Source organism: Phaethon aethereus, assembly GCF_964289735.1.
Source record: "Phaethon aethereus genome assembly, chromosome: 17".
NCBI lineage: Eukaryota > Metazoa > Chordata > Aves > Phaethontiformes > Phaethontidae > Phaethon > Phaethon aethereus.
Window position 1 is genome coordinate 11,340,164 of NC_138593.1, and position 131,113 is coordinate 11,471,276.

Below are 131,113 nucleotides of genomic sequence, written 5' to 3' on the forward strand. Positions count from 1 at the left end.
TAAGCAATTCATCATTTGCAACATGATCCAAGATTCATTTTAGATGATCAATTATCAATACTGAGTTCTTTGCAGGAGAAGTCTCAGTGGGACTAGAAAACACTCCACAAAACCAACCAGCCAAAAACAAACAAAAAACCCCCCACCAATCAAAAAAAAAGCCAGTCCCAGGATCATCCATCATAGAATAGATGGAGTCAAACCACTGTCAAGTGACTTAATGACTGAGAGAGTATTGCATTTGTATGTGAAGTTTTTGGAGCTCCAGAAGACATAAACCAGTAATGGCATCAAGCAATGTACTGAATGATTAGGAAAAAAATGTCCCCACTTGATTTTACAAGCAACGTGATTGCATTGCTGAAGAGATTGCATCTCTGTGATTTTGTACAACAATTGAGCTCAGCAACGAAAGAAACACTTCGGAGATATATTTAAAATGTAACCCTGGTCTTTTCTTAGATTTGTTACTGAGTCATTTTGCAGCTGTAAACACGAACATGTCTGCACTGAAAGCTAGCACCTTGCCTAGACAACATGATTCGTGGCAATAGTGCGAACCATCTTTTCTACTCTCATTCAAACTCAGTGAACATGAAGACCATGGCTATGCTGCCCACGCAGTGCAGCATGTGGTACAAGTAGAGGGAATATTCATCATCCTTGTGAAACAGATTTGGGAGATGAACAAATACATAGAACATCATAAGGTCAAAATATTACACATTTGGATAAATAACTCCTCACATTCCCACACATACTCATTTTCTCCACCAAATGCTACATTTGTGTCTTTGCCAACAGAATCAGCACAATTGCCAAAGTGAAGATTGTTTGATTAAAAAAAAAACCAAACAGAGTTCTTAGATCTCTATTCATTGTATTCTGTGAAGCGGCTCTAACTTACGTCATAAGAAAACAAAAGTAATACAAAGGATGTCATCTTCTCTCCACTTTCCTATTTCTTATCAAACAATTGGGGGGGGGCAATGGCAGAGAATCTGGAATATTTTCAGTTTGATGCACAGATTTATTAACAAATGTCTTTATTTTCTCAGCAGCTCAAATCTGAAAGGTCCTGTTTTAACCAGTTCTCCAGATACTGTTGTTTCTGTAATGATTGAATGAGTATCTTAAGAAACTGTAACTTGTAACTGTCCATATGTTTTCTTCTTTCTCTCCATTTAAAATAGTTACAGTATGAAATTTAGAGCATTATAGAAGATGTTCCACTTTTTTTTAATGGCAGCATAGCATGTAATGCTGGATTTGAATCTTAGAAGTATGGAGTTACAAGTTGCCAATATATTTCTAGAGAAGCAGTCTTTCTGTTGTCCCACTTTGAATCCTTTGTTAATTCTTTCATTTAAGTGCTTATAGTAATTTTGAAGGACCATAAATTTGTATTGTTTAGTGCAAGCAATAGATTTACAGCATCTCTTTTATCTTTAAAGAAATGTCATTAACTATATACTCAGAACTGAATCTTAGAATTCAGTGAGATATGGAAAAAAATGCAGGGAAATAAAAAGACCATATTTCCCTTTCACTTCTTTTGATTTTTTTCAGTTTAAACCTAATTATCATAATCATACTTATACAATTTCACAAATACTGACCAAATGTTTGTTATAGTAATTTGTGGCAACATTATTTGTCATTCAAATTTCCTGGCAATGTCATTTGTCAGCAGGAATGACTTTTAAAACAGGAGTATCTTTTGGCATCGGTCATTGCTGCCCGAAGAACAGAAAAGCATTGTAAAACTGCTTTACTTCGATAAAATTCAGTGGTACCCAGAGCCAATCTCTCCCCATTAAACAATGATTGTAATTTCTAAAGAACCCATTACACAACATTATGTCAAAGGATATTTGAAAAGACAAAACTGGGGCAATGGTGTTTTGATCCAGCCAGCACACCAAGCCACAGCAGCGTGTCCAGAGAGCAGGTTCTATCACAAGCATTCAGTAATGACATCTTCATATGGCAAGTACCTTAGGGCTTAAGAAGCAGGTGTCTACTTTGGAGAACTCCATCTTTTCCCATCCCTCTAAACCCACACACACCTGCAAGCCTTTTCACAAAATGGCAAAACTGTTTCTCTAATATTACTGCTTCTATTATGCAGTGGAGCAAATTGCTCCCTGCATCTAGTGATCAAGTTATCTTGTCCAGTAAAAGCAGACAGAGTGACCAAGAGTTCAGCAGCAGTATCGAATCTAACCTTACCCACTCAGAGTTCCTATCACAGACAGGGATGAACAAGTGCATTACTGAGACTGCATATGGTTCCGGAATCATATTACATTGCTACAAACAAAAAAAAAACCCGGTTAGAATAAAATGAAAATGCCATTACGCTTAGCAACAAAGTAGAACTGCAGTGTAGGCAATATTAATGAAGATCAGTCCAGAGAAGGATTCTGCATGCTCTTTGGAAGATGGAATACATGAAATCTAATTTTTCTATGCCCTGTATTTATGTGACCATTCTTTCTTATTCAAGAGAGTAGAAAAGAATAGCATTCTTATCTGGTAACATTTTCAAAATATTAGACAGCTGGGATAAAACAACCAAGTTCCTACCTGGACTTCTCCTAGGTTTGGAAATATTTAAATACTGGGCTCTGATTCTCAAGTGGAAAATGCAAAATAAGACAGATTTTTTTTTTTTTAATGTATGGAGAAGCCACAGTGAAAACTATGCAGTCTGCATTTGTGTACTTCCATACCTCTTATTTTAAAAAACTCCTTTTGGAACAGTTTTAAAATATTTAGAATGCATAAAAGCAAGTAAGAGTTATGTTGTACTATGATCTTAAAAGGCAAAAACATAAGAGTAGCACCCCTTATTCTGAACTGCCATTTGTTTTCTGCTACCATGAGAACACAACTTCAATATCGAAGGCTTCTAGAGAATTATCAAAGAACAACACACTAGAATTACATAACTTTTGACTACAAGTGTTTCTGGCAGACAGGTGAGCACATGACACTGGCAATGTCTTCTTGCATTAAGACAAGGATGTTATGCTTCCACTACAACACGGAGAAAGCTTTGTGTAACAGTTGTACTATCCTGCACAAGAGAGCCTGCAGCAGCAAGGGAACCCTCAGAAAGAAAGTTTGGATAAGTTTTTTCTCCTTCATTTCAAAACATAAAAACTTTCTATTTCTGGTTTGAGAGCATTCATTGTTGCAGGTGCTCTATATGCTGGGCTACAGAAAAGCATGCAACTTGCAGAAACAGTTGACAGTTAGCAGCAACTCAGGCTGACTTGAGTGTTGCCTTCTGGGTTTTCCACCATGTTCTTTTCCAGTTCTGTAGGAACAAAAAAATTATTAAAAAAAAAAAAAAAATCAATTCACAAGAAATTGTACCATCCAACACTACATGTAACAAAAGATGAATGCAGCACCAGTCACCCCTATATGCTAGAACTCAGGTAGACACTGACATGAATATGCTTGCAGGTATTTGATACAGGCTTTAATGCTTGAAAAACCTCCCTGATCCTTCAGACTGTAAACAAGGAAAATGCACACAAAAAGCAAAACTTAACATACTGATGAGGTTTCCTGCCCCAATCTGGGCCATGTGCCCAGCAGTTTTCTCCAGCTGCTTTATCATGGACTGTTCAAAGGCCAAGGCAGCAACTCGGGAAAAGAACTCTTTGACATTTTCCCCTAGGAAACAGGACAGAAATTACGTGTTTTTACAACTGCACATCAACACATGATGAGGCATAACAAGCACATCTATGAACAGATCGCTGTTCAAGAATGGGACAGAACAGGCATCTCCAATAATCTGTCCTCCATTCTGATCACTGCAGAGAGAATTTCTCATTTTCTTTCTCTGGAATAATGTACCCTGTACTGTACCTTTATTTTCAGTCAGCAATGGAGAGAACACAGTTTGTGGTATAATCTTTTTTCATTACTAATGTTGAGTACAGTGCACATGTGTATTTATGTAATTACCTATGAATTAAACATGCTTAGACACTGCACAGCAGCTCAAGTACTCCTTTCTGTAAACATGACAGTGCAAGCACACATACATATACTCAAATAAAATCAACCATTAATAAACCTGAAGTTTCCAACAGCAACAAAGTGCAACAACAACAAAATAAACTGCATGGGAATGGGGGGATAAGGCACTTTAACTTCCTCCCACCTTAACATAAGCCTTTGTGGTAATGCTATTTTTACATCCATTGCAGTAACTTACCTGTTTTGGCTGAAACCGACCAGTATTCTGCCTGCATCTCATTGGCAAAGCGGATGGCATCTAGCTCTGTCCTTTCACACACAGCATCTGACTGAGTAAATAGCATGGAACAACTTTAACATAAGAAGCGTATCTGGGCTGTTAATAACATAGAGGTACTGCTAGCACCTATACCGTGATGCTTCCAGTTTTCACAGTGGCCTTTCTGGTCTTTTCTAGTCTTAGAACTTGTACAATCAGACGTGCTTTCAAGAACATTCAAGTACTTGGAAGAGAAAATACTTAGTACTGCTTTCAAAATGGAAGTCTCCATTCATCTCCCACAGCACTGAAAAAATCCAGGAGTTAACAAGTGTGACCATTGTCTCTACCTACACAGTGTAGTAGGGAGCTGTAAAGACAACAGCCCACTTACTGGTCTTCAAATTCTTGTCACCCCATCATTCTCAGAAGAGTTGCAGGACCGACTCATCACAATGGTTCTTCGAGTTTAATCTTGTCTCTGTCTCAGATCCTTTTTTCTACTCCATCTACTTTTACTAAGTTGCAACACAATGGCCTTCCCCCCTTTTTATGTCTGCTCTTTCTTACCTCTTCTTAAGACTAAAATTTCTTGCCCCTTCAATGCATTTTGCTTTCTTACATTAGAAACTTACATTTTCATGACATTTTCCCTCTCATTTATTCTCTGTGATCAACCATATCAGTGCATTGCTATTTCCTTTCAATTTCTAGCCCATTTCACATCGATGATACCAGTCTTGTTCGTTCGTACAGTTTTCTGTGCATTGTCTTAGAATGGGGAACCCCTGCACAACTGAGAAAAATTCTAAAAATTTGGAAAGGATGATGTGACATCAAGAGGAGTAGAGTGAATCCAGCTGGGAAGATAACTGGCTTCATCCCGAACTAATATCTAGCATCCACAATCCTTTGCTTTGCTCTTGTCTCCCTTTCAGCTGAAAGTGCTATCATTCTAAAAACAGAAGCTACCTTACAGTAAGGAATTCTAGCTTAGACAAGACTTAGACCTGCGTCCTCAGAGGTCTGGCACAGCTTTTACTGTAACTCAGAAAAAGCAGCATAAGCAACACAAAAATACCATAAAAACTGACAGACCTGCAGCTTTCTGGGACTTCTTTTCAGTGAAAACTGATAAGTAATACTGTGGCAGCTGGGAGAGAGGGAAGATTAAAAAAAAAAAAAAATCAACTAGATAGCAGAACCAGCAAATTTTTTGTTGTTTTGAAATCTTTGAGAATTAAGTATTGATAGGCAGAGAAAGACAAACACAAGACTCAAAATGGTGTAGGGTGAGTGCGTTATATCCTGTTCTTCTGAAAATGATGTCACATTCAATTAAGTAAGAATTCTTCCCTGTTCCTGAATAATGAATACACTGTCCCTAAAAAAAGAAAAAGAAAAACCCAAACCACCACACCAAACAACCAACCTTCAAAATCATTATGTACTCCGTTCTTTTGTGCACCCTACTTTTCTCTGCCCTTTCAGTTGTTTGTATGTGCTTGGAAAATGTCATGCAAAGAATGGAAACAGGGATATTTCACTAACTACCCATTTTTTCAGAAAGTGTCATCTTAAATTGGTTCCAAACATGCTGTTCTATTTACCTGTGATCTTCTTTCTTTCTGTTTAGGTTTTTCCCTCAAGGTCTTTATCTCAACAACATTGTGTACAACTTGTAAGGGAAATCACTTGAGGAACTAGGGGAAATCAATTTACCTACCACCAAATCTTTTTTTGTTCCAACCAGAAAGATGAAGCTGGAATCTGGCTCATTCTCCCTCAATGCATCTTCTAGCCACTGTCTGAAATACAAAAGGGAAATGAGAGAATCAGTCAGAGGGCCTGAGGAATAGAGGAGAAAGTGACACATAATAGGGTCATAAGAAAAGTGAGAGGATGAACTATGTGAGAGTATCAAAAGCCTTTTCTTCTAGACAGAAAGAGACCAGAAGCTACTCCAACTCCTTTGATTATGTGCCTTCCACTAACGAAAAGTTCAAACATGCCCACTGTAGGGTGCACATTCAACAACGACTTTAGCACCCAGAGAGGGTATTTGTCAGTATAAGGGAGGGGACAAAGTTTTGTTCAGGATAAGGAATAGGAAAACAAGAAGCAGAGGGAAAAAATATGAAAAACATAGCAGATTAGATACAAACGGGAATAAAGAAGAGTGAAGTAATCTATTCAGCATTATAAAACAGCTCTCAGTGAAGGCTGCATGAGTCTTGTCTCAGAAACATTTATATTTTTGTTACTCTGGCAATCAAGTTTCTCTTGAGTCATCCCACATAAGTCAAGGAGGGAAGGGAGTAGAGGAAGGAAGTCAGGTTCACAGGCTTCAATTATTTTCAGCAAAGCAGAGCCACTGTTATATATTATTTTACAAAGTCCTATGTAAATGAGCTAAGTACCACAGCAGTACTCTAAGGAAATAGTCTAATACACATTCAAATAAGACAGAGTACAGATTGTAAAGAAACATATACCTTCATTATAGTCACAACGGTATGTTAGAAATATATACACTCTGAGCTGGCGACAACAATGGGGATCAGAGATCCATGTAGGGTTTTGCAGCCTGCGCTAAAAGCAGAACAAGTTTACTCATAACAATGAGAGAGGTGGTGTAACCAAACCATTACAAGTATCTGAACCAGTAAGTGTAGCTACATCTACACATATTTCTGAGTTTTTGATTTTCCCTCCTCTTTTTGACAGCCAATCTCCTAACAGAATCACTACAGAAACTACAGAAAGAAAATCATTTTAGGCTAGCCTAGACAATGAGAGGCTCGAGACATTACACATGAGACACATCTCATCCATTTCGCCACTTACTTCAGATGCCAGCCTGTTGTTCTGTTTCTAGCAAATGGAGAAAAAAAAAAAAATGCTTTTGGGGGCGCACTTCATCTCTTCCTGCATGTCTAGTTTTGTAAGGGCCAAGCTCTTAGTGAAGTACCTTTGTCTCTGCACTGACTATAAAGGAAGTCAAGGATAAGTAGTTCAAATTTATGCTCTGCATTTTCTTCAGAAAAATCCCACCCTACATAATCCAAAAAAGTGACTGTCATTCTTAGCTCAATAGAAAATACACTCACGATCCAGCAAGTTCAGAGCAACTACAGTCTATGCAAGGCAATTAAACCCGCTGCAAAATCCTTGAAGGCTAAGCTAAAATACAGAAACTTACTTGGTGTGATCCAAAGTTTGGATATCAGCCAGATCAAACACTGTTATTATAACTGCAATAAAACACAAAAACAGAAAAAAAGTAATTAAGTTAGAAAGTGTATCAGAAGTCTCTCCAACTCATCTTGTTAAACAGAGCGAATGTTTGCATATGAAGTGCAAGAGCCGATTTAACACAGATGAGGTGGAAAACACCCCATTTTCTCATTCCTTTTCCTTCTCTAGCACCCAGTAAGACTGAAGTCCTCAGTGTTCATAGTCTGCAGTCTATAGCGCTATTACTCCTTTTATTCTGGGACCATTTTATTTCCCGCAGAAATTGCCTTGGATCAAAGGAGCTGTCAGAAGTATCCACTTCTAACTTCAACTAATCTCACCCAAACAAAATTTCTTTTCCCCCTAGACACAAGTGCCAATTTTTATCACTGCATCATCAGAACATGCAGAGTTGCAGGTGTGACAATGTATTGATTAATGGGCTTTTTAGTCCCTTCTCCTCTTCATTAACAGAGAATCCATTCCACCACACTGTATCTACAGGTACATTTCCAAGAAGCACATATGCATATATGTTTCTGTATAAAGTACAACCTCCTGTCACATCCAGGATCAGTTAATATTGTTCTTACCCTCTGCTCCTCGGTAGTAAGCAGATGCAATGCACTTGAACTTTTCCTGTCCTGCTGTGTCCCATCTGTGCAACAGGAGAAAAAAAATAAATTTCAGGTTAATGAAACCGAGTGTAACCTGAGTAAACATGCTAATGAAGCAGCAGACTGGTACAAGTTGGAGAAGAATCTGATACCAGAGAAGTGTTACCATCTGGAATATATTACTCATTAACTACTGATAGAAATACAGTAAAGCTCTATTACTTAATGAAAACATTTGAACAGTGTTTTTATCCTTTTTTTTTTTTTAATACTGTTCCTTTGGGAGACACAATTCAAATATGTGTATTCTGCTTGGTAATACCTTTCCTTAAAATATTTCTTCCTCGTCTATGTCATTTGCATTTATTTCTAGGACAATCTAATCTTGAAAATTTTCTGTGCTAATAATAGTTAAATCATATATTAGGCAATACTAGAATCTTGCAACTGCTCGATATGATATCTGTCCGTACACTACAAATCAGAGACCTACAGCTCAGTCCACCAGGTACTAATGACACCATTAAAGAAAAATCAAGGAAGTGCTTCTTATTAATGAACATGATATGCAGTCCTCTCCGTTACTGCCAACACTACAGAGGTTTGTGTTTTTGTTATAGCCTAGTACTGCCAGTCACGGATACTGCAAATTTATCTTGTATGGAAATCTCTCAGCAAGAGGGGGCACTAGTGCTTATCATATGGACATGTTCTACCCAGCCACTGAAGATTCTGCAGATAGTGCAACCTGGTGTTTGGTAGCTCATGAACCTTATTGCTTCAGCTGGCAAAATACTGATGCATCAGCCTAGATTCTGAGAGGGCCTCAAGTTCCAAAAGGATAGTGCCTGGCAGAATTTGCAAAAACACAATGGCACTGAAATCAGTGGGAAATGGATTTCTAGTATTTTTCAATAAATCCCACGAGCCACCTATTTACATCAATGATATATCAGAAGAAAATGCCTTCCTAAGTGAAAAGGTTTTTAAGATTCATGCACTCAAATACTTCATGCAAAGCATCTTATTTCTGCTCTAGGTCATACTACAGCACAGATGACTAAATAATGCCCTCTACAGAACAATACTGCTAGCCGCTGGAAATACCAAAGGACATCCTTCAGCAGAACCAAAGCAGGTGAGAGAAGGCCAGGATTCCCACTAGTATGATAAACAAAGCTGAAAATCAAAGATTTTATGCTCACATTCTAATAAAAACACCGAGTCTTTCTATGATTTGGAGAAAATCGATTATTCTCTAATTAAGAGATGCTGCAATCATGGGGCATCTTACCATTCATTTAAATGGCAGCAGGAACAAAACTCCCAGTAAAGCCAAGCTCAGTACTCATTGTGCCTATTAAACTCAAATGACAGAATGGTGTACCAGTAGAACAGGACAAAGTCTGCCGCAAAATCTTCCACTTCTCTTTCAAGAAACTTGAGTAAAAAAGGCAAAACTCCACTGAAATATTCCAAACCTTTAATACTGTGTTCAATTTTGGCCCCTTCACTACAAGAAGGATAGTGAGTAGCTGGAGTGTGTCCAAAGAAGGGCAACAAAGCTGGTGAGGGGTCTGCAGCACAAGTCACGAGTCACATGAGGAGCAGCTGAGGGAACTGGAGTTGTTCAGTCTGGAGAAGAGGAGGCTGAGGGGAGACCTTATCGCTCTCTACAACTACCTGAAAGGGGGTTTTGGCGAGGTGGGTGTTGGTCTCTTCTTCCAAGTAACTAGTGATAGGACGAGACGAAATGGCCTCAAGTTGCGCCAGGGGAGGTTTAAATTACATATTAGGAAAAATTTCTTTACGGAGAGAATGGTCAAGCATTGGAACAGGCTGCCCAGGGAGGTGGCAGAGTCACTATCACTGGAAGTGTTCATGTGGACATGGCACTTTAGGATATGATTTAGTGGGCATGGTGGTGTTGGGTTGATGGTTGGACTTGATCTTAAAGATCTCTTCCAACCTTAATGATTCTCTCATTCTGAAAGGGCACAAGATATCCAAGAGGAATTTTCCTTGACAAACTTGTAACATTTTTAGGGATGAGAAATCCAAGCAAGTAAAACTTTTTACTAAAACTGCAAGTCCAGGAACAGAACCTGTTTTTCAGATCACATTATTCTTCATGCTATTTTGTTATTTTAAAAAAAATATTCCACTAGAGCCTGCAGCAATTCAAGCTCCGCTGAGACTGTACTCTGTGCAATACTTAACCACACTGTTTCAACTTACATCTGGAGATTGTATGGTATTCCAATTATTTCAAAACGTTCAATTTCAAAATCCACTCCAATGGTCGCCTTGTAGTCTCGGTCAAAATTATCTTTACAAAATCTGCAATTAAAAAAAGGGATTAAATACTAGTAGCACGCAGCTACAAATAACTGCAAAACTAACACCATCTAGGGTAAATTATGAAGAAAAGAACTAACTAACTGTGGAATGGCTATATATTGCAGAAGTATATACAAAAACACCGAGAAACTAATTAAAAAAAAGGGGATACTGGATAACAAACTAGAAAGCATATGCAACTAGTAAGGTCTTAGGATGAGAGGATAATCAGAATAAAATATCTTTGGACTGTCAAGGAAGATACAGTATCTTATAGTTTTAGTTACAAAGGAATGTATTTCAGGTCGTAATTAATGACCCAAATGACTAAACAACGAGATTAAAAACTTACCATATCTACTTAAGAATGTGGAAGAAATAATAAAACAAACATAGACAGAAAGCTGTCACAGTGATCATAAGCTACAGAAACTCAGTGATCTGTCCATTGGACTTCAGTACAAAAAGTGTAAGAGCTGTTTTTAACATTTGGTAAATAATCAAATAACTATTCTTTAAGACATTCCGCATTTTATCTGTCTTATAAGCTACAGAAAAACCTCTAGCTTCCTCTACAGTCTTGCAGCTGTATAAGTGAGTACAGGTACCCACACAAGGATGACTTAAAAATGTTTCAGTGAACAACTCTACAAGTATGGAGAAAATACAAACCCAAGACTCAAACACTGGAAAGTTTGTTTTGGTTTGTTTTTTTTAACCTTCTGATTGTTTAGCCTTTAGACTGGATTTCCTAAGGCAACATCGTATCATATCTGACTGGATAAAAATAGTTCAGATTATAACATACACCGATTAAAGTGCTGGAGCATAACTTTCTGTGTCGGTATATCAAGCCTGTCTCATACTTTAGGCTTTGTTTTGTCTTTTGTTTAATAACAAAACCGTGGTTCAAAACAGAACCATGAAGTACCAGCCTGAACAGAGAGGAATGGAAACAGTATAACATTTATTTGAGAAAGAGCAGAATCAAACCCTGTCTTGAGATATACTGTACCTGTTGATAAGGCTGGTTTTCCCAACATACAGGTCTCCTACCACAACCACTTTGGATATTTTCAGCCTGTTATAAACACATGAAAACACTACATGTTTTTAGTAGCAATTTCAACATCCTCTCTCTAAAAACTATGATTTAGATCCTTAAATTGCAACTGATGAGCACATGTATCTGTGACTCCAGTTTACCTAAATGCTGCTGTGCTACAGGATCAGTCTCTTAAATGCAGAGAATCATAGAATCGTTTAGGTTGGAAAAGACTTTTAAGATCACCAAGTCCAACCCTTAACCTAGCACTGCCAAGTCCACCACTAAACCATGTCCCCAAGCACCACATCCATGGGTCTTTTAAATACTTTCAGGGATGGTGACTCAACGACTTCCCTGGACAGCCTGTTCCAATGCTTGACAACCCTTTCCATGAAGAAATTTTTCCTAATACCCGATTTAAACCTCCCATAGCGCAACTTGAAGCTGTATTGTCTTGTCCTATCACTTGTTACTTGGGAGAAGAGACCGACATCCACCTCACTACAACCTCCTTTCAGGTAGTTGTAGAGAACAAGGTCTCCCCTGAGCCTCCTCTCCTCCTCGGCTGAACAACCTCAATTCCCTCAGCCGCTCCTCATAAGACTTGTGCTCTAGACCTTTCATCAGCTTCATTGCCCTTCTTTGGGCAAACACTCCAGCATGTCAATGTCTTGTAGCAAGGGGCTCAAAACTGAACACAGTATTCCAGGTGCGGCCTCACTAGTGCCAAACACAGGGGCACTATCACTTCCCTATTCCTGCTGCCCATGCTATTTCTGATGCAGGCCAGGATGCTGTTGGCCTTCTTGGCCACCTAGGCACACTGTCGGCTCATATTCAGCTGGCTGTTGACCTTTTCTGCCAGGCAGCTTTCCAGCCACCCTTCCCCAAGCCTGAGTGTGCACTCAATCCCCTCATCCAGATCATTGATAAAAATATTAAACAGAACTGGCCCCAGTACTGAGCCCTGGGGAACATCACTTGTGACCAGCCACCAAATGGATTTAACTCCATTCACCACAACTCTTTGGCCCTGGCCATCCAGCCAGTCTTTTACCAGTGAAGAGTACACCCGTCCAAGCCACGAGCAGCCAGTTTCTCCAGGAGTACACTGCAGGAAACGGTGTCAAGACTTTACTAAAGCCTAGGTAGACAACATCAACAGCCTTCCCCTCATCTATTAAGTGGGTCACCTTGTCATAGAATTGTAAAAAAAAAAAAAAAAAAAAAAGAGGGTCATATAAACCCCCCAACCCTTTGGAGCAGAAATAGTCCATTTCCTACTCTGCATATTTTTTTCTTAAATGTAATCCAGTGGGACATAAATTTTATTCTACTAAAATTGTTTAGACAACAGGTATATACATTTGGCAGTTTGCATATAAGACCATAGAGTATCTGCATCCTTTTCATTAAAATTAATCACAAGTTTCTCATTGACTTTAATAGTACAAATCAAGTTCTAAGTGCATAAACAAGAAATTGCTGACAAGAAAATAACTCACTGCAGAATTTCTCTCTTGGGAAAAAAAAAAACCCACATGGTTAGAGCCAATACATTTCCTGACTATCTGGAATAATATTAATCTGAAGCTGGCTTCATGCAAATGATCCTCTTTCTTTGCTCTTGGTCCTCCCACAGAATACAGCAGATGGGCTTTAGGTGACTCAGCCTGCATTCTTAAAATTGCAACATAGTGTATCTTCTAGAAGATACAGGTGGGTAAGTGAATATAAGTGTATTTCCTGACCTAATGTTGGATTGACATCTCCTCTGCACATGCTACAAAAATGGCTTAAGAGGTTTAATGTTTTTTTGTATCAAGGAATGGCTTTTTAAACAAAGGAATTAATATTCTATTGAATATTATTTCTAGTTATATCAGGCTTCCATATGATGCTGATTCCAAGTTACCTATTCTAAATAGTCCAAATCTTGACTGGTAAACTGCATGACTAACATTTCCAAAAAAGAAGGCAGCATTTTATGCGCCAGTCAATGCTAACTAGGTGGCCACAGGCCACTAAGCTGCTGACATGTCTCTACCCGATTAACTGTTAGTGATAAAATACTGAATAAAATCAATGACCTTAAGGGAAAAGGAAAAAGTAAGCGGTGGTTTAGAAGTGTGTGTTCCATTAATTCATATTGGGGAAAAATCTCTCTAGATTAGACAATTTAACACATTGACAGAATATCAAGAGAGTCTTAAATACAGCCATTAGCTACTGAATTTCTCAGAGTACCTTTCCAAATGACAAAGAAATATTCCATTACTTGGGATAATGGAAAAAGAAGATAATGGTTATTCCTGTCAAGCATTACAACTACTCTACAAAACAGTTGTCTGTCCCTCCTATCCCCACCACACCAAAAAATGACCTAATCCTATCTAGAGAGCAATGACAGGAAGGTGGTTGTGGTTTAATTTTACTCACAAAGCCAAAATGTAAAGCTTTTTAGCTATACTCTTATTACCAGAATAAATGAACCGGAGAGTTGGTTTACTCTGGAAAGAAAAAACCAATTAGATCTTTGTTATGGAGGGGGAAAAATGCCTCAATTCACTAAAGCATGTCCTGCTAGCAAAATTGTCCGGACACTTGTAACAAATTTACATGAAACTAAGACAGCAACTGTGCTGCTAAAAAGCAATAAACTCACTGATATCTCTCAGGGAGACATATTTTGGCTTCAATTTTTCTTTTTTTTAGCAAGACCCCCTAGTGAAATGAATAAAAAGTTGCATTTAAAGATGAATGTCATAACAAGTCTCATGGTAATCAACAACTCTATATTTGAAAGAATAGTGAGCTAATTGTCAGTATTCATAGAAGCTCCACTTTATGAAAGAACCTTCACACTGGAACACAGAAGCATTTATCGCTAAAACATACATCTATTTACTTTAACTGAATAGTCGTGATTTCTTTCTTGCCTTGCTTCAGGAATTAAATCAGTACAAGTAACGGTTCTGGGAGAGAGATGATGTGAAAAAACACAACTTAAAGATTATTACTAGGACATAAATCAGTTTATTTGGATTTTTCAATGCTATATACGTATCAGAATTTTGCTCAAGTTTTAAGGAAACATTTAAAAGAACTTCTCAGCATGTATACTTCTGAAAGAGTAAAGCTAGATTCTTATGTGTTTCAAGCAGCTTAGAACTGCTCTATGTTTATATCCCCCCAAAGACTTTATTAACTGCTCATTTGGAACACCAACAGAGAATACAGAAAGGCTAGATCTGCCCAGTTCATTATAACTGCTCTAGAATTTGGTTGCCATACTGTCTTGCATGTGCAAAATTCACCACTAATTTTAACCAGACAATCTTTCGAACTAAGAAATTAATTCAAAGTTGCTAAACAACTATTTTTTGCTAAACAACTCTCCTATTTTTTTCAACATTACTTACGCCAGCAGAAAAAGTATCTTTGACACTTATGGGAAGAAGAGACACTTTATCCATTTACTGTCAAACAGGTCAGAGAACTGCCATGTGCATGGGCTTACCTGCCTTGAAACATACTGGAGTGAGGAAGATGGGGAATAAGAGAGGAAAAGCCTACGAAGGAAGCAGCCTGTAAAAGCTTAAAATACTTTCTTCATCACATACTTGGTATATTACAAACTTACCCAAGTGTTCCCGTGCTCTGCTGACAAGCAGTCTTGACCTGTGCATGGAAGTGCTCTTTGAGCTGCAGACAGGCCTCAGGTGTGTACCACTGAAAATAGGAGAGAACAGTTACTGGGGTAAACTGTGTGATGTCTACTTTGCAAAAGTCAAATCAGCAAGGAAAAAATACAGGAGAAGATTAATTCAAAGAGTTGTTGAGCACAGGGATACCCTGGCATGAGAAAAGGGATAGCTTGGGTTAGAAGGCAGTAAGGCTAAAGCCCACAGTTATGTTTGTAAAAACTCCTTTGGACAGCACCATCATTCGACCACCTTTCTGAGTGTCAGCATCTGAGCACTAACTAAACTTCCACAGCCAAATAAATTTGCTCATTATTCTGTACAATAGCAAGTACCTTAAATTATCCCCGTAATCTAACAACTACAAGACAAACACAGATGGGAGCATACCACCAGCAAGTCGTTATTACTATGAAGTCTTTTAGATCTCTTGTATGTGTGGAGCACTGTTTTTATTACTAAGTTTTAATCAGGCATTGGTTAAAAATTAGGAAAATGTATTTTATTGTAATTGCTTAAAATAACTGTGATAGTTTTCACATAACTAAAAACAAAATATGTGGCTGAGATCAAGCATAGGAAAAAAAAAGGTAACTCCCTAAGAGGATCTTTTGAACAACTGAAAAAACAGAATGGTAATTCCCTGTCCTTCCCTGTCCTTAACTCCTCTATTATACTTCAAATACAAAACTCTTCGGAGACATGGATGATCTTTTCTGCCCGTGTTTCTACAGTGCCTACTATGTTTGATCTACTGTACGACTAAGGTTCCTATACAAACAGAAAATGAAAATTGCCTCAAATTCTCCATACAGATCTAATTAGACTTTTTGCATATTTAATATCAGCTATGGTTCTTATTTCCCCTTGGCACAGGAACTCTTTAAGCATGTAATTATTAATGTTTGGCTGAAACAACAAGGTAGGTATTATAAGATAACCCTTTTGTGGCAAGAGTCACTTTCCGTAAAGGTTAAATAAGAAATGAGGATTATTATTAAAGATATCAGCATTCAATGGGAACATGAGGTCACATTCATCTTTGCAAGAAAACCTTAAACAATTTGTAATTTTTGCAGAAGACAAAAACTGTACATTAAATTAAAATACTGTTAGCACAAGGGAAAAACAGCTCAATGTGGCAGGTGCTATCCCTACTGTGACCAGAGGGATAAAGAATGCTTACCTTGGGAAACTGGGAGATTATTCTGTCCCTACTCACTGGGGGAAGCAAATATGTTAAGTTGGACTTCATCCTCCAAATGCAATTAAATTCTACCAGATAGGAAATCTGTAAAAAGAAACATAGTATTCAGGAATTGCCTCAATACAGGGAAAACATTATTAAAAAAAAAAAAAAAAAAAAAATCAACAGTTCTTATAGACTCTTTTTTTTTTTTTTAGAACAACTTAACTGGCAGTTCTTTGACTTTGTGTTAAAAAAAACCTCTTTCTTATGTAAAAGGGACCACTTCAGCGTGCATAGCTGTAGTAGCAAACAGTGGCTTTCTGAAACTACAAGGCACCAACTCAAGTTCCATGGGAGGGCAGAGAATTGTTCCCTTAATTCAACATAAGTGCTTGCAGTTTAGCCCTCAAAGGATTTTGCAGTGTTTAACTTAAAAATCTTGCTCACCATTTTTTTGAAATGCCTGTGCACTGAGCACATTAATAAATGTTAGGGGATACCAGATTTCATTCAGTCAGAACAAGAAAGGAGGAAAGATGAAGCTGCCACATTTCTTGGCACAACATCAAACTTTCATCCAAGATCAGCTCAGAAAGAATAAAATAAGTAGAGAGTCTGACTTGGAAAAAGAATAATGTTCACGTGAGAATCACAAATACACTTAGATATCCCACTTGAGACTTATCAATTTGGTTATGCAATGAAGCCTTGTGGGTTGTTGGGGGAGAGGACCTTTAATAGGTTACCCATTTCTTACTGACATTGAAAAGAATGTTTCTAATAAGAACATCCATCATGTAGCAAAGTGTAAGGAAGGACTCACCCTGCAGCAGCTGACGCAGCAAGATCCCAGCCACACAAACAGCTCAGCCTGCTGCTGCGTGGCCATAGCAACAGGGTTGCAACAGTTCCTTTCCTCCCCTTTTCTTACAGGCTGGGAAGGAGGAGTTGGAGTAATTTAACTATATACATAGGGCCCTAGTTTTAAAAGAACAAACTGGTTTTAGTGGCCATACAGATTCCTTTGACCAGAAACTGCTCCTTAATAAACCAAATGGTCCCCTAATCCTGTATAAGAAAATAGTTCCCTTTTCTTCAAAGACAGTTGTATATATGGATACAAAGAGCATGATTAACCCAACAGACAAGGAACTGATGGAGTGGGGAACTGTTACTGTGCTAATATTAAGCATAGTAGCAATTATAAAGAAACTCCTGAGGGGTTTTTTCAGCATTTCAACTTGTTTTCATCTCATGTTTAGAACCAGGATTATGCATGACACCAATGAGACATTCTGAATCATATAAATGTCTTTCTAGTCATTAGTAATCTTGCTTTCTAACATACCAAACACTAAGACAAGGACTAAGAAATCACACAGCTCTTTTGTATTGCCTAAGTATTGTTAATCAACTCATTAGTTTAGACAGCATTTAGTATGCTAGATTACAATTTAGGATGCTAAAAGATTCTGCTATTTATTTATTTAGGATTTATATTTCTGAAATTCAGGAGAAAAGAAAGCTTTCACATTCTAATAGTCATATTTTGATAATGCTGGAACAGGCCTGGACCTCTTAACATCCAGGAGTCAAGTCTCCTCCATCCCTGCAGCAGACTAAAAATGTTAAAGGAAAAATCAATGTGGACAAGTAATTTTAAACAAGTACATAACAAAAAACCTACAGTTGTGTTTTACAACCCCATGCTAAGAATAATGTTCAACAAAATTGCTAGTCTACTACTTAGAATTAATGTTTTATTCTCTTTCGTGAGGAATTGCTTTTAAATCACTTCAGGCACTCATGTGATCTCAACCACACTGAAACACCCACTTCCCCCCAAAGAATCCAAATTTGCAGCTGATGAGTTATTCACCAAAGAAGGTGACACTACAGTATTTATTTATTACCATATACATAGTTCTATTTATCATGCTGCTCGTGACCATATAAAACTAGAGAGCTCTAGATCCTTTTTGTAGTGTGCTCCTGCCCTTTTGGCAAGTTTGAATGATTTTACTGCAACATTAATTCCTTAAAGAATAGTTTTCAAAACAGAAGGAAAAACCCTGCCAGTTGGTAAGAGTTTCAAACACTGACTTGGTTTCTCCGTATTCTCCTAGTTCTACATCCTAAGCATGTAAAAATCTGTCATGTGTACATAGGCTGACTCACTTGTCTCCTAGAGCTCTTGCACAAACTAAGCTATTTAAAAAAAAATTTAAAAATCAATTCAACAATCTCAGTAAATCCAAAGTACAGGAGGGACCAAGGCAACCGAACAAACATTTTAAAACTGAGAAGCCATCTTCACTTACATTTAGTTTATTTAATCTAAAGGTCACACACACATAAACATATCCCAATTTACCAACTCAACAAATTAGCCACACCATTAGAGGAAAAAAAAAAATCTGTGATTTAATAAATGCAAAGCTGCTAAAAATACTAAGAATGATCAGTACTGAGTGCCAGATGTTCTCTTCTTACAGACCTGAAGGGGATTCAGTCACCAGGGAAGACTAGGAAAATAGTGTCTCCATGGCACCACAACCCTCCTTACATCAATGTTGCAGGAACAGACCACCAGCAGATTCTGTGGACAAAGGATTTGAGAAAGGCATTCAGAAACTGTACATAAAATAAGTTAATGTCATGACCACTAACCAAAATCAGTATTCCAAGGTATGGTGAAGCGCAAGACAGAACAATGCATGCCAAAAGGTTGAGAGCAGAGTTAACACCGAAGGACAAGAGAAGTCTCTGATCTTCTCCTGCCCCCTCTACATTGAAAAAAATTCACACTCTTCCTACTGAAATATGGTGAAACTTTACAAATATATAGTTAGTGGAAGCCTAATTGAATTCAGGAAAATAACTTCTACTTTAAATAATCTGCTCTGAAATGTTGCAGAAAAATTAATCCTTTAGAGAAAATACTTTTTAAGGTAGTAATTTTTATTGGTTTTAAAGATCAACAAACCAGAATCTATTCCTGCATTTTATTTTAATCCAGTTGATCTGAATGACTTTGGCTTTGTAAAATCCAGTTTAAGGACTTTGGTTATTATAACTGTGACTCAAACATAATGAAAAACATCTCAACAACTTCTCTCTTTGCACAGAAAACTAACCTTTTACAGCAGAAGCTGTTCAGAGATTTTTTCCTGATGCCAGATGACAGCTGACAATCCAAAGCACTGTTAAATTGTGCTAGCAACACTGCAATGATACATTCTCCCTATGTACCATCCTCCAAACACACTATACTTTTTGGTGGAATAATACTAAAAAAGATGGCTAAGTCTTGAATACAGTTATGCAAAACTACCTAATGATAACCCCTGTAGCAGGCAACCCCTACTACACATTCTAGCTGTCACATTCTGGAGAAGACTAGGAAATAAAACCTAGTCCAAAGCTACTGAGCTCCCTACAACCCTTGCACCTCAGAAACTTGCCTGCTTTATCTCTGCCATTAACTCGACCACCGCCTTGTTCACTCTGAAATACTTTAAATTTTAAAAGAAGGAGGTGAGGAGAGAGCGTCCTTCCATGCTTTAGCAAAGGAGCGAGGAAAGATGGCCTCCACACCGCAACCCCATGGCGGCGTTTCCCGCACTTCCTCACACGCTTCCCCCCCTGAAGCGCTGCGCCTCAGCGCAGCCGCCCACGGCCACCCACAGCAGCACTTCAAGCCCCGCGCTAGCAGGAGCCCCAGCTCCCGATTCGCCAACTACGCCGTTCACGCTGCTCTCTCGCAGCAGCCACCGTCAAACGCGGTGATTACGCTATTGACGCAGAACCAGACTCGGTAAGCTTCGCTGCGTAGTTTTTATTCACGGAGCGGGGCGTACGCAAAGAGCGGGTTGCTGTGGCAACCAGAGCAAGCGGACGCGAAAGGCGGTGGCGTAGCTGGTAGGAGCTGTGGAGCGGGAAGCGGGGACGGGCTGAGGCGGCGACATATTGGTGGGACAGGGTGGCTTGGTTATTTAGCCAATTTCTTTTGTTTTGAGGAGAGAAGTGCAGTTCTTTAGCAGTTGTTTTAACTTTGCAGCTGTTTTTTTGTTGTTGTTGAACAGTTTTCAATATTGAAGATTGTGTGCTTCTGTCAGATGAGGCGTTTTTCTTACCTAAGGAAGGGGGAGGTCAGCCATCACCGATTCTTTCAAACGTAAACGAATTCGGAGGGCGGGTTTAAGCTAGACCTCTTTTAAAAGAATGCTCTTTTGAAAAATGACGTTTTGTTTGCTTTTGATTTAATATTATTTTGAGCCCCTTCTGTGGTTCGGGACATTGGACTACTTCACTTTAACCCTTTGAAAAACATCCCCTCCCTCACCTTGCAATTTTAAGCTTTCTCTCTCATGTTTTTACAGTGTTCAGTAGAGAATTAAACCAGATAAGACAATTCAGCTGATGACCAGACATTAATGCTGACGACCGTGAACTATTCCACCCTCTTCTTTCATAGCTTCCTAACAATGAATGTGTGCTAAAATAGCTCTTCTGGGACACAGAGCACAGCTTAAAGTCAGTACTTGTCTTTTTGGTACATTATTTGCCCAGTCAACAGGTATAGTCATTTTGGAGTATTTTTAGGGATAAGGGAAAATCCTTCCCAGGAAAATTTGGGATGGCACATGCTCGTATCTCAGCCAACCTCCCCCCTGATATAGATCTCACAAAAGCTCCTATTGCATTTGGAAAGAGGGCACTTCCTAAACTGAATGAGGAGTTGCAGTCACCTGAGCTGCTGACTCAGCAGCGGGCATTGATGGCGCTCTGTGATCTGGTCCATAACCCAGAAAATGTCTACCAGGCAATAGAAGTAGGTAAGTGATCTGTTGTCAGAAGGTTTGATGCAGTGGGGGGTGGGGGGAAACACGTTACTTTGTGCGACTTTTTCCTTTGCAGTATCTGTGATGACACAAAATGGCCCTGAAGATCTTTTTGTTTTACCTTAAAAAGGTGGAAAGTATTATAATGCCATATACAGGACAGTTACTTTAAGAGTCTCCTCACTTTAGGATTTATCAGTGGCTCACTATAGGTTCTATCATCAACCCCTAAATACAAAAGTAGTGCAGAATTTTTTTTTCTTTTGTTTATTCAGTATTTTAGCTAAATCGTAACATAAGCTAAAAAAAAAAAAAGCTTAATTAGTCGGAAGGCAGAAACACACCTCTCCCCACCCCCTTACTACATGAAATTTCATTTGCCTGGAATCTCTTCTGATCCTGATATTCATGAACCTTTTAGGAAAAAACAAAGCAGTGAATTTATGAATTTCTAATAACATAAATCTCATAAATATATTTTATTTAGAAAGGGGAAAAAAAAAAGCTTTTAGTTATCCCAGAGCAGGAAAAATGCAAAATCCCTTTTTTTCCCCTTCATTAGACATTTGCTACCATGTATGACATATGGCAGTGGTACCTTCCTGGATTTTTCATACTTGAGATGCTCAAAATACTCATATCTCAGATCCCATAATAATAACAGGAAAAAAACTCTGATGAACCTTTTAATTAATAATTAATAAAATAATATTTAAGTAAGATTTACAAGTTCATTCGCAAAATCCATGAAGTCATCATTTGCCATTGATTCCTTCAGCAGTGGATAGCATAGCACATCCAGATACTACTGGAGAGACAAAACATCAGAGCCTTTTATGCAGATGTCCTTCTCAGAAGTACTTTAGCAATTGTAGAATGAAGCTATAGCAAAAAAAAACCTCTTGGAACTTCATGAGAAATTAAGATACAAGACAATATAACCAAATTTATCATAGTCATCAGGATTGTATCTGGCCACCACTATGTTCAAAAGCTTTTATCCCAGCACTTGGAAGACTCCTAAGTTTGGAATTAAAAAAAAACCCCCACACAAGCTTATCCTCGCAATTTTTAGCAGTCTGTTGTGTATCTACCTAGCTCATTATGTAACACTGAAGAACTCCCGCGGTTTGCCAGTGCTTTTTTCTCAATTTACTTCCTTCACAATTTTTTCCTCATAAGAGATACCAATAGTGACGTTCAAAATTTATTAAGTTATTGTTTGATTAACAGTAACTGCTGAAGCAATGGGAGGTTGTTTAGGGGTTTTTTTTGGTCAGTGCTATGTGTGTATACACATAATCGTTAATGGTTCGCCAAATTTCTACATGTGAAAAGCAACGCTGTGTGTTTTTACACAGCCCATGCTACACCTAAAGAAAGTTTAAAAAAATGTAGGTGTCAATCCTGCAAACACATGTTTTTCTAAAAACATCAGTAGCTCCATTGAGTTATTTTTAGAGTTATGTCACTTCATAAATACTTGCAAGATTAGGATTTAACTTGATACAGAAGTCAGCAGCTTATTTGTAGCATGGCATTTCTGGCAGTAGGCCTTGAAACTTGAAAGTTTCTTCCCTACTTGAGATAGAACAATGAGACTTTCACCATCAGGGCAAGATGAAAATTCTGATTGTTGGCACTTCAAATTGTGATATAAAAATGAGTATTGCTATTTTAAATTAATGCTGAAGGTAAGAAATGTTAAAATGAACTATTGTGTCTCAGGATTCCTGGATAACCTGAAGACTTTGCTGCTACATCATGACAGTACTGTCCGACAAAAAACAACACAAATCCTCTATACAATGGCTATGCATAGTGTTGGCAGGTAGGTGTAATTCCAGAGTTTACTGAATGGTATGAGAAGCAATAAAGATGTTTCAGTGAGAAATAAGAACAGAATTTCTGTGTTTTGGCAAGATGGGGCAATGTAAATAAGAGTAATTAAGATTAAGCATCTTGCAAATATATGTGAGTTTTATTACGCTTAGTTAAATCTGTCCTCCAATGTTGTTTGTAGGCAAGAGTTGATACAAAATGGAGTAATTTCTGCCCTCACTGAGCTCTTGGATGATCCAGTAGATATCTGTCGGAAGAATACGCATCAGGTTTTTGAAATGATGGCAAAATTACCTGAAGGTAGGAATTTTTCCAGTAGTTAAGTATTCAAATAGGCAAAGCAGATAGGTGAATTTACCTCATTCCCTATGTAATATCATCCAGATTTATTCCATTTTCCTTGAAAAATCATATTTAAAACCAGTATCTTTCCTAATTTTGCTCATCCTAATTTTCTTTAGTTAGTTTTCCTGTGAAAATTTATTCTTTGGATTCTATAAGAAAACTTTAAAAGGTATGACTGTCATCTTTTTTATTGGTGGAGACAACTATATTTTCTAGAGCTGTTTTCGCACTTACAAAAATTTGCAAATTTTATAATAATAGTAAGAATACTAAGCCAAAATATAGAAAATGCTTTACATAGATACCAAGTGAAATGCCCCATGTTAACATAATACATCTGTGAATAGTCCTGTCTATGTACTGGGGGGCAGGGCTGATCCTGCTAGATCTGTTAATTTTCTTACATCCTACACCAGTTGAGGCTACCTGCTCAAGATACAGGTTGTATGGACTGCACCCTGAAATTTGCATTTTAGAATCTTGCATCAAAAATTCACTTTGTCCTCTTCTGTTCAAAATGATGATGAGCTGTTCATCACGATGCACTAATTTCACAGCACACAGGGTTTGTAGAAAGTTTTCTGGTGTTAGGAGTTACAAATCTTGTGAAATTTGTTTTATGCCTTTCCTGCTCTTTGCAAGCACTGGTGTAGGAGCAAGTAATGAGCAAGTAAAGGCACCATCCATTGCACTGTGTATTCCATGAATTATCTACTGTCTTTGATCTCAGGCTTATAAGCACTGTTTCTTAAAATGTACACGTTGACATTGCTTTCAGGTGGTAAGGTTAAAAAACAAACCTGGGGCTGATGCAAAGAACAATGAAGTTTGCTCTTTCTGGTATTTTATTCAAATATTATTCGCCCTTAGGAAAAACTGTTAAATAGACTTGGTAACATATGAAGTTAAAAATATGATAAATTACATGCAACTTCAGATGTGAAATTGAGCTAGTCATCCTCCACTCCCTGTATAGCAGGAAAAAAATCTGTATCTCCGGGGCAGAAAGTCTGACATATTGGTGCTTAGTTTAGGGTGAGATAAGTTCTGCTCTGGTGATGTCATTTATCTCCAGTGAGATAAACAGAAGCTGGGTTGATGACATCAGTCAGACATCTAGCTTTTAAATGCTTCAGTCTAAGAAGAGAAATCCAAGCTGAGAATTTGTCTGTGACTTGCCATAAGAATAAGCTGTCGTACCTCTCACATGCTTTCTTTATATTTCTTACATATGCTTAAAGTTTTCTAAATCTTTTATACACTAAGGGCATACTTTTATTTCCAGATTCTACTATTATAATTTCAGTAGTTTTCTAATCTGAACATTAGTCTTAAACTTTACTCTTCCAGTTGATGAAAATTATAATTTTAAAGGTAAAATTTCAGTAGATAGAAATTATCAATTAAAAAGCCATCCTATTTAAATTCCTCTTGCCTGAGGAATTCAGTTACATTTCTGGTGCTTAAAAAAGAATTAAATGAATGCCTAAAGACTTGCTGGGTGAGGGTACATGAATTCTAAAAATGTAAAGATATTTTCACATGCATGCAACCCCTTTTAAAGTCCTAAATAATTGAATCCATATGTAGGATATTAACATGATGGGCTAAACAACTTTGTGAACATCACTGTAGAAAACCAGATTTTCTGTTAATCTAATTTCACTAGCCATTTTACAGATTTTCAAATCAAATGAGAAAGGGACTTAGCTTAAGTAACTTTTGACCTGCCTGGCTGCCTTTAAAGAATTTTTTCCCTTACCTGTGTAGAATACCATCCTGAACGTGTGGATCATAATAGAAACTTACAGGAGAAGAAAACTTAACAGGAGTAAATGAATGTTGCCAAATTTGTTGCAGATCACTATTAATCATTAACCATTCATCCATACTGGCTAAAGCCACCTTCTTAGCCCTTTTGGAACTGCTTAATTCCCTAATAAGCCTTGCTGCTCAGTCCCTGCTGTACTGAACTTTATTATTAACTCTAACCTGCAGATGTGGCTCTATCTCTAGTAGGCTAATGCAGGAGCTTACATTGTGTCTCCTTTTGCTGATGGGAGTTTTCAGACCTATGCATGATGCACAATGTAAGTTGACTGGAAAGGTTTCAGTTTAAACAGGGAAACTGCATCAGGGTTTGACAGCTGCTGTACATATCATTTTAGATATGAATTTGAGACTTACAGATGTAAACTACAACTAATGTTTCATGCAAACACCTGCCTGCTTTCATGTTCTATCTCCCAAAACTCAGAGCATTTGCTATGTAGATTGGAAGTTTAGCTATGTGAGCTGAAGACATTAACTGGAAGATGAATAAAAGTCCTAGCAGGGAAAAAAGCAATTTTGAAAAAATCTATCCATGTGGCCCAGAGAGGAATTGAGGGCTTTTTTTTTTCCCCTAGTGTTTGCAGTTAGACAATTTTTAAAAAGCAAGGACTAAAAAAAAAAAAAAAGATTAATTGTAGAAAGCATTTTATTAGAACTGTCATTTCTATTTAGGGACTTACTGTAGCAGTAAGCAGCGTTAGCTCTTGGTGGTGCCAAAACATAAAATGTTGCTTATTAAGAATTCCACATAAATCAAAATACATAGCCCAAACCAGATGATATGTAATGGTACACCATACTGCCACTCAGGTCTACTCCTGTTGTTCCATCTTTGTCCCTTTGCAGGCATCTCAATGTATCATCTTAGGTCAGGAGCCACTGATGGGAACTGTCACAACTGTAAAAGCAGTTTGGTTCAGGAAATGAGAGATTATACTATACAAGGAGAAATCAAGTTGCTTCCTGGAGTGCAAGGGTTATCCAACCCCTGCTGAGCTGAGAACCCGGCAAAAGCTGAGCGCTAGCTGCAGCAGTGTCTGTCCTCAAAACCTTGCCTTTGGTTGAAGGCAAAGAATTCACAGCAGCTCTGAAGTGAGCAGGAGCCTCTGACAAAGAGCAGCTTCCAAATCATCTTGCAGTCCCAACTTAAAGTTGCCTATATTTACAAGAAAGACTACAATTCTGAGTGATAGTTGCTTTTCAGTGAGACTTCTCTTGAGCTAAGACTGATACCCATTTCTTCATTTTGCCTTTCGTACTTTAGGTACTGGTGGCAGATAAGAATCAGGTTTTCCAAGTCAAATTATCTTTAACATCAAGACTTGTTTCAGGGAACAGTTGTGAAGTTCTGTCTCCAGAAAGCAAAAAAGGGTAATTAGTAGTATGGCAAGAGGGCATTTAAATAATTGTAAAATTAGTTATTTGGCAAATTCTGTGCATCAGCACCTTCATTGCAATTTTCTTTTAAATGTAAGAAAGAAGAGTTACTTTTTTAGAAAGCTGATATTTATGTCTGTTTTAAGTAAATTTTTTTTCTGTTCCATGACAGCACCTATCTCTGTATTGTTCTGAGCCATATATTCTTTTTATTTAGATAAAATACAGTATATGTAAAAATATGCATGCCTGTATTTATGGCTTGGAAGATAACTCCTTAAGAAGAATTTTGTTACTGTAGGATGGACTTGCATACAGATGGCTGCTTATAAGAAACTGTCTTCCTCTCTGCATTTACTTCTGCACCTCACATCCAGATAATGAGATAGGACGTACCTTCTATCGGCTGGCGGAGGTCAGCAACTAATATACCATTCCCTAGATAGAATTCTCATGTTTTCTACAGCAGAGGCAATTTACAGGGCCAACAAAGCAATATGTTCCACACTAGACAAAAGGAACATAAGCTGTACATGCATTTGGCATGAAGTGTAATTGTTTTTGTTCACTGGGAAGTGGTCAGTGACTCTGGTTAGCTCTATGCCAGGTCACCTGGTCTTTTTCCAAACTAGCTTGGGAAAATGTTGTCATTTTAAGCAAATCCACTGGCAGACTATTTTTGATTCCTAAATTTAAGGATCCTCCAGGAACAGTGAGATCATGAAAAACCAAAAGGTGGAAAAATCCACAGAGAGTGAGAGAACAATGAGGAGTAACATATCTAGAAGAAACAACTCAGTGGCAAAAATTAATGGGCAGAAGAAAGGCAAAAATAAGATAGATATATGTATTCAATAGAGGATAGAGGAGGGATAAGAATCAGCAGCAGGAGAAAATTAAGAACATTGGACAAATTAATAGCAAAACTTTCACTCTTTGTGTAAACAATTAGTTGACACACAATAGTTAACAATGTTAGTGAAAGGATGTTATGCAGTGATAAATGACCTGGGCAATAACAGCTTCAAAAGTAGTTCTAAGAAAAAAATCTTTCACTAGGGTATCATTAAATACTGGAAAACTTCAATAATTCTTACCCATTATCTCTCCTGTCTTTTATGGGTACTTAATCCTTTTAGACAAAGATTGAGGGATCGGATGGGGCAATGGGTTTTTCAGCTTGCCAGAACCTCTATTTGGGAAGAATCCAAGAGATAGTATTTCTCCTACTTTACTGACCCTCAGAGTCTCCACTATTCCACCCTTGAGAAATCGTAACCAGTCGGATCTGTGGATAAGGACTGTTTAAGGACACCTTTATCCTTTTGAAACTTGTTTTGCTGTATGGAGTGCAAATGATAAAAGGACAGATGGCATTCTTGTTGCAGCAGATGGAACATCTCTTCTGTGAATGTCATTGTTGCCCAGGTGAAGTGAAATCCCAGCTGTATTAATGCAGTTCTTTCACCTGGCAGTGTGCTGCATTACTGATAAACCTGAGAACTGAGAAAATAGATGCAAATTTACTTGCATGATTTATCCAGGTGGATGACCAAGAGTCAAGGGATTTCATTTCAGCACTTATCTTTGGCCCAGACTTCCTAGTTTTAACTTCCCCATGCCTCAGTTTTCTTAAACAATCAGAAAATAGAATTATTTTACTTTTGTGTAAAACAGAATTTATTTGAAAATCTTGAATTCTTCAGATAGAAAATAGAGTAGCCATGAGTTACTCAGAATACTAAGATCAAAAACATCACAGGAATTAAATTATTAGAGAGGTAATAGCAAGGAATTGCCATTCAAAGAACATGATTATGTGAACTGATTATTTAAACAATTATTTACTGCTTTATTCCTCCGCATGCCGATGATTTTCTTAGGAAGGGACACATAGCAGTCAAAGCACATGGCAGTGTCTCAGTTTCCTTTCTCCTTCCCAAGGTAGCCTTCCTTCAATGAGAAATGTAACTGACTCCTTTTCTTTAGAAATACCCTTAGGGCTTTTTAAAAACATCCTAGGTTCTCCACTTCTATTGTAGGTTGCCTGTAAATACTTACATTGGAAGGACCTTCTTAGTTGAATAAAGCTTTATTTTTTAATATCAAATGTCTCTTACCCTCCTCATAATTGACTACACTTTTTGTGTTTGGTTTTCCTACCCAGCTTTCTTACCTTGAAGCTATGTTCTAATGAATGCTGGTGTTCTCTTGTCACTTCTTTCAGTAGTCTGAAATAGCCACAGTACCATGAAAAACAGAGGTGAAGGAGGCATACCAACTAATAGTCCATTCATTGGAAAAGGAAGTCCTGACTCATTTTATACCTTTTTCACAATTCAACTGGCTAATACTAGGATATTACACTATAGAAAGCAATTTAGACTAGAAATACTGTGAAATTTCTCAAGTAAATGATAGCATTTTAATGGTAAATGAAGTTTAGAAGATCCTATACTAGTTCTATGGACTGTACTAGCAACTACCATATATAGTTTTTAGTAAACTCACCAAGTCAAGCAGCTTGACTGCAAATATCACAAACAGGCAATAGTGTCTTCTCATTACAGGAACTAAATGCTCCCTGTGTGGCATGAGAAACCTTTTATACCTTCAAGGCACAACCTCATGGGCTCTTTTGCTTCAGGTGTTAACGGTTGGCAGGGCATACTTAAAGGGGTCCTATGTCTTCAGTACAGGGATAAAATACCTCATTCAAAATTAGACAGATTTTTCTCCATTATTATGTCTGGACTGAAGAGTTTGGGAAGTCTTAAGCCATGACTTGAGCCTCAGAGGATATTTTTGGTTACAATTGCATTCTCTAGTAAGGTTGAAAATTATTACTGCTTGAACCACTGCCTTCAAGAGTATTGTAGTTCTCTTGGCAGTCCCAGCTCATCATTAGCTGAGGTTTCCAGGCCACTTAGAAAAATCCTAGCTTGAATTTAGATATCCTCAAACAGGTCAAAAGAAAAATTCTTAAACACAAGATAAGAAAGATTAGGACTTTTTGATGCATTTTGTAGAAATGCTGAGAAGCAAACAAAGGAATGAAACTATCCAAGCACCATCAAGTATTTTCAGCTGGTCTCAGAAATTTTGAATGGGGTGAAAGGTTCTAAGTCAAATTCTGTTCAAACTCCAGGAATAATATTTATCTAGCACGCTCTAACAAGTTATTTTTATGCTGTTTGTACAAGAGCTGGTTTTAAAAAAATATTTAGATTTTTCTTTAAGCCTAGTTTTTCACAAGCATGAACCAGACAGATTTCATATTGATTTTGGAGACTTGCTGAGAGCTCAGTAGTAAAAAAATGTTAAAATATTTTTCAAATTTTTTTCAATCTTTAAATACAGGTTTAGGAGACTAACTTCAGGCACTATTCAAAACTTTATATATTTGCCTATAGACAATACCTAGACATGTATTGCTAAGCATAGACATCCATGCAAAGTACCTGCCCGTGTAAGACAATATGCAGCTAGGCTTCTTATGTATCTTGCAGATACCATGGGGTTTTTTGTCCTGGTATTTCCTATAAATCTTGATCTATAACTTCTTTCCTAAAAGTGCTACTAACCATGTCCCCCAAAATATAACAGTAACATGCATTCAGAATTTGTAAAGATATAGGAACACATACCTTAAATCTTACTGAGTTGCTCAAATGTAATTGCTTAAGATTGAAATTGCTGAATGTTGGTGAATAAACTGAGGAAAAAGATCTCAGACATTTGAGATCTTTTTTCTCAAAAAAGAAACAAAACTCATCAGTCTATCATAAAGGAAAAAAAACCTCACAAACATTATCCAACTAAGTAACTGTCATAACACTAATTAATGAACACACTATAGACACGTTCAGTATCATTTGAATTATTTATTTTTTTAAGTGGACAATTTAAATGTTGATGTTATTAACCATTTTGTTTTAAATTTCTTAGAGCCCTTGGCTGCGATTTCTTGAACTAATCATAGTACATAGGGGGAACAAAAGTAGGTTATTTTCCCGTGTGCATGTGTGTCTGTGTCTCTGTGTACATATGTGCTTTACAATTATCAAACATATATTTACACACCAACTTTACACTGAAGTCTTTAAGAAGTCTTTTCTATGGCAGGGGAAAGAATCAACTGACCAAAGACTTAGGTCTATATACGATGCATTTGAGATTTTCCAGTATAGTTCCACAGAGCTTCTTATGCATTCAAACTTTTGCCAGAATGTTATTCCATCCAGTAGTGTTTCTGTATGAGATGAAACCTGGAGCTGAGGAATGCATCTCTTCAGTTTCCTTAACTTCACTAAACTGTAAATAATTTAAATTATTAAATTGAAATATCAAGACATTTAGTTATTGTTCATATCGCTCATCTTTAACCTTCTAATAATACGTCACATTTTTAAAATAAAAAAACAACAAAAAATACTTTGGAGGCTATATACTACACAATCTCCATGGCTCCTGCTTCTTGGGAAATCTGTTACAATATTACAATCCCAGAACGTATTTGGAGCAGCGGAACAGAATCGGCTGTTGGCAGCTTTCACATTCAGCAATCCAGACACTACAACAATAATTTAAAAAATTGCCTTGTGATTTACCTTTTTTATCTGTATTAAAAAAGGAACACTAACCTACTCTTAAATAGTTTGTTTTTTGTGAAACACCACAAGATTTGGCAAAAAAAGATGTAAAAGAAGACTGTTTCAATGTATAAAACTCCTTACCAGTAGAAGAAACACTGACCTTAATTTGGCCTATTCATAGATTCATTTCTTAGCGTTTTGCTGCATATTTGAAGCCTTAATGAGCAGGAATTGCTGCTAGTCAGTTTGGAAATCACAGAACAGTTGTGCAACAATAATTCCTTTAACAGGCAAGGTGTCCATCATAAACAGTAAAGTAAAGCAGAAGTGTGTACATAGTATATGTGCGTATGTGATGTATGTGTATATACTGTTTGGCTGTGTGTACCAATATTGTGGGTGCATACACATTCTCTACAACTTTAAGTAGTACTTTGCTTAAACTCTCCTGTGCTGTAGCTTCTGGTTTGAACTAGCTTTTTTCCTCAACACAACCATTCTGCTCCACAACCTGCAAACGAGTTCATCTGTCACTCACCAGCTTTATATCTTCAGGACAACTGCATGAGGAATTATTTCTTACATAGAACATGGTAACACTCCCACTGTAGGAAATGGAATGAAACAAATGGAATAAAAGTGCAGTGGCTGTGGTGAAAACATCTCCACAGAGTTAGGCCTCAATCTCTTTTTTTGTTTTTATTTGGGGGTTTTGAGTTGTTGTGGGGTTTTTTTTCACTGACAGGGGTGTGTGGTTTTTTTGGAGAGGAGGCTTTCACTCTCCAGAATATATATTTGTGAAAAATTATGTGTATTAAGGGGACATAAGAGGAAGTGTGTACATACATCAGATTTCCCCTTTTATTTCCTTGGGCTACTAAGGATTGCCCCATTTTTTTCCACTAGAAATGGAAGTGGTTAGCCCCTTTTTTATCACTTCAGGAAAAGAGATTAAGCCCAAGGACGCTTAGCAGAGGCCAATATATTTGAGATTGTTCTGAATGATGACATCTGTCACAGCATCAAAGACAAACTGGATGTTACTGGTATCAGTGGCACAGGTGAAGTGTGAGTAGATCTCCTTGGTCTCCTTGTTGCGATTCAAGTCCTCAAACTGGCGCTGGATGTAGACTGCTGCCTCCTCATAAGTGTTTTGGCCTTTGTATTCAGAAAAGCAGACTGTTAAAGGGATGCGTCGGATTTTGTCTGCCAGCAGATCTTTCTTATTCAAAAAAAGGATGAGGGAAGTGTTGATAAACCAATTGTTGTTGCAGATGGAATCAAAGAGACGCAAACTTTCTGCCATTCGACTCTGTAGGAGAGGAAACAGCAGTGTTTTAGCATAACTGTGGAAAGCACACAAAATACATGATTATGTCCATCAATGAGCAAAATCTGCTTTTAGAAACAACTTTCTTTTTTTGTGGTGACTGTCAATCTTACCTGACCATAAAATTGCAGGAATTTTAATTTACTTATTTTGACACAATACATTTCACAGGCTACCTCTTCCTTTATTTTTTAAAAATATTTGGCAACTATGGAGGAAAGTCTAAAACTGAAGATTTAGAAACAATAGGTGTAACTTGGGAAAATGTGGTTGTGTTCAAACTTAGGTTAGAACTATAAACAAATTCTTTAAATAAAAGGGATGAGTAGTTGCTAAGGATTTCACATTACAGAAACATTCTGCTGTTAAAGTCTTTTAAAAAGACTGAACTACTACAGCACAATTGTAATCTTACATCATTAGGTGTGTAGTTTAGCACAGCATACATACTCAGAATTTTTTCCTTGCCTTACTTCTCCCCATTGCATAACAGTAAGCTTTAAAGAATATACAAGAACCACATTCTACTTTGGTGGGACAACTTGGCTATTTATAGGTAAAAGCTGACTGTAGCCAGATGTGTTTATCATCTTTCTGTCTGCTGCCCTGAGTAGGCATGCTCCATTTATGAACAATTTAGGATGACCACCACAGTTACGTATTTGGAAATAACAATCCAGTGCTGCTATAAACTGAAAGCAGAAAGGTCCGTTCGAAATGGACAGCCGGCTTGTGTTTTCCTGACATGTTGCTGCTGTGACACACACACACGCTCGTGATGCGGCTGGAGCTCTCCATGGTACCAAGTGCTCTGGGAAGGCTGAGTTTATTGCTGGGTTTACACCTATGTGTAAACAAGTGTAATGTTTTGAATAGGAAATATTCTAGATGATTAAAATGAATATCACTCAAGTATTGTCAAAAGTAGATTCAGCAAATCTCTTAAGCGGGCATTTTCACTAAGGTCAATGTTTTCCAGCGTGTTACAACTTAGATCTTTGTTTCTGTTAGGTTTCGTAGGCACATCAGCATTATCATTATCTGACTAACTTTAGTCAGATCTTTATCTGTATTTTGGGCGTAATTCTCCTGAAATTTGTATCAGTTGTGTCTAGTGCATCTTCCTTGACTTCACTAGACTCACTCTGTATTTCAGCTGGTGAGATGAAGAGAGAAGAATCATTCAATGTTTATTACATGAAAAGTAATATGACAATAGAATTTATTTTAAATTTACTTTTTATTTGGTTTTATTAGAGAATTAAAATATATTTTATCATTATCACTTCAAAGGAAATCTCAACAGTATTGATCATTATTGTTAAACAGTGTCTTGAAAAAATTACCCCTTAAAAATGCATAGTTGCTGAAATATGAGCAGGCTATTTTACCTAAGCTTTTCAAATTACCTCTTATAATTTCCTCATTTTACTTGTGTTACTATTCCTTTCCATTTGCTGTGGATTGACTTCATCAGAATCGCATCCTCTGTTCTCAGAGTTCCATGAAGTCATTGATTTAGTTATTTTAGTGATTTACTATATGTTTACAGATTAAAACAACGTTTCTGGTCATTTTGAAAGCCCCAGGAGCACCACCGTGCACCATGATGGCTGGCACTGCCACAGCAGCAGTTGAAATCTAACTCCCAAGCTTCTTAAGGCACACTGAAATATAAGCACAATTATATAGTCCCTATATTTGGGGGTTTTTGTTTACTTCTTCCTCTGTCAAGGTGGTGTCCTCTGACTTTTAAGCCTCCTTTATATCCAGACAGATTTATAGGTGTAAAAATGTGTCTTTAAAAATCTGTTTGAGGGTTTATTTTTTATTTTCACAATGCAAATCCTGACACAACAGATATACCAAACAGGTAATCATAGGTCTGTTTCCAAATAAGCATCCTCTGTTCTTCCCTGAATCAGTAGCTGATAATAAACCTACGCAAGAAATTTTTAGCTCAGTTGAAATGCTTTTGCTACTAATTGTCTGGAAAAAAGTGTTTTAGAGCTAATATACGTTTTTGGCCAACTCTCAGAACATTCATGCCAACAAGATATTGCATTTCAAGAGGTTTGTGTTTATTACTGTTGTTTATTGCTGTATTTTGTAGTGAATCATAATACTGTCCCTCTACTACAAAATCCTCAGTTGGAGTCTGTAGTCCAAGGACAAAACCGGCGTTAAAACCTTTCCATAAACTGTTTAATGAACACGTACAAGAGGACTGACAGATTTAAATTAATGTAAACTTGGTGCTCTCTTACATGATGTAAAGAAAGAATTAGTAAACTGTTGTAGCTGACACCTAAGAAATTTCTTCTTCAGTGTAATATCATTTTTATAATATTGATGAGTATTTGAAAGTCATAAAAACCTTAACTAAACTAAATAGAATTTCTTTTAGTTAAAGTGCAAATAAGTTAATCAGGAACCATTTCCAACAAAGATGCAGGCAATATTACACCAGAGCAAGACTATAGTTGCATGGTATAAATACATGATATACCTTGGGAAATGAACCCCTAAAATCCATTTAATAATTTAGCTGTAATAATAAAAGTAGGAAAATGTAAGACTGCATGAGGAAATATATCAGAAAGGAAAAAACAAGTCTTCAAATAACAGTAAGATGTCATCCATACAATTATGAAAACTTTAGGGAAAGAGAAACAGACAGCACCTACTTCCATATGAAGAACAGAAAACTAATTGAAGTTATTCTGAAGATTTTTTTTAACCTGTTAATATGGAGACATGAAACACATAGCGTTCAATCTCACTTTCTGCAAGGAATTAAATGACAAACGCGTAAATTCAAACCTAAGAGAAAACAGTATACATGGCAAGACAAAGCCTTTATAAACTTTAAGTGGTGGCTTATGATTTGTGCAGTGCATCAATCACATTTGAAACTGCAATGCATGGCATGGCTCTTAGGTTTTTATAGCCAGATGACATCTTTATATATCTGAAAATCTTAAATAAGAAGCAATATGTCCACTTCTAAAATGGAAACTGACACTGAAACTGAGCCTAAAGATGCATGATGTATCCACTCATACAATCCTATCCTAACACAACAGGCTTACTTCTGGTTTCATCAATATTGTGAAACTACTGTACATATTATAGGGGAAGTGAACATGACAGGGTTATGTTTTATTATAATTAAAAAATGGAATAAATTATTGTAAAACTCTCAAAGGAGTTATAAAAATTTTCTATTAACATGGAGGAAAAATAAAGCTAGGAAAAGGCATTCGTCTTCTGCAGTGTCTTTTCCAGTTCGTGAATCCTGAGGAGGGTAGCTAGCCAGGTGGTTAGAAAAAATGTGCTGCTGTAATTTCATAATTATACACAAGCTGGGGATAAGCAAGATAATGCCAATGCCTTATCCAGATGGCCTCGTTGGGGGCTAATTGCAAATTCTCCTCTGAGAATGAGAACAAGGAATTGGTTGCTTAAGGGAAAGAACATGCTAAGGAACAGATGGCTGCTTCTGTTCTTCCAATAATTTGCAAACATACAAACATCCCTGGTCATCCTCTGGAACAGTAGAGGTGTGCTTAGCAGCAAAGAGTTCCAGAACAACTAAAAGTTTTCAAAAGGGAAGACCCTGTTGTCAAGATAGCAAGTAATTAGAAAAATCACTTGGTAAATGGAGCCAAATTTGAATGTAATATCTCCTCACAGCTTTCACATTAAAGCTTTCTGTTTGCAGTTGGGAGAGCTTTGAACTTTAAAAGGAAAAGTTATGAAGAGAGAAACTATCACAAATAACGAAATTAACTTCCATTTGTACTAAATCACAGAATCACAGAATCACTAGGTTGGAAAGGACCTTCAAGATCATCAAGTCCAACCATTAATCCAGCACCACCATGTTCCCTAAACCATGTCCTGAAGCGCCACATCCACACGTTTTTTGAACACTTCCAGAGACGGCGACTCCACCACCTCCCTGGGCAGCGTGTTCCAATGCCTGACCGCCCTATTTTTTTTTTCTTTTTTGTAAAAAGAAAAGTCTTACCTAAGAACCTAAATACCTAAGAACTTTATATTTCAATCATTATTTCTCTTTCGTCATTATTTTAAAACTGGTAGGCATTTGGGGATTGTGAAAACCTTAACTAAAATAAATAAAATTCATCTTATGTAAACCATAAACAATGATGAATAAGATTGGTGCAGGAATGGTAATGTTTGCTTTCCAGAAAAGTTAGAAAATCTTTAAATGTCAGTAAATCCTGGAAGAACCAGCAGAAGCTATTGTTACTTTCGTATTGAGGCTTTTCCGTGCAATAGTGGCTGGCATTTAGCATATGCTGGTAGCTATGAGCTGTTTCACAAAACGGCATGAATCGTTTCTTTCTGTTTAAAATGTATTGTTTAGAGATCCACAACTTAATACCTTCTACAGATAGCAGGTGAAGCTAAACTATTTGAAGAAGGGGTGGTGGGGTAAAAAGGTAATTGAATCCGTTGGATGTAAATATTGCTTTTTCCTTAAAGGTTACTATGATGAAAAATTGAATCTGTTCTGAAATAATGACAGTCTGCAAAATAAATCAAAGGAAATACCATTGCCCAAGACAGTCATAGTCAAAGCAACTCAGGAATTCAAATTATGTTTGAATAAATGTATAATGGAAGGCAAAGGGAAAGCAAAAGAATTTTGCAGAAGACAATGATGTAGAAAGTGATAGCATGGATAAATATAAAGAGATACTTTTTCTCATAAAAAAGCCTAGATTGAGTGCCAGTTGAAAGCAGTTCTGTCTAGTTAGTTGAAAATGCTAGTTGAAAGCAATTCCTGTCTAGCAGTTAGGCAATATTTACTCACTCTGTGTGAGTGCTGGATAAGAGAGACTTGATTTAAAAAGAAAAAGACTATTGTAAGATTAATCTTTTGTTCAAAGAAAGACTCCTACAAGAATGCATAGGATCACATGGCTGTGGGTCTAAATGGGGAAAGATGACGATAATTTCATGAGTTACAAAAAATAATTACCTTCATCTAAAAATCAAAAAGAAGCAGCTATCTGTTGGAGGGAAGTAAATAGACTTAATTCAATTCACTATATGTATCTCTCAAATAAAGAAATTAAGAACCTCACTGGGGTAGGATTAAACTGAGATAAATCACTATACCTGTGTTTTCCTGTATATACCTGTTTCTAGCCTTGGCATCTCCCAGAAGGGACAGAGTAATACAGGGGTTTGACTAGACAGAATTGTTTTGCCTTTTCAAACCCTTTCTTTCCAATCCAAGTTTTCCTGGAAAATGTTGTGAGTTCTAAAATGTCAAAATTTGAAAGGATGACATAGAAGGCTAAGTGCCATTGTGAATTTATTAAGAAGTGTTCTTAAGTCACTTAGCAACTTAACTTATTCTACAAGCAAACTCATTATCCCATCACCAAAGTAATATGTTACATTAGTCTAAAACCACTGCAGGAATTCCTGACCAGTTACGTGGTAAACAAAACAGGAAGGAGGTAAGGATAACTAGAAACAGCTATGTCAACATAGCACTTATCATATGGATATATACATGCATGTGCCATCTATTTCTGTCCTTCCTACCAAGATTCCTTTCAGTGTCCTGCATATATGAGAGGAATGCGAAGTGCAGAAAGATGGAAAACTAACATAGCATGTTATGTATATATGTATACTTAATGCCACCGCAATAAAGGGAAATTGAAAAGGATGGTAAAAGAAGGTTTTATATTAGAGGAACCTTGAATCTCTACTATGAAATGAGCATATAGAAGGCTGAGAAACATGGATGTTATGAAGTGGAGCCCTGAAGAAATCTTGTGTGATTTTGGATATGGTGAAGGCAAAAACCTGAAACAAGCTTGCTTCCACTTTTTTTAGCAAAATTTGTAAACTACCGAATTAATTCCTCATTATTTTAAATATAATGTTCTATAATTGTTTATACATACGGTTTGTATGTGAAAATGTAGAACAGGTAGAGGAGGCAGTAGTCAATGTTTGATACCTCTGTTTCAGAAAAGAGAGGGAAAATAAACCTGACAAAGTGGTACTGCAGTATACTGTCTCCCTTGATGATTTCCTGTGGAGTATTACTACTGTCTTTATGGCAAATTCTGCAGATGATAACTGAATCTGGCAGTATGAATGAGAATTACATGGGGACGTTTAGTCTTGGCTATTGTATAGGATGGCAATGAAAACATTATGAATATTTAAACACATATGATTTCTGTGACTGGAAGAGAATTGTAGTGTTACTAAGGCTTACTGTGGAGTGGACTAGACTAGACAAAGCAGATTTAACAGAGTCCTGAACTTTTGTCTTTGAAAATTGATCCCTGCAACTTTTTAGGTGTGCAGTGAAACAGCAGGTCATGTCTGTAAGGAGTACATGATAAGTTAAGAATTGTTATGCAGTACTTACATATGGGTGCCAATGACAGACTGTGGTAAACAACTCTTTAATACTATCTATCAAAACTGTTTTATATTCCTTGATCAGGAACAATACAGATTTGTTAATCCTAGTAAGTACAGTCTGACACCAAGCTCTGATAATACTAAGGAGAGTGCCTGAGCTGAGAAAGAAATTTGGTTACATTTCCTGACAGGATGATTAGATTTTGAGCCAAGAGATTTCCAAGCAAAGGAACGGGACAACAGGTGCTTCTGCTAGGACTTATAAACTAAAGGGAACCTAAAGAAATAATACATAGAAAACTCTTGGAAGAATAGAGGAAAAGGTTACTGAGTTCAAGGATCAGAAACAGTGGGGCACGTCTTCATTTAATAGAAATGCTAGAAGATCCAGATAAAGGCTACTGCAGTATGTCTGGCCAAGGTAGTAAAGGCTGTTCGACAACATGGAAGGGGGCAGAATAAAAGTGGGGATTGAGTTATTTCTTCTGACTAGCTATACATATCTTCAAAGCAAGCTGAATTAAAATTATATTTAGAAGTCACAAAATGTGCATGTGATAGGTGCTATATTTATCACTTCTCATAAAAGAATTACAAGTCCAGAGGAAAGTTCTAGAAAAATGTTCAGGGGCAGTCAGTACTGGTCCTGTGCCTGATAGAACAGCAACACAAGTCAACATTTCTGAGAAGGAGTGGTAAGGATAGACTGGCAAAAGAAATGCTACTGCAGCTGATGCAGGCCAAAAGAAAACAATGGGCCAACATATTAGAACCTACACATTATATAGTGTCCAGCCAGGACAGCGCTGCTGGGGCTGTAGTAAAAGTACACAACATAAATAGTATAGTGGAATATACCTCTTTTCATAGGCCTCCATTTAATCATTAAGTGGGCAGGTGGCTTGTTTTTTCTCCTTAAAGGAAAGCTTGCTATGTTTCCATTGCTCAGCAAACAACAGTTAACACTCTCCTTTTGCTGCCTCAAAGGTCAACAAAGCTTTATGCTATATAAGACTTTTGGCATAAGAGTTACAAGAGCTTGCACTGTGCTTCTCTGTGTATTATTTTGGGGGGCAAGCAGTTTTAAGAGGGCAAACATGCCATAAAAGAAATACAAGAATAAGCCTTTGACAGTGCCAGAAAATGAAGATTTCCTGAGTACAAATTAAGATAGTTCTTAATTTAGTTCTAAGAAGGAAATTAGCAGCATATAATACCTATGCTTGCTTTGGGGGGTGGGGGGTTTTTGGCATTGTACAGTATTCCAAGCAAACTGCGTATTTCTGGAGTTTAGGAAAAAATCTAGTATAAAATATTTTCTTGCTAAATTCATATTCATTTAAAATCTCAGAGTTCTTGAAAACATACCCAAAGTAGTGTGAACATCCATACTTTAATTGTAAATATCTGGATGTTTTATCCTCAGATGAGTTTTATATATGGTAATAGAGGCCAGCTTTTTTATTCCTGGTAACATATTTCAATTGATTTCAATGCTTACTCATTGTTTTCAAGTGAGGTGGTTTTTTTTGGTTTTGTTTTCTTTCAGGCTTTTGGATTATTTGCTTAGCTTAAGGGCAAAAGAAGCATTTCAAGTACATATTCAACATAGCTGAAATGTTCCATAGTTTTACATGTAAAGTGGTCCAGGATTTTAGCTCTCCTCATTTGAGACCTTTAAGCTTAATATCAGCCTTATGTGTCTAGGCAATAAGTAACTTAACGCTGCATTGACCTACAAGGAGGGGCTGAGGGAACTGGCCTTGTTTGGGTTAGCAAAGAGGAGGCTAAAGGGTGATCTAGTAACAGCCTACAATTACTTGGAGAATAGTTACAAAGATGATGATGCAAAGCTCTTCCCAGAGGTAGGAGATGAAAGAGTAAGCAGCAATGAACACTAATTGTAGCTTGGAAGGTTCAGATTACATGTCAGGGAAAAAAAAAATTTCACTAGAAGACTAGCACAGCACTGAAACAATTTGCCTAGAAATTTTGTGAAATCTCCATCCATAGAGGTTTTCCTCACTCAACTAAATAAAGCCATAGCTGGCCTGGTTTACTGTTGGCAATAGTCCAGCTTCAGCTGGAACAACAGGATAAGCGACCTTCAGAAATCACATCCAGCCTACATTTCTATAATTCCATGAATTGTAAAAACATATTTATAGTTGAATCCATAAATAAGAAGTCAATTTTATGCATGCAGTTCTGAGCAGAGCTTAAACTTTTCATCCTGAAGAGGCGAATTCAAGCATAAGGACTACCCTTTGGATGGGAAGAGTTACACTACTCTGTCACTATCCTGTTGGTGAGGCAGGATGAAAAGGAAATAGTCAAAGAATGGAGTTGTGGCCCTTGTGGAATACCCTTTCTTATTGTTTTCTGTTCTTTCAAGCTTTTTAGAGTAGCCCCTAAGCTATTAAGATACTGCAGAAATCTGCCTGAGAACTACTATGAGAATATACAAATAAAAAGAAAAATGTTTATTCACTATTGCAGACTATTGACTAACCGACCTTTTGCATAGTATATGCACAACCCAAGCTCAGGCTGATAGATTATGTGTAACGGAACATTACACTTTTCATTGCACCCTCTTTGAAATGTGCATTTTTCTAATACATCCTTGGGGCGGTGAAGGGCGGCGAATATTGGTTCCTGTCACCCAGACAATTGTTTGCCTTAATTAAAGTGAAACAATATATTGCGTACATATGAGAAATTTTTTTTTAATTGAAGAACTCCATTACTTTTTGCCACTAGAATGCACCAGTAAGCTTAATAATTTTGTGTAAGAGAATAATGGCAGGGGGACAGATTGCAAAATCTGGTGCCTCTGAATGTCCTTTCTCTGGATAAAAAATATTTGAAGTCCGAAACATCAGTGACAGCTAATAGATATAAATATGATGAATGATCATTTGTAACAGTTAGCAAAATTAGAAAACAGAGAGAAAACCAGCAAGAATTATCACAAGCATGGAATGACTAGCATATGAAAAAATTAAATAAACTAGTTCTCTTTAGCCTGGAAAAAGAAGTAGCTAAGAGAGAACACAGCAGAGCTCATAAAATCATGAATGGTATGGAAATGGTGAATATTGAATGATTTTTGCACGATTTCTTACAATGCAAGAAGTAAGAAACATCAAAATCCGTTATCTGACAACCGACATGTATTCCTTCCATGCAGTGCATAATTAAATGTAAAACTCTGTCATGAGGAGTCAGAGAATAATAATAGTAAAAGTCATAAAAGTGTAATTAGGTTCAAAAAGCAATTAAATTAAAAGGACACTTAAACAGAAAGATGTTGATGTAATCCTTGGTTCAGTTATCTGGTAGGGTATACTGCAGGGAAGGATCAGTGTATGCATTATCTGTTGCCATATTCTTTCCTAAATAGCCACTGTTGCCCACAGTTGGACACAGACTACTACAAGTATTTGCTGTGACCTGGTACAACTGTTTTGTGTGTTATGGCTGTCAGGCAGTTCATCCTTTTTGTGAAATCAGCTTTTTCATTCCCTGTTGGTGAAAACTTCTCCTTTACATAACCCATGTAAAATTGCTACAGTTCCTAGACAACTGTGTCTTTCCCTTTGTCTTGTCCAGCTTAAAAAAAAAGAAAAAGACTTTGTTGTACAAACTTCACCATCATTTGAAGCAGTGAGTGTTTCTCACCAAAAAGGTAGGCAAAGGGTCTTGGAACTGGAAGTACTGACCTCTAATAATTTGCGTTGTCCGACATCCGAATGTATGAATGACAGGAGGATAATGATAGTTTAACGTAAACCCAGGGGGGGAAAAAAAAAGAAAACTTGCCCACATTGATGCTGAACCAGTTTTCACCAGAAAAAGTTGGCCAGTAGTTTCATTCTTCAGTAGTATCTGAACAATAAAAACAACCCATTATACGATAAAAAGGTAAGTATCACTTTATACTGAAAAATGCAAGATGGGGGAAAAAAAAAGAATACCTACAAAACCTGAGACTATTTCTCAGATTGTGTGACATCTGGAGAAGGACAAATTTTGCCCTTACAGCTGAAATTTTTGCAGGAGCACTTGCTTTTCATTGTATTGCGTCTTTGAAGATATTTTAGGTAGGATGCTTACAGAGTTTGGTGCAGCTAGAGCTCTTGTGGGAGCAATGGCTATCTTCCCTTTTTATCTCATCTATGTTGCAAGATTAACATAGCATACTTCAGGAGCAAGTGGTTATTTCAGATCTTTTAGCAGTCTTGCCTACAATTCTAACATAGTTCCTGCCATCATGCTGGTCTTGAGGTTGCCTCCTACTAACCTAGAAGAAACATGAAGGCTGTAGGGCACATAGGTCAATGTTCAGAGTCAAGAATGAAAAAGGAACCGGGAACAAAAGCAAAATGAGAAATGCAGAGCAACATCAGATAGAGGGCGTAAATCTGGGTCTGATCTTGGCCTTTTTTGCATGAGCTGAGAGGAGTACTGAGAAGTACAAAAGCAGCATGGAGAAAGAACGAACCTTGTCTTCACTTTCAATAAATTCTTCTGGTTTTAAGCAACATTACTGTAATTTAGATCAAATCAGTTTCAAGAGATAATTTCCATGAAGTTAGTTTAGAGTAATTGGAGAGGAATGAAAGGATAGAAATGGTGATGTAGTCTGAAAAAATGCTTCTCCCATATTTGTAATGAAAGTTCTAGTCTGTTGGGCTGCAAACAAAGAAGTTGTCTGGTTGATCAAGACTGAATTTTTAAAAAAACAAAACACACTGTGGTCACATGATGTAAATCTCCTTGTTGGTATGAATCACTATTGCTAAAGTTGTTCAGAAAAAAAAGAGATTTGATGTGGAATTTGTTCAGCCTTTTGGTGGATCATGTCTTCCACTTTGTGTAGACACTGACAATGATCCACGCACTTTTTCATCAGACCATTTTTGTCTTTTTTCTGATCTCTCCCACTCCAGTGCTAGGCTCTTCCAGTGTCTCAGCCCTTACTTTAAGCAATTTCCGTGTATGCGTGGGTGCTTACTAAGCAGAGGGTTAGCTACACCACCATCTGGGTTATCAGGCCATCTCCTTTTGACAGTATTTCATTATATACTTTACCAAATTCAACTGAAATGAGCAACTAAGTAATCATATCTACACATGTTCAATATTTTTCACCTGGCAAAGGGGAGAGATTCACTATTGCCATTTGTCCAAACAGGTTTTGAGTCTGTAAAATAGGTGGAAAGACTCCATCAGTTAAAGGGAAAGGTTGAGTAAGTCCATTCTGGTTTACAATTACACTGCTGTAAATTTAGAATATTTACGGTGATGTTACCAGAGCACTGCAAAATCGATACTGTCAAAACATGGGTCTGTATTGCTCCAACAAACTGCATTATGAATCTTAAGAATATTAAGAATAAGAAAACACTGTTTTCTCCAGGCAAGAAAAGTACTTCTTTTTTCATTTACAGTCACCATAATGTATACTATAAGCATATTAAAAGAAAAATAAAATTTTAAAGAATATTAATAGTAAAGAATTACATAATAGTTTCTGCAAGAAATGCAAATATCTTTTAAAATTTTCTTCTAGACATGTAAAACATTACACACACACACACCATTTTGCATATAAAATTTCTCGTAATAAGTCCTCATATCAGCAATGTAAGTTTACAGTCATGTTAGAAGTCCACTATCTACTAGCTGTTTGACAACTTTCATCTTTCAATCCCAGTTAGCAAAAAAATTTGCAGTAGATTTCTGCTTTTAACACTGACATAACATTAAACACTGTTTTTCTTAATAATGGTTGAAAATATTTTTTCCCTTGGACACTGATAATTTTTTTAATTCAGCAGAGATTATATCATTTGCATAAGGGCGGAATTAGTGTCTTCTTTCCCCAGCTTTCTCATCTCTAAACTGGTACAGTAAGACTCCTTAGTCATTTTGGTGTAAGTGTACGGATGTATATCAGCATCTGATAAAGGATCTTGTCTGTAGCTACTTCTGAATTGATCCTCCTATACTATTCTAAAATTTCTTCTCTCCTGCACTGGGGAAAAGTTCTTGTGGTGCTTTACACCAATCCTAGAATTTGCAGTGCTAGAAGATAAGGCTGTTCCTTTTGTACATCCATTCCCAAATTTTATCGTTCATTATATATGTGAATTTTATGTAGTCTGATTTTTTTTTTCCTAAACTATGGAATTTATATATGTCTGAGTATACCACGTTACTTATTTTTCTTTTCCATCTAATAATTCCAACTGAAATTAATAGCTGAGATCAAGAGGTATGTCAGATGCCCTGAGACTGATTGAGTTCCACATAGTGAGGGTCTGTTCACAAGGAAGTGTCACATGGGTTTCTCCTGGTCTCAGGACACAATAAAAATGGAGCTATTAGCTTATTGAAAAAAAAATAATTGTTGCTTAGATTGATGCTTGTGGGATCACAACAGGAATTATGGTGGAATTCCTATTCATAGGAAGTACTGGTAGACGAATGACAATTTGGGCAACAAACAGAAGAGAGGAATAGGGGAGAAACAAGGAAGCTGTTTGAGCATCTGATCTTTTCTGTTATTACAGAATTACAAGTCATAACTTTTTTTTTTTTACGGTTTACTCAATGCTAATAACAATGCAGTAGTCCTAACAGCCTGCCTGATGTCTTTTCCAACAAATTCACTTTTAGTGTTGTCTCTGTAAAATAACTGCTGTCTGGTTGGTGAGTTCTTAATTAATGTATCTTGGATTGAATCAAGAAAGAGACATTCTGAGAATGAGTTATACCAGAGGAAATAAGAGAAAAACTAACAAAGTTACTAGCTTTTGCAATCTTGAAGGGACTTCATTTATTTGCATGGCTGCTTATCACTTGTCTATTTCTTTGATTTCTTCAAGAAATCTAGAATGATTTTCTATTTAATCCATTAAAAGGGAGAAGGTTATATTTTGATTTTGGTTTGTGTATTGCTTCTGTATTTTCCACTTGGTGATTATACATTAGGTCAGAAATACTGTAATTAATTTTGTACCTGATTATAGCAGAGAACAGTTTTGGTCCAGTGAGTCCTGAGCTTAGCCTAAGCACAGAGTGAGAACTCAAGATGTGTTTTCTTCCAACCTCTGTTTTCCACTGCATTCATTTTAAGTTCCTCTTCAGGTTTCCATGGAAATAGCAGAGAAATGTGCTTATATTCTTGGCATTAAAATATTAATAAAAAGAGATAAGAAGGTGGCTTATATGGCAGATGCTGTATTCCTGAAGCAAGTAGTCAAAAAGTAAGCTCCTTGTATCTAAATGATCATATGCCTAAGTGAATGTATTCTGGGGAGGATAGGCCCAGAATGTATTGTTCACAGGGGGAGAAGGAGGAATAGGCAGTATAAATCTGACCTGCAGAGAAACCCAGAATTTCTGTTTGAAATGCAAGACTTCTCAGGACAACGCAAAAATAAAATGCTGCTAAGATTTTGCCATTTGAAGTTGAAATCTTTCTCAAGGGAACAGGAGATGATTTAAACTTGCTACAGAGGCATATATTGTACTAATGATCACATGTTTTTATCAAAATGTCTTCTCTAATAACAATTCTATGCTTCTTGAAACAGAAATTCTCAGGTTGCTGATAACAGACAATATATTAAAATCTTTAAACTCAAAATCTAGCTTCTTCGTAGAGAAAGTAATTTTATAAACCTGATGTTTGAGCAGATCCATGAAAATCACATTAGCATCATTTCAGATTTTCCAATTTAAAATGGACAAGTAACAATTAATTGCATTTATTTAAAAATAGACAGAAGCACACTTTGATTCATCATAGATGCAAGCCCACATTTACGCATCAGGACCAAAAATAAAACTGAGGGCTATGCCAGAAGGATGCCATTACTATCTCTGAATGCAGGAATCATGAACTCACCTTTCTTTGTTATGGACGTAGTAGAAATGTTGAAATGTGCGGGTATTGCAAATATAACTGTATGGCACTTAATAAAATTATCTGAGACTTTTTTTGTAAGTACGATAACCTATATCGCCAGATGCAGTTAAAAATCCTTGATGAATACAATATTAACAGTAAGGAAAGTTTACCACATATTTCCATGCAACGTCAATCATGTCAGCACACCTGCTTTAGAATTCCCCATGTTCAGAACTGTATTTTGAAATTCAAACTACTTCTGTATCTAGTAGGTTTATATATATACACACATATATACACATATATGCACATGAATAAAAATTTATCTTCTTATGTATTGAAATGGAACTTCAGCAATAACTAGTTTGACAGTAGATAGAAATGGAAGGGAAGAACTTAGATAAAAATTAAAGGAAGCCCTTTTTTTTGGCTGTAATATTCAGGTAACAGCATATAAAATGTCATTTAGGCAAAAAACAGCATTCATTTTTGAAGTTGATAATAGAAGTAAGTAAAAATGATAAAAATTATTAGATTTGTAGTGGTGCTAAGGATAGTCTAGGTTACTTTTAAAAAAACTTTTTTCATTTGTGTGTTTAGAATTTTTTTTTCAATAATATAGTTATTTAACCAATTGAATTGAGGTTTAATATGAGGACAGAAATTCACTTTTTTTTCTTATTTCTGCATTAGTTATAAGGATATTGCATATTAGTTGTGATAAAATTTACATATAAATTTTATTTGCTTTATATTTGTTCTTTTCAACAGTCTGTAAAGTCAAAATCGCTTGTTTTCTAACAAATACCCTTTTTTGTCCTTTTTCTATGATATACTTATTTCTGACTTTCTTAGTTTATTAGCATTAGTTAATACAGTGTTCTATGCTGGCACAGGTGCAACTTTAGTGTGACTCAGGAAGCTGCTGAGCAACCACAACATTTACTCTGCATCTGAGTTCATTCACCATTTCCCAAAGAGGAAATGACCAAGGAATCTGTATATAGGTGCATTTATGTATCTATTTACTCACTTTATGACAACCTTCCATACTAATTTTCACCTTCAAACACTATTCTTTCTGCTTAACTTCTGCCCATGGACCTAATAAATATTTATGTTCATTTCAGAATGCCATTGTCAGGAATCCAGGTCTTAGAGTAATTACACACATTCTAGAGGACAGCAACTAGAGCTCTGTTTTTCCATTGACTAATATAAGTCTATTCCATTCAAACTAACAATGAGCATGTTTATTATTTTGGCAAGGTTTTTGTCTTCTAAGCTGCACCCTGTAACTTCACCAGACCAGCTCTGCACATCTCTAGAAACTTCACAGGAAAATAACTTTAAAACTCCTAACAAATGAGATAACATCAACAAGTAAACCTGTTGAAATGAGCTCACTTCAGAATAATGCAAGCAGAACATGGCAGAGCATACAAAGAATCACACCTCTTTTTCCACCCAAAGAAATAGTTGAAAGTGTCCATCCAGATTTGAAAAGACATTCTTGATTACTTTGTCTTTATTAGACATTTGCTAGTAGGAATCAGTATGACAGTCAGCTGATCCAGTGTACAAATGACCAAGTTTTATATCTTGTTTCTGACCTAGGATTTTTCTTCAAACCAATTTTAATTTGCATGCTAGCCTTTCTGCAAATCATGAGGAGGAAACAGCTGTACTAGCTTCCCACTTCAGTCGCTTTTAGATTATATCTTCTGCAAACTTACATCTGATCACAGTGCACCAACATTTCATCTATATTATAGCATCAATGTAATACTGTCCAACATAAAACATAGTAGAGAAGCAATGTATATTTTGAACTTTCAGAACTGCAGTGCTGATATAATAATGATCTATCATTATTCTGTGCAACAGTCAAAAACTACTGACAAGTAAATTGCATTGAATCCCAAGTCTGTCACCACGCCTTCCTTTTTAATGTTGTCTCATGACAATTTGCAACATGGCTTTTGTTTATATTTGTATTTGATATAACAGTATCAGGCAACTTCAGATTACACCTTTGATCTCTTGCTGCTTATACTTTGCAGTTGTTGTGACTATATGTAGATAAACATATATATCTGCAGCAGCATAACTTATTTTTATACCTATCAAGAGTATTATGATTAATTGGTATGGTGCATTTATTATATGCCTTGTAAGTATAAAGCCTGGAATTCCTCACAGAATTCTCCAAGAATATTAATTTTTTCAGGTTTTTTTTTAAGATCTCAAATAGGCAGTTTTGAAAATCCAGATTAAACTAGCAATAATCAGAAACTACCATTTATGTCACTAGCTTTTACTATGTACATTATTTAAAAATTCGTCTTGTTCAGAAAGTAAAGGAAGTGCCTTGGGTACCTGCCATAATTTATCTAGGTGTCATGGTAGACTCCACAGTAAAGGTTTGTAATTTGTGTCTATTTTATGCTGCTCATCTTTAAAAGCTTTTAGAAAAGCACTGACACTCCTTGTGATCCTTGATTCCAGAGGAACAGTTACAGGAAAGCTTATAATCAATCTGTCTCCAGAGATGGTACAAGAATATCCCTGCATATTTCATTACGAAGAAAAAAAAAAAAAAAAGAAAAAAAAAAGAGCTCCTGATTTTTTTCCTCTTGTATCTTATGGAAGACCATGCATTTCACCAGTGAAGTGGACCTCATGGAATGAGCACTGATTTACACGTAGATTTGAAATATACTTTAGGTAGCAATTTTGCAATCTTTGGTTTGTTAGAACTAAGCTTCAGTGCCACTATTCAGGTTCTGAAGACTGAGATTTTTGTAGTGGGTTTTTGTTTGGTTGGTTTTTAAAGTAAGAAGTAATGGTACTTCTCAAAAAATTTCCTTGAGTGCTCTCTTCACTTATTCACAACAGCTTTTTTTGTCAATGCATTTTTCTATTTTAAATATTCATGTTTTGAAGGAGGAATTGAATGATTTGAGTACAGAATAGCTTTTGTATTCTCAGAACAAGGTGACATTTCTTTGACTCACTGTGCCCTTTTTGTTTTAAATTTCTTCTTGAGCAGAATAGCAGGGGTAACATTTTAAAAAAGCTGCATCACTCCTTTTTACTCAGGACACCTCCACCTAACTTCTATTTAACTGTCACCTCAAAGAAAATTTATTAAAGGATTTCTTTACAACTATCATGGATCACTGTGCATCTGAAATCTTGTGTCAGGCTGGATCACTGGATATTTTGTGGAATTTAATGTCTGAATGGGAAAGACCCACTTTGGACACTGAATCCCATGGAGTAGCCAACCCCCACGGCGGGCACTGCCAGTGATGCCCAATACAGCAATTGCTCACCACCCCGTGATCGACAGCCCGTCCCCGAGCAGCGATTTCCGCCCCCCCGGCCAACTCCAGTTTATGTACTGGGCATGACGTCGTATGGTAGGGAATATCTCTTTGGCCAGTCTGGGTCAGCTGTCCCGGCTGTGTCCCCTCCCAGCTCCCCGTGCACCCCCAGCCTGCTCGCTGGCAGGCCAGCACAAGAAGCTGGACTGTCCTTGACGGCTCAGCAACAACCCAAAACATCAGCACATTATCAACAGTTCCTCATCCCAAATCCAAAACACAGTCTCACACTAGCTTCTGTGAGGAAAACCAGCTCTATCCTGGCTGAAACCAGGACAGTATCCACCCCTTATTCCATACCATTTACGTCATGCCCAGGTCCTATACTTTTCAATACATTCCAATTATTCATTATTACTCTTCCTGTCCTTTAATATATACACACAGATATCACTCTCTTAGTCCATGGGCCATCACTTAAAATGTCTATGGAGTTCAGTCAGTCCATGACTCTGGGCTTCATCCATCATAGCAGTCTCTCAGGGCAGGGGAGATGGTATGTGGTGTTGGATTGTCATCTGGCACGGTCCATGTCCATGATCTGCAGGTCGAAGATGTCGATCTCGAGGGATTTGTTGGGCGCAAGCTGCTGAAGCCAGTTCTGGTTTCATCACTGCTGCACGTTGCTTGGTTTCAGTGAAGGTCATTCTTCATCAGTCTGGGTGATTCTTACTATAATACCATTGATATGGTAGATAGCAGCCATAGTAGTAATGTCATTCTGAACAATTAACATAATACAATTCAAATCATTGACTGTTTTCACCCAAAATCAAGTCTCCTTGAGGTACACATCGGACTTCCCCATCCTTCCGCATTACCCACCAAGTGCACCCAGGTCCCTGGGCAAAGGCAATCCCACGAATGGGTTTGCCTTTTCCTAATGCAGGAGTAACCCAGACTGTCTTCCCCAGCATGTTTCTCACATGCACCACAGGGACTTTATCCCCTTCTACAGTACGTAGAAGTTTTGATTGGGCAGGGCCGGCTCTATTAGTAGATCCCCTAGTGTTGACTAACCAGGTGGCTTTGGCTAAATGTTTATCCCAATTTTTGAATGTCCCATCACCCATTGCTCTCAGTGTAGTCTTTAACAGTCCGTTGTATCGTTCAATTTTTCCGGAAGCTGGTGCATGATAGGGGATATGATACACCCACTCAGTGCCGTGCTCTTTGGCCCAGGTGTCTATGAGGTTGTTTCGGAAATGAGTGCCATTGTCTGACTCAATTCTTTCGGGGGTGCCATGTCGCCATAAGACTTGCTTTTCAAGGCCCAGGATAGTGTTTCGGGCGGTGGCATGGGGCACAGGGTATGTTTCCAGCCATCCAGTGGTTGCTTCCACCATGGTAAGCACATAGCGCTTGCCTTGGCGAGTTTGTGGAAGTGTGATATAGTCAATCTGCCAGGCCTCCCCATATTTATATTTCAACCATCGTCCTTCATACCAGAGAGGCTTTAACCGCTTGGCTTGTTTGATCGCAGCACACGTTTCACATTCATGGATAACCTGTGCAATAGCATCCATGGTCAGGTCCACCCCTCGATCCCGAGCCCATCTATATGTTGCATCTCTTCCCTGATGGCCTGAGGTGTCATGGGCCCACCGAGCTATAAATAATTCACCCTTATGTTGCCAGTCCAGATCCACCTGAGCCACTTCAATCTTAGCAGCCTGATCCACCTGATGGTTGTTTTGATGTTCTTCGGTGGCCCGACTCTTGGGTACGTGAGCATCTACGTGACGTACTTTTATGACGAGATTCTCTAGTCGGGCAGCAATATCTTGCCACAATTCAGCAGCCCAGATGGGCTTGCCTCTGCGTTGCCAGTTGCTCTGCTTCCATTGCTGCAGCCACCCCCATAGAGCATTTGCTACCATCCATGAGTCAGTATAAAGATAGAGTACTGGCCATTTTTCTCGTTCAGCAATATCTAAAGCCAGCTGGATGGCTTTCACCTCCGCAAACTGACTTGATTCACCTTGTCCTTCAGCCACTTCTGCAACTCGTCGTATAGGGCTCCATACAGCAGCTTTCCACCTTCGATGTTTGCCTACAATACGACAGGACCCATCAGTAAACAGGGCATATTGCCTTTCGTTCTCTGGCAGTTCATTATATGGTGGAGCCTCTTCAGCACGCGCCACCTCCTCTTCCGGTGATATTCCAAAATCTTTGCCTTCTGGCCAGTCCATGATCACTTCCAAGATTCCCGGGCGATTAAGATTTCCTATTCGAGCCCGCTGTGTAATAAGCGCGACCCACTTACTCCACGTAGCATCAGTCGCATGATGCGTAGAGGGGACCCTCCCTTTGAACATCCAGCCCAGCACCGGCAGTCGGGGTGCCAGGAGGAGCTGTGCTTCAGTACCAACCACTTCTGAGGCAGCTCGAACTCCTTCATATGCCGCCAATATCTCCTTTTCAGTTGGAGTATAGCGGGACTCAGATCCCCTATATCCTCGACTCCAAAACCCTAGAGGTCGACCTCGAGTCTCTCCTGGTGCCTTCTGCCAGAGACTCCAGGTAGGGCCATTCTCCCCGGCTGCCGTGTAGAGCACATTTTTAACATCTTGTCCTGCCCGGACTGGCCCAAGGGCTACGGCATGAACTATCTCCTGTTTGATTTGTTCGAAGGCTTGTCGTTGCTCAGGGCCCCATTTAAAATCGTTCTTCTTCCGGGTCACTTGATAAAGAGGGCTTACAATCAGACTGTAATTTGGAATATGCATTCTCCAGAAACCCACAACACCCAGAAATGCTTGTGTTTCTTTTTGGCTACAGTCTTGTGGAGACGATTAGCAATTATACTTCTGCCTCTGAAAGGTTTTTTATGGAGGAAATGCAGAATGGTACCTTTGATACCCTCTATCATAACATTTCCTCCTTCATCACAATAATTTTTCAGTATTTTGAACACCCTTGGCTGGTTAAAATACCTCTATTGCTACTTCTGGGGAACATGGTTTCAGTTTTGTCTAAGGTTAGCAAGCAATTTAAGAATATCTGGAAGAAGTATGCTGTCAGCCTGGCAGCTCCAAGGAGACACAAATCATTGCCATGTGCTGGGGCCTGGCCCATGCCTACCGAACCCTATTTAACACTATGCAAAGGGGAGAGGGGCTCTCTGGGTCTGATGGCAATGTGGCAGGCACTGTGACTACTCCAACGTCTGTAGCAGGCACTGTCACTACTCCAAGCCCCACGTTGGGCGCCAAAAGGACTGTCGTGGTTTAGCCCCAGCCGGCAACTAAGCACCACGCAGCCGCTCGCTCACTCTCCCTCCCACAGCGGGACCGGGGAGAGAATTAGGAAAAACCTCGTGGGTTGAGATAAACACGGTTTAATAGGACAGAAAGAAAGAAGGGAACAATAATGATAATACCAACAAAGGAATGTATAAGAACAAGTGATGCCCAATACAGCAATTGCTCACCACCCCGTGATCGACAGCCCGTCCCCGAGCAGCGATTTCCGCCCCCCCGGCCAACTCCAGTTTATGTACTGGGCATGACGTCATATGGTAGGGAATATCTCTTTGGCCAGTCTGGGTCAGCTGTCCCGGCTGTGTCCCCTCCCAGCTCCCCGTGCACCCCCAGCCTGCTCGCTGGCAGGCCAGCACAAGAAGCTGGACTGTCCTTGACGGCTCAGCAACAACCCAAAACATCAGCACATTATCAACAGTTCCTCATCCCAGATCCAAAACACAGTCTCACACTAGCTTCTGTGAGGAAAACCAGCTCTATCCTGGCTGAAACCAGGACAAGCAGAAAGTATAAAGAGAAAATTATAGTAATGTCTGTGTTCTAGTCCACTAATATTATGGTGTCTATTTGCTGGGTGTTTGGGATTTTTTGTTTTGTTTTGTTTTTTAATAGGTGCCCTATCTTTGCATTAATATTGAGGAGAGGGGAGGGGCTGGTACATAATAGCTACTGAAGTATACAGCTTATTTTGTGACCATGTAGTTTGGAAATGTGAACAATCAGTACCCGAGCGTCTCTCTCCTCCCTCTACTAGTAGACAGAAGGTATAATTACACTCAGGGTAGCAATAGCTCCAGTCTTGACTGCAGATTAAACCAGCAAGAGCTGTTTAAACGAGATAACGGGATGAAGGTGAAAATATAATTTAAGCCTCTAATATTTTTATAAGATGTAATTTTTTAACTTGACTGAGGAGAGACCAAATAATTATCTTCCTTTGTATACTACATTCCATTTTGCTATTAAAACTTACTACACCATTTTCTCTCTTAGAAATGCATAGAGATACATTAACCCAATCTACATATAAACATCCCCAGAAACAAACATACCTCCTGTATTTCCAGGTCTCATCCATAAACCAGTATTTAAATTAGCTATTTAATTAAATTTTCTTAGAAATATTCTGCATTTTCCTCTTCTTTATTATTTTTATTCTGTGATATTTTACTTCATTTTCTATCTTTGGAGATTAAATCTATCACTAGAACACGTGGAAATACAGATACATGACATTTAACTTCTCAGTGCAGTTGTCTTCTAGCTACAGCCAGAGCTGCTCCATATCAAGGACACATGGCTTTTATTCAACACCCTTGTTTCCATAGTATGATAATAATTAATCTCGTATTGCAAGGATACTGGAGAAATTCTGTGGATGTATGTTTCATATGAGGCTAGCTGATGACCGATGACAAATTATAATGCTGTACTATTAGGCTGTAGCTCCCTCATAAACTGACCTTGGCAGTGAAGCTGGAAAAGGAATTACCCTACTCCTACAGTGTAGTGGGCTGTCCCTCTGTTATGCCATCACAACTGTTTGTAAGGTCACACTGTAAATGCGATCAGTAGAGATGATCCAGCAAAAAATAGCTCATTTTGGAGAATGTGAGTGACCGGCAAAAGAAAAAAGAAAGGAGGTTTGAAACTCTAAATTAGACTTGTTGCCAAGGCTGGAGTAACATCAGGCGGCTGCTGAGCAGGGCATGAAGCGGATCGATATATGGTGAAATGAACACGGGATTAAAATCAGGTCTCTGCTATGTTTGTATAGTGCAGTGATAACTGTATTATGTAAATAGTCATCAAAGAGCACAGGAAAAAAAAAAATCTCACCTTTCATCTCTTTTACCCACACCGCCAACAGGATTTCTTCATGCTTCTGAAAATAATATCTGGGGAAGAAACGACCTGTATTCCCACTCTCCCTTGCACCAATAGAAAGTATCTATTTAAACACTAAAAGTTTGTTTCCTGAGATCACCTAGGAGTGGTTGTATGTGTTAGCTGGCAGGGACATGCTTCTCTTCCCCTTCCCCCTACCTCCTGCCTTCAACATCTCTCAGATCTGTATAATGGGTCCTACTACAATGAGCCAGATTTTGTCTCCTCCTTTAGAATCCACACTACTTTTGATAATTCTGTTACAATATTTGGCAGCAGTTATGGAATAACTGTACACCACAAGATGAAAAAATAGAAAACTAAAAGTACTTATAGAATTGTCTTTTGTAACTGAGAAAATACTTCACAAGTCCAAACTAATTAAATTTTCAAGTCTCACCTGTATAAAGCTTCCAGTTCCTTTCACTTATGGCACATAGAGCATCTGATACAAAATGTAATTAAAATTTCACCCCTTCAAAAAGACTCTCATACATTCAAACTCTGAGTATATTTAATGTTCTAAAATAGCCATAAAAACTTAAGATTCTTTTAATCTTATAAAATCTATTTGAAGCAGGAAATATACTGACTTACCTATATTTTTATTTGTGACTCTTACTCAGAATAACTATTTTGGTTATTTTATTCATTACAGAGATATGAATCCTGAGCATTACTGAATTATTCTAATAATATAAACAAGCATTTATATCCTACAGGGTCAGTTTTTCTGATTAAAAAGATAAGCTCCAGTCCTTAAAAGACTTTTGCATGCGCAGACTCCACTATAGTACTTTAACCCTTGAGGGTACTATAGTACTTTGACCCTTGAGGAGAATGGAACATGGTATGTAATGTAAAGATATTTTTTTAAAATCTATGAAAAACAAACAGTAAATATATGTAATATTTTAAATCTCGCTATTAGAATATTTGCTATGTAGAGACTTAGTGTGTTTTTTGTTTTCCAAGAACAAAAGTAGTTTTACAATATATGTGTATAAAAATAAACACTTCAATACACCAAAATAACAGCACTGTCACTTCTAGCAAAGTCAAGAACATTGTATTGACTTGTCTACATGAAGTTCTTCTCAAAACAACTTGCAAATCATAAGGCAGTTGACCAGTGCATACCAATGAAGACCTGCCAAAATGTTTATTGGTCTTTATCTATAAAATAATCATGGGGTTTGGCATGTTTATAAGTAAATCCTTTTTTGAAAGACATTCAAAAAAGGGTAATATACCAGTCTGTTAAACCTATTATCTCAACTCTGCATGCAACAAATACCCTGAGACATTTTTATGACACAAAAAGTGTTTAAGTAAATATCTCGTTCAAGACGATTTTTTTTATAAGCCATACACATCTGGAACTGAGAAAAGAAGACAAAGACAGAACAAGGAAGATTAAGCCATTGACGCAAGATGATAGAACAATCAAGATTGAGCAGTTGAGATGACGGTTTTATAACACAGAGAAGGAACATTATAATACAGAGAAGTTTAAGAATTGTTGTTGTACAGTCAGTACAGATAAGCTGTTTTGACAGAATCTTTTTGTGAAGTTTAATTAAAATTTTAAAAATAATACCTAACCTTTCATATACAATTCTGTATTATAATGTTGCAATTCAGGCCTCAGCTCTAGGCAATGGGCTCTGTAATGGAAATGTATGACATAAATAGCAACACTGAATCAAGAGGATCACATCAATAGGAACATCAAGGATTTAGAGGAAATATGTTTTTATGTGTGTAGGTCTGATGAACAAAGAGACAGAACAGCAGGACACGAAACAGCTACTGGAGATAAGATACTTTTGAGTAAATGTGTTAGGGGATTTACACAGCAACAGCTAAATCGTTCTTTCTGGAAGGTGCATTTGTAGGTGTTAGTCATATTACACAGCTGTTTGCAAAGGCTGACTTTTTTTTTCTCCAAAAACTTTATCTTCTTTGTGTCACCAGAGATGCCACATGCCCTAATCGTACATGTGTGGAGAAGATGACACAGATACCACTTTACCTCTATTCTAAGAACAGTGGAGGAATTTTATGTCCAGGATTTATTACCTTGGAAAACCCTTGGTTTCCAGCTTGCACTTTTGCATAATCATGTAATTTCCCTATTATTCAGAGGAGGCTTATCTTCATAACAGAAAAACGTAGAATAAAAAAAAGCATTTGTCAAGCTGTTCCAAAATCAACGATCATTTCTTAATGAGCATGCCCTGGAATCTTTGGTGTAAGATAAACTGAAAAGGCACCTTGTGAAAGCCCTCAGTGGAGAAAGGATTATAATTTCTGTAAAATCTTCAGTTGAACTGCAACTGACTGAAATTTTTGTAAAATTGTAAAATCCGTATTCAGAAGAGTTTTCAACTAAATCTCTGACTAATCACTCACAGTTACTTTACAGTGAAGCTAGATGCTGTCAGCTTTGGAGCAAAAAACTCAAAAGCATGGAGCAGAACTCTTTCAGCAAAAATACAGCTGCATAAATGTTAAACTCAGACTATCTATGAATCTTTCTGCCTTTAGTGCAAAATCAAAAACTAATTTATGTGACTTTAAGATAATAAAACATAATTTTTAAAAATGGCAGAAAAGTGAAGGAAAAAACCAAGATTCTTTTAAAGGTTTTATGCATGGGCAAAGAGTTCAGATATGAGGCAATAAAGAGTGGAAAAATATTAGCAACCTACCATATGCATGACCTACAAATGCTAAACAAAATAATTTTGTTGAGCCATGACTTTATCTTAGATCCCATCTTCTCTATACTGGATAGCTTCACCTTTCCTGACATGGCACTGCTCTGTCACTTCTGGCAGGAACTATTATCAATCTATGTCAACTAAAAAAAGTGACATAATGGTGATATTACAGGTTAGGGATTAATTCAGGGTACTGCAGTCATGAAAATAGTCATATTGATGAGCAAGATTGGCTTTTCCCAGTTTGATTGATAAATCAGTTTTTTCTTCTTCATTTGTTAGCTGTACAATGCCTCATTTCTCCTGAAATGTCTTTATCTTTGATACATTCTTAAATAGCTTTTGACATACTAATGATTTTCATTTCTTTATAGTAAGGATTTGATACCATAATATAAACATGGCAGTGTTTCTGTTCACTTAGTCGCTTGTTGAACAAGTGATGATAAACTGAGAATTTTAAGATGTATGTGAAATATATCTTGAACCACTATGTTGGATAAATACATGATTACTAGTAAATGAAAGTTAGAAAAAGTAGCACGATACAGGATTTTTACCACTAGCTAGATTAAAACATTCTCAAAGGATTTTCTTCTAAGAGTAGGGTGAACTTTACAGCAAAAATACTGCGTAGAATTCTCTAACAAGGCTTTTACAGTGAGTTATTATTGTCCTTTCCTAATCTATTTCAGAAAACTAAATTAATTCCTTTTTGCTATGAGCATTATTTTACCTAGAATTCAACCAAGACTGTTATAGGATCTAGAGCAGGAAAATCTCCCAAAGCGTTATTTTCTAACACTATTTGACATTGTTTCTGATGAATAGTTGCGCAGTGGAATAGATTGACAATTCGCACCATTCTGTCTGAAGGCATCATCCTATTTCACTATCAGTGAACAAGTAAACTGATAATGCTATATTAGGCCTGTTCTGAATTTCTTCACAGGCTAATGCTTTTTTAAGTGCACTTCAAAAGCATTACATCATTTGAAAGGAGCTCAGTTGCTATGAAACAGTGTTTGTTGTCCAAAAGAAAAGGAAAAAACACAGGAAAAATAGCAACTTAAATTGGCTATATACTTAGAAATTCCAGTTTGATTTAAAATCAAACTTTGGGGGGTGGGGAGGGTTGTGTTGGGATTTTTTTGCACATTTAAGTTTGCAATACAATGAAATCACCACCACCACCGGCTTCTTTAAATAAAAAGTTAAGTGGTTCGTGTCAGGCATGCCTGATGAGAAGATGGATGTTTTTGAAGATAGTTGTGGTATCTGATATGATTTCTGTAACTGAAAGTGTGGAATATCAATTACAGATTTATATAAGCTTTGCATGGTGGACTGTACAGAAACGGATTGTAGAAGTTTGTTTTGTACAAGAAAACTATTCATAAAGCCAGTAAGCTATAATCCATAATGAAAATGTGCAATGGAAAATGATTTTGAGAAAAATATAGGAAGTGAAAAAGAGGGGACTGAGGAAATAATATGCAAATCACCAAAAGTAGAGAGTTCTCTGCATAGAAATGATACCTTGTAAGATTGTGAATTGATGGGCTTGTTTCAATGTACTTTTCTGTGAAGCTGTTTTCTCTGCTTTCAGAGTGGAGCAATCTTGCATTTAGATTATCTATTCTCTTTGTAAATATGTTTATAGTTGACGACTCCAGTGTTTCCTCTGGAATTATGTGACAGTTCAATTTCTCTTTCAATTTGTCATACACCCTGCTTCAGCTTAAGCCACTGTCCTACACATCTGCATGCACTTACCTTGTACAAGACCTTCCCTATCTCTATTGTGCCTACACAAAATGCATATAAAACTGGTTCCTAAATAGGAAAGTCAGCTTTATGAATCGTAAAGCAAAGAATCCAACAAGATATCATCCAGGATCTATTTACCAATGAAGGAAACAATTGACAATACTCAAGATTAATAAGGAAAATTAGTACTAATAAAAATTAGCAATTTCCTCACAGGAAATAATGAATGCAAAGAGCACAGAAGTACAGAAGTATTAATCAAGAAAGCAAAGTGCAAAGAATTAAAATCTGGAGCCTGGCTCTGCTCACATTAAAATCAGTGGTCATAATATTCTCATTCACTTTGTTATTTGGAAAATATTGTTATTAAAATGAGATCAGCATCTACAATACAATCTGATGGAATTCCATATAATTTCCCAGTACTTATTCCCCAGTAAAACAAATACTTCAAATGTTAAGCCACATTATTATGATATAAATACTATTTTTGTAATCTAATTGTGTATTTTGCAGGACTGTTTAATACACCATTCTTTATTAATACTTTTTCTAATCTACTTGAAAGAAAATTATATCTGACTGTTCTAGCATCTCCCTTGGGAATTTATGAAGTTCAGTATTTCTGACAATTTCTGTTATATTTCTATCACGCACAAGCTTTTCATTCCTTACTTTGAACCATTGTTCTCACATCTTCTAAGATAGTGAATAATTCACTGTGATAAACATTATAACATAAAAAGAGCATCAAAAAGTAGCTGCTAATAAATACTGGAATGAGGGAGAAGGCAAGAATAAGAGCAAGAATTAAATTTAACTGTGCCCTACCATGTATCCCTGACCTGTTTCATCCCTGAAAAAATATAGCAAAAATTGACTGAAAATCTAATTTCTGTCACAAAACCCCTATGATTCTAGTATTTAAAGCAACTGCATTTAGAGAAGAAATTTTTCATATCCTCTTGCCCTATGCTCTGACTTTTACAGAAGAAAATAAAAAGCAGCAGGTAACATTAATACTTACCATCTGGTGATAATGCCCTGAGTAGCTCATAAAACCTAGCATTCAGGCAAGTGCAGATATGGAGGTTTGTGATGTCTTCCCTGTAACTACAATGGTGTAACTTTCCTACTTTTCTTTCCCAAATACACAGATAACAAATCTTATAGTAAGGTTTAGTTATATAGGATGACTTTAGCAGCTCTAGCAGTTGATATATCAAAATGGGAAAGTCTGACTCATCTATCTTTTGCTTTTCCTCTGCTTCTGGACATGGAATCCTACTGTTTGCCTTACACAGATCTGGAACTCACTGGACTCCTCTGTGAAATATGCATTTCACCAAATGCATGTAATTCTGCTTTCCACATTCTGTGCTGTTTCAAAGAAAAACAAACCACACACAGAATCACTTCATCAATATGGAGGATCTTAAAATGGAAGGATTTAGCAAGAATGAGTTATTAAAGTTATAAAATAACAATAATTTGAATAGTTTGAACTTTTATCTCTGTATAAATAAATATTAAACGTAGAGTATCATGATCATGGGATCTTTTGGCCTAACTTCAATTTATTGAATTTCAAATTATTGAATTTCAATTCAACTATGGTCATTTCCATTTACTGGGTTTTCCCTGACCTAAGCCTAGTCATTTGTAGCTGGCGATGGCTGTTTGACTAAACTCTATCTTCCAGAAAAGCTGGTTCAACTTGTTCAGCCTCCTTCCTAAAAATATAAAATCTAAAAACAAAACCAACCAAACAAACAAAACGCCAACAACTATTTCAAGATGGTATTTATCTGACCTAGTTTCTAGCCATTTGTTCTTACTTTGCCTTTCTCCATTAGATTACGTATTTCTTTAAATATTGAGCATTTTTGCTCATTCAGGTACTTAATATACTAAGCAGGTACTTAGCAATCTTTTTAGCTAAACAAAATAAATTAACCTTTTGAAGACTTTTTAAATGCTGTAAGTCGCAGTCTGGATTTCTGAATAGCAATGACAGCCAGATGCTCTGCAGAACACTGCCTCCAGGACATGTTGGGCACAGCCACATGGCATTTTGTTTTGTCAGCCTTTGATTATTTTTTTTTAACATATCTTTAACATCCTTTATTAACCTCTCACATTTCCAGTTCATTTTGATTGTTTCCCTTTTTCCATGTATGGGTTGTTGGGGTTTTATTTATTTATTTCTAATTACTGCTTTCATTTGATCTATGAAGAACAGCAAAGGCACAATGCAAGCTGTTATTAAAACCATCCCTTTCTGTATCACTGCCAGGAGAATTCATGCTATTGGACTACACCTAATACTAAAAGGCATCGTAAAAATTAGTCTACTCTGACAAGTCCAATGACATCCCTAGCACGTATTGTCAGGGCACTACTGCATAAACATTTACACCAATGGAATTCCAACTGATGTTGGCAAATATTAATGGCAAGAAACTCTAATTGCTGTGTCAGAGTTGCAGTTAGAAAGCTCAGATTGCTAGAAACACGGCTAGCTTTGGCAGGACACAGCTGAAGCAAAGCTCATTGTCGACTGATACAACACTCTACCATGCCATGTTGCCAGGGAAACAGCAGAAGAAGAGAACATAAGGTTTTTAAACTGGAGGGGTTCTGAAAAAAAAAAAAAAAAAAAAAAATCAGAGCCAGGCTGTCCTGAAGTAAATGTAGCATGTGTATGACATACCATCCTGTTATTCTATAAAATCAGTTTAGTCACATGCTTTCTCCCCCCATAACTGACAGACTGAAGGATTCTTGCTTCTGAAGATGCTACTCCTATTACACGGATTTTATGCTAAATTGTGTTAAACTATTATCAATAATTTATTTCTACTGATGATAAATGGTTGGGGGTTGGTTCCTATTTGTAAAGTAAAACATGACCAATCAATAAATAATGAGGAAAAGTACACAGAGAATGACCGGACTGTGTATTTTCAAAGCAAGTTGTTTCAATCAGTTTAATAGTGTAAAGAAAGGACAGTATCAAGATTAAATATCTAAAAAATATGTGACAGGAATTAGAGACTTGAATTAATTGGAGTAGAGGAGTTATTCAATATCTGCTAATTTTGAAGTATAATCAGGGGACACTGTCATTGGTTGACAGGTTCAAAATTTAGCTAAGCCTATTAATAGCTTTAAAATATGCATTTTGATACTCAAAAATCTATCCCAAGAAGCAGGCTTAAGTATTCAGTCTTGGCAGCACACAATCAGAAAAAAAAAAAAAAAAGAAAATCCATGGCACACGGATATACTGTCTCATCCATTACTTTTCATTTAAAAAAAAAAAAGACGAACAGCCATCCAAAACAAAGATCCATCTAACCCAAAATCCCATGCCTTACTCTGGCTAATAATAGATAATTTGGTGAAGGGAAGAAAATTAATACCTCGGGAAACGCAAATAATTCCCTAGTATTTTATCTCTGCTTTCTCAAGATCTGAACTCAGAACTTCCAAGTCAAAATCACTATCTTGACATTTAATACATCCTGATATATTTTTCTTTTCTACATTTTTCTATTCCTTCTAAACTTCTGCAGAGGTTTGGTACCACGACATACTGGGGCAGCAAGCTCCATAATTTCACTATATATTGTGTGGACCTGCGCTGCCTTTACTGTGTTCTAAACATCTTAGCTAATAATATCATTCAATATCCTTAGTTCTTAAAAGACACAATAGATAATGATTAGAAATCAAATTTCTGTACACCAGTTGTCACTTTATAAGCCCATCATATTGCCCTGCCTTGTACATTTTTTTTCCCCAGGGGAGAATGTCCCCATCTATTATTTGTTATTTTTATTTAAAATATTCTGTACTTTAGGTCATGCTTGCTCTAATTCTAATATATTTTCTTCAAAATGGGAGAACAAGAATTTAGATAGCATTCTGAAAGTAGACATGCTTTGCATTTTACACTGTTTTCTGATTTTTCCTTAGTTCTTTCCTAACATTGCTTGCCTTTTTGACCACTGTTGAACATCACGTTGATATTTTCATAGGCCAACCTGTTACAACTCCAAAATCTGTTTATGGTATGTTCACTGTATGATGAGTCAACAAGATACTGAAATGTCTAACAGTATCTTTAGAGAAATTAAACTTTCCCTAAAAGCCTTGTCATACTGACAGAAAAAATGGCAGTTACCTAAGTGTTCTCACTATTAGACACCATTATTTTTAGTTAAAAAACCTGCTGGACTGGCAACCCTATAATGCAAGCATAAAATTATTTTTACTTGACCATGATTTCTCTTACTAGCACCCGACTTCTTTTCAAAAGAACCTACTCTTGAAGAGCCTATGTAGAAATACCACATATATCAAACAATAAAAGTGATGTTACTGTAAGAAATGTAAGGAATTTTGAGTTTACACAAACAAAAGCACTAACACTACTCATCATATTACTCTGGCTTAATTGCAGAACCACCTGCAATGGGAATGAGTATGCAAGCGGCTTATATGCATGTCAACAATTGCAAGGTGATGCAGGTCTTAGTAAACACACCTTCTGAAAATTTATGCTGCAATATTCTGGGTTACTTGGCTTGCAGTACTCCTTGCTCTTACTTTCATTTAACTGTGAAAATATTGCTGCTCTTACTGTCCATTGTTATGTCAAAGCCTAACATATGCCTTCAAATTCATGACATTAAAAGAAGCCTTTTTTAATTTCATGTAGCTCAAAGCTTAAGCAGTTTCTTAAATTTAAGAGATGTGCTTATAATATTATCTCATTGTGTTTTGATGGTTTATTCACTTGAGCAAGACCTCCTCATTTTGTGGCATCATCTGAATATACAAAAATGTGATGACATTGTAATCTTTGATAAACCACCTGTCATCTCTCTTAAAGAATCAAAACTTTATATTGTATATAACAAAGATCAGGACATAGGAGGACTTGAAATTAGGAAAGAAACCAATTTAGTTAATGTTAGCCCGAGCCTCAAACAGGGGTGCCTATTTTCCAGTTTTACAAAGAACTATCTGTTTTTACCTTAACTCTTGTTTCTGTAAGTGTAGTCTTGTAGTTCCTAACAATACAGTAGTACATCGTTTCTATAGATATGATAATACTTAAGATGGGGACAGCAGAACACTCTGCCGGTGCCCAGGATCTCCCAGAACGTTCTGTTGGCTAACCAAGCAGTAGGTTGGTTCATTTAGCTACAGGAGCTAGTAGAACAGGGTAGATAATGTGGCAGGATTGTTTTCTGATGATCCAGCATGCTGAAGCTCACTGACTGCAGTCAAATAATAGTGCCTGAACTCCGATGGAGTTTGTAACATCATCATCATATACTGAATTGTTACTAGGAATGACTTTCCAAGAAAGTCTCTACATCCTGGCTCTACCCACACTCCTTTGAATCATGTAACTGTGTATTCTTCTTCCTGTATCCAGTGTGTTACATGATTTTGGGCAAGTCATTTGAAAGTGTTACAGGTATTATATTTACCCATATGCCTGTCTGCCAAATTCTTCAGTTTTCATGCTGTTTTTCCTCCCTTGTTATGTGGAGATCCTGCATAAAGAATAAGCTCCTAGCTATGAAGATTATTCTGCCTATTGAAAATGGCTGAAAGAGCAGTAGAACAGCAGCAACAAATGCAAATTACTACATATATGCAAGTGTACAGGCAGATTCTATAGGGATCTGTTTAATGTCCAAGCTTATTTAATATCTTAGTTAATGACATAAAGAATAACTATATTCACAGAAAACATTACATTAAAACATGCCATAAACACCAGCTAGGACAAAGACAACAATATAGCAGAATTAGAATTAATTACAGCTATATGCCAAGTCACTGAGATTTTTTTTTTCATGTAAGTAATTCAACTCAGGGATTTTGCAAAATTGACAGAGATGGGATGCACTTATGATCCTTACAAAGGTAACTTAAGCAAAATGAGGTTCAAACTGGGATAAGATATCTTATGTTCTTGCATCCACAGAACAGTTTCAATGCAAAAAAGAACACAAAAAAGTTTTACTTGAAAAGGTTTTAGTCTAGACTGCGTGCCACTTCAGGCTACCCCTTTGAGAATATTAGTAGGTATATTTCAGTGGTCAAATATTTTTATTTGCAAAACTTCATAGCTTAAAAAAACAAACTGCCTTTCAAGCATGTATATACTTACATTTTCTTAAATTGTAAGGTTTCTGTCAGGGGACTAGAATGACCTCCTTTTACCAATGCTGTCCAATTCAGGTAGACTATTCTAATAGTATAACCACCAAATGGTTTTGAAAGCAAATACAGAGACAGCAATGAATGCGTTAACTGTATTCACATTGTTAATTTTGAAGTGTTTAGTATAAAAGGTTATTAGTATAAATATCCTATAAGAATATTAGTATAAAAGGCAGCAGACAGAGTTAATGGTAAGTTAAGAAGAGAACATGATTAAGAGGAGTGAAGGCCCAAGAACAGTCCTGTAGCACTCCACAGAACAAGAATGCTCAGTCCATGGACAATGTTGATGTGACAAGATCATTCATTTGACCTGCAACCCCCCAGTCCCAAGTCCTTCTGGAGGTGGCAGCAGCCAGCTACCACAAACTCTCTTATCCGCTGCTCTCACCATATCTGTCCAAACATGGCACTGTGCACAAAGAGAATGCCTATGCTGCAGATGTCCAGTAAAGCCAGTCAATCCTGGGAATGCATAAAGTTTACTACAAATGCACAGTAAAGGCCTTAGCACATGTGCAGAATTGTCATCTGTAAGAAGAGAGGAAAGACATTGACTGGCTGCTGCCACCAAATAAAACAATCTGGCATGGCCAGAATGCACCATACTTGCATTAGATCCATTATACAGTAGTAGAAAATGGCAGTGTTGCTTGAGGCTTAACTATAGGCAGCACTGAGAGCCTTGAAAGAAAGGAGAATGAATCGACTGCAAGGAAGCGTCTTTGCTTTATGCAAGCGAGAAGCTTCTGTGCTACCAAAAAAATCCAAAACAGCTTTAAGATAAGACAGAATACGTTAACCTTTTGTTCAAGATGATAGCAGAGATAAGATTCTTAAATACCACACTGGAAGGCATTAGGCAATGGTGAGAAAGTCAAAAGTATTTAAGTAATGATTAAAATATTTATCGAAAAGATTTTCAAGAACATGAGTACCTATTTTATAGAAGAGAAATTATAAAAAAGATTGAAAACGTGTATTTTTATAAGAATACGTATAATTCTCTTATTAATCCTACCACAAGAATAAATTTTTAGAAAAATCCTATTTGTTAGGTAGAGTTGATCAAGTAACCAGGAACATATCTGTTGAGAAATTTTGACCTAGTGTTAGTGTTCTTATAAAGCTTCATTTGATTACATTCCCCTAAAAGCAGATATTACTTATTAGTAATATTTAGATCTGTTCCAATTATTTTTCTGTCATAATTCGTATTTCTATTGTTCTTCTGCCCATAAAATGAAATCAAGTTAGTTATTTCTAAAAGAATAAAAGAAATTCCTACCTACAATTCCAAAAGTGTACACACCAGAGTCATGGCAGATAGCTGACATTCATGCTTCCATATTAACAAGACCCAAAAGAACTGTAAAAAGCATAAAATGGATGCAGAAAAACAAACCATTCCTTATGCAAGGCATCATCTCCAAGGACAATAGTGATATATAAGATAAGCTTATCCAAGGTTCTAGTCTTTCAGCATGGGAAAAAGGGAAATTTCCTCTTGAAGCATGGTGTAGAAGAATAAATATCAGTAAAAATAATTCTGAAAGTATCAGTAGTAGGTCAGACTGAACAGCAACTTTTTAATGTCATTTAGGAATATATTAAACAGTGTAAGTTGCTGAGCACCTACTGCATCCTTACACTGAAAGGACCGTCTACTAGATCCTACTCCTCCCACCTTTAATCAGTTGTTTGTTCAGGACAAGCCTTCCCTACTGTGGCAAGGGAAAGCCACATCAGCGTTGGGATTAATTTCCTTGCATAGTTCCTCATTCCACCCCACCCCCCCCCAAAACCCAAACCAAACACACAAAACAGACAACAACAACAACAAACAAAAAAACCCCAACACCAAAACCCAAACAAAAAAACCACAACAAAACCAACAACCAGCCAACATCCACACACACAAAAGTATCGACGTTAGAAGGCCTGACTTTCCTTTGTAAGAACCACATTTATTCCTGGTATGTGTTTTTTCACATCTCTGCATATTCTAGTCTAAGTTAGTAGTTTCTCCCAGTTTTTTGACCTGTGCATGCACCAGACTAACAAGAAAAGCTATTCTTGAAAACTATTTTAAACATGATTGCAAGTAATGTGATGTTAGTAGTAATACCTTCAAGACAATTAAGCATTCACCTTGTAATGCTTTTCAAAAACAGGTACTTAGTATTTTTAGATTTTGATACATGATTTTGTGTGTTGTACTACTTAACTGTTTTGGTTTCTCTTTGTTACTAATTCTGTCAAACCTTGTAGGGCTTTTGATATTCAAGACCACTTCTATTTCTTGTTCCATGCCATGCAATTTTCTTCACTAAAGCTTGTCAAATTTTTTACCAGTTCTTCCATTATCAACTTCCAAACTAGAGAGTTTTAGTAAGTGAACATTATAGGAGAGATTTGCTCACTAGCCAGCAAAAACAATGAGTGCTAAGGATTTTCGAAGTAAAATTTCACATCAACATTTTGTTTTCTTGCTCTCTAAACAGTAAGGTAGCAACTCCACCAAATAACAGCAACCAGAAAAATTCTGTCAGCCTCCACTTCAGGATGCATTGTCTTTCTGCATTCACAGGTAGAAGAGCTATGTCTGATGTCTCTGTTCTGTAAGCTAGGGAGCCTTTTAAATTTGCATATTAGGAGTAAGGCATGTGAATAATCTCCCATTAGTTATGTTTTTTGTTATCAAAGCCAGATGTCCTCGGAGTCAGAGAGGATTTTGGATACACTGAAAAATATGCATTGGGAATACATACTGAAGAAAAGTTCTAATATCCTGGGGGGTTTTTGGATTGCCATCCCAACAATATAGAAAGCTCAGGTGTATGCCAAATTACACTTGGGGGGGGGGGTGGGGAGGTAGGTAGGGCATGGTAGGCAGATTATGGAAGAATATATTTGCCTAAAATAGAATTTGTAATAATGGAAGAGAGTTCTGAAAAATCCACTGCTACCAAAACTCACTCTGAAGCTGGATTAACAGTAAGGATCCTCCTTCTTTGTTCTAGCATCACTGCTAGTTTTTGAGGCTAATTGGACTCCACTAATCTCTCCAGGTGTGGCCTACCACAGAGAGTTCTTACAGCTTTTATCTACTTTTTTGTTCAGTATAGTTACAGAAATAACCTTAAGTAGCTGCTTTTCCAGATAAAGATGGAGTCTTTCTTCACTTCTTTTTATTGACATATTCCTTTTCCCTGTGATTATTAAGTAGACAACATACAGTATTATGAGAGATGATATGAACACTTCTCTATCCACTTGATAGATTCTAGAAGTGTTCTGAACACAACCCTCATTAGTCTATTCCTGGCATTGGGTTTCAGCGGGATCTTGGCTCCTTGCAATACAGTCAAGTGAATTTCCACTTACATTTTTGTATATATCATTAATATTTCTCATAGGATGTCTTTTAAGAGTTATGTTTAGTTTATTGTGAAATTTGCATAAGAAGCCTACATATTTTATCAAATAGAAGTAGAAACTGATTGAAGACTGCAGTTGCTTGAACTATGCCACTTTCCTTCATATACATTAAGTTTCAGAGAATTTAATTAATTTCCTCAAATTTTTGCTTTCATTCAGGAAGGATAACCTTAAGTTTTTCCCAGCAGAAATATTTCTGAGCATTCATGCTTGAAATATATGTCCACATATCTTTGTGTAGTAGGGAATCTCACAAAATACATGTAGTTTTACATGGTAAAATATTTATACCTAACACTGATTACAAACCATTTCTTGAAAATTACCTAACAGTAGTTTTAAAGAGATAATTTTTATCATAAAATACGCTCATAATGCACATTTTCTCTAAGCACAGAAAATATTTTTTGCATGTTTGTATGATGTTAATAACTGGAAAAGTTAATGCACCCAGTAAATTAATCACATTGTTCAGTAATGGTCTCATTAAAGTCCGGTGTTCGTAAAAAGTTATTTTCAACTTTGTATTGAAAGTTGTATGATGGATGGTTGTTCCTCTGGAGTTAAAACCTCTAAATGTCCAAGAAGCATATTTTCTAAAAGACTAGGCCATGCTTCTCATGTATGCCTCACAGCCCTAGAATTTTGTGGCATTCCTTACTTTCAAGAGGTTCTACAAGGACAAATGAAGAACTTGCTTTTAAGCAAGTGATTTTCGATAAAGTTATCTGGAGAGTTTCATACAAAGATGGCAATTTGCTGTAGGAGAACATTGTATTGCTCTGGTATATTCCCCTTCTCACTCCTGGATTTGCCTTGTAATAAGCAGTGCTCTAATTTCACTTCTATCTTTTCTATGACAGTGTATTCGGGAAGAGGATTGTGACTTTCCAACTCAGTTGAGAGAGGCTGAGAAGTTCAGTTCCTTTCCTTCACAAATTAATTCTTTATCAAATAGAGCTATCCAGTTTATGCGATCAACTTCTCTACTGGTGAAACCGATATGGATAGGAGGTGCTTTCTGCACATACTGACTAAGTTAACTAGACAAGTCAGTGACTGCTACTGACTTACTACAATTCTCTAAGTGTGTCTTGTGTCCGTGTATACTACTCTAGTGGCTAGCTTGAGCCTGTGATTAGAAAGCAGGTTTTACCTACACACTAGATCGATAGGCATTACTGGCATTAGGTTGGGGTGGAGGGAGTGTCCTCCTTTTGTAATTGGGGAACAGTTATAGCACTGAATAACTGAGATTTTTTACTTAAGTTCTGCTTATTTATCTGTCAGTACCCATATTTCTCCACCTAAATACTATTCCGAGTCTGAAGCTTATAGGATACTTAGGAGTATTGTGCCACTCCTGATGTCTTAGAATGTTATTTACCTCTGTACTGTCATGCTCTGAATTAATTTAAAAATTACAGTAAACCACCTTACCTAGTCTGAGACTTTTGAATACAGTTAGTCAGAGACCAAAAAATTATAGTTATATCATCTTTCAGGCATTTGTTAGTATCTGAAGTCACACAGAATATAAAGTTCAGGATATGGCAACAAGTGCAAAATATAGAAAATTGCTGTCCCGTGTGTTCTATATGTGGATATCCACATCAGAAGCATACAATTACTGTGAACAGTGTAACCGAAAATAAATCTTCAGACTTGAAATAATATATAGTAAAAAGAATTGCAAATTGGGAGTTGATTGATCATTCTCTTTTATGTACATTTATTATTTTACTGATACTACATATTTTAGAAGATATATGCTTGGATACAGTCTTCAGGCTGAAATCTTGATATATCACTGTATAAAATTAAACTTTGCTAAGGGAATATATATGTTACTTTCTTAAATGAAAAAAGGCAAGGCTAGAATTCCATTTGCAGTGCTGAAAGATTACACACATCAATGCTGAAGTCATTTAAGCTTTGCTCCCACACAAAGTTTGCTGTGAAATATCGTGAAATGCAAAGGCTTCATAACACATAAAAGCACCTGAACGGCTTAGGTCAGTCTTTTTCTTAGATTCCCAAGAGACTCATGTTGTCAGAAAGATGTTTGCTGATATGTGTTTTACCACTGATAATAACAGGTGCTAAAAGGACTATGTATAACATGTATCACAATTTCCCCTCTGTCATGACTGTTAGTATTGTGGGAAAACAGCTGCATGGCAGAAAGGAGTTTTAATACACTGTACTCTCTAAAAGCTGAAGTATCAGGAAAGGCAAATAAGCTCCTTAAGTATTTGGTTTCAGAAAAAAAAAAAGTTTAAAAATTCGTTTACTTGATAAAAAATTTCCTGGTACAAATAGGATTTCTGTTCAAAATTCATACAATTAGCATATGACAGAGGGCTTTCCAATAAATTGTTATTAGACAATTGAGATGTTCCATTATGACCCCAACAATTTGTTTTGCATGAGTCCTACAGCAGTGTGAACTGTTTGCTATAGTATTTTGTCTTTTTCACCTGCATCTTCCTTTTAACAAGATGCTATACTAAAGAATAACCTCAAGAAAGCCCAAAATTTTATTTTTCCATTAACTTGCAATGGCTGTAAGAAAGAATTAAAATAATCTAAACCTAAGTTACCTGCAAGTAGTTTTCCTTTAACAAGCTATATTTATAAAATGATTGAACTAGTGTCATTTTTAGGAAAAGCAGACATGTACAACCTTTACCTGGTATATGCTTGCACCATGTGAATCTTACAACTACTAACCTCAGAAATTCTCAATCATACATTCAAGTTTAACTCATTTCATTATTTACTCTGAAGAATCTTTCTAATGGTCTAGAACCTTGTTGCAGCTACACACTGTAGAAGAAAATTGAAAACTATCCATCAGAATGTATAGCAGGTACAAAACACAAAACTGAGTGCATACAGATGGACAGATGGGGAGAGTTGCAAACTGCAAGACTCGCTTTTCAGGATGAGAGGCATGAGAGAGTACAGATCGTTTAACATTCTCTAGCACACATTAATTTAAGGAGAAATTTACATACAGATGAGACAGATATTAACAGGAAACTCCTCCTAAGTGCAGGATGCAACATGTGAGAAGGAAAAAAAAAAAAAGATCGCTTGATAATTTAACATCAAAGGCCAGAGATGACATGTTAAAATGTAGTAAAAGACAGAATGGGTCAATCAGCTGCTAAGGACCAATAAAATTAAGACAAGTAATTTATTTGATATAATAGAGAAGAAGTCAGCATGGGGATATAAAAACCTAATGCAACCTTCTCAGAGTTCTGGTCAGGAATAATAATCTTATAATAAATCAATAGCATTCCAAAGGTATTGTACAAACCAATGTTGCAACTGTGTCAAAACAAGAGGTGGCTGTTAACCTAGTTGAGTCACACTAACTATGTGCATGGAAAGATAAAGCTATGTTTATGACATGTTAGGTACAAAGAAAAATGTAAGACGTTGTGGAATTTAAACAGACACAGATCACATTTGCAGATAACCCTTAGATAAGCAGGAAAAATATTGTTATAGAGAGTGACAGAGGAAAGCACACAAGGTGGAGAAAAAATAATTGTAGTTTTCACTATCTTGCTCTTTAGTAAGCAGCTAATTATCACATATGTTTAACAGACAAGTCAAAATATTGGCTTGGCCAGATCTACAAACTGTTACCTCAGGTGATTGTGTCTCTGCAAGTGATCTTACCCAGAATAAAGTGTAGCAGGAGAAGAGCAAAAGTGACAGAAAAATTCTGTCTTCCCCTTCTGTCATTTGTTTCCAGGCAGTATAAAGTTTAACTTATTTTATCTCTTAAAATTACACACAAAGGAAAAATTGTCCAGGCAACTGATAGTTCGGGCGTTATTTTTGCCCTCCCTTCTGCACATTGGTGTCACTGTGATACTCTCGCCCTGAACAGACTTCACAAGTTAGCTATATTCAGGACCTACCAGTATGCAGAACTAGCTCATTTTTCCCTCAATTTTTACCATATTTGTCAATAACTATTTTAATGTGTCTTCAGTAAAGACAGAGCTCTTGCATAGCATTTATCCACTTCTGTCAACAGGAAGTACAGAAGTTACTACATTCATATAGATCGTTTGCTCAACTTCCACAGTTTGTAAATCAGCCAGTCTTACATGCTCTATCAAGCATTAAGTTATGTTTGGCAGTGGACTAGTTTTATTTAATAGTTCTCTTCACTATAGATACTACACCAAGAAGCATTTTAGACTCAGCAACACTGTTATTTATAGGGCTTTTTTCAAGGGTGGCAGTCTCAGTGTTGCAGTTCAAGTGATCTAACAATGTAGGTACTTCTCATATTTTAGCTCTCAGAGCTGTTTAATGCTGTATTGTGTATTCAGCACACCTGGAACATGCCATCTCTACACAGTAAAATTATGGATGTTTGGATAAAGCATAACAGCCAAAGAAGGATGGGCCTTTATGATTGTACAGTCAGGTTCCCTCTGAAATGCCATTAGTGTCCCTCTCCTTTTGCCACATAAGTAGGAGTTTCAGGAAGATGACTGTTATCACATACTTCATCTGTGTTCTGATTTCTCCACTGATCATAAAAAGGCAGGAGAAGTCTAGAGAATTGCAAGAAACCACTAACTCCTGGTCAGGGTCTAGATATAAATAAGATAACACTTTTCCTAATGTTTCTGAAAATGAAGAGAAAGAATTAGGGGCAACGCTCCTCTCATGTCAAGAGGAGGTTACTAAACAAAAATCAGATACAGAAGTCCGTTGCAATAGGAATGCACTAATGCCAAGACAAGAATCCCCAGACAATGAAGCATAAATCCATATGTAGGACAGCGAATGGTGAATCAGTTAGTGTAGTACAGAGAAGAAAATGGAAGCGCAGTGGATAAGCTATAATATCACTACAGAAGATAAGACTAGGGAAATATATATGCGATAAGCTATACCAACAAAAAAGGGCCAATTCAAACAGTGCCAACAAGGATTACTGGAAATACCATATCATTGCAAAAATCATTTAAAAGAGAATTCCATACTCATAGAATATCCTCAGACACGTGGAGACAATGATGGAGGCACGACAGAAAGATCTAAACAAATCCAACAAAGGTACTAAAAATTAGGTAACAATCTTTTTTTCTGTTTTTTTCTTAAAATAAATTTCTCTGGTCTGATATTTCCCGTGACCTAGTATAATTGCTTCTCAACCCTGTCACTTAGCTGCCTTCTAGTAAGAAGAATCTTTGTAAAAGATTTAGTACTCATAACATGTATTTCATTTGCAGTAAAATTCAAGTATTTCTGAAAAGTGTTATCAAAATTCATCTTAGGTTAATGTTCTTCACCATAAGTTTTTTTCACTTGAAGAATCATAGAAAGTGCATGCAAAAGGGATTCAAACATGTAAGACAAGCTTGCAAAACAAAGGGAATATTTCTGGAAACTATTTTGTAGTCTTGGTTCAAACCTAAGTATAATTGCTTCTCAAACTTATTGCTTAGCTCCCTTTTAATAGGAAAAATCTTTGTAAAGAAACTGACAAAAAATACTGACAAAGTAATTAGAAGTACAAATGAGTTGAAATAATTTTACATCACTGTACGAATAATTATAAGAGATTGTATAAAGCCATACATAAAAAAAAAACTTTCCTACATGCATGGAATGTGAAGGGAATAGTTTCACTTATTTTCTTCAGTGGTAATCTAGTCTTATGCTGCTTTGGAGGGAAGGAGTTGGTTGCAGAACCTAGAACTTGAGCAGAAAAGACCCTAATGAGAGAAATGGCAATAAAAACAAAAAAGCAAACAAAAAGCCAAGGGTGAGATTTCTGGGAAGTATTGCTCTACAGGTTTTGTCAGATATTTGTTTCTCTTTGGTTTGTGCATTTTTCATATGGCTTGTAAGGAAATATTAGCATTTTCCTCCAACTCTACCTTAGAGAGGTAGAGACTGCTGCCAACTTCCAGTACAAACTCTGGAAAATATGTCAGAAGTATCACCTATGGAATTCCTTTCTCTAATCACTTCTGTCTCATGGAGTTTCTCCACCTCAATTGCTATAAATTCCTATCACCAGAGCTGTGGAATCCCCCTGGGTCACTTGACTATTTCAATCCGTACCGTGATTCTACAATAAGTGATACTGTATGAACAGCAGACTAGATAGAAGGCACTGACGTTGTTTCAGGTACTGATATAGCTCACCTTGCCTCAGGGATCTGGTGAATGGCATGTGTTATATGCATAATTTTGTGGAGGTTTTCACATTTAGCTATTAAAGCCATTGCAGTTAATTCCAGTCATTATCAAAACCGTGACCATGCAGTTGGCATCTTCAGAGAGCACAGGACCTCTCAATAAGCAGTTTTTATTGAGAAAATCAGGTATGCAACTATGTTGACATTACACAAGTCCAGTACAAAATAAACAACAGTGAAGAAGGTCACAGTTGGCCCCTTCTCCAGGACAAGGGACTGGAACTTTTCAGGGTAGAGAAAATTCACAACAAAGAGATCTGCACCGCAACAGGCATCTATATGTAGAGCTTCAGTACTCCCTTCCAGTGAGTCTGTGGAGGGAATCTCCCTTTCTCCCAACCTGTTCCCCCACTTTATCATTTTAGAGAAGTCTATATGAGTGGATGATCAGTTGTGAGAGTTTCAAGGGTTCTCTGAAATTCTTATTTTAGGGCAGAAAGGGAAAAGGAAATAGACAGCTCTATATAAAGTGGTGTCACACCCAAACAAGCAGTAGAGGATGTCACACACATGATGCAGCTCTTACATGTACATGTGCAATATACTACATTTGACTTAAGATATTCTGTAAAGAAACTTTACTATAAATGTGTGTGCTACACATAAATGGGGAGGTGAGGGAGTGGGATCGTCTGATAAGGAACAACAGTTACGGATGATTAGCAATCCTCTTCCACAGAGGACTGCCAAAACTAGATCATTAGACCTGGCTGAAAGATCCCCTCTGTAAAGTTACTGAGATCCAGTTAGATTTGAAACATCATATAAAAATTTCTTGGAACAATTTCCTTCCCAACAACACTTACGTAATGCACCTGCTGTAAAAGAACAAGGATTTTGGTGTTCTGGAGTGCTCCACGAACTGATACTGGTGAACAAGCTTTCTAAAATGTAGAACAATTTAAGATGTGTAAGGGAGTACAAGAGAAGTAGAAGCATTTTAAGGTTAACTTTCTGATTTTACAGTATAGATTTTCATTCTTCCTGAAAGGCAGCTGTTTTCAAATATAAATACAGCGTGTTTTAAATACACTAGATGATAGAATCATTATGTGTTCCTACCTCTTAAGCATCAGGTTTTACAAGGCTGTCAAAAAGTAAGCTCAAGTAAAACCCTACACAGGTTAACTCAGGCAAGCTGAATGTGATAGCAAACACATAGTTGCATATGCATAAGTGTTCATATATTTTTCCATAGTTACTGTATTAGTATGCTGTGAAAACCAGAAGCTAACAGCATTAAAGAGAATTAAAGAGGAATAGTTATTCATTGAACAAGACAAATTAGCCATGTAAACAAAAACAAAGAAAAATTTTAAAAGCTCCATACTTATTAAAAATTATATCTGATTTATTGTTTTTTAAATTAATTTTATCCCAAATTCTGAGTAAAAATCCTGGAAAAAATGTGGGAAAAATTGTTATTTATTACTATTTTAACTTCAAAATTTTCCAGGACTTGCAAACCATGGTGTCCAGTTTAACCATCCATGTACGTCAGGGTGTCACTACTGCCTGCCTTTTTAAGTGCTATTTGGAATAACACTTAACCAGGTGAACATTTAGCAAAAAGGCACAAAAAAAAAAAAAAAAAAAGAAAAAACCACTAAAAATAAAATCTGTTATCATGTTAAGAGCACCTCCATTTCCCAAAAATAATATTAAATAAATAAATTTTAAAATCTGTCCAGTGGGGAAAACTATCCAAATAAAGGAATCATAGCTTCTGGCTTTTTACTGCCGATTGGAGGTGAGGGGAAGGAGATCACACGTGGGGCTGGGAACTCAGGGATTATTGTCTTGGGAGAGTAGGGAGGTGGGGGAGAAAAAGAGGCCAAAGACTGGGGAGGGGGAAGGGAAGAGAAGGAAGGAGAGTAAGGAGCAGAAGGGGCACTTACTGTTTGGTTATCTTCATACAGCTTCAAGTCATATCCACTCAGCTCCACACAGAAAATTATTGCTGTAACCCCCTCGAAACAGTGGATCCATTTTTTGCGTTCAGATCTCTGTCCACCCACATCCACCATTTTGAAAGTCAGCTCTTTGAAGGTGAATTTATTTTCTACAATCCCTGTAGTCATGTCCCGAGAACGCAGAATATCTTCCACTGTGGGGATGTAGTCCAGTGCTGCAATCCTTTCTAGGTCATTTAAATAGTATGCAGCATTATCCTCTAGGTGGTACTCATTGGAGCGGCAAAAACATTCCTGCACGCCAGGGTCTGCCCAGAGCCGTTTCATGACTCCCAGAAGCTCAGGGGTAATCTCACCTTTGCTCTCAGCAGGCCCTGTCAGGGCAAAAAGCTGCACGGCATCATATGCTCTGTCAGGATTGTGAAATTCTATCTTAAGGGTGGCTAGAGCCCGAATGATACGTGTGAGGGAGTCAATCGCATTATAGATAATCAGAGGTTTGTACTCCTTGCAAGCCTCCAAGTTAAAGCCACCACTATGAATGATTTTCATCTGCTTTACAATAGTACTCTTCCCAGAATTGCTGGTACCCAGGAGAAGGAGCTTAATCTCTCTTCGTTGTCGCTGACTTTCAGAGCGCAGGTGGCGGTCAATCCTACGGGACCGCCGCGCTGCCTCTTTCTCCTCAGAGCTTTGCCGACATCCCATGGTATAGCAGGCAGTTACAGAAGGGGAAGGTTGGAGACTGTCTCACTCTGTTTGCGTCTCTGAGAAAGATCTGTAGTGTCTTTCAGTTCTCGTGCCAGGTACACCTTGAATGAAAAAAAAAGTCACTATCCAATACCTGACAGTCCAAGATGCCTGTACCACCTAATTCAGTCCCAGCAGGGGTGCAAACATATGTAGATATGTGACCACAGAAATAGTCTCTTCAACAGATCTCATGGCACTCCCCTTTCCAGTGCATAAACAGTGGCACATTCCTGTTAATGAAGGGACACTTCCCTTTGCCACAGTTTGGCTAGATCCATCAAATACTCTTTTCTGTTCTGCATAATTATTTTGCTGCCTTCTGTTCAGAGGTAAGGAGCCGCACTTTCACCTTCTCTGCTCTAGCTCCTGTCTTTTAATTGTATTTTCTGGTTGCTGTGGTGATGCTGCTAGATAAAGCTGAAGCTTGAAGCTCTTTTCAATGGTGCTGTACTTGTTTTGTTTCTCTTCCCCCACTTCTTCAGCTGATCCAGTTCAGCTCTGTAAATCTGTGCTTTCCACCTGCTAAACAATGAGAAAAGAAATGAATGAAATGAGAGACGCTGCTTTCTTGCTGAAAACCACTCGCTTTCTCCTCCTCTTCTAGACTTACAAACCTTTTATTATCCCAAACAGAAAATACAGATGCAAAAATATGTAAAGAATAGCAAAAATCTAAAACCCTAGCAAAAACATTGGGACAGCTGAAGCTTGCAGACCTAAGAAAATGTGGTTTCTGAACAACAATAAATCAAATCTCCCTTTCAGCCTTCTGTTTTATTATCTAAACCTACATGAAAACAAACAGTGCTGAGCTATGCCCCAATTTCTCCCTCAGCAAGAGCTTATGGCAGTGCTTTTCCTGCACAGTCCTGTTCTGACTGGTTTTCCTGAAGCAGAAAATGAAAGAGACTCACACTACTTTTCCCTCTATTTATATCAGTATCTTGTACTCAGACAGATGTCCTCCTGAGTTTTCTTTCATCTTTTCTGTTTGCTCTGAACATTTAAATAACAAAATTAAGAAGCAAAAGGAGGTGATTAATTTTGCTCCACAGTTTTGTAAAAGGGAGAGTTAGGGATCTTTGCAGAATACAGTAACAGATCTTCTTTCCCCTTGGAGAACAGTACTGTTAAACATACTACCTGCATCCTGCTTAATATAAGTGATGCACTACTACAACAAACTTTGTAAGCTTCTTTCCATAGCCAGCCTAAGCGTTATTAAGCCTCCTCTCTTCCATTTTTAATACAGGAAATTCTGAGATGCACTAAAACAGTGACTACAAGGTAAATGTTTCATACAAAAAGCACAGGAAATGCCATCCCAAGCAAGGGCTTGACAGCTTTTCAGTGACTGTTAGAGCAATTATCCTTTCCCAAACTAAGGCTTAAGCCTACTAGTTGGAACTCTGCAGAAGGCAACAGCAGGAAGCAGTTACTTCTCACAGAGGGAAAACACATTACTTATAGCTGATTGGTGATAACTTGCCTCTTTTCCAGGAAGGGCTTGCTGCTCCCACTAAGCTCTGAGCACAGTGGGCAGCAGAGTCACAGATGTCATGGATTCCTCATCGTATGCTGGCCTGAGCCCACTTTGGCACCTGTCTGTTTACTTGTGTCTAGAGGGTCTTCAGTGAGTATTTTTAGAAACTAAACTACATGCTTCTGAGATACCCTCAGAGGTAGACTTAAGAAAAATTTCAGAGCCTATTATAGAAATATAACTTCTACTACATTTTAATAAGACTAAGTCTCGCAAATTCCATTTTCAATGTTGCTCTAGAAGTCTTTGGGAGTTTTTCCTGCATGAACTTACTAGCATTTCAATGTAGATGTGACAAAGCATTAAAATACATATTGAAGAGTATGATTCCACACTACTAGGAGAGGGACAGAATGATCCAAGCCAGATGCTGAAACTCTAGCTTTTGTGAGAAAAGAAATTGGACTACAACTACTTGCAACATCATGTATTTTGCTTTCTCTCTTTCTTAAGCATCACAGCAGAAATTTTAGTGGACAAAGAACATTTCAGCACTCAAAAATAGTAATCTTTAATTAAGTATTTTAAATGGAGCACTGGATTTACCAAAATGTATTTTTCCTTTCCCCACATCACCTACATCATAGGGTAGGGTTCACTTACATAGATATACAGCAGGATGCAGAGGGTCTCATTCGTACTGCTCCGGTTGAAAAATATAAACTTATATTTACATGACTTCTATTTTAATGTGTAATGTGTATTTATAAATGCATATAGATTTGATACTACATGTTTTGTAAGATACTGTTTTATTGCTGAGAACTTAAACTATTGTTTTGTCTTGTCAAATGTCATTATCAGCCAGTAATTTCAGTGAGATCTTGCTTTACCCTCCCAGTAGCTCTCCATCATAGAAATTAATTATGTCAAATAATAGTTCTAGCTAATCCTTAAATAATGTTAATTGAGATATAGCACAGCATAAATACTTTGAGGCGGGGGCTTCACAGAAACAGATAAGGACAATTACGTCAGCTGCAGTACTGGAGAAGGGTTATATAGTTAAAGAATAAAGCTCAGCTTTTTACGTTTCTTAGCATGTCACATTTACATGAAAAAAACATTGTTCTTAGAACATTTATTTGGGAGGATAGAAGGGAGAAATAAATTCTATACCTAGGCTTTCATTCCTCAGGTGGCAAAAACAAGTGTAATGATCTCAGACTCTTCTGTTTAGCAAGAGGCATTACTATTCTTCTGTTATTTGTATATTAATTTTTTGTCGCAGTGGCCTATCCTAATCTTAGTTTCTGTATTTTGTATAGCTTTCTCTCTGAACATGTTTAAAGTCACTTACATATCTCTTCTGATTTATGATGGGCTGACAAGTGGAAAGGTAGAGTCTATGTGTTTGCTTTGAGATCCAAGTCCCCACTGGTATGCATCTCTGGTGTCTACAGTTCTGTAACAGTGTCTAGGAATTAGGCATGTTCTTGCATCACACTGGATCCCTTTTCACCAGTTTCCAATACATAAATGTGAAGGCATCTGGGAATGTCAAACATGCTTGTATGGAAGGACAAAGAGTTACGGCAATCGTTGTTAATCCCTTAGCATCAGAGAAAAAGGTATAGAGACTGGACAGAGTCAATGGATGACAATTTTACATATTTGTTCCTGAAGTTTCCTGGGATGTTAGCCTGGGACAGTTGAGCTTGCAGTCACTCACTCTTAAGTACTTTTACTGATTCTATATTTATCTTTAAATGCCTTCCTAACTCTAACCCTGCTTAAGGGAGATACATAGTTGAACCAATGTAGATCTGGATAAAATTCACAAGTACCAGCATGACTCAGTATAGGTCAGGATTGGTACTGGTGTATTGAGGAGAGCATTGTATTTTAGTTGGAGAAGTTGAATAGATAATTGTTGCAAACAATTGCAAAATTCCACAACTGGAACTCTGACCACAAAAAAGCTAACACCCAAAAAAACAGTATATGAAGTATACCAATTAAAATGTGCTTTGATATCCCACTCATTCCTGTCTCTCCTTAGATTCCCAGAACACTATTAACATACACATTTTCAGAACAGCAGCTTTTACTGAGTTTTCAAGATCTCCTATACAGTATTTCAACTTCCCCTCTTTTTTGCTCCTATTTAAACCTGCCTTCTAACTGTATGCTTTTAATCTCTGTGCTCTAACACCTGCTTGTAAATCCATCCCAAATCCACATGCATGAAATTAATTAACTAGAACAGGACATCTACAGTAACCAATTCCAGAAGCTAACCATGACAGTCTTATTCTCAGTTGTTCTAAACTAGTTGTCTAGTTAGTACATCACATCACCTCTATATGACAATTCAGAGTGCTTATCTGTCATCTTTGCCTGAATGGACCATCGTGTATGAGCAGGCTTGTAATTTAAGCATTTTGAGTACCTTAAATTTAAAGATGTCTGAATCCTTTGCCCCAAATACACTGTGTATTGCTACTACCTGGTCTAAAATTCTACAAGAGAGTCTTAATATCAGCTTTATTTATCTTACTTCCCTTTGCACATCAGAAGGACATTAGCACATGAAGAACAGATTAATCAGCAGAACACATTAACATGGTAATTAGCACAACTTCATTTACTCTAATGCATCAAAGATGTGTAAAGGAAAACCCTCCAAAATGAGGAGTTATACTTTCTTCAAATAATCGGCTTTTTCCAATGGTTATAGAAGATGAAAAATAAGATTTGAGGAAGCTGATTTTTAATGAGTAACTTTCCAGCCACACAGAGAGAAGAAAGAAATTACTGTTAGACATCAAGCCAACTTCTTATTTTAATTATATAAAAATTAGAGTTGGCTCCATTAATCATGTTTATTCTGACATGTTCAGAACACTTCAAATTGGTTTTCCTTTAAGTCCTCATCAACCGAGGCTTAGTTTTCATATCATTGATAAGACCACTGGTCGAATCCTGCATGACATTTTCTACACATCTCTGTGATGAAAAATTTTGCAGGAAGCACATATGGGCCTCCCTCTCCTCTCTTTATTCAAGTTTCATCCTGAAAAAGAGAGGCTTGCTAGAGACAAGAAGAAAGAGGATACACATTCCTTTCAAAATGCATCAGTACTTATGATAAATCTAGAGATTTTATGCCTATATAAGATAAGCAGATCTTTTGTAAACTTTATGTTATTGGCCTCAACAATCACTTATGACTAACAGTTTGGTAGAAAGACACTTTCAAGAAAAAATTACTCTTTTCAGACAGGTTGTACATTCTGTAGAGTATTTCCTATTGCATATTTCCACACCACATTCAGATGCATCATTGATTTTCCACAGCATTTTACATATCAACTATTCTGCTTGCCATTCATTTAATAAGTTCAACACAGAAAAGGATAGGGTAGAACCTACTTACTGTAGGGAAGACCAGGAGTATGTAAACACTGTGTAAATTAGTTTGACGCTACTGAATTTCCATTTTTTTGGTTTCTAGTCATTCCTATTGCATATATTGCAATGATATTTGGATCTCACTATTTCAAGTAGGAATACAATGATGTGATTATATTACTGCTTTGTCAAGTATCTTTTATCAATAGATACTATTTCCAAATAGTTCACTACAGTAAGAAAGTTTGATTTATTTAAATAAGTTTTCCCACATACACTGAAAACCATCTTCCACGTTAATAGTCGCTACTTTTTAAAGTTTTAAAGTTCAGGAAAATAATAACTTTATAAACTATTATGTTACTATGTTTTACTATCCTGGCTACATAAAGATGAACTGCCTCTCAATAGTTTTACTTTTTCTTGGAACACACTCAGAAAATAAGGCAGTCTAGAAGTTTTTCTGTTTTTTTAGATCAGATTTCATATTAAAAATGCAAGTATTTCATAGCTGTAAGTTTCTTAGTAGATAAAAGTCTTTTCAGTTACTCTTATGGAAAGCCCTATTGCTTCCTTTCACTGTGCACCTTTCTCTCTAAACTTTAAAAAAACTTATTCTTTGAAAGACTAGATTACACTTCATATGTGCTTCTGCCTCCTACTCACAACTGAAACTGCTTAAAATGTTAAGAAAATAGATTTGTTAAATCTGATTATTTATGTGAGCTGTCTTGTCATCGCTAAAATGGGCAGCTCTACCCACAAAATAAAATTTTGCCCCAAATCCTGAGCTAACAGTGATCTATTTCCATTATCAAATTAGTAATGCCAAAAAGTTCATTTTTGAAGTGGGAAGGATACTTAAGCAAAATTCTGCACTGGTTTATTACATAAATCTATAGAAGCTCATTTAACTGAGCAGGCTGTTTAATACTAGCATGTTCTTCTGTCCATACTTTCATGGCCAATAAAACCAATCATTATTGTTGGTTTCATATCTAGACTTGCTCTTTGCCCCTACCCATCACTTTGGTCTTGCTCAAACTGATCTGTGTGTTTGCAATCATAAACACTTACCCCTTTTCTCAGCATGTTCCCAAGTAAGGTGGGGGAGGAGGCAGGGAGGAGAATGACACTACAACACCACGATTCAGTTGTAAAAAATTCCCTAAGGAAAGATCTGAGTATTGTCTCTTGTTGCATTAGCTACTGGCATGTTATCATGGAATGCAGAGGTACAGAATCTGCCTTGAATCTGTTCCCCCCCAAGATTTTATTGAAAGGAGCTGGCTCCTAGGCTGAGAATAAAGCCAATGGCTGGTACTATCATAGTCAGTAAAGAGACTGTGCATACAATACTCTGCTAGAGGCAGGAATTTCAGCTGGCATTGTAGGCGCAAAGCTATATTCTCCCTCAAATACAAGTGGGACCAGTAGCCTAATAATTTAGCTTCACCACCACCAGCCTGCACACACAGACCTTTAGGAGCCTAATCTTACTCAGCTCTTGCAGTATTTCCATCCTAGCAGCCGGATGATATATATACTTTTTTCCCAGTAGTACCTAATTTAAGAAAGTAAAATGAAGTTCAAAAGGTTGCAGAAAACTTTCCACAACAGTTAGCTATAGTTGCCAGCCATCTTGCTATTCAGTATTACAGAACATATACTACCAGAGGAACAAAACAAAACTTTACCCAAGCTATACTTTCCCAGCTTATTGGTTCTGATCGCTTCTTTTTTCTCTTTATTTATCTGAAAGTTTAGAGGTAGTGGACCTGCCTGTTTGAGCACCTACTCATGTAAAAGCAAGTACAAGCCAACCTAATGTAATCAGCTTCTAATTACTATACACATCCACAGAGGATTACAGTACTTTAACAAAACCTTGGTTTTGCAGGTTTTAACTTTCAATCACTTCCTACACTATTAACAAAAGAGAGAAAGACACGAGGGAGAATGATGTATCAGGAAATACCCAAGGTAGTTTACTGAGGAAGAAGTCAAGCCTTCTACTAAGCTGTCATCACTTTTTTTTTTTTTGAGAGGAACTGAGGCTAATAAAGAATGGGGTAATTGGTTCCTATTTTTGGATCCAGGAAAGCAGCCAGAAAGAGTCCCAGACATGCATGCAGTATAAATGCAAAGTTTAAATAATTTCACAGATGTTAGTTTACTGTTCAACGTATGGTGATTAAAGTGCATTTATTACAGAATAAAGTTTTTTTAAAACTGTGGCCACAGACATTACTAACATTATCTTTAGGCAGTCCTTGAAATCTGAAAGAAAAGGAAGGAAAAAAGCTGACAGAGGAAGAAGACTGGACTAATTTTTTTCTTAATGCAATCCTCCTAGTTGATAGTACTACTTTATTTTGCAGTTGGTGGACAATATTATTTATGTCTCTAGAGGCTTAGGAGAAGAGGAAAGAAAAGATTTTACATTAAGGAAAACCAGAAACAATCTGTATCCACTAGAACGCCTGCCTCTCCAGAGCCAGAAGCATAAACGAAAGTTACCAAACCTGATCATGAACTTTCTGCCTGTAACTGTTTGTGGAAATCCGTGATACTCCCGCTATCTTTCCACATATTATTGGTGTTGTTCACCCTTTTTATTGAATTTAAGCTTCAACTTGACAGATGAGCTGTACAGATATCAATATGACCTCTTGTGATAGAATTAAGATAGTTTTTTTTTTGAAAAAAAATCAATTGCAAAATTTTAAAATATTTTAGAAAGATATTGAGGATGAATATTCAATGTACTCAGAAGTTGTATGTACAAGTTTTGGCAAAACTTTTAATTACGTATTAAGGCACTAATCCCATCAAAAACAAAGGATGGGCTAGATCTAATAATTGCTGTCATCTTTTGTGGTTTATTTGTCACAGCAGTTAAAATGTGCATTCTATTAGAGGAGTGATGAAAGAAGTATAATGATTTAATTAGCTGAATGTTTGGCTGGACACTACTGAATTCTACCTCTCTTTGTCATGGTGGTTCTTTAACTCCCTTAAGCCCATCTTTTCAAAGATGATCTCTGCTTGTGTTTTTCATTTCTTAGATGCCCAACTTGAAATACTGTTTGTGGTCAGGAAATGCACTGAGTGTTCAGGTATAATCGGCCTCAATGGTAGCTGTGTTGTATATATTCAAATATTGAAAAAGTCAGATTTTTTCACTTGATCCATCTTGACCTCTATTTAAGAAACAGGGCCTAAGCTCTACACTAACTCTGCAAGGTAGATCCAATAGAGGAGTTAATGTCTGTGCAATGGATAATGAAACGACAGTAATAGCAGTGTCAGTCAAGAAATTCGCATTGATAGCACAGTCTAGTTAAAGTACATTACATATCCAGACCAGGACCACACACACAATAACCAATACAGAATAATGGAAGCTGCTAAGAAAGGGGTTCTTAAAGGAAAGTCAAATCAAGTAATTATAAATCAAAACTCACATACATGTAGGCAGGTTTGTGTGCATGTTAAGGATAAACAAGGTTACCAAAGAAGGTATAAGGACAATGATAAAAAAAAAATTAATTCAGAAATCCTGAGTCCAGGATAGGGGATGAGAAGGGCATTGGCCAGAATGAGTGCTGTACCATGAGCTCCTTATTATCACCAGAACTGACTGTTACCAGGCTAACAGACAACTGCTTCCAGCATGCTTTCCAGAAAGATAGTTGGTATGTCCATTAGGTTCTCATCTGATGATTCTCACTGAGATTTTATAGAAATACTCAGATCTGTGGTGTAAAACCTGAGCTCAACTATTAGAACTGTCACCTAGGGATACATGGCAGAAGGAATTTTTACAAGGCAATAGTGGAGAACCCAAAGAAAATTACTTGCTGCTATTACATATAGTCATAGACCTATCAGTATGTAATCTAAATGTAACTGATATATAATAGAATAGATTTTCTGCAGTGAGATATTTTATTCATAAGTTTTAACATCACATCTTTGTCTATTTTTTGGAAAACATCCAACATACTTTAGCAGTATTGAAATAAAAGTTATGCTAGTTAGTGGTGTCCACTAGCTATGTATATCACCCAGTCAAAATTTAGCATATAGACTTGATCCAAGTTTTGCAGAAAAGAAGGAACCTGTAGTGAAAACAAAGTATTCCTTATAAACTGAGCATTCAACCCCTGCTTTTATAAAGATAGATTTTGATCTTTAGTTAATGGCATTGAAGTTTGGACCAGCTTAGCTAAGATCCAGACCACAGCAGAACACAAGAACCTATTAGTTTTCTTTCTTTTAACTATGCACACCCCACTTACTTCAGAAAGTTGGAAACATAAATCCTATAAAGCATTAATACCTAAAGACTTGTTAGGTTTTTAAATCATGACTTGTTTTAGCCACATCCACAAACTAGTGTGAAACAGTGAGAAGAAGCAGCAACACAACCAGTACATAATACTGACTGATTCTTGAATAGAGCCAAAAATACAACAGTTCTATTCTGAGTTGTGCTGCTGAAAATCCAGAGTACTGTTGGTGACTGCATATGGAGTTGCCTGTGCTTCATAATGGTTTAACTAAGACCAGAATCTCCCACAGCAGTCATTTTAGAGGTGACCTTTAGACTTCCATAAAGAATGAAATATTACAAGAATATTACAGTGGGTCTAACAGTGGGTGTGCAGAAAATCCTGGCTGCTAGACAAGGGCAAAAGAGAAACAACACACACAGCATCTGCTTTAGGGACACACAAACATCAGACTCATCTAAAAATTTGTAATAAAGCAACAAACGAATTGCAGTACCCACTCAGTGTTTTGTAAGCACCTCAGGTGATGACAGTAGTGTACGTTATGTCTTCATTAGAGTTGCTGTTTAGCTTTTATCATTGGTGTTGCCATAATTCTTATGTGGGTGATTCATGAGCTAAGACTCACCACTCAGGTGCTGTTTCAGGGCTCTTACAGAGCTTAGGGAGATGAGTTTATTATATTAAAAAAGCTAATAAGCATTAGGTTTGGTCATGAATATAGTGAGATTTCTACCACTCATTCAACCTTATTGCACACAATACCTTAGGAAAGCATTAAGAAATTTTGGTAGTTATCATAGCAAGAGAAAGCTAAAGAGGTATTTGAAACAGGATAACAATGTAGCCTTGTAAAAGGAAGTTCCTCTTCTTGTGCATAAAAGGTTACATAACAGAGCAAAAACATGCTTGCTTTAGATTGTTCTGGAGACAGAATCTCTGTAGTAAGAACCCGAGAGCCTGGGTACAGATAACACTATCCTGAAGACAAGAAGTTTGTTTAAGGTGATAGGGAAAAGCAGCCAAAGGCCAAGCAAGAGGCAAGACGATGCTCCAGTAAATGGGAACCATGGAAACAATAGATGAGTTTTATCTGTGATGATGGATAAGAAAGTATTTTTGAGACTCTATACAAAAATAAATCACAGTAGTTCTGCTTGTGTGTTTTAAAGGAAAGAACCAGAAGAGAGGCAAAAATTAAGGCAAAGAATGAGAAAGTAAAGTCACAGAAGCTGGGTAAGATTTCTAGGGTAAACTGAAAGGGTATATAAACACAGGAATGAAGAAAATTCTGTATCCATGAAAAGAAGAAGGAAGGGATAGTGATAGAGGAAGGAAAGATGAGTCGAGAAGAGCAGATGGGCACATCTTGCTATATCACATTGGCAGAAATCAGCAGAAGTCTAAGTAGAGAAGAAAAAAGGCCAGTGAAAGGATTGACTCAGAAGCTGTAAAGATGGGTCTGCACATACGGAATTTAATTACACTAGGGAAAAAGAAAGAAAGAAAAAAAAAATAAAAAAGAGGGGAGAGTAAATCCATGATGGAAAAAGTCAGCTGGGTCATCAGATTTCTACCACAATGGCTTTGCTTGAGAAAAGACATTGCTAGGAGTGAATCAGGGCTGGCAGTTGGCAAGACAGACCTTGCAATGAGAGGCATAGCAAAAAGTTTTGGGAAGAGGAAAGCAAAACACAAGAAACAGTTTCAGTAGAAACGATCAACACTGAATTCACAGAAAGGCTCAGAGCAAGCATGGGAGGACGGGACTGGCAATGTGATAGTGAAAACTGGGAGCTAAGCAACAGAGAATGAGTAATGTTTCACAGAGAACAAGTCAAAAGAACATTGGTGAATGGCAAAATAGAAAAACAGACATAGGTTGAATGAGAATGCAGGAGCAGCAAGTTATCAACATGAGATTGAGAATGCAGGAGCAGCAAGTTATCAACATGAGATAAAGTCAAAAAAGGAATATAGAAGATTCATGTGAAGAGAAAACAGCATAAGGGAGCTCAGAGACAGTAGCTCAAAGAAAGCATGAGAGGAAAGAACAACATGATGCAGGAAGAGCATCAAAGCAGCAGTCAAAATGGAAAAGAGTAGAAGAGGAAAGCAGGACTGTGAAAGAATAAAGCCAGTAACTCTCATGATGGTCTTATTTAGGGAAGGACAAAGAAAACCTGACAAATCTACTGCAGTTATCAGCCTCACAAGACGACATAGAAGTGGATTAAAATGCTGTTCCTAATACAACAAGAAAAAGAAAGGAAGAAAAACTGTGAATGTCAGCTGAAGAGGCAAGGCTATTATCAGGGATTAATTTGGTAGGTAGGGTAGAGAGCAATTTCCAGCCTTGGGCCACATATAAAATTAATCATATGAACTGTGTCAGAAGGTATCTACATCAGAACTGTGGATTTCCTAGGTTCCATCTTAACAACTCAAATTAAACATGATTTTGTCCACAGAAGGGGAGATGGGGAGTGGAAGAATTATTAGACTGCAGCCTAGAGGGGGAAATTTAAAAAAGAAAAAAAAAAATTCCCAAGAGGCTAACCAAAATTCACAGCGTTCTCTAAAGTGACTCATGGGAGAGGACTTGTATGCTACCGAGCACAGACTACAGCTGCAGCCTACGCCTGCTCTCATTCTGACTCTTTTTTGAAATTCAGAAGCTTTGACAGTCTTACAGTCCTGCTGCATGCAAGAGCTTCAGCAGGTACATCTCAGACAACTGAGCCATTATCGTAGTTACTCTCCAATTCAAAGGACCGTTGGGGGGGAGGGTTTAAGCTGAATATGAAGGAAGTTATCCATGTTATGGTTTTGATATGAAATTGCTTTGGGCCCAATCCAAAAAACAGATGTACTTCTACTTCACAAAACATAACCCTGCAACCAGAAATATTTAACAGCATTGTACAATGGTTAATTATGTCCTGGTTTCAAAAGCTAAGCTAATACTTGTTTTTACAACATTTTGCCATCTTAGATGAAGTTCTGTACAGACCTATATAAAGGAAGTTTTCTTTCACTCACAATAAAGCAAAAAGCCCTTGGTATCCTGATGCATCAACTTCTCTAGGTACCATGATAGGACAAGGGGTAATGGTTTTAAACTAAAAGAGGGTAGATTTAGACTAGATATAAGGAAGAAATTTTTCACAATGAGGGTGGTGAAACACTGGCCCAGGTTGCCCAGAGAAATGGTGGATGCTCCATCCCTGGAAACATTCAAAGTCAGGTTGGACGGGGCTCTGCGCAACCTGATCCAGTTGAAGATGTCACTGCAGGAGGGTTGGACTAGATGACCTTAAAAGGTCCCTTTCAACCCAAAGATTCTATGATTTTCCCTTCACCAACAGCCCTCCTCTAAAAAAAACACACACACCAAAAAAAAACCCACCACACAAATTGCTGCTACCATAAAGAATCTAACATCCTTTTCAAGCTTTAGCAGCTACTAGGATTTCTCTTCAGAAATTCCCTCTCTCTGGAGGCATGATCACACCTTCCTTACACCCCAGCTGCAGTTACTGCAGTTACACATCCACCTCCACAAGCCAAAGGAATCCGAGTCGCTTTGTGCAGGCTCCTAACTAGTGGGATTATGAGAAGCTTGTTATGTTAAATATACATCAAACATTAGAGAACACTAGAGTGGTTAAATTCCTTTCATCAGACTTTAAAAATGTCTTTTAATAAGTTGGCTGTGGATGAAGTGAGAGAAGGTGCAGGTTTAACTATCTGAAGAGACTGAAGGCCTAGTTTATCCAGACAATGCAGTTAGAGCAGCAGTGCAAGCATCTCTACAATATTCTCAGTGTGTTTTTCACCACTCATGCTCTGGGAGACTTAAATTTCTTAAATAATGTTAGGTTTTTCCTCTTATTCAACCTTGTTTTTTCTACTGAGATCAAGAATATTTCTACTTGGCACTAAATGTGATTGCAATATGAGCTAAAGGAACTCTGCTTAGGCAGTTGTGGTGAAACGGCAGCCTATGATAAGTGACTCTTTGGGGCGAAAATTCTTCCTCAGCAGAATAAATACCACTGTCATTGTTTAAGGGAAAAATAAGAATAAAAAACCTCAAGCCCTGTAAAGTGCTATGGTTGTGATCCACTTACCATAAAGGGAAGTCTTTTAGTTGACTTCAGTGGGTTTAGAAATAAGCCTGTATCCAGTTTTGAACAGGATGAAAATAAATATAACGTATTTTAAAATGTTGCAAGCAGGGTACCTAACTACCAACAACATAGACAGTTTTACTGATGAAAATTTAGTATTTAGTGCATGATTCATATTCTTCTTGTATATGAATATCTACAGCTGAAAATTTTTGTAAGAATAGATAAAAAATTGAATAATCTAACTTTCAGCTCCCCATTTTTGTATGATCTCATCATCACTGTATTACTAGATACTAAAGCATGCTCAGTATCATTGTGCTTTAAGATTAATTTCTTCCCTATATGCACATGTTCCAAGCCTGGTTTCAGTTGGCATTCACTGTGTATGTTTGTTCATAGGTCAAATCAACCTTGTAAGAACAGAAGCCAAATTTGACCACATAGATTTTGAGTTATACTATGACAAAACCTCGTCAGGATGGCTTCACATATTCATAGGGCTATACAGATTTTGTCAGTATCATGATCGCTTTCATATCATTCTAAGAATAGATTTTTTTGTCTGTAACAAAAATAAACCAGTAGGTATTGTATATTGGTTAATATTCATTATTTTAAAACTGCATAGGTAACAAAGTGGGCTGGTAAATGTAAGTCCATCTTTTGAGGAAGCTCGCACAGATTTTTAATCTGGGTACTTATAATAATGTAGAAGTGCTGTGATTTAACTTGGCTGTGCAAAGTTGTTATTTTTCAGCCTCACACAAGTTTGTAAATAGTTATTTTTCCCCAACCTGAAACATCTAAATGATAGATGGATTTATTTTTTTACTAGAGAGAAACCAAAATCCAAGCACATTTTTTCTTAATCTTTTTTTTTTTATTTTTCAGCTGTGCATTGGTAACTGTACTACTAGTATTAGCAGTTGTAGCTCCAAATTTTGTAATACAGACTGATGATTCTTTTGGTGTTCTATTAACAGCCTGATGTAGTTGAAGGTGTCCCTGCTCACTGCAAGGGTGTTGGACTCTATAACCTTTAAAGGTCTCTTCCAACCCAAACTATTCTGTCATTCTATGAATACTGCTGGAATGTATGTGTGTGTGCAGAGAAAGGGAGAGGAGGGTAATTACTACTCCTGTTCAAATTTGTGTTGTATATAAGACATTTTCAGCATTCAGGGTTTTTTCCCTATTGCAAATTTTTTATTCCCTAGAGTCCTGCAAAATCCCTAGCCATGCAATGACAATTTATGTATTTTTACTAAAAACTGTGACAGCATTTTTAAGAGTTCTTTAGACCTTAAATTCTGTCTGCAAATGATTTGTTTCCTATTGTACAAGTTCTCCTATGTTGAGGTCCGAAAAGTTTCCATTTTGTATCACACCTCAACCAGAATTGTCTCCTCTTCTTTAAGGGACCTAATTAATTAGCTCACCATTTTGTGACCCTTATTGTTTCATTCATTTTATTTGAACTGATAGGTTGATTTGTGATACCACATACCTGATCTACTGCTGTTAATAGTAATAAAAACAAATTTTGCAGGTGTTTCTGCATCAGGTAGTCCTAGCAGCTTAAGTGAGAGTTTCACAAACCAGACAAATGTATGACTATAACCACACAGTACAGGTTTAACAGTAGCATTTCAAATGGTTGCTCTTTTGTTCTTTTTACTCTTAGTGACATCTCTTCTTGACTCAAATAGCTGTGGCACTAGAATTATCTTAAAGCTGAAAGGTGCTAATCAAGCCTTTAGTTTATTCATTATTCCTCAATGGATCCTTAGTTATTAATTTCTCATTTCTAGTATTACCAGAAAAAATTCCTTATGGTAACACTGTATCCTACTATTAAGATGGTACAAGCTGAAATTTCACCACTGATAAGCAGCCATGGATTCCTAACCTAGTTAGCATTCTGCATTTCACACACGAGATAGGCAGGAAAAAAGCTGATTGCTACTTTTTTTTCTTTTTGCTCACTAAAAATCTGTCACTGAAACACTTACAAAAACAATTATGAGAGGCAGACACAGATCTGGGATAAGGAATAATATATATGCTGGAGGTTACTCAGAATATAGCCATACCTCAGTAGAAAGGTCATACACAAATTTCTCAGCAAGGCATATTCGGTCAAAACAGTACAAAAGCTATTGCAGCTGGGTGGATTCCAGCTTCCAAACTGACCTGAAACTCACAAAGCAGATTTGCCAAGTGAGGGCCAATATCCACAATGCATAGCAGAACAATAAATTATCTTGAAAATTTTGTTAAAAGAGCATGAGGACACCTCTGAGAGCACTCAGATTACTCAGCTAGCAGGGGTGAGGTGTGGAGCTCCACATTTTCAGTGATCTGTTCTCAGATACCACTGGTTAAGTATCATACCATTTCTTGCCTGATAACTACTTGTAGCTTTCCAGGATACTCGTGCTTAAAAGCATAGGTTTTGTTATGTTTTGCTTCATTTACAACATACCTCCAGACTTTTAAATTGAGGTATTGGAGTCAGTATTGTAACTAAGAAAATATAACAACAGTACTGCCTCCTAATGCCATCTGTGACTTTTAAACAGCTTCTGCACCTTTGTTGTTGCAAGGCTGAAGATGCGTCTTTATAGTAAGAGAATAACTCATTATCTAACATCAACCCAAAAAGCTAGAGACTTTCCAGAAAACAAAGCACATAAAATATCTTACTTCTCATCTCTAGGAAAATACCTCATAAGGTGTCTTCTTACCTCTACCAAGAGCACAAATGAAAGAAATCATTAAAGAGCTCACAGCTGATTTAGCTTTTAGCCCAACCCAACTTAAAGCAACTCAAATTTTGTTTCAATTTCTTCCAGCTGGCAGCAATTCCATTAAGATGCAATGCCACTGGCATACACACTTACTAGCAGCCTCCTCCTCCCAAAGTATATTTTGCACTAAATACTCAGGAGGAATAAAGCAAACAGTTTGTGTCATCTCTTTGCCCACTGAAGACTACATGCGTTAGGGAAATATCCAGTAAAGGTTTTAAGTAGTTTTGCTCTTTTAGAGACACAGAAATAGCAGAGCAAGACAGTAGATTGTCATCATAATACCAATTGTGTCCGTAGCTATTGAGACCTTTTTTTTGTTTTTTTTCCACTTCTTCAGAATGAGGTACAATTTTGGTTTGTATTTATGCCTGCCATTATGTAGTGTAAATGAGTTCCCTGTGCAAAAATAATTTCAACTCTCCCTTCTGAGCTTTTGTGTTGGTTGCAGGAGGGAGCTCATCCATAAGGGTGAAATTTCTAAAGACTTTTGTAAAAGTTAAAAGGAAGAGCCAAATCCTATAAATTTTGCACACCTGCCTTGTTTTCTGAAAGCTTTTAATCTTGACCTTCTACTGTTTATATTCTGTTGATCTCCACTTGCCTCTGACCAATCCTAATACAAGTTGAAGATATTATTTGTAGAGAAAAATAGTATTTCATTTGGATTTTATAATTAGATAACTCTGAAAAAATATATCCTTTAAAATTACATCTTAGAAAACGTGGAATTGATGATTCTGACAAAACAGATGCAGACACCAAGTAAACAATGAGACTGATATGCTCTTAATGTAACGCCATCAAATATAAATCTTCTTCACAACGTAGGTAAAGACAGATAATAAACAACATGTCTAAGAAAAATTCCATTTGCACATCATATCTCACAGCTGAATAAGAACAGTGCTGCACAGATTGACAGCATTCCATCTGGCCTCCTTTTAAAAAATGTTTCCAAGTACTTTATTGTTTTCTTGAATTGACTTGTTTATGTAAACTTTCAACAAGTTCTAAGAAAAAGTCTTGACAGATAAATCATGAAAACATAAAGTATCCAAAATCCAAATTTACAGTCATATAGATAAGCTTTGATTAATCACACACTACCTATATTTGGAGAAATGCAACACCAAGAATAAGATACTATACAAAGATACCTAAATACTGTATTTTGTCAAGACAATAGTACATTCAAAATTCTCTGACCATAAAGTAGGTGAAACCAGGTTAATTTCTGGGGACTGTGCACATTCCATATATCATTTACTCTGACATGTAGAAACCAAATGCAAACATAGTCAAAGCAAGTTCAATTTTTATTTGAAAAAATACTTTGGGAATTAAGATATTTATCTAGTGTTATTCTGTAATATTTTGCTGCCCATATAAGGGGCTTTTAATGCCACTTTTATTAGTTGTGATCAAAAGACAATGTCATTCAATAATAATTTTACAGCAAGAAGAAGTAAGGTGTCTCAATTCTTTCAGTCCCAAGTTGTTTTCAGTGAGGAATAGCAAGTCGTACCATCAGCAGGAGTTCCTACATTCTTTCAGGATTTTAATCGAATTTAGCCTTTCTTCATTCTGACAACCAAACTTATCACTTGTCTCCAGTCAGCTCATTTGGGTAATCCTATTCAGAATAATGTAGGGAAGCATCTCTAGCCTAATAAATACTCTTTAGTTCAGACTTACAGGCTGGGTATGAAATGGGAACTTTGACCATTTTCATGGACAATGACCTGTGCTTTCTCATTAATGGAAAAGAACAGAACTCTTGCCTTTTTCAGTTGGCCACTGCCCTGATAATACCAACTAAAATTACTTTTTCAACATCTAAATACAGTTACTTTCTTGAGCAGCGTTTTTCCCTGTGCTTCAAAGGTAGTCCTACAGGTGATGCTGGGTAATTGTTAATTTCTTTTCTATCTTATAGGTCCTTTTTTATGGAGTACTATAAGCTTCCATTGGTCAGCCTTTTCCATTTGATTCTTATGAAAGTCTGGTGGGAAAGTATAGAAGCAATGTAGACTATAGGATCATGAGAAAGTACCTTACTGTCTTTGTACTCGAATTTCACTTGGCTGAAATTCTGCTCAAAACAAGATAATATTGTTAGTAGAACTACTCAGGAAGTAAGAAGGTAGGTGATTGTCCTGCTCACTGAGAAGTTCTCCCATCACTTGTTAGTTAAGTCCACAGTACTTAAAGGTGCTCCCAGAGTTCCATATGATTGTGTGCCCAACTTTCCCTTTAAGGCATACTTTTGCTATAATAGGCATCATCCATTTCTTTCAGATTAATTCTTACAAAAATTATCATGCCTAAGTGATTTCCAGATTAGGATATTGCAGTATTTCCTACTTGGGGTTCATTGCTTTCCAATATCAGACGACACAACTAGAAAAGCAACTTGAATTAGTCAAAAATACAGAGAAACTCAGACACTCCGACTCTTGATCTGAATAGGGGATCTGAAGTTTAAGATCTGAATAGGGAGAAATGTTTTTTTGTGATCCAGCCTTCACTGTAGAGCCAGATTGGAGCTGCCTAAATCTCAGCGTGAATTAGAACAGTTTCCAGGTATGATCCCAAGAGACCACAATATCAGTGGCTGTTCTTGGTTTCCTTGACTGCAGAAGTAGGAGAATACTGTGTAGAGCTGCTAGGCCAACACCACAACAAGGAGAGGCTTCTTTTATCACAGACCAGGGTAATATCCTCTGTAAACATTTAATTTTAGTTTATAACCTGCTTGCACTGGCAGAGAGTGGGACTATAACAGAACCAATAATTCAGTTCTTTGTCTATGTGGTAAGTATTACTTTATCAGTATTTTAACTTCTGTTACATAGAATTACACTGTTCAGGACTGCAGTCTACAATCAGTCCTCTTGGGGAAAACGGAGAATTGTAATTAACAGTGTTAAAAGTCACAGATTCCTACCTCTTGTTGATACCTAATACTTTCTTTTGCTTAGACCACTATATATTTACTTGGCCTGTGAAATCAAAGAATATTGTACTGATATAATAAGATGCACGGATGTGCACGTCAGCCTAAAATCTTGCCACATTTAAAACAATTGCTAATTCCTTGAATTAATACATCATTGAAATTAGCAGCCAAGAATTTCTTCCTGTAACTTAAAAAAAATTACATAAAGTCTTCAGTATTCAATTTCTTTTTGTGAACACGCTTGCAAAAAGCAAACTTGACACACCTATGTAATCACAGTCATGAGGCAAAGTTCAGATTTGCTTTTAGGAACATTCACAGCAGGAAACATAATCAGAGGACTTATGCACATCTAGTCAGGGAACAGAAACAATATGATAATAGAACAATTGTTCAATTTTGAAGTAGGCTAGCCTTAGAATTTTAAATACCGACATACATGTCACTGAATTACAAATTAAGTTAAGTTTATCTGTTCATGGACATCAGTGGATTGAAAAAGAGATTAAAAACATGTCCCTGAAATGACTGATGAAGGTGAGACTCTGCCATTACTGAGCAATACAAAATGAAAGCTCAATAGGTTTTTAGCAATTGTAAGACTATATAAATATTTGCCCATTACAAAATGGCTTCTCTTATAGCACCCTGACTCTGCCAAGTTTAAAAGGCCAGGCACAGAAAGGCATCGTGAGAGAAAATCTTCCTGCCAAGACTCAGTTGCAACAAAGGTATTTTGTGGGGCACTATCAACCTGGTGGCAGTACAGAGAGATGCTCCAGTGCAACAGTGTTTATTCTGGTATATTTTAATTTAGAATGAATTTGGTTAGTGTCATATACATTAATTTACTGATGATGGATTTTAGTGCTTTAAATTACATAGAAAAAACTTCTATGTAGTATTGGTTTGAATCCTCTCCCATAGCATAACCACTAGGGAATGTCAACAGCTAATACCCTGGACTTACTTTCTCATAAGACATCCAAACTGAAAAAAACACTCTAATTCCAACTTTAATGTATAAATGGATATTATATATCCAGATGAAATCATATTTTGTTAATAACATTCCAAATACTTGGATTATGTGACTTGGGCTGGTAAATATCCATAGAAGAAACTTTTTATTTAAAAAAACACTAATAATTCAAATTGTATTATTTTCAGAAATATGTTCCCTTAGATGATACATAAATATCCTTTTGAATCATACATACATTTCTCTTTTAAAGGAAGAAGTATAATAACGAGATGCATACCCCATCTAAACAGCAAGCCCCCCTCAGAGCTAAACATCTAGCTGTATGTTTGTTACTATGCCATGACACTTTCATCTGAACTGATTACAATTCAGTTGCATTGGTTTTTTTCCTTCCACTGTATTTGTGCATCAACACTTGATACGCTGTCTAATTGCATTTGCATTGATGCGTTTTGTGAAGATAAAGGTAGTTATTCCACATTGCCTCGATAACGGTTGAAAATATAGAAAGCAGGCACACAAAATAAGGGTAGAAACACACTAGGAACGTACGCTAGAATAATGCCTGGAGTACTAGGAAAAACTAGATAAAAGCTTTGGATTCCTTGTACTGTTTTAGTGAAGTCTTTCCTCCACAATACAATAGCATTGTTGAGATACAGTTAGAGGAAGAAGCCAGGTGCTAGCCTAGTTACTATCAAAGAAAACAGGGGTGGCAGGTAGGGAGTAGCAACTGTATTATTACTTACAAATATTTATGGTGAACCATGAAAATATCTTCATTATTAACTAGTTAAGATTGGTTAAACATTAGAATATAGACAGTAAGAGTGGGATTCATCTGTCCAGATTTAGCATATGCATGTACGTGGCTACCTGTGAGCTAGTCACTCAGTGCTTCCTTTGTAGGCAGTGGAGAGAAGTCGTCATCTCCAGAGGTCAGTTCATCTCAAACTAAAATAGTGGTCAAAAAGTAGTCTGATTAATTGCATTGTAGGAATCTCTTTTTCTCTCCATCATCTATAAGGGAAGCCTTTAACAAATACTCCATACGTACATGTCCATGTTATAGGCATCTAAAAGTGATGAGAACAATTCCTCCCAACTGCCAAGTCCAGGGAATTGCTATTTAAGAAATCTACTGTAAAAGTATCAGATTAACAAGTTGTAGTTCCCAAGAAATTATTTTTCGCTTTCTGCTTGTTATCATTCATGTATCTGGGCAAAATTAATACTTAGAACTTGAATTCAGTTTTTCAAATTTGCCTCTTTATGTTCTTCTATTAGTCAGCATTGATCACTGGTAATTTCGTGAACTATTTCTGTAACATGGAATTGTCTAGAAATGTTATCACGCTTGTCTTTTTGCTGTGATGACCTAGCAATCCAGAGGAGAAACAGCCCTCTGGTATAAGGGGCTTAAAGAGAAAACAAGGGCAGAGGAAGATATAATTTGTTGGGTAAAACTGTGTTCTCTAACAATACATTGGATGTATATACTAAATAATAAAATGGGATTCTGGGGAGAGCTGAGTTTCTGCTGAACCATAGATAATGCTCTGAGCTACAGAAGTAAAAAAACACATGAAAAGCTGTTGCCTTCTGAAATTTTGCCTTTTGTTTTGTTAGCTATGATTTTAAATGTATTTGATACTTACAAATGTTTGAAGTCTAGGTGACGTAGAAATGATGGCCCACATCAATAATCTGTTCCTTCCATCCTACTTCACCAACACCCTTCAGTATTAGTGAAAGGCAACAGTTGAGAGAGAAGAGTATTTCTCTGTAGCTTTCATTTTAAGGGATCAATTCGGTCCGTGATTACACTGGCATAAAGCTAAAAGAACTTAAACTGCTAATATGTATCAACTCCAGATTTAATAACAGAATAAACGAAAGCTAAATTTAGCCCTTCTCTGCCATGTTGTGTATTCCACATACCTTAAATTGCCAGGAGACTTTGAGAATCAATTTTAGTTGTTTTGGATCAGTCTAGTTTTTCCTGTTTGTAATTATTTGTTCGTCAATGTGGAAGTTGAAAATTGGGCTGCTTAGTCACCACTCTTGGATTCTGGAAAGTTTAATAAAAATGTGAAATTTGAATATAACATACAAAGTATAAGTCAAATTCTCCTCCCAAGCAGACTGAAGGGAATCTGTTTTAACTGTTAATGGATGTGGATTTATTCTGGATACTTTGGGGATCACAAGGAACAAAACAGCCTTCTTTTTTAATAAAAATAGGACAATTTTTCTCACCAAGTATAACACAATTGTTTCCAAGTATGCCAATATTCTGATTTTGAAGGGCTTTGGTTTAAAAAATTCTCTTAGATAAAATAGTTAATTGCTTGTGTAGTAAGCTGCTAGTGCTGAAGGTGGGTAACGTCAACCTTAACAGCATTTGTGGGAATAATGCTACAATGTTCTCAGTAAAAAGAATATGATTAAAATCACTGATAATTTACAAATTACAGTTTGTGATGCAAGTAGAGACTTACTGAATTTGTCATTGAGACTGTGACCTCACTGAAATCACCTATGAAACTGTTCAACATCGTTGTTCCTAGAGGGCATGGCAGAACCTAATCAGTGAAACTATGCATGCTGGTGTTGAGCCTGGGCTCTCTCCCACTGAAATTAGTGGAAAAACTAAAAACTCCCAATGACTCCTCTCAAAACAGGACCAAAACTTTACACAGAAATAGACAGACTCAACTCTCATTTTCAGTTACATAAATATGGAGGATCTCTTCTGAAATAAGTGGAATTACTGTGATTTAAACCAAAAGAATTGAGAGTATTTTTCTTTAATTCATGAGGGGAGGAGAGAGAAAAAGACGTCATTCACCTATATTGCCTCACCACTGCATATCAACCAAGACTCTATCTGCTGTCAAAATCCTTATCTGCTTAAGCTGGAGAGGAAGAGCTGACTTCACCATTTAAGGATTTAAGTCTTTGTTGTTTACTGAATTTTCTGCTATCTTTATCTCTCTACTTATCCCCCTCCCCACTGCTTAGCAGGTAGATTCCTGAAGAAGAGACAAATTTCTGTTTTCTTGTTCTATCTAGCTTTCTTAAAATTTAACATATCTCATTCCATTAATGTGTAATCTGAATTGAGACAACCAGAACACTTTTGCTTCAGTCCTTCAGAACTACCTGGCTGGTTACTTTGGGATTATCATAGTTAAATTCAAAGCCAAGGCCTGTAGCCGAAACGCTGAGCTGTACTCAAGGCTTACTAAATTCAAGGTAATACCTCCAGAAGAGTCATTCAACACTATTCACTGGTGGTCAATGAAGTGACAAGCGAATAATCCTCAGATGGAGGTATAGCGCTCTTTATGTAGCACACAGAGTTTATTCATCTCTGTAAGGTTCACTGTCACAGTGAAAGTTCCATGGCCTTACACAGAATTAATCTGCTTTTCTTTCCTTATAAGCATGCATATGCAACAGAAGTGGGATTCTTCTTTGAAATGACAAGTCAGTGCTTTGGTAGTGGGTGATCTAATGAGATTTTCTCCTAAATATACCATATAACTAAGATGTTTTCTTTTGATTGCACCCATCACTGGAACTTCATTCTTCTATACACATAGGCCTATCCTGTAATAATGTCCTCTATCCAAGGGCAGGGATCTGTGCTTTTTGCATGATAGCTTCCAACCAAATGATTTGATGGTGACGGCCACATTAATGCCAAAAAGCTCTCTGTTCTGCAGAGCTGCATCTTTTCAGCTAGCAAATATGTGCCTCATTGAAGAAACGCCACTATTTCTGCCTATAGCAACACCTAAGCTATCAGCTCAGACTTCAAATGTCTGTATCCATAAAGTCAGAAACAATTTCCCCTGAGGAAGTGCAAAATACACACTCATTTTTACTCGCTTGTGATCCACAGGTATGTGTTCCCAGTACCGTGTTTTTCTACCTGACCTGCTGTTGTAACCTTTGTAGATGAAATTTTGATGGCCACCCAAAGGGTGTGACCCACAATGGCACGAAATACAGAGCCAAAATTAAAATCAAATTGTGGGTGTAAGAGTATCAGTAAATGGATATAAAGAAATTCTGAATGGAAAACTGGTGAATTTTTCTCAAATCTTTCACAGGAATATGTTGTCGAGATAGGTCAGCAGCTTCCAGAATAAATACCACAAGAACACACGTGAAACAGCCAAAACCAGATCAGATCGGTACAATTACCAGAAATTAAATTGACATATATTTGTCTGCGGCTCGCTCAGCTAACATTGAAGGGCTGGGGGTTGTTGTGTATGAATCACTCACCGAACACACAAATGCAAAGATACCAAAAAACTTGTGGTTCACAACTGCAGATGGGAGCTGTCCACAGGTGCAGATTAATATAACAAAACCTCCCCATTCCTTCACATGCACGAGCACACATGAAAAGGTAGAGCATCCAAGCTCCGCAGAGCCACACATCTTAGAATGAGCAGACATGACTGCTACAGGGAGGATTTGTTACAGAAATTCGGCAGCTAGGAGTCTTTTCTGGTGGAACGTTAGCCAGCCTGCATTTCCCTGGGAGGAGGTGCTACATAGCGTGGAGGTTCTTCTCCCAACAGGCGGAATCTAATGGATTATCTTTCTGATTGATTAGGAGAACGCAACAGATCTTAGTAAAGCGCAGGTATTGGATATCAATGGGTTACAATCCAGGCTAGGAAAGGGAGATGACTTAATTTTGTGAAATAAGAATCAAGCTGAAGCAGCAGCTGATAGAAGGCCAGTATCCCTTGAGAAGGTCATTTTCACTCTATCAGCAGCTTGCCTCCCCTTACTATTTTTTCTCTATACACAGCGAAATATTTCTACCTCACAGTGACATTCACCTTTTCTTTAACCCAGCAAAATCATAGCTTATTGCTCCAAAATGACATCTTTTTCTTCTTGCTTTAGAAGTCCCTTTTTATTCTGGAAATACATGGAGAAGGAAATGTTCATCGCTAACCCGATTTCAGAGAGAAATGCAGAGTATTTCACTCACCTCTTCAGCACCAGGCAGGCAGCCTCCACCGCCTCAGTCCATCGGTGCGAAGGCTCACATCCACTGACGCCTCTCCGCTCTGCTTTGGCCCTTGCTCACACCAGCATCTACGATTTGCAGTGAGCAGACACACCACGGCTGCAGACACTACCCCCGCAGCGCATGCAGGAGACAAAACCTGCCCATTTTCTCCCTGGAAAGCGAAATTTTTAAAACACGGGGATTTTTCACAGGCGGTGATGGGAACGCTCGTCCGGTGGCCGCCCGCGGGCGACGGGGAGGCGCTGAGCGATCGCGGCGGGCAGCCGGGCAGGGGGAGCGCGGGGCTGGCTCCGGAGGAGGAGTCGGAGGCTGCCAGCCCGTTTCCACGCCAACGGCGGGGGGTTCGGCGGGCGGGAGGCGGTGGCGCGGCCGGCGGGCGGCTCCTGGGGCCGGCGGCGGCTCCCGCCCGGGGGGCGGCCGGGGCCTGCAGCCCCCGCGCCCCCGCCCCGCGCTGCGGGGGCTCCGTGGCGCGTAAGGAGCTAATGTCGATGAGCGGGTCTGTGGTTTTTCCCCTTGACTCGTACGCTGTGTTGCACTCACGCGTTACATAATACGCGTGCACATACGTGTTCCTTTTCCTTGTTGTTGCAGGCTTCGCCTGTCTGCACACATGCATTCACCTTCTCGGATGTATTCAGCGGTCCCGTGTTTGCTGCAGTGGTGCAGTTCGTGGCTCTGTCAGGATGATGATTTTTATGATTAATTTTAGGGGCAATACATATTTTAGGGGACTGATGAAGTAGACGGAACAAGTCACATCATACATGTTCGAATGATGCAATCAAGGGTAAAGGGAGAGAAACCAGTTTATTTAGTTACATGGAATTTACCCACTGTTTGCATTACACTTTTTCCATCACTCAGTTGCTCTCAGTACTGTGCCTCTATTTCCTCCTGCTTTTCACTTTCTGCCTTTCTCTTTTCCAGTCTGATGCATTTGTGTATGTGTAATCTACTACAGCTTTTCTTAAGTGATGATGAGTATCATTTTCTTTCCATCTCATTAATGGATTTACCCTATTTATATTTTACATTTTTTCTAGTGTCTGTTTCCTTTTGGCCATACTACAATACTAGTTGCATTGTTGAATCTGCAGCCCTGATCAAATAGCTGTGATTTCTCCCTACGCTGCTAATTTTATAAACGTGTGTTACTGATACACTTCTGCTGGAGATAGCAATAGAGATTTTCAGACGTAGACAGCATGCAGGCATTTTTTCCCACAATAAGGCTAACATAACACAGTGCAGAAAGCATCTGATTCCTGTAAACAGCATCACTTCCAGTACTGATATTATCAGCAGAGCAGCAGCATCAATGAATTATAATAATGAAATATTTTAGCATAAAACACAGTGTAGCAACATTATTTTTCTTGCATAGAAATAAGAGCCATGAATCAGTATACCACGTGAGGAAAATTTTCCTATAAGTAATGAATCTTAGATCTTGTTCACACTAGAAGAGTTTGCCAGTACATCTAGACTGGTGAAGTTGTTCTGGTAAACTCCTAGCATTTAAAAAAGAAATGTCATATACAGAACTCACATTGTTCTCCCAGCAAAATTTTAATATTCAAATTATCAATTTGCTCTGCTTTAGTAAAAAAATACAATCTCTACAGTTTTACTTTGAAATTTTAGCTTTCAATATCTATGCACATATGTCTTTTGGTGCATTTATATGATCAGATAGTGGTAAATTTTAAAATTCTAATAGTGTTTTGTTTTTCAAATGTACTCTTGCAATTGCATAAATCCCTGATATAGTTATGTAGGCAAGGGAATAGAATAAAAAATTGTATCTGTGGCAACTAAGTAGTCTACATAATAAGATAAAAGAACAATAACAGGGTGTACAGGTTTAATCTGCTATTCCATAAAGAACAAGTAGTTACTATAGAAACTGTCACATTACATGTATCTTCAGTATAGTACTTTATACGTGAGAAAAAGCATCTTCCACACATTAACCAACTTTGGCAGAAATAACAGCATCAACTACCATCATCCTGGGTAGGAAGATCATCGTTCACATGTTCTTTACGGATTTAATCACTCTTAGGTATTTTCAATTGATATAAAAAAATGCTTGCTTTCTTGCAGCTTTGAGGGAGGCACCTAGCTGTAGATCAAATTTTGTCAGTGAAAGATTTACAAGCATGCAGTATGTGAGTAATGGAACAGGTCTTTCTCTGAGAAGTTTAGGTGTTATTATTTCAATACCACAGTATGGGAGCTTGCTGTTGATTAACGGCAGAGTTAAAATCCAACTCATTTGAAAAACAAATCAGCAGATATGTCTATGTTTTCATCAGTCTCAACTTGTCCTGCATCCAGAAATTCTCAGTTAGGGCCTTTCAGTATGCATTGATTGCACTACATGTAGCTAAGTTCCCACAGGAATTTAAAGAGAAATATGTCCCCAAATAGCGTATAGAGGTGATTAAATGCCAAAGTCAAACAGCATATAAAAACAGTTCTTTAGCTCAGTACTCTCAGTGTTGTTCTTTGTATATGGATAGATTGAAAACACACAAAAACCTATTGAAAGTGAATAGTTTACATTTACTTTTTTTTGCCTGGAAATAGTAAATAGTAATTTGAGAGAACCGTGATGATCTGACTGGATTCCTGCTCCCTCTTCCCTGTCAGGCAGGTCACCATTTTTTCCCATATCAGAGCAGGGTTTTTTTGAAGGGAGTAGCATTTGACTGTTGAGGTATAACATCTAATAGGCAGCTTACTGGAACCCTTAACTGCACAAGTTTCACTCAACTTGCCAATGCTATTCATTGACCAAAAGCCAAATCCTTGCTTGTTTACTGTTGCTTTCTGTTTGGGATCGATCAAAATAGATGCATTCATACATGTTTAGTTTGAAGACAATAGTGCTAAAACAGAAATGTGCTCTTAAGTGGAAAATCCCACAGGGATTTTTCTAATCAATTACCCTTTATTATACCATGACAACATCAAAATATTTATATGCACACATGCAATGTTCTTGGTGAATGTACATCTCCAAATGATAGAGGGTAAATTGAGAGGCCACATCTGGTCTGTAATAAAAATATAATAAAAGGCATTTTGTGTTTCATTCAATTTTCTACCAAACACCCTCTTTTTAACAAGCAATTGTAGATCTGGGTTAGATATTTATAGATGGGTTTGTGATTCTCTTTGAGCATGAAGAACTGAACAGAACATTTACAGAAGAATACGAAGGCTGTATTTTTATTTTTAACCATTTTTCTCACGTGGAAGAGTTTAAAATAGCAGCAAGTACAGATGACTGGGATTTGATATTTATAACTATCTGGCATATTGTTGCTTTGTACCAGTGACTGTGAGATGGTGGGGAAAAAAAATCATGAATGCACCTTCCAGCAAGTGGTATCAGCCTGATCTCATTTGGCTTTATCATCTAGGATGAAAATTCACTTTCTACCAGGATTTCACCCTTTTATCTTCTTACATCCTTCAAGTAACTGAGGGTTTCACTTAATATCAACTGTTTACTCTTCCTATGAGGTCAAATCATGGGAGACATTTGAGAATGTGAACCCAGATAATGAGTTACAGCTAATACCACAATCAACTAAAGAGGAGGACACGACTAGCTTTTCAACACAAAAACATTTTTAAAAGAAAAAAAACAACCAAACCCTAAAAATGTTAGATGCCTTACGTACCTAATAAAACCATGAAGGAAGGTACCTACTGTATTTGCAGCTCACAGTCATTGGCTGAACTACTGAATCAGCAGTTGCCACTGAAGCCAAGTTTAGAAAAACAAGCATCAAATCCAGCAGCTGGCAGACATCTGCTTGGAGGTTCACCTGGAGCCCTGGAAGATGCGCTGGCTTTCCCGTGCAGTTAACCTTACATAGCAGCCCTCACTTATCCTAAGCTTTGTGATGGATACATGGACCCCAACTCCTTCAGAGCCTCCATGGGAAGAAAGCTACAGACAGAGATACCATGAAATAAGATAAAGGAATGTAGTTCTTTGTAAAGGACCCATCCTTCAAGGCTACATTATTATGTTTAAGGAAAAAAAAGGGAGAATTGAAGTATTCTTTCCTCATTCTTCACTATTAAGGGCAAAGGAATGGGGAAAACCAAAACAAAAGCCCCTCAAACTTTAACCCAAAAAGAAAGTGTGGATCATTTAGTAAAGTATATAACAAAAGATCTGTGAAGTGTGAACAACTGACAAAATCACTTGAGATCAAAATGCATAGATTCTCTGGGAATTACACCCAAGGAGGTGCAATTAATCAGGGCCAGGAACTTTTTGAAACCAAAGCTTCTAAAACAAAAAGTACCAGCTTCAGATGTCCTAGTAAAGTGGCCTGAGCAACAGGCTATTGGTTACTCTTGGGATACCCTCTTCCCTCCTGCAGTCTTCCTGTCTGAAGGTTTTCCACTTTGTAAGAATGATTAAATATTCATTGAGCAGCGAGTTGAAAGCAGGCCTCTCCCACTTGAGGATACAGGTAGGCATTTAGGTTTTGTTTAATTTTTGCAATAACAAACAAAAAGTAGAAATGTATTGATTTCAAAAATTTTTGGTTTTGTCACTGATGTTCTTGCCAGCTGAAGAAGTATCGAATTGGGGCCTCAAAAGAATTATATAATTTTTTTTAATAGGTACTTAGAAAAAAGTTATAATCAGATTTCATGTTCCCGTGTATCCTTTGCACATGATAATTCTACTTCATGTAGGAACCATGAGATATAACTACAATTTCAGCAGGTACTATTATTTTTCCCTTTTATTACCTTGTCATGTCTGATTAACAGGAGTAAGACATTGGTAGTTTAAAAAAAAAAAAAAAAAAAAGACCAAAAATTTTGTTTGAGAACACAAAGGTAATTCTCGGAAGCTATGGAAGAAGAGCTGGGGACACTCAAGTAGCTTTACTATGGGGACTTTAAATGCCAGTGCAGTTCTGTAAAAATTTGCGATACTGCATTCAGGTCTAAGTAATTAGTTTAGATAATTATACACCTATTCTATGGCAGGCCTGTGGCTAATTTTGTGTCTGCATAAACAATAAAGATATTACATATGCACACCTCCCAACCAATGATCATTTATGAAGTACAAAGTAGATATACAAAGTGATAGCTTTAGCCAGTTATAGCTGATCACCACCTCTTTTCTGAAGCATTTTTAGACAGAGGGGTGAAAATTTGTACAAAAGACTGTTTGGTCTATGACTACATTAGTGATAAACTAATAGAAAATTGCATAAATGTGACTGCTGTTTTTTTTTATTTACCACCTTTCTTTTTAAAAAGTTTTTGCTGTCAATGACATGCACAAGATCAATTCAAATAACAAATGGAAGTGACTTAGGACGCAATTCACACTCCAGACACAAATCTCCAAGACCATTTTCGGCTTTCAGGCATATCCCATCTGGCCTCCAACTGCACCCAAGAAATGTCCAAGTGTCCTGTAGATCTTAAGTTATACCTGACAGTCCCAAGTGGTACCTCAGATACTAAAATGACATTAGAAACCTACATTTAGCCTTCTGAATCACTTTCTTACTAACTGGCTGATGGAATCAATGGAATGGGCAAAGCACAGTATGTTAACTTTACCTAACAAATGAACTGATGAAATTGATAAACACTTTAAAAAAATCTTTTGGTTAATGTAGTTTTCAGACTCACTTATAACGATGTTATTTTTAAAAGCGTATTAAAATAGCAGTAATTTCTATCAGTTGATGAAACTGTTTCTGGTATCTGTTATAGCTGTTGCAAATATGATTCTCTGTTTCTGTTTAACAGTGTTTTGAATACTCTGTATATAATGTTCTTAAAGATAAGCATATTAGTAGCACTGTTGAAGTGTCTATGCTTAATCTAGCACATTTACAGACCTAATATCTTAGTCCAGGTTAAATAACAGGTTCATTTCACTGTTGTTGTGGCTTGGGTCCTACTGCACTAGTTGTTTTCCAAATAAATGATGAAAAAGGTCTTTTTGCAAGAACACCTTCATTCATTCACTTAGAGACCTTCATTCAGAATGCACCTCTACTCAGAAAATATGTATACTGTTAAGACATGTGCCTATTTGTGATAGACTCCTTTCAGCCAATTGTGATTTACAGCTCACTGGAGAAATAAGGCTTTCAACCCAAGAGCAATGTTTACTGGGGAGGCACCTCAAAAAACCAAACCAGCTTCAAAGCAGCCCACACCTTAGCAGTCTTGTATTCAATTAAGATTTAGGAATTTTTCACTGCTGCAAATAAAATACAGACTAAAGCATACTGGAAAGCACTATTGTAGAACTCAGAACAGAATGCAATTTTCATAGAGTAGTAAAACTAGTTTTCCTTAAGAACATGGCTTCCCCTGGAAAAGTGCAAATCTGAGTGGAAAGTGGAGAATTGCTCTGCCTTTGCGTACGCTCCACTCACGTCGTGCAGCCATCTGGGGCTGTGGTTCTAACCAAGATGTGTTTCTTCTACTCTCATTGCAAACAAAATTGCCAAGCCAGACCATCTGAAGCAGAAAAGGATTTCACCCGCCTATAGTACCGTGTTCTTCTTTTCCTAGAGATTTTATCAGTTCTAACCATTCAGTTGTGCTCGTCTTGGCACCAGTGTGAGCGGTGTGAACTGCAGGATAAAATCGAGTTACTTTGCCAGCATGCTAGAGCAGCAAATATAAGCAGTGGATTTGTCATCACCACAATTTCTCCAGTTCCTTCTTCTTTGAAATCTCTATCAGGTCATTTTTTAAAGTAGGAAAAAAAAAATATCCCACCCTTTGAACAACAAAGAAAATGTAAAAAAGAAGTGCTTATACAATGAGACTGAATTAATGTTCCTTTTAACCTCCTCCTGTTGTCTTCTACCACTATTTGCAGTCTTTCAGTCTGTTCAATTTCCAGTCTATGCAATGATTCATATAATCAAAGCAAGTTTATGTTAATTTTCAAGATTAAATTCCTCAGTGTCTGACACATGATTAATGCTAGATATTTTGTTCCTCTAAGCCTCTCATTTTTATTTATTGTTTGACCATAGTATAATCAAATCTTTATAGAAAACTTACTCTTTCATAAACCTCTGTTTCTGATTGATTGTGATTCAGTTGTACTATAGAAGTTCAGAGAATATTTTCACAGTCTTATTTATATATTTCTCCTAAGGAACAAAACTGAAAAAATGATTGCTTTTTTACATCTGAGCATGTGTCAGGCTAATGCACTAGTTGCAAAAGGTGAATGTGAAAGATAACCAAAATGTTACAATGGTCATTTTGTTATGTAATGCCATTTTGTAATGCAGAATTCCAGTTGCACAGATATAGCTTCCAGATACAGAAATTTAAGATATTTAACAAAACTATTTCTTGAATTTCATTCATGCTGCTTTAATTTTTTTGGCCTTCTGCCCCAAAAGAGGAAAAGTTTGGGGGTTTTTTAAAATCTATTCTCTCAGCAGAAGTTCTGAAAACTGAAAACTTGCAATTGTGCATTTCTCTCACATTAAGGGTTTGTAAGGCAGTTGGACTTAAAAGTTTAAAACTGTTTTTACTAGTGCAAAATATTGCCACCATCCCCTGAAAGCTGTCTCTCCAAACGGTCAGGCGTTTTTAGTCACCACAGTAATATGATTAGTACTAAGACTTATCCACAGCTCTGAGGAAGCTATCTGCTCTCGTACAGCTTCCCTCGTCCCGCCGAGCCTCCAGCCTAGCCCACCTCCCTGTTCATCTCTCCTGTGAAATCAGGGGAGAGGCTGTGGGTCTGCAGCAGGCAGGAGAGTTAACAGCCTGCAGCCTTCCCCTCTGAGCATGGTACCCTGGCTGGTGAGCCATGGCCACCAGCTGAGCAACAGCACCCAGGGAATGTGGTGGTAAACTGGCTCTTAGTGATTTCTCAACTGTTCAAGTGATTTCTCAACTGTTCAGCTGACCTGAAGGATTACTTTAAACAACCTTCTACCTCTTTCCTTCCTATCCACTCCTTTTGCCCTGTCCATCTAGACAATAATCTGTGTAGGAAATGAGCTGTCTCTCACGCATCTTTACAACAAGCTGCTGTGACAGAGCAGACGTTCTTTCTCCATAGGAACCTCTAATATTTACTACAATGTAGGTAATAATCATATGAATATTTGTCAAACTGATAACGTTGTCCTCACTGTGCAGTTTCAATTTCTTTGCGACTGAAACTTGCTATAGTAATTGTTAACACTTTCTTCTCTTGATGTACGTGCTTGGTATAAAGTATAAAATCCAATATTTAATTTAGTGTTTGTGAATGTGCTGGTCCAGGTTTCTTCTGAACATATTCTCTGTGTTATGCACACTAAATTTACTGTTTTCTGTGAGTGCTATATTTCACAGCAGGCACTTGGGGAAGGAGAATGTCAGCAGCCTCTTATGGCTAAGGGCTGCACTGGTCCCTTTTAGTCTCATCTTACAGCTATATGTCTCCATTACTGAACAGCGGAAAAAAAGGACAAATTTTCACCTAGTAAATCTTAAGTGAGGTAGCAACTCAGTGGTTGAGGCTCTGTTTTTTGGGAGTAGTTGTCTCAAGGCTTTAATTTTCGCTACAGTAATTGATCTGAGGACTTTGGTGCAAATAGTACATATGTCAGATTGTTTTCCTTCCTTCATGCATTTTGGCAAAGTCTTCCCTGTAGAGAAAATTAATAAATTTCAGGATGACATTTCCTTCTTCATCCAAAAGAACAGGAAAAAAGCCTTTTAGGTTATTGTCAGTCGTTAATTTTTACAATTTTTTTTTTTAATTTCTCTGAATAAAGGAAAGGTACTTTGTCAGAGAAATAAAACCCAAGAAATTTCCTAATTTGTGTGACCAATATGCATGCAGATCATCTGAATGTATGTTATATATATGCAGATGGATTCATACACTTAGTTATATACGATGATCATGAATGTATCTGTATGATAAGTAAGTTACAAATTTAGAAAACTTAAAGAAGATTAATTATATGGGAGGTGCAAGGAGCTAGAGTACTGAAGGGCAAAATAAAAACACTGCAAAAGATATCGGTGCTTCTGCTTGTGCAAGCAGGCTACCAACAATTAGATCTAGGAATAAAAATTATAAGCCAGCCCTACTTTGTTACTTCTATTTCACCGTCACTTTGATTGTTTGTTTTCTTGTATGTGATACTGTATGAATACAGTTTTATAACACGAAGGAAAAGTTGCTTTCATTTTGGAGACTACCTTCTGATGCATATGAATGACCAGCAATCTTTAGGTATTACTCCTCTTTTCACAGGGCATAAATGATTTAGGTGGTTAAACCCATTGCTTTTAAGCAGAAGGTCACAGGCAGTCTCATTTACTACCAGAATGACAATTTTTCTTCTTTTTAAGTTAATCTGTTTCTTGGATTTCTAAATTATAATAGAGAAGCTAATGCAGATATATTAGTTGTAGTTTCTATGTTAATTATTTTCAGTGGTGCTTTGATACTACTATTTCACACACGCTAAAGTAAAGTTTCTAGAAACAAAAACAAGATATGCAGGAGTTCTCTTTCATTCTTTACTAAGGATTAGGAATCTCTTATTTATCAGACCAGTCTTTCGTGTTCCTTGTTAATGCTGGAAACATTTTGGATTTTTAAAGTATCCCCAGAGGCAGCCACATTATGTGCTTCTCCAGTGTACTGCTGACTTCTTAATATTTTTATAGCCTTAATTTCTATTATGTCTTTCATTCCGATAACATCCCAAAATCCTTAGTATTGGAAAAATTCTCAGTGGCTTCAAAAGCAAACCCCATAATGCTTTTATAAAGCTTACAGCTATTGTATTTTTAGTGAGGATATGACAGACACTACTATTGAGGTTGTGATTTTGTACCTAGTCAATCCCTAGGGCTGTTATAAGATAAATGCATTTAGCCAATGCACAGCCTTGAAGTGGTTTGAAATAGAATTGTTTACTATTTCTAATCCGATACCAATACCTGCAGTGTTTTCCTCAATATCCTAGTAGCTCCTCAGCTGCTTTAAGCAGGGACTTTCTACCTCTCAGTCCTTTAAGAGAAGAGATACTCTTTATCTCTAGGCATCGGCATCCTTTGGGACACTACTGTTTATTCCTGTTAAATTATCATTGAAAGACAGAGAATTATTGTTGCAAAGAAGAGGAAAATATTCTTTCAAAGATGTCAACAGAATTTTCCTCTTCAGTTAAGAAGACTGGATGAAGCTGACAGGGTATAGATAGGTGAGTTCTATTTCATTTAATGTGGCCTACCTCCTGCTCCAAACTTACCAGAAAGAAATTTCAGCCTAGTTTTATAGTAGTATTATATTTAATCTACTCCCTAACACAGCCTTTATGCTAGAAACACTGAGACTCAAAATGCTGAATCTTAATGTTAAATTAGCTACTACAAGGTTCTCAAACTATGCTTTTGTGACTAGTGACTCAAATATTCTCAGGGAGTCTAAAGAATTTTTTTTTTCCAATTTAAACTGTAGTGAGCAAGGAATTATTAAGGAATGTGTGCTGGGGAAGGATCTTCTGTGGTCATCTTGTCACTCAGAAAGGAAACATTTTACAAACACTGCATTTTTAAATTTATATAATATATGCTAGCACTCACTAGTTTAATATACACTTTGTTACCTCTAAAATGGCGCTGAACTACTGCAGTGCTAGCAAGAGAGCTGCTAGGTCTGGAAATTTTGTTAGGATCATTTGGCTGCTCACAGTTAGTGAGCTCCCACCCTGGGATTCCATAGCCACTGTGTACTGGCTGTGTTGATAGCACATGGTGATGCTAGGCAGCATTTTTCCTTCTGATTGTGTCTGGCTCTGCTTTTCTTCTCCTTGTGTGCCCCTTCCTAAGTAGAAATGCTGTTACTAAGCATTTCAAATAGTTGTGACATCTAGAGACATCTCAGGTGTTAACAGAACATTCATGTTATATAGAATCTATGTTTACATATTATTTTACTATGTTATACTACGCTGTACACCACTTTGTGGCCATGCATAAGGCTCATGCTTTGTACTAAAACAAACATTTAAATGGCTTTGAGTTGAAAACCGACATTTGTAAGGAAAAGGATTTGTAATGTGATTTAATTGATTTATGTAATTGAAAACCAAAACAAAACACCACTGTTGTGCACCATAAATGACTCCTTTGTATTCTACAAAATTTAATTTGTTTATATGCCCTGCAGCTACACTGAGAGAACAAAATAAATGACAACTCCGCTTTGGGCCTATTTGAAAAAAGAGTCAGGAAAGGGAGGATGAGAGTGGCCAGAGGGTTATGAGAAGGAAAAGATGAGTGCTCAGATAAAAAGCAGCCCAAGGGAAGATTACAAGTGCTCAGGAAAACAGATCAATAATGATGTTAACTATGCAGCTGCAAATGCAACTATTTGCATTTTGAAAACAATTTTTCCTACTACTTCACTATGCCCAGGGTATCTAGAACACTCTCTGCAATAGATAAATCACCTTTGAAACAGCACTATTTTAATGAAAAGTCAAGATCCTAAGGATGCTGCTTCCTTTTTCAGTATAGGACTGCTAGAAACACCAGCTTACCTTCCCCTCCTATTGCTTGCTCAGTAAGATGCAAGGATCTGAGACTGCTCGGATTTACAAATAACTCTCAAACAACTTTCCACTGATTTTGTCTCCTCCCTTTTCCCTTTTACTTCCCTAGACCCTTTTGGTTCCCTTGGGAAAACCATGATGAATTTCCACCTGGAAATTTCAGTCTCAGTGTTAGGTAGTCTCCTTTTGTTGTTGTTGATGGCCTTTCCTCTCTACCCTCTTTCTCTTCACCACATTGAGATTTCTGACAAGGTCAAACAATTAATCTTTGTTTCTCTATTTATATCTGGGAAGCTCCCTTTAGTAGCATGATAGCATTTCAGATAAGACAGCTTGACAATAACAGTAGATAAGGAAACTATTGATACAGACGCTTGGCCTAGTAAAATAAAACATATTTTTAAAAAAGGAAAACAGCCCAAGTGTTCATATAAAATAAGCACCCACTAGCTACCTGGGGATTTCTGACCACAGAATAAATACTACTTAGTGGCTCCACAAAATAACATTCTGTACATTGTCTTGCCAGTTTATTGAAACAGAAAGACATAAAGTGGCTTTGCTGTCTATTTTGCACTCAGGACTGCAGTGCAATAGTAAAGGCTAGCACCAAGAGAAGACATGAAGTGCAAATGCAATGAATGAGGGATGACCGAGTCGAAGAAAGTCAATAAACATTAATTGGAAGGAATAAACTCAAGGGCAAATGAAAGCAGTCCTGTCTAGTTGAACGTATTGGTTGAATGTATTGGAAGATAAATGACAGACACAGACACAAAGAAATGAAACCTGAATGCTGATAGTACTTTACTGGCAATAAGATGATAAAGTGATCGAGAGAACTGAAATAAGTTAGCAAGGAAGTCCTGAAAAAGATGGATATGGAGGAAACTAAAAATGGAGGTGAATGGAAATTAAGATGATGGGTTAAAAAGTGGCTATTAAGTATTTGAAAGCCAGTGCAAAAAATAGTAATGGAAACCTGACTGGGAAAGAAAAAAGTACATCTACCAGCACGACAAAGGTAGACAGAATGCTATAGCAATAGTTGTTACAGAAAAATGGAAAGTTAAATTAAAGGAAGCAATGGCTTCTCTGGGCTCTAAGCCGGAATGCTGACTACTCTGCGCAAGAACAAGTGTTTGCTCATGAAATGGTATGATGAAATGCTTGTGGTGAGACACTATCCCAAGGAAGATTGGTGTCAATGTAAATTAAAGCTACACAAAGGCTCTGGAGGAGCGTGGAGTTTAAACTTCAGTTCTTTGCTACTCTTATTTACATTTACATTTGGTGTGCTACCTTATCTAGAAAGAATCAAATAACTTTAAGGTCAAGTAGTCCAGATGTGGTTTTGGTTCAAAAATCATCTGGCAAAGCAACTGTCCAATAAATAGATGCTTGCTACAGGGAATGTCAGCTTGTAAGTCTATCACCTCTAAGTCATTACCCTTCCTCTGAAACTGTACCTCCCAAATTTTGGTTTTATTCTGATTTCCATAGCATCCCAGCATTTAGAAGTGTATGTGGTGACTGTGTGAGCTCTCTGGGTATCCCAATTTCATGCAGACAGGCCATATAGTTTATTTTCATTAAAAACTTTGGGAGCAGTTTTAAAAGTTGGCTTTGAAAAATCTTGTCTTTCATAAGCTATTTCAAAAGACATTGGGAAGCGTGGCTAAATCAATTCTGGATAAGACTTATAGTCACCTGAGACTGCTTTACGCTATTTCCATGGCATCAGTTCCCTACTGCCTGTGACTCCATAAGGCATGGTGTATTCCCAGCCATGTCCTTTCTGTTGTCTAACCCACCCATCTCCCTTCTATATATAACCTATAACCTACAATCCAAACACTTGTAATCCTTGTCAAGGGAGTTAGTGCTGGGTGATGGAGTCAGCTCTGCAAGCTTTATCTCCTTCTCAGGGCCCCCTCCAAGAGTCCTTTGGCAGACCAATAGTGCAGGTTTCCTTTATCACATCCTTCTGTGGGGACAGTATTGAATGGGCTGGAGCTGATCCTTGAGAATTTTCTTCTTTTCGTTTCTCCAGAGGACATAAATACAGGGTTGAGGATTTTTTTTACTATGAAAATGCCAGCCCCCCCATCTAGTAATATACAGAGCCACAGCTTCAAAGATAACATTTTTTCACTTTCCTTCCCTGCTTTGCCTTTCTGGCACAAAGAGAAATCCTTGCTTTTAACACATTGTTAGGCTTCAAGAGTGAATTGTCTGAGTCTGTTTTCCCCTATTATTTATTTGAATTCTCACAACAACTGACCTCCAGATGTAGCACAGGTAGTAAAAGCTGTAATATCACCCCTAGGTGTTTCTTTGCATTTGCATTAGTAAAGTGGATCCTAATAACTTATTAACATAAGAAGTTATTCAGTGTCTGCAAAACCTCGGAAATATGTACAACAGAAAACCTCTAGATTAGAATCATGTTTTTCACCTGACCGTCAAGTTGAGAGATTTCTCCTGTGCACTACCAAGGGCCATTAAAATCTCTTTCACTCTTGTCCTTTTATCCCCGACTGTGGAGGTTCATTTGAAAATACCTTGATGGCTCTTATCCACAAAACTTCCTTATCTAACCATATATGAATCACTTTGAAAGGAGCCACATTTCTCTTAGCAACCAAAGAATCAGTCTTAGCAACAAGACAGCTGGAGAATTTTGTTTTCACATAGTTACTTGTGGACAGTACGTTCTGCTTTCTGCTTTCCCATGGCATTGCTGTTTCAGTGTTGACTTAGTAAAGTGTAAGAAATGGTACACATCAGACGCTTTCTCATAGCAAAGACATCATTTGCAGGACAAATGATGATCTTTCTACCTTTGATGTTGTTTCCTTTAGGACATAGTGCAACAGTACTGACTGCTGGAAAGCTCAAAATTTAAATTTTCCCCGTGACAGAATTACTACAAAGAAATGTGTGAGGAAGCTGACAGTTCCCAAACTGTTGACTTCCCCCACAGAAACCATAGTGGAGGATCAAAGTATTAGCTCTAAAGGCTCACATCTCAGTCTCTCTTAGCATCTGTTCATGTTGAGAACAGTTAGAAAGGCTGGATATAAGGTGACTTTTATATGTTTGTGGGGTTTTTTTCTTAGCAAGAATGATTTGGGGAGAAATATTATAGTGGGGGAAACTGGGAACATCAGAGCAATTGCCATTTTGGCTATTACCTGGGCCGATATCTTTACAGGACTGTTGTGGAAGCTTCCTGAGGAAGCAATGCTAAGATGGCATTTATGAACAGAGCAGTGTTGTAGTAATTTCCATCTCTCAATCCCACATCTGTGTAAGAAAATGAGTTACCATATGTATTTTGATCCTATTAAGAAATTTAAAGTGCAGGTAGAAAGAGTAAATGCACTCACACCTCACCTGTGTTCCTTCCCTGTCTCCTCCTGTAGGGGCTGTTGGCATACTGCATGCTGGTTTGATTCCCTTACTTGTATTCAAATTGAAGACTGAGTCGGATGAGATCCAGGAGCTAATCCTTGATACACTCTCCAACTGTCTGCATGTGGAGGCTTCTGAAGCTCTAGCAACTGGTGCCGTTACTATCCTGAAGGAAAAGCTCACACACTCATCAGTGACCATCAGAAGCAAAGCAGCTTGCGTCCTGTTAGAAATTGGGTAAAGTAAAAAAAAAAAATATCTATCTATCATACATAAGCCCAAGAAAATACTTATTTAATGAGTGAGTCCATGTAATTAGTTTACAGTTGCGTTCCACTACACATTGAAGCTGTCACATGTCACATGTAAAGGAATATCAGCCTGAATGCACACATAAGTAGAAGACTTCTAAAAATCATAATTGCTATAAATCACTCAAGAAAGCAGATGCTGATGAGGAAATGTCATTCCTTCTCTTTCTACTTGTGTTCAGCATTGGCAGTGAAATCAGGATTTTTTCCTGGTACAGCACCGCTGAGAAAAATTTTCTCCATGAAAAAGCATGTGAAAACGAGATTCTAACCACTATGGAGGCAGGGAGAAGCTCCCTTATTGTTTTGGACAGCCATGCTCTCTCAAAAAATTAAAAGTCCTGGGAAACTTTCAGTGTGATTGGGGACAGAAATAGCTTCTGACACAGGCTGCTACGTACATCAGTGATGGATCAGAAAAAGCAATCTTTATATTAAATTTGTGTATCAAACACTGGATGAAAGGAACAACTTAAGTCCACTGTTCTGCAATCACAAAATGTAATAAAATTGCTCAACAGATGTCTAGTTTAAAAAGGTCTGCAGATCATGTAGTTTACATACCAACTGGCACAAAACACCTCCTAATATCTTATAACAAAGTGAGGTTTTATATGAAAAGAGAGTATAGATAACATGAGTCATAGAAAGCAAGCAGAAATGCACTTAGAGTATGGGCATCAGTCACATTCTAGGTCTCTGCAGTAGCTGGGCCATGTTAAATATTCCCTGCATTAAAGAGGCTGGAAAGAAAGAGAGAAAATTGACCTGGGAGAAGAATTCATTGCAGACTCCTAATTGAGGAGGTTTTTTAATCTGTATAGGATTCAACAGCCAGGTTTCTAACCAAATTGCCATTAGGAACACCAGCACACTTAATCCTGCATCCTGTTACATGCTGTTGCCCATCAATCTCCAGCGTATCACAGAAAGAAATAAAAAATCCAAACCGTCTAAAATTAGCCTAAAAAATTGTTAAGCCCATACACACAGGTGAATATGATATCATCAGTATTGTATCAGCAAGTAGATTTAATGGACACCAGGAACAGACAGACATCCCCTTTCTTTCCCTTGTGGCTGGGTAGTGGTGCTTGCCATCTGTCTAACAGTCAGAACATTGTGACTCCAAAGAGAACAGAGAGGAGGACTGTGTCAGCACTGTTGTCATGAAACGTGTTGTCATGAAAGGAGGACTGCAGGGGTCCAGGCATGGGGAGAGGCTGTGGGTAGCTGCATGGTTAGCAGAGGCAGTCTGAGAAAGCAACTTAACCATCTTTTCTGCACAGTACTCATCCAGAGGGAAAAGGCGTGGTATGTGAAGAAGTTATTCCTGTGCTGGTGAGCCTGTTGGAAGATACAGATCCTGAAGTCCAAGCTAGTGCAACAGGAGCACTGATGTTTGCTGCTGTTAAACCTCAGGGTGAGAAACAGAGGCAGTTCTGTTGGGATACTTTCCAGAAATCCAATTCTAAGGCAACTTAGTACTCAGTTTCTGATAGTTTTAAAGCTCTTCAGGAAACTGTAAGATTAGATGTTTCTTTAGATCTGTCTCGAGCTACTGTTGTTGTGTCTAGGGCAGACAGTATATTTCAGATTTCATCCACCTGAAGTAGGTCAAGAAGTTATTTATCTACCCCACCATTATTACCCTCCAGAGGGGGCACATTTTCTGTCCAAGTGCAGACCATACAGAGATCTACATACCTGAAGCTACGCTGAATCACTGGTCCTCAACAGAGGAGCACTATTTTCTGGAAACAATTTTTGTGGTTAGAGGCAGTTTCTCTCTCACAGCTGGGAGAGGAATGAATATTAATAAGGTCTGTAGTTCTCCCAAGTAACTTACACAACACTGAAAATACTAACTGCTAAATTTTCAGTGTGATGAATGAGTAATTAGACATAAAAGCATCTTAATAACAGCAGTTGTGTTGCAGTCCTCCTCTGCAATTGTCCCTCTGGCTTCAGAAGACAACAGAGGAGTGGATCCCAGTGTTTGAAGTGTCTTTAAAAATAAAAGAATGGAGGATGTTCTTAAGGGCATCTAGCCTCCCCCCAATAGTTTATCCCATCATTCAGTGCCTTTTATATTCTTAGATATGTTGCAAATGAAATTATAATGTGCAAGGCAGATTAACTAAGAAAGAACTCTTTTCTTAAACAGCTAGAAGCAAGTTTTGGTCTTCAAAAGAAAAGCATGTCCTACCTCTTCGCACTGCACCCTCTGATGTAGCTGGGCAGGGAGTAGAAAGTAGGAATTCAAAAGCATGTTGATTATATATAATAACACATTTTAAAGCCAATTTATTTCTCTACAGGGAGATTCTCAGCCCTAGGTGCTGCAGCCATTCCACCTTTACTGAAGTTGGTTGCTGAGGAAACCAGCAAAGCCCGTCTGAGTGCAATCAAAACCCTCACCCTGCTGGCTGAGGTACCAGAGGGCCGTAAGACACTCCTAGATCATACAGATACATTTCAGCAGTGTCTGAATGATCCCTGTGAGGCAGTGAAAAGAGCTGCCAAAACTGCCATCAGTGTCATCAAATGGAAACCTTTCTGAAGACGTGATGTTTCACAGAGATCTATTGCCCTCTATTGTTCTCTGGCTGTAAAAGTTGCATGGTTATATGAGACCTTCAAAAACAAAACTCTCTTCTTAGGTTACTCTGGATCAGTTCCTCCTGAAAAGTCATTTGTCAACAGCTTCACATCTATGTTGCAGGTCATGAGCAGAATAATGGGGAAAAAGAAAAGTTAGGAAGTCTAGAATTCTCCACTAGGAGTTTACTTCCTGAGTTATCAAGATACAAGAAACTGGTCCTTTTTGTTTTCTTCATAATGTTCTCTCCTTTCTTTTTTTTTAAATCTCAGCCTATCAAACATTAATCAATAACTAATTATATTAGAAAGAGAAGTTCAAAATTAACCTCTCCAGCAGTCCTGTCTATGCTGAGAAATTGAGCTGACAACAGAAGTTTCCATGAGTTTTGCTGCAAACATTTGTTGAACAACGGGATTAGAACAATTTAGAGCATCTTCACAGAAAAAGCGATAGCAGTGTCATAGAAGGGCTTTCCCTAGAGAATTACGAGCCTTTCCCAGCCTAAAATACAAGCAAATACTTATCAGCAGGGTTCTAACAAATGGAGTTGCTGACAAGACTTGCCAGCCATGAATCTAGTGGAGACAGACCCCGCTGCCTTGTGCTAAGAGCACCTCAGCCTAACCATATCCCTGTGATGAGATTTATCCATGCAACACTCCAATACCCCCAGCTAATTACTTCTCGAGGAGAGTTTTAAGGCAGCCCTTGCTTTACTTTGCAGCCCCTTCTGAGCCCCTCTCTTGCTGTACGTGTCAGCAGCCTCTCCCTCAGCCTTAGCCACAGTGATTGCTCCCGTGTTTTTAAGCTGGTGAGGATCTCAACAGGCAGGTTTTCTCCTTCTGTGTGCTTGGAGCCAGGCTCAGGGCTGCCATGTGCAGTTGTCTACGCTTAGGGTAAAAGGAAAGTAAGTCAGAAAGACTTTACTAGGGTAGCCCTTGGTAAAGCCCTGTTGGGGACAGACCCTACTACCGCTAACAGAAGAGGAGTCTGATCCCTGCCTGAAATTGATTATAGTATGGAGCAGAAGTGCCTCTGTGTTTGTGCTAGTACGTGGTATTTTGCCGTTTTGTACAGCTGTAATCTATCTTTTGAGTACCAAAATTAACAAATATAATGGAAATGGAAGCATTGTGCCAGAACTGAAGAGTTTTGCCATTGTGGCTCACTTTTTGGGGAAAAGGAGGGGGCAAGAGGAAAGCTGATCCTAATGTTATGATCTAGTCCAACAAGAGTTGGACAAGACAGCCTCCAGAGGTCCCTTCCAGCCTCAAGCATTCTATGATCAACAGCTGTCTAAACAGAGAGGTGAGGAGATAAACGGAACAGAGAACTGAAAATGTCAACTCCCTACTTTGGAAAAATGTGTGTGGCGTTTTTTTTCTTTAAAAAACTCAACTTTTTTTAAAAAAAGCCTTTACTTCATACAGTTGAGAATAATACAGAGAGCTCAAGCTGCTTGTAGAAGCAAGCCTATCCAATAAGATGTAAATTGCCTGAAGGAAATGAGGTAATTCCTGTGTTTAGAGCTGACGGGCAGTTGGAATGGTGGGAAGTTCAGTAGCATTTTACTCACTGTGTAGTCGAGGCAGGTCACTGCAGATATGCTGCAAATTTCTCTGTTTGCTGTTGCACATGCGCAATTTAAGAGACATCAACAGAAGGCCTGGGCAAAGAAATAAAGCAAGCTAGCAGGAGAAATCCTGGCCATCCTCAGCGACCAATAAGGGCATGATAGCGCAGCTGACCCAGTTTCACAGGAAGTTCCATTTGTTTCCACTCAGGTTGTGCTCTCACGTGGTATTTTTACCTCTAGAAATTACAAAGTTGTAGCTACAAAGAAGCTGCATCATCTGTATAAAGAGGTTATTTGTCAGGGCTGCTTTTCCATTGCAGAAACTCACTGTCACACTGCGAACCGCATTACCCTCATACAAAAGTGTAGACTTATTCTATAGGAACGATAAAGGTTAAAATGTTTCTTTTCCATAACCTAACAAAAGGGTGAATTTCCTCCCTGGTGTGATCATTTGGATGAATCAATTGGATTCATTCCCTCCAGGCAGGATCTTGGAGGAACTCTTCCTTTTAAACACACTTTACACACATCAGGCACTCATACCTAATACAGATTGATGCTAGAGTGCCTCCAGTTCAATAAAAGAGCCAGGCAGCTTGATGACATGCTGACTGTTCAGTAAAGGTCTAGGGAACAATGGGGAATGGTAGTCTTACCTACACTTAAAAAAAATTCTGCAGGAAAATGCAGTTAACAATAATCATTTTATCTCAGTTCCAAACTTCTGTCACAGCCTTCCCTGATAATGCAGGTGTCACACTTCAATGAGTTAGCAAAATAATTAGCTTGTTCAGATGTAGAAATAAGACCATCCAGACTGAACTGCTCCAACTCGAAGAAACTTAGCTGACTTGGACCTTAAGTAGTGCATTCTGAGCATCTGCCTGATCATTGCTTTAAAGACAATATAAACTGTTTCCAAGTAAGGCTCTATACAGTATCAATGTTCTTGCCTTATATACACACACAATACAAAAATGGAACAAAACCTTAACTGAACTCAGAAGTATGGATGCTAGTGGTACCCCTTCCACATGTCAGCTTTTGTCTCAGCAACTCTTTGGCACTATTACATCTGACAATGTAAAATATGATATTTCAATCACAACAGTAATTCCATTTGGCTATATTGACCATGTGCTGCCTATATAAACACCAAAATTCAAAGTCTGCATACAGAACACCCATGAACCATTATTAATTTTTTTTTCTTACTTATAAAGCTATATTTACTGAAAAAAATGTTGTGGATAGTAGAATTCAAATTCACATGCTCAGGTGTGGTGCAGCTTGCTGCAGTTTATTGACAGCACTGCAGATGATAAACATTTGCAGAAGCACAGCACAGTATATGGCAGTGGTGGCAGAGTTAAACAGCCTATGAGAAGCAAAGGATGCTACAGAGAACACGAGCTAATGCAGAAATAATCCTATTTATTGTAGAACACCGTTTTGTAATCTGTGGTGTTTCTAGAGCTATATTGGTGTCTAAATGCTTGGTGTCCCCAAGTTACACTGCAGGAGGCCAGTGCAGGATAGTGACAGCACAGGCACAGTGCAGCAAACCCCATCACAGTGTGGGAGACAAGGGAACAAAGCACAGATCTACCTGATAGAGCAAAGAAACACACACTATCTCCTTTGTAATCCTGACTACACAGAACCTGAATTAAGAGGTAAGTTTTTATTCTACAAAATCATTTTTCAGGGTATATTAAAATGTAACACACAATTGCTCCCATAGGAATATGCTGATTCCTAAATCTCCTTCCTAAAACGAGTTTCTCAGCCACAGTTCAACATCTGAAATGTCCCTTCACATTCTTCATAAAGACCTTTGAGATCTCAAATGTAATTTAAATTAGCCAGATAGGTAAAATCCCTAACTAAATGTCCCAATGTGATTTTCCCCCTGCCCCTGGAAAAATGTAGCCATGCTTTCTTTTTATGTTATTTAGCAGGAAATAACATACCCTATTTTATTAGAAGATACAACAAAAAAGGAAGAAATATAATTTTATAGGGCTTATACTATAGACTACCCATATATTTAGTAACAAGGCACAAAACCAGCATGTAGATATCAAGACCACCCACCAATGTTAACAGTTACTAGGATGTCCAGTAAGTTTGGGGATAGGTTTCAGTGTATTTCTCAATCTCCCTGTTAAAGCAGTGGCTACAAGACAGGAGATGAGATTACAGCTCTGAAACAGTAGTTGGAAAATCAAAGCAATTGCAAATAAATCCTTGAAAAAGTTTTCACAAATAGAGAAACTGATGGTGAAAAAAGGAAGTATCCGAGTTGACCCAAAACATATTTTGGAGAGACAAAAAACAACCCAGTGGCATGAACAGAAATTACAGGGTAAAAAGGATTAAGAAAATATATAGCATAAGCCTGGATTTTTAGGCTTGGAATTCTCAGTGTTCTTACTCGTTGTTAAACTAACTTTGATTCTATAATTTAGCAAATAATCATTTAATGAATTTTCATACCTAAAAAAAAAAGATCCTTATGATTAAGGATTTTCTTTTTCTTCTGAGGTACACCAAATCTTGAAACAAAGGAGAACAAGATGTACTGAAGTTACAGTAACATTGATTTATAAATCAGGTTGGAGTTAACCCCAGATACCCTTTGGCCCTAGCAGTATTTGGACTTCTGTCAGTTATTACTTAACTGCTGAGTACAGTGTTGCCCTTAAGACAGTGCACAAAATGAAAAATGCATCCTCAAATTCCTCTAGTACTGGCATTCTGATAAAATGAAAAAGTCACCTGTCCTAGCAAGTCCAGGGGCAGGGAGAGTATGGGTCATGTTCCCCATGAACTTCACCAACAAGACAACACCACTGATGTTACATGGGCAACCTGCAGTTCCGATAGTTTTCTGTGGGCACTCTCTCTCAAATTAGGACATGGTTTCTGACCGAGGTCACAGATTTAGTCCTAGAGACGTGCTTCCTGGCTTTGCAGTTGTCTTGGTGTTGAACATTCATTCAACATGCAGCTAAGGACCACAGAAAGTACTGAAATGTAATGCATATGGGGAGTGCCATGGCTGTCTACAGCTTTGGAATGAGAGGCAACAGTCCCTAATTTGTGAGGCTGGGCAATTAATTAGCACCCTAGGTGTCAGTAAAACAATTAGGTGAATCAAAGAAACATAGCTGATGAATGCTTCCCCTTGGACTGTCTTAGCATTCAGTCAAGTATACTCCATGATAAAGCTGCCACAGACTTGATCACCAAAATGCTAAAAATCCATTTGAATTGCTTCATACACATTATAAATACTTAAATTAACATGTCAGGACCTGCCATTCTCATGCACTGTAATTAAACTCATTGTTTCAAAAGAAATGCTGTGTATACAGCAAGTCTTGGGTTTTAGCTCTATATGCTCCACAGTGCTCTACACTACAATGACATTAGCATCTAGGCAGATTTTTAACATCAACGAAAAATTATTTGTCTTTTTAAGCCAATAATTAAGTCCAAGATATAATTAATGTGGTCCTGGGTCAATACTGGAATTAATTCAATTACACTCTACACAGACCAAGTTTTCAAATCAGCTGCCTAACAATTCTCAGTGATACCAGGAGAATACAGGACAGCTGCATTCTTTGGAAACAAGACCTTCTTGTATAAGCCTTGTGTCCACACCCAGGCAGAGCTCATGCTGAATGCACAAAGGTTTATACTAGGTTTTTTCTAACAATTTTCAGAAGGTTAAGAATATTGTGGCTCTTTGTTCTTGCAACTCCAGACTCATTACCCTGTCCCCATTTGCTTTCAGAAGTCCAGGAGTTGGAAACCATTCTGTCGTGCTCTAGAAAATGGCAGCTTTTAATTCTATCTCTTCATGTTCCAAAGCAGGGAGTATTTTTGCTTCCAACCACTACATTTTCCATTTTAAAAAAACAAAAATCAAAATCATATTGAAAATGCATAGAAGCAAGATTTTTGTCCTTTGTCTAAGGACAAAATAAAAGAGTCTGGGGTGAGTGAGATTTGGCTAATTACATTAAACCAGAAGAGCAGGATGTCTTTTCTGTATCTACACACAAACTAAGATGCTGAAAAATTCAAGCCCAGGACCTATTTTTAGCAAGACAAAATTTGCAGTTTGAATGAATGAAAACCTTTGTAACGATTTAAGATACTTTGAACATAAGTTTTTTAAGTTATAGGCTCTGATACTGTAAATAAGAATGCTGCACAGAGTAAGGATGAGTTCACACTTACCTCAGCTTGAGGTTCTTCCAGGTACCTCAAGAAAAGTAGGGGAGCTGCTGGTACAGCACATGCACAGCTGCTCTAGCCTTAAGCATTGCCAGGTGAGGAGAGGGTGGGCACAAGAGCTCCAGGGAAATTCTTCTTTTTCTCAACTTCCCGTGGTAGATGACAATATAGAGTGTTCTTCAGGAGGGGTGAAAAAGGCAACCTATTTTATTAATAATAAGGGTAATAACCTCAGGCGCTGGTTATACTGTCTTTCATCAGACCAACTAGTAGATACTGGAGTAAGTGTAGCTTTACTCCATCTTCAAGTTGTCAGCACAGGCCTGCCAATATACACTCCATGAGAAAACACCATGCATCACCAAGTAAAATCTAGGGGTTTTTTTGCATTTCTCATCTTTCTTAGTACTGTATCGCCTTCTGTTAAATCTGCATTACTGTACTTTAAGTTAAACAGAAGGGAAGCCCTAATGGCCACTCTCTTCCCTCACTTTCTTGCTACCACACAGTAACACTGCAGGAGCAGGACAGAGTGACATGCAACTAGGACACAGGATCATTAAATAAATTTAAAAACCCAGCAGCCTTCCTCAGAGCAGCTTTGCTGTGACTCTATAGCCTGTGAGCAACCCTTCCCTGTGCAGCGTGACTGTCCCAGGGAATATCAGCTTTAAACTCTCCTCCAGCTCAATGCTTCAAACCAATGAGTTGCAGTGTTCTTCAGGCTCTATAGCTTTTCTCCCAAACGCCAGTCACCGCTGGTGACACGTATATTTATCACTACTCTTTGTTCCTCATTTTTGTGTCAGTTTTTACTTTGTATACATTTTCCTAATTTTTCCAGTTCAGAAAGTGATCTGAGCAGGAGTTGAGCCAATTAAGCAATCGCAGATGCTGATGGTGCTCTGATCATGATGACCACTTGCACCTGAAGAGCTCAGCCTTGTTCTATGTCCTAATTCACCGTGGACAGACATTTTGGTTGAAACCAAACCATGGTTACTGCAGTTGTACTCCAAATTAAGCTACAGACCTTCCCTCCCCTGACATTTCAGTGCATGAGCTTTTTCAATAACAAAATAGGAATAAAACCAAATTCTGAGTTCTAAGAACAGTGTGTTCATGATGATTAATAATTAACACTTGTGAGATACTTGGATACATTTGCTATGTGTGATAGAGAAAAATGAAAACATAAATAAAGAGTGGTTACCCTTTTTCAGGATTCGGTCTGAAAATTATGTAGTAATTCTTAAATGCAAACCCAATTTGTTTAGTATGTGTTCTTTATATATCAGCGTTGTAATTGGCTTACAGTGCTACTAGGTAAATTTTTAATTTTATTATGTGCACTTCATTTAAAATAATTTTGTATATCTACCTAAAGTCCACTAAAATAAGCTGTAACCCTGTATCTTACCTGTCAGGATAAGCTGGGATGTCTCAGAATCACCTGAAATAGAGTTGTGTTTTGCTGTACATGCCATGCATGTATATTGTGCTATTAGCCAGAGATATATCTGGAGGCTCTCCACTAACCAGAAGTATTTCAAATTTACAGTCAAGCATGGGGAACAAGCATGTGCTCACTGTTCCCATTTCTAAAGCAAGAGAATGCCCAGGACAGTGTGAGATACTTTTTGGGGTTTGTTTGGGAGTGTGCCACAACAACAGCTGTAACATGGACAGAGTTCCCCTGAAGAGTGAAGAAAAGTCACTTTCTTCCTTAAAATCATGAAACCACCTTTGAATGCAATAGCTATCAACCTGAGGTGGCATTTAACTCTTAATCTAAACATAAAAATTTTATCAGCTGTCCACAATATCAGGCATTTTTTTTGTGAAATTGTACAAAATTAGAGGACTACTCTATGCAACAGTCAGACTTTATGTAAACATTTGAACTCAGCCCTCTACAACATCCAGTTTTCTGACCAGAACAAAAGCAGGTTGCTGAGGGTGTACAGTGAATGTCACTGGGAAACTGAGAGTTAGTTTGCAAAATTCTTTAATCCTGTGGAGGAAAATTGAGTGATGGTGCCTGATGAACCAGGAGGTCATCTAAAGGGTGCTCAGCCTGACAGGAAATCACTCATGTTATTTGTCTTTATCCAAATAGTTGTATAATTGCACCATATTTTTCTCTCTGTAACAAAGCATGACAAAGAAGGATCTGGGCAACCCTCATTAAAGTCAGTCTTGCTTGTTTGTCAACCACTGCTATTACTCAGAGCCAAAATCTAGATACCAAATTAAATCCCATCATTTTGTGCACACCAAATACTTCAAAATATACAAATACTTTAATACATACAAGTCTCCATAGTCCATTAAATATAATTGAGTCCATGGTCTTTAAAATACTCCATCACTGTATTAACTGTAAGAAAAAGGTTTGCACTGGTATTTATATAGCATTGCTTTGATCTGGCCTATGCAAAACCTTTCAGTATACTGCAGGGATTGTACTGCAGAGCAGCAACTCTACTAGAATCCAGAGCATTTTGGTTTAGATCCAAATGAAGAAAAGATACTGTCAGAAGATTATGAAGTGAGAGTGATTAAAGCTGCAGGACTTAGCAGCAGTGTGGTGTAGCACCTACGGAGAGACTACATTGGCTTCCTATTTAGATGCACTTATTGCAAGTCCAGCACATCCTGCTGTAGAATACTGAAACGCATTGAGACAATGCAGCATCCCACCATACGTGTGCAACAGGAACACGGAAATGTGGTGCAGCTTGACTACAGCAACTGAAGTCATCTTTTTACACTTGATTCCCCAAGAAACTGAATTAAATGATAAGAAGAGCTATTGCTTTTTGCTTTGAAGTGTTAAATCTGTCTTTTCCTATATCTCCAGCTGGTATCAAAATTACCAAGTGGAGACAATCAGACTTGTTTAGCTGATATCCCACAGCTGTGACTATTCTCCTTCATGAACTGTTAACTCATACTGTCATGTAGCATGAATTCTATTTCTCAATGAAATCTTCAGAAGATTTACAGCTTTGCAGAAAAGCAGTACAGAGCCCTCAAATGTACTTGAAGGAAAAATGCAAGCCCAGCATTCTGATGCTTTGAACTTTTAACCATGTGCATGGATTGTTTTGTAGTGCAGTCCATAGAAAGAGGCAATACACTAACACCAACCCCACGATAAAGAGGTCCTAGTAATTGTGGGTAGAGATAAACTCTGACATACCAAGATGGGAATTGATCAGTAAGAAATAAATATATATATATACACACACATATATATTTTAAATATATATAATATATATAGTACATATATATAATGTATTGTATGTGTATATATAATATATGTATTTGTATAAAAAAGCTTCACATTCAAGTATAGATACATATTAAATACAAAGAGAGGAGGACCTTTTGAAGTTAGCCTTAAAAAGAGAATCTACTGTAAGCAGAATTCTTACTAAGATCATCAAGACATGTTTTCCCTAATTTCAAAATGCGATCAATTCAGATGGTTAGTGTTCCACTGATTACTGAGAAACACAACTCAATGAAAAGTGAGGAAAAGGAGAAAAAAGTGACAATGGAAAGTTAGATATAGTGTCAAATACATCAATATGTACATAAATCCTTTACTTAAGATATCTCA

General features: G+C 37.4%; 3 protein-coding genes across 4 annotated transcripts; 1 reads left to right on the forward strand and 2 right to left on the reverse strand.

Annotated features, from left to right (window-relative positions):
• Window positions 1-2,450: 2,450 nt before the first annotated feature.
• On the reverse strand, window positions 2,451-16,845 carry RAB36 (RAB36, member RAS oncogene family). Of its 2 annotated transcripts, XM_082007690.1 has the most exons (10): window positions 16,394-16,845; window positions 15,147-15,235; window positions 11,471-11,536; window positions 10,354-10,455; window positions 8,092-8,156; window positions 7,464-7,515; window positions 5,988-6,069; window positions 4,241-4,331; window positions 3,571-3,690; window positions 2,451-3,325 (listed from the first exon to the last, which is right to left on the reverse strand). In XM_082007690.1, exons 1-10 carry the CDS (start codon window positions 16,460-16,462, stop codon window positions 3,261-3,263), a joined length of 801 nt encoding a protein of 266 aa, XP_081863816.1. In that variant the 5' UTR covers window positions 16,463-16,845; the 3' UTR covers window positions 2,451-3,260. The 2 variants fall into 2 exon arrangements, with proteins under 2 accessions (XP_081863816.1, XP_081863815.1); XM_082007689.1 differs by having other exon boundaries at window positions 2,451-3,690.
• Window positions 16,846-21,035: 4,190 nt separating this feature from the next.
• On the forward strand, window positions 21,036-121,613 carry RSPH14 (radial spoke head 14 homolog; the record flags this gene model as incomplete). Its single annotated transcript, XM_082007594.1, has 6 exons — window positions 21,036-21,234; window positions 22,969-23,071; window positions 23,264-23,382; window positions 118,751-118,976; window positions 120,340-120,473; window positions 121,372-121,613. 6 exons carry the CDS (start codon window positions 21,036-21,038, stop codon window positions 121,611-121,613), a joined length of 1,023 nt encoding a protein of 340 aa, XP_081863720.1.
• On the reverse strand, window positions 31,790-78,512 carry GNAZ (G protein subunit alpha z; the record flags this gene model as incomplete). Its single annotated transcript, XM_082007593.1, has 2 exons — window positions 31,790-32,544; window positions 77,790-78,512. 2 exons carry the CDS (start codon window positions 78,510-78,512, stop codon window positions 32,200-32,202), a joined length of 1,068 nt encoding a protein of 355 aa, XP_081863719.1. The 3' UTR covers window positions 31,790-32,199.
• Window positions 121,614-131,113: the final 9,500 nt, after the last annotated feature.

What these genes read in the sequence shown, in the direction of transcription:
- RAB36 (XM_082007689.1), bottom strand. Translation starts at nt 16,462, where the DNA reads ATGAAGTCCAACTTAACATATTTGCTTCCCCCAGTGAGTAGGGACAGA. An exon ending in TAATCTCCCAGTTTCCCAAG is followed by an intron (nt 15,236 to 16,393) that starts GTAAGCATTCTT and finishes TCCTATTTTCAG; the next exon opens with TGGTACACACCTGAGGCCTG. An exon ending in AAAACCAGCCTTATCAACAG is followed by an intron (nt 10,456 to 11,470) that starts GTACAGTATATC and finishes TTTTAATTGCAG; the next exon opens with ATTTTGTAAAGATAATTTTG.